This window comes from Platalea leucorodia, assembly GCF_965183815.1.
Source record: "Platalea leucorodia genome assembly, chromosome: 3".
Taxonomy (NCBI): Eukaryota; Metazoa; Chordata; class Aves; order Pelecaniformes; family Threskiornithidae; genus Platalea; species Platalea leucorodia.
In genome coordinates, this window is record NC_138825.1 from 77413529 (window position 1) to 77543663 (window position 130135).

Consider the following 130135-nt stretch of genomic DNA (forward strand, 5'->3'; position numbering starts at 1 on the left):
AATTTCATGTAAAGTAAAAGTGTGTCAAAGCCTGCAGGGAAGGTGTGGCTCCTGCCGTGAAACATTCTTCTATAGCGCACAGCCTTTTTGGTACCACGGAGGCCCAGGTACCCAGTGGTAATTTACCTTTTAAAAATTAAAAGTTCAGCAAATAGTTTTGTTTCATTTTCCCAGCCAAGAAACTATGCAATTAATAGACAAATCACACTGAACAGCTGCTTGATCAGCTCAAATATACTGTAAAAAGTAATTACACATGCAAAAATTTCGTACAAGCTTCTCAAAAGGTAGTATCCAGTATATAAATGCCAGGCTTTACTGACTTTTCTAAAATTAACTTCCCATGTTCTCCAACACGCTTACCAATGGCAACGTACAGGTACATTAGAACTACAAAGCTGTACAATCTACACCACACACACACACACAAAAGACTGATTAAAATGGAGGCATAGTCACAGCTGGAAGAAAGGAGCGATGGCTTTGAATTCTGTCAAGAAGTTTTTCTGCCACAGGTTTGAACTCTCTTTCCCAATATAGTTTGTGGTAGTCCCTTAAATCTCCGTCGAGGCTGTAATCCAACGCTAGCTCTTCATCTGTAACCAAGGAAAACATCGTCATCAGTTCTGAATAAAAATATACCCAACCACGTATTTTATGACCACAGCACATACAACTTACCAGTTGTGTATGTTGATGGCTTAAAAACAACTCTATGTGTAAGACAAACTAAGCATCACTGAGAGATTTAATTGAAAAAAAAGGATGTTAAGGACAGCGAAACAGTAAAAAGGGTACTGCAGGTTCTTTTATTCTCGCACCTCACAGGTGTAGCTAAACTGTGTCTCCAAGATCAAGCATTTACTGTGACTGTCAGCCTGGACACTACTTGGGTTTTAACATTAGCCCATTTCGCTAATGTAAGTAATCAATCAATCAAACTACAACTACATTTTTCCTGTCACAAATCGCTCTGCTAATCTGGGTCATGAAGACTCTTTCAAACTGTATGTACTATCGTACTTAAAGAACTTGAACCACACTAGTTCCTGTATCGCTGATGCCCTCCCTTCCTCACAAACTTCATAAATAAAATAATAGGACACTCTTAATGGAGACAAGCAATGTTAGGAGTGAAAGGAAGTCATCACTCCTTATTCCCCCTCCATTTTTGCCTGGCATTGGATGTGGCAAAGAAACAAACCCTTAGCGAAAAAAGAAACGAGTCTGCAACCAGAAGCAGGCTCCTGAATCAGGAACCTACAAACACAACTGATAATACTGAACAAATGTTTTCATACCATTTAACACAAGGATATTTGACAGCCTTTAGGCCACAAATGGACCCAAAATGAAGATACAATCCTGCACCCAATGGGGCAGTGTGACTTATCTTTGTCCTAGACTACAAAAGAGCACCAGATTCACCATCTGTTAAATAACTAACTCCGTAAGGGAGCTTACTGCACATTCACAGCAGGCAAAAGACAACTTGGAGCTGAAGAGAATCTTCAGTTGCCCACATTTTGAGTCAAACTTTGTGTAGAAGAGAGACGCTCAAACAGCAACTATTCCCATTTAAAAGAATGCCAAGGTGCCTATGCAGAGCATATGGCCTGAGCTGCCGCAGCTATAAAGGAAGAGACGACGTTACTCTTGCGTGGAGATGGGCTCCATTTCATAGAAAGTTACCAGTAACTGCCCACAATACTTGACTCCTCTGCCACTACAGTGTTTCTAAATTACCACAATTAGAGAGATGCTGATTGTGAGGTAGATTCCAAAAGGGGTTCCGCATAAAGAGAAGATGCCATTTAGAGGCTTTCTGTAATAAAATAAAAGAGAAAACCCATTCTTTCAAGAAAGAAGACATGTCCTGTCTCTGCAGGAAGAAACCCTGTAATCAGAGAGAAAATCCAGCCTCAGACATCCAATCTATATTTGATGGTATCATAGGATCATTTAGGTTGGACAGGACCTCCGGAGCAGAGCCACCGTAGATCAGGTTGCTCTGGTCCATGTACTGTTGAGTACTGAACATCTCTGAGGATGGAGATTCCACAGCGTTTCTGGGCAGCCTGTTCCAGTGCCAGACCCCTGCCATGGCGGGAACTTCTCTTCCTACTGTTTAATTGGAATTTTTCTTATTGCAACTTGTGCCCATTAGTTCTTGTCCTATCAATGGGACAGTAGCCCAACATATCTAAAATGAATCTCAGCAGCAGAGAAGTGGGAGACCCTGAAGAGGAAGATAAGGGATTATGATTTTTGTTTTCAGGGAGAATTGCTTTGCCTCCTCCTGCAATGATTTTTCTACCTAAATTAACTGTCTTCTAACACAGAGCAAGATTCATTTCTCCCTTTTAGTAGACAGCTGTGCCCCCCAGAAGTTGATTGAACATTTACAGAATCACTGAGGTCAGGAATTACAGCCTACAAGAACAGGGGTCAAAACCAGTTCAAAAGCTGAAGTGTTGAACCAAAACAGTAAATTTCCCAAAGCAGAACGTGAGTAACACTGAGGATCAGCGAGGATCAGTGTCCCACATGCAAGCTGTGCATCCTCAGATAATTTAATTTTCCCACGACCCTCCTCAAAACTAGCAAAATTGGGTACTGGCCAAACAGCGTATGAACTGGCTGCATGCCCAGGAACAAGACTACTGGGTCTGCATGCTATGGGGGAAGCTGAAAATTAGAGTACAGACTCTAGTCCGCAAGGGCTACCCATCCCTACAACTCTGGCAAGACAGGGGCCAGGAGCCCTGGAAGCTAGTGTCGTGCCACGTAAGAGTTCACACGTACCGAGATTCCAAAATAACCTCCTCGACTTGATAGTGGAGGTAAGGGTGAGCAGAAGAAAAGTCTGGAAAAAGAGGGGGAGAAAGGCGATTTCACTGAATGACCCAACAGAAGAATGTTCTCAAGACAGAGGCTCGTCTCCACTGCTGCTCCTGAGGGACCAGGGCAAGGCAAAGCTGCTGCCAGGGGCCTGGAAACACCAGCCTCCAGGAGCTCTGAGCCCATAAAGCGACACGAGACTCGCGAGCAGCTGAAAGAAAGCAAATGACAGCGCCACTGCAAAGCAGCGCCACTGGATCTCAGGCTGCTGGGATCAGGCAGGGAAAAAGACAAACAAACGGCGCCTGTTGTCCAGCCTTTCTCGGGCCCAGCATCTTTTCAGGCTATTTCCGCTCCCTTTTGGCTCCCTCATATCTTCTGTCATCTTGTGCCAGGTAGGGGAAAGAAAAATAAAGGGGAGGAGGCCAAGCACAGCAGGTGAAGCGAGGTGGCTGCTGTGCCATGCTCCGCTTTTTCCGCTTCCTGAGGCCGTGCTGATGCTTAAGTGCAGTCCACGGACTGTCAGCACTTGCCTCCTGCTTCCTGAATGATAGAGCAATGACGGTTCAAGGCTGTTACTGGATACAATGGGAGGAGGAAGGTGTAGGACAATATTAACCAGCTGCTATTACTAAAATTTGTTGGCTCTTAACACACAGAGAAACCAGATCCAATGAACAGGATGCGCTTTTTCTACAGCTGCTCTTCTGACTACGGTGTGAAGAAAGACTAGCCTTCTGATTTAATTCTGACCTGTTTTTAATTAATCGTCATTACAGTTGCATTACAATGGCAACTGTAACTGCAATCGCAATTGTACGTGAACTTCCAGTTCACGAAAGCTGTGCTAGTTAATGAGAGTTCCAGTTGCTACCCAGCCTGAACTCTGCAGTCAGATCAGTTGCTGGAATAAGCAGTGTTAAATGCAGAGGCAAAAATAAGTAAGAATTTTCCAAAGCAAAGATATATATTCCTTGCTGCATGCCAGAAAATTCAAGCACGATTGTAGCTGTAAAGTTTGCAGTTCTATTGCAGAATGTTAAAAAGTGCACTAATGATCTTGAAACACAGTATTTTCAGAAAAATAGATGGAATTACTGCCCACACTAAGATATGCTCTCTCATAGCAAGGACTGTAATGCAAGGAGTGATTACAACAATGAATAACAGTAATTCTGCTGTAACTGGAAAAAAATCCTCACAAATCCACCCACTTTTCTGACTGTCTAAAAACAAAAGAGACCACGGGAATCTCACTTTCTATCTGGGTCTGACTAACCTGCAGCCTTCTCCACAGCAAGCATATATCTTTAGTAAATTTCCAATTAAAACCAAATCAAAATTACTTAAGGTTTGCTTCAATTTCATTTACATTTTAAAGATTTTTTTTAAAAGATAACTGCAAATGACCTACCCAAAATAAAACCATAACCAAAGCAGTGCTCATAAAATAAAGGAGGAAAATTAAATATAGTGACTATAGGACTGTTACATAGCAATTAAGCTCTGTAAAATTTGAAGCAAACATAAATGTGTAGATGAAAAGATCCAACTGGGTACATGAATCAGGGTCTTAACGTTCACTTGTAGACACCTTCCAGCCTGTATCTGTGGAGGAGCACACCCTCCCTAGCTTTAGGGAGCAGATGAGAAATTGTCAGGATGTTGTCCTTGCCCACAAGGAGATCGTGGTGAGAAAAGAAGGGCGGCCAAGGGCTCTTGTCAGGAGCAGCAAGCTCAGCCTGTTGCGCCACAGAGCCCTCCGACTCAGGGGAAAAAACCGCATTCCCCAGCCTGCCCAGCGTGTGCCGTGCAGTAACCAGGCGCACCACAGCTGAGCCCCGCTTCTGTCAATACCTGCAACGACCTTTGAGGCCAGAAGGGCCCACATCCAGTGAAAAGTACGTTTTGTGCTGAAGGTCTACGGGATAGTTGGCTCAAGCAGACAAAAAGGCAGCTGGTGAAAAGCATTAGTGGCATGCTAACTAGGCAAACTAGAGCGGGGAGTGACAGCAGCCAATTCCACCCTGGCAATCTGTAAGATCTGAGGGAATGTGCTGAATGGCAACAGACCACTGTGTTGCTGGATAGTCCACGCCGGCCAGCCACTTAAAGCTGCATGCCAGACTTCCCACCCAAACTAATACTGCTTTGATTTTGCTGCTTCTATTTCTCTTGTTAAGGAAAAGAGACCAAGACTATGAATCTCACCTAAAAGTGCTGTGAGCAGCACCAGCAACGTGTTGGTATCTTCTCCAAAGCATGAGGCCGCACTGGTGATGTTTTCACTGTAGTTCCACAGGGTTTTGCATATCAAACAAGCCAGCTGCCAGTCAGCCGGCCCAAAGTCTCGTAAACAGTCAACTAACCTGTCGGTATCAAACAAAAACATTGTTTTGCTCCATGTAGTTTTCTCCAGAGCCCTTTAAAATCTAGGCAATCTAGAAACATATGCAGACTCCATGAAAGTTTCCAGGAAAATTCTACATTAATAAACTTAAGATGCTACTTTCTTCCTCTGTAACTTCCTCAGTTCTTCCCCTTTTCATTTACTCTAGTTCCCTAAGGATGTGAACATGCCTTTTGTCTACACGTATGTGCATATGCCTGCCTGCATCTGTCCATCCCCTATAACTTTTTAACCCAACTGACCAATTTCAATCACATACGTCACAAAAGTAACCATCTCAAAGACACTAAAATTCCAACAAATTTCATGGCAATCTGCAACTGTCCCAAATCTCTGCCTACCACTAAAGCAGAGATTGCAATGCGAGCCAAGCCTTATCAGGCACCACGAATTCATCTGGAAAAGATGGTATGAATGCAGAAAAAGCTTCAGTCAGAATATCCAGCTTATTACACATCAGAGGATGTGACCAGAAGACAAATCCGAAGGAATTTGCTACTTCCATGACTCACAGAATTACCTCTTACATTCAGTGAAGTCTGACTGTTTTGCAGATCTCACCCCTTCTTGTATTTCCTCAGCCTGCACTCCCCATGGACTCAGAAATGCCAGTTTTATTAAGGACCATTAGGTTCTTGACCTTTCTGCTAATCTCAATTCCTTGCAGATACAAAATGCAGGCTAGATCAAAAGCAGGACTCTGAAATTAAGCTATAACTTTTCTGCCTGCACCAGTTCGCGTACAGTAGCTATCCACAGTTCCAAACAGCAGTGTTCGCACGTCCTGGGGCAGCAGAAGTAAGCGCTGTTTTTCACCTGCTGTCCCTAGTGACCTCTCCAATAGTGATCGTTCATTGGTGTTCTCTTCCCCAACCCCACGACCCTCTCTTTCCCTCACTTCTCTACTTCACTGTGAGATTTATAATCTGGTGATCAGTAAAGGGAAGACAGGGTAACTATCGCATTCCGGTATGGCTGAAAATAGCAGTAACTGAAAAGCAACCAAAAAGAGGTTTGCTTTTTCTCTCCTCTCTGAAGGCAGTCATTGTGGAAGACCAGGAGGCATCTAATGAAAAGCCAAAATAACTTGCCCTAATTTTTTGAAGTTTAACTCTCTGATGAGACTAATTCCATGTTTTATTAGGGCCACTATATGTTGGTACAATAACCTCATTTATAAAAATCCACAGAGCTGCTTTGGCACAGGCAGGATGACCTCCTTAACAACCACTTCCAAATTCTCTAGATTTATTCCATACTGTTACTGTTTTTCCTTCCATCTTCACAAATTTTCAGACAAAGTATAGAAAATTCTATATTTTATATGATTCTATATTCTACAGAATATTCTATACAATAGAAACTCTATATAATAGAAATTTCTCACATTTATTATTCAGTTTTCCTGTAACTTATTTTTATTCTTCTTTTCCAGCTTTATATTTTGTCAGTTAACTAGAACATGGGAAGGAAGGATGAGCAGACTATGCATTGCTTACAGTGTATAAAAAAAGTAATTATATGATGTATGAACAGGAAAGCATTTCAAAGTTAGGCATATTGTTTCATAAATGCGGGTTGTGTCAACTGCTTTACAAGCATAGGAACATGATCTTTCATGTTGCTCCAATTAAGCTGGATCCGCTATTATCTGAACATCAAAGCCGCAAGCGTTGCATTCACAGTGGTTTTTCAAGATCTAATACCACTTACAGTGTAAGTGTCTTAAACTTGAACTCTCAGACAGAGGAGTCTCAGGAGCTATTTATTCTCTGCCGAGCACAGCTGCATCAGGTAGTTCTTCCCACAGTACTAAGTAGTTACAAAAATTGCAAGAGACCATGTGGGGTACCATAGTTCTTGAAGTAATCTTCACCCTTAAAACAGACACATTAATGGTGCCTATTAACTGTAGCCCACGTAGGAGCCAGTTAAGTCAAGCATAAGCAGCTACTGCAAAGCTGTGCCTTAGTTGCTTTGTTGTACAGTACTCTCCTCTGCTCTATCAGGAGGATCTTTGGGAAATTATTCTCTGGTTCTTGGCTCTGCAGTAGGCTAAACCACTGTAATGCTTTTGCAAAAAACATATGGAAGAATATGGAAGGCTTTTTCTTGAAGAACATTAGATGCTGAATATCTATTAAGTATGTATCCTTATTACAAGTTATTGGCTCCAATAAAAAAGAATCTGATTGAAGATCTTTGGCCAAACTACTGGAATTTGCCTTTTTTATAAGCATAATCAGGAACTTACTTTCCAATTCCTCCTTCTTCCATCAGAAGAGCTCGTTTGTTCTTGTCTACTGTGAGATTGAGCAGAACTCCACAAGCAGAAAAACAGACATCTTCGTTCTTGGCATCAAGTAAAGCAATCACGAACTTGTAAACTGGATTGCAAAGGAAACAATATTACTGGGAAGTTGGACTTACCACGCAAGTGGCATTACAACATACTTACTAAACGTGTATTTAGAAAGCAGTCAAATGCAGGATATACCCTACCCAAAAATTTAACCTTGTAGCATATTACTGTGACATTTGTACAACAGGCATATGAGCCAGAGTAACAGCCATTATTACATCATGCTGAAGACCAGCTTTCTTCATGCTGAAGACCAGCTTTCTTCAAAGCAACACATACAAAATTCTAGTTATAAAAATACACCAAAGTACTGTGAAAATCCAATCAGAAGAGGTTAAGTTCACCAAACTGAATTATAGCTTATTTCTTAAAAGTATCACTCTCCTTTCAGTCACGCAGTCAGCAGAAACTGCTAGGATGTGGCACTCGGCACTGGGAGAAGGAAGTTCTTACCCCCGTGAGTGGCGGGGTTGCCCTAGCCTGCACCAAGCCCAGCTGGGCCTGCTGCAGCCCGGGGCTCCTGCGGGAGCCAGGCAAGGAGCAGATGCTGGACGTGCAGCATCTCGCAGCACCTGCTGATGCTGAACTCGGTAGGCAGTGGAAGGCAACCCCAGCGAGGGAGTCAGTCTTGCCTAATGCAGAGGCAGCCTCGCGGCTCTTCCTGAGCCCGGCGCACGGACACCACAGTCCCTCCAAGGTGGAAAATTCAGTTCTTTGACTGAGACAGCTCATCAGCAACCAGCTACTAAGTCTCAGTTCTCCCTCTGCAGATACCTGGCTCCTCCAAAAGTGGCGGTATGTCCACCCTTGAAAGAAGGGGTTGTATATGGTGGCGTATCGCCTCACTTTGAGCACTGACAGGTAGATACAAAAAAATTTACGGTGAAGTGGTGTTTAATTAAACCTATGACACACCTTCTGTGCAGAGCAAGCAGTTGCCGTTTTTCCCAAAGCTCTTTAGACACCCAAAGCAAAAGGACTTGAGAAGACTTGTATCCTGCTTCACCCAGAGGCAAACAGGAGGTCTCTTTGTTGAGGCAGTCAAAAATCTTAAGTGCATGTTACAAAGCTCTAACAAGCTGTCAAACATGGGAATCAAAAACCTGTGATTATGAACCTAAATGAGAATTAAGTTGGGTTTTCATTTTATGTCTTATCATATCACTATCAACCTGTAGGACTTGAGAAATTGCAAGGAGTGAAGGGAAATTTCAAAATTATAATCTTTAGGAAAAACAGAGTTTTTGTAGTATTTACCTTTGTGAAGGCACACCATGGCACATTTTTTCCTACTGCAGTATTTCCATTATAATGAAACTGAAATAAAATGGTGTTTATAATGACTACTATTGGATTCTAACATTTGCCTAATTTGCAAAACATCAGAGAAGATCGCTTCTACCCTTTAACTGAGACAGCTTATTAACAGTCTTTCCTTTTTAGAACTATGGACATTTAAAAACAGGACTCCGACAAATGCAAAACTCACTCTTTTTCTGTATGATGAAGTCACAGATCTCATGATACTGGGAAAGATTGCCAAAGACTCTGACAGCCTCCACAATTCCATCCATATTGTTGCTCATTAACAGCTTTAAAAGCACTATTGGTTTGCAGAGAAAGGAAATAAAAACAATTACTTGTATATCATAAACATGTGCTTGGCTTTTTATCAATAAATATCAGAACGCAGGCAGCAACAGCAATAAATGTAATAAATGGGAACAGTTATTTGTCTGTCTGGTTGCAGTGAAGGGGGTGAGCCGATGGTAGAACAAAAGCTAAATTGTGTAGGGCTTTGAAGATGAGACAAAGAGCTCCAATATGGGGCTAAATGCAAAGGAACAAATGAGGAGCCATGAAGATAGCCTAAGCACAGTTGTAATAATGGGACCCAGTTTTGCTACGCAGTTTTGAGTGGGCTCATGTGAAAATCCAGGAAGACAAAGAAGAAAAAAATGTTGTAACATATAAGAGAACTGATTTAGATCCTGAACAGATGGTCTTATGGTGGGATGTCTCCTAAAACTCAGATTATTTTCTGACATTAGCTCTATTTTCTCTCAGTGCTGCTATAACAAGGAAAAACATTTTCTCTGAACAGCTACTTAATATTGCCCCGGTCTGAAGCATTTACTTGCTTGCTGCTTTCCTGCTTAGCAGTTTCACATATGATTAGCGTGTAACTTCAGCAGACAGAATGAGACCTTCAGCATTTCCTAGGAAGAGCTACCATCACGTAGGTTTTCAGTGTACAGCAAAGGAGTGAGGTTACAGAAGTCTATCAGTCTTCCGTGAATAGGAACTGAAGCACTGAAATCAGTCCATCATATAAAGGACTTGAATCCGTCAACCCTTAACCGTTCTACCACAAAAAGGTGAGAGAAAAAAAAAATATAGTAAAGAGGTTGGCTTCGTTCCCATTACTTTTGTCTTTGAATGTTGCAATACTGAAGATGCCTTGAACTTGTCTTAAAAAGATATCTGAAATGATTATTTTTTGTCTTTGGGATCTACCACTTGTATCAAACAGTCAAATGTCTCCTGGAGGAGGAAGCCTGCTGGTCTTCCATCAAAACATTTTCCCTCTCCTCAGTTCAGGCAGAGGAAAGGTGATGGGACTGGTTCCACGTGCTAACAATAAATACAGGAGAGGGAGAGCAAATGGGGCAGACAGGAAAGTCATTTGTTTCCACATTTCTACAACTAGCAATAAGAGACAGCTGGCTTATGGGTGATAAAACGACTCATCGCAGAACAGCAGAACTGTTACCTAGAGAGAGTATGATGTCTACCTGTCAGGGCACTAGGTTGACAACCAGAATATTTTTTCCTACTCCTCATTTTACCTGCTGCGTGAACTTCAGGCTCTGTCTCTCTCCCCCATGTCTTGTCTATGTAGAGAGAAAGGTATGCAAGACACAGACTCTCTACCTTTTGTATAACATTAACACAATGAGTCCCAGAACTCAGGTGCAGTTCCTACACATCACTAAAATGTGACTATTGTCCATACCGTCAGAGGGGAGAGAATCACACAACTCCTATACTGTCAATGGATTTATAAGCCAGAAACAGACATAAATGGGATTTTGCAGGTCTAGAAGGTACTAGGAAGAAAAAAAACTTGCTTACCATACTCTGATTAGAAGTAAAAAGAAACATGATTATTTTGGCTCAGGCATATGGATTTTGAACAAGTCTAGCAAAAATTGCTAAGCAGAAAACAATATGGCAAATTCCTTTGGGGAGGAAAACAAGGGGTTTTGTCAACAACATAACTATTTTCACACAAGTCATAGAATTACGTTCCAAAAGAATGAGAAATCATTATGTGAAGAATTTAGCCCTATGAAGTTTATATTCCTGCAATATGATACCACAAAACACTATCAGTGTCTTTATTTTCTGTAGTGTCAAAATATAGCATGAATAACTTCCACTTCCAAAAAGCTATACAAAAAGTACTAGTTTAAAAGTCCTTACTTTCAGCAATGTGTAGCTTCTTGTCTTGAACAGCAGAATTCTTCACTTTGTAGTAGGATAAATTGTTGATTGTTGTTGCAGCATTGATGACCAACTCCTCGCAGTCATCAACTGACTTGTATTCTGATAGTAAAAAAAGAAAAAAAAAACCCAACCCAAAATATATGCATACGTAGATACACACACGCACATGAGTCTGACTTAGCAGTGCATTATATCTCAGAAGCAAACTGAATCATAGTTTACATGGCCACTATTACAGACAACTATTCTGTTTTTCAGTAACATGGCAGAAGCTAACAGGAACAGCTGATCCAAAAATGGCAATACAAAGTCACTCTTTCCAACTCCTCAACTACAGAAATCATTGTGACTAAGGCAACACGGTTTAAAATCTATTTAGTTAAGACATTTTACAGATCCTATTTGCTGTTTTAGGATGGAACTGAGGAGAATCCACATACAGAAATAGGCCTGTGTGATAGACACAGAGAAATACCAAGGACTGTTAAAGTGAAATGTCAGGTATCATGAAAAACTGAAAACAAAAAAAGGCTTCTTTAACAATATTTGAAAGATTCTCTCTCTTAGAGTTCCTGACAGAATGTTAACCAGTGTAAAATTACACCAGCAAGTCTGAAAGTTGTGTACACTGACTGATCGGCGGTTTCTGGCCTCAGAAGCCAAGAGGGAAGGAAATAAAAGAGGGGTAAGTTCACAGGGAGAGAGAACATTTTGTAGTCAAGTAGCTGATACAGTGTTCAAGAAGAGGGGAGGGATGCAGAGAGAAGCTTTGAGCCTCAAAAGCGCTTACACAATGATTAAGACAGTTCCAACCCAGGAAGCTCCTAGAGGGCTTAAGACAGAACGGAGGAATTTGTGAGTCTGCCTTCCTAATCCCCTGTGGCTGGTGGGTAAGACTGGTAAAGTAGCATATAATCAGGTTGCTTGTCTTTACATAATATTTAATGTTCTCATCACACACTAAAATATACCGAGTTCTTTGAGATGTATCTTGTCACTGCTAAACTCCGTTACGGGGAGAACAGACTGCCCAGTCCTAGCCTGTAATTAGATTTACAAAGGGACCAGTAAGTGGTAAAGGAACTGCAGTCCTAAGCCTCCATTTGGAGGGAAAGGGACACTCTCTTCCATCTGAAAGAGATAAAGGTTGGAAATCTGAAAAAGAAGAAATAAGAGGAAATTTTTCAAGGAGGCTGAAGGTTATGGGTGTGGGGAACAAAAAGAACACTTAATCCAGAACAGTCACAAAACCTGAAAACTTTAAAAAAAAAAAAAAAAAAATCACCAAACACATCTATGTAGCACCTGATAAGAACAGACTTCCCTTATATATGAACTCTCAGTGATATGTATTTAAAATAAAATTTGTTTGCTTATCCTTAATGATCATATTTGCAAATCTGATCACTGAATTAAAACATCCTGCAACATCTTTCCCCAGACACTGAAAAGTCAGCACCAAAGCAGCAATGCTTCCGCTGTCCCAAACAGGCTTTCTACATAAAACACTTTATGAATATCAGCAGATTGACTTTGTTATTTTAGCAATGGAACCAATTCAGTTATGGCTCAACCTAGATAAGAAGGTCAAGTAGAAAAATCCTAAACTCTCCTTACAGTCTGAACAAAGATAACAAACACAACATAGATTTTATTACCTAGTACTGTAACAAGTAATTCTACAACACGATGGGCAGCTGCCAGAGCTGCTCCTACACTGGGATGAATGGAGAGATTGGCCAGCACTCTTATCAGTTTTATGAGAACATCTTCTGCTTCTGAAGGGTGCTTTGTGTGGTTTTTTCCTTCCCCTCCTCTTTCATAGTACGATTTCTGTGCATTCAAATCAAGTTCATGGTAGGTTTGGAATAATGATATCAAGGTGTTAACACTTCCTTTTTCTTTAAAAAATTGCTCACGGGCCTGGTTATTCTCTGCTGTTAAATTACCAAGAATGAAGATGATACGGATAACCAAATCCTGCAATAAAATAAATAAACCACATTACATGGAAAACATCAGAAGCTATTAGCTGCTTAAAAAGAAGATAATACTTAATTTGCTTCACAATTCAGTTAATAGCAGGTCCAGAACAACTGAAGGAATGCCAAATACAGCAACTAGAAATAATTTTTATGCTACTGTTTTTCATAACCCGGTTTACACAAGAAATCAAAAACATCTGACAGAACTATTATAGCACTGGGGTAATTACTAATGGGATATACTTAGTACAGGTCATCTATTTTTACCAAGCCCACAGTAATCTTAAAACATCTTAAAACAGCACTTTACATAACTAGAATAATCTCATGGGCCAGAGCTGACTAATCTTTCAGGTAAGCAAGTGTCAGTTGCGATGGCCAAAGACCACCACCTTCTCTTCTTCTCTAGGCCCGTTACCCATTGTAGAGGTTAAACTACTTCCCCTTGATTTGTTACTGTTAAATCCATGTTAGCTCTTACTCATTTCCTTGTTAAGTCCAATTGCTTACAGACAGCTGAATTATTTGTTCCAGATTTTTACGCAAAATGTAATCTAAACTGACCAGTCTGTTATTCCTCAATTCCTCCTCTTTCTCCTTTTAAAGACAGGTGCCTTACCACCTTGCAATCCTACATAACTTTTCAAGAATCCCAGAGACATTACCCTTTCTGTCCTTTTGTAAGCACCAAAGGGCAAATTTCATTAGGCCTAGCTGGTTTGAAGACATTTAAATATGCTCCAGCTCATTTTTTAGTGATAAAAGAACTCAGGCTGCAGTAGAGCTTAATCATTCGATCATACTTAACCCTTTCAGGAAAAGAAGCAAAAAAAGGCATTCCACACTTCACTACTCACAGTGGCATCTTGTCAGTAATTCTCATCTTCTTCTGAACACTGCAGCAATTATTTCCTTATTGTCTTCTCACTATTAATGTACTAAAGAAAGTCGTCTGTTTCTTTTTACGTCCCTTTCTAGTTGCATCTCATTTTGTGCTTTGTTTTTTTCTGATTTTGATTTTACGTGTTCTTGCTACCCTTTTATTCTTATCATTGCTAAATGAGACCTACTTTCTATTTTTATATGGTATCTTGAGATCTTATGATTTAACCAAGTTGCTCTCTTAAAGCACTTTCTATCCCTGCCCTTCAGTGGGATATAGAATTACATCTCTTGTTGCTTCATTTTGGACATACTGAGAAATAGCCTTTTTTGGCAAGACTAGTGGATCCTAACTGAATGGCATTCAACAACATCCCCATGTTTTTCTTACCCACCCGTATGGAAGAAGAAAAAATAACTTCTGAAAGCCTGAACTAACCCAAGTATAAACTAATTAAAACATTTGCCTCTGTCACTTGCATCAAAACCTATTCATTTCCAAAAAGAAAAGTGCATAGCTTTATCTTAACAGTACAGGTAAAGTAACAGCATTTCTTCAAGTACACCACAGCCATCTACCCTTAGCTGCTAAAGTGCTGTACTTGCACTAACCTAGAATTTTGCTAAACAATTGACATGCTGCTGTTCTTCAAATGTAATAGTTATAGTCACAGGTAGTCTAATCCTCCCTGGTATTAATAATCTAAGCTACCCAGACACAGTCCAACTTGTTAAAGTATGCATACTAATACTGAAAGAAAAAAGATGTGTAAGCAGTGAATCCTTCTTTCATAGGGGCCTTTGTCAGTAAGTCTCAGGTTTTAAGCCTCTGCCACAAGCCCCCGGCAATAACATCCTCTTAGGGTCAAGCAGATGAATGCTATCCCTGAATACGAGAAGCAGGCAGTCTCCTAAGTGAGGAATAGATTCTCGCATCCGTGTATTTAATACGATCATTCCACAGGACCCACTTCCACTTTTTTTTTTTTTAACTATGCATCATATTTTTGCTAGCATCTAAATGTCATCAAGACAAATTTTTATGAACATTCTTACTGACTAACCACTAAGAGCTTTCACCTTTGCTGGCACAACCCCCAGTTCACAAAGGCTGTAAGAATTTGAAACAAACAACTGATGAATCAGAAGAGAGAACTGAAAAAAGCAGGCAGTCTAGTTTGACTCGTTTATATTGACTTTCTAATTTTGGTCAAAACAGTATCAGCCCAGCAACAGCTCTACCCAATCAGAAAACAGACAAACAGGTACCGTACAGCAATCAACTGATATTTTGAGAAGTGTGATCTCAACTGTGCTTTCCACCTACAGGCTAGCAAAACAAACTTATAAAATACTTCTTTTTAGCTAAGCACATCCGGTTTTAATAGCACATTACCGAAGTTTCGTTATCTTCCAGTGAAAATTTAACTAGCAGAGTCAAAGAGAAAAGCTGCTACAACTTCTCCTGAGTAGTATAATACTCAAGGGTTTGTATTATTTGGGGCTGTATTTTTTTTAAATGCTCATGGGGTAAGCACTGCAAGAGTAAGAAACACCAGCTCAGAATGGCTGTGCAAAGAAATACATGTAAAGATGAACAGCATTTTGAAACTGCTTGCAAGACTAAACCTGTATGAGGCCCATGGGCCTTTCTGTGCATGACCAAAAAATCAGTATAATAAATGAGATTATTATGCATCTCCAAATGTTGGGAGTATTAACTGCGTATGGAAATTCAGACATTCTTGCACACTTACAGCAAAACTACATTTATCAGATTAATTTATATAATATGGAGGTTTTAACATGTATGGCACTAAAGACAAATTAGATTAAAGATAGGAGTTGCACTCAGTTATTTCATCTTTTTACAACGAGGCATTCATGTGAAACATGCTGCCCAGAGACTATACCCAAAGCCGATTGGAAGGTTATATATGAGACCACACAGCTTCGCTTACACAAACAAATTTGCAGAAACATATCAAGAAAAGCTTGAGAAGGAGAACGGATTTTTTTCTTTGCTTCCAATCTGTGAAGAAACTGTGATATTTTTGTTTTTAAAGCGGTAATGGCACCACATACTCCATCAGCATTTAACTCTTATTTTTCTGACAGCTGGAACATATACATATGATCACTGATATGAAAGATTTCTTTGCTTATCTGCTTCTAAAAACCTATTCCTTGCACTGCCCTAGTAGCAAAGGTACCCAGTGTACTTGCTGAGTCACAGAACTTGACAGCAGTTTATCTTGGCAATTAAAGTGTACCTGCCTTTCTGTGTAAAGCACAATGAACACAGGTACAAATAGTACAGGTTTACTTATCAGTAGGAAAGGAAAGCCAATTAGGTCAGTAATTTCTAAGTAAAATGAGATAAATAAGGGAGGAGATTCCATTCTACAGTTTGTACACGTTGGCCAAGTACCTGTTGTTAGTCTATTTGGTGTCTGGACCCTCAGAAGGGTAGGGGTAGTATGAAACAAAAATTCAGATGTCAGCAACTGAGTTCCTATTGAATCTCCAGCTGTAAATGAAATGTGCTTTCCATGTCACACAAACTTCAATGGAGGTAGTCAAAATTCTACCACCTGCCCAGCAGTATGAACTGCTTCTCATTCAAATCTAATTTACACTTCATTTCCAAATTCATATTTCTGCTGTATTATGTACCTTGGAAAGAAAATTTGAGGGTTTTCTTTGCAGGGTCTGATAGTCTACTTATAGACAAAATAAGAGTAGTTATGCCATCCTGGAGCTTATCTCTTCCAAACACAGTACGGATTCAACTTGAAGTGACATTCCGGCTATGAAAATTCCTGGTCAAACCCAGAAATAACAACTGACCCAAAATGAAACTCAATTTAAAGAAGGAAAAAAAGGAGGGGGGGGTGTATGTGTAGAATACCCTGGAAGCATCAAAAGCAAATTAAGCAGCTCTTGACTGAGGGACCTGAAATAAGGGGCAGAGAGGAGCTTTGCCACAGTGTAAGCAGGGAGTACTTTGTCAGTAAAGAAGGATCCTCCTTCCCCTGCAAATATGAATGCATTTGAGAAGAAGGAGAGGCCATTAGAAGAATGTAGTTATATTTCTGTGTACCACACGCCACAGGACCCTACCCAATAATTTCTACACCCAAAAATCTGATCTGTTTAGGTAAACTTTACAGAAAAGGGTTCATTTGCACTTAGTGACTTTTAGCAATGAAGAACTCATGTCCAGAGGTTTGTTTGTGGACATCTGGAGATCTGGGAAAGGTAACCAAAGAAAAGCAAGCATATAGTCCATATAGTCACCAGAACAACATTTCATGAAAAGCAGTGTGCACTCTCTAACAAAAAACATTTCAGAAATCACAAATTGAAAAAAAAGTTGAAAACCATATCCCCCACAGTATTGCTCTAATGATTACTGATCTCCCTGGTTAAAATCTTTATTCTTATTACTAGTTTAAATTTGTACAGCTTCAGTCACTATTTCTTATTATCTCTTTTTTCCTAGATTAAAGGATGGTCTCCTAACAGAAATGTCTTCCTTGTGCAGATTCTATTAATAGGCAACTTGCTAATCGTCTGACCTTTGTCACTGATAAATTAATTTGCTTAATTTTTTTTTAACTCTAATCATTCTTTTAGCTCTTCTCACAGCTGCTCCCAAGCTTTCAGTATCTTTTGTAGAAATTAATACCAAAAACTAAGGCAAAATATTTTAGTGACAGACATGTCACACCAAGCAGTAATATCTTCTTCTTTGATATTCTAATGTTGACCTATCTAGTAATTACATTCATTCTGTTGTATCTTTTGACACACGAGAACAGCAGGTTTCTGTATGATATATGCCAGTGCAGGCTGGTTGACTACAAACTTTGAGCTCTACATACCTGATCATTTTACTTTCAGAGTACATATCACATACTCTGCACTTTCCTTACCACTTTTACCTTTTCTTTCAGGCAAAAAAAAAAAAAAAAAAAAGTGGCAACCAAAGTATTAGGAAGATGCAAATACACTATCAGCTCAGCATACTGTCAGAAATCATACTGTAGGGAAAGGGTGACCTTCTGTGGTTATTCAGATTTATCAGCAGGGAAATTCCTTCAGAGTTGTCAGAATATTTACCCTAAAATGGATACTTCCTTCTTGAAAAAAATGTTAATTCACAGAGAATAAATAATCAGTTATGAATATGCATGTGCCCACACAAAACACAGGAGAAAAATCTTGTATTTTTGTTCTTTAATGGTCAATTACTACATTCCTTTCATAGCGTTTTTAATTGTCCAAGGCATTATTATAATGTTGGGCTAGAGAAAGGAGGAATACAACTGAAAATATGTATATGTAAACACAGGAGAAAAGAACCACATTATGTATGTAAGTTTTTCATAGGGTTACCTTGACGAGCATTTCAGCAGAAGTGGCGGCATAAACAGCACTCTCCTTTCCATTCAGTTTGGTTCCTCTCCCATATTGTTTCCTCAGTATTTGTGAACAAGGAACTATTTGTGTGGCTGTTCAACAAACTAGACTGGAAAGCAATGCAGGTGATAACCCAGCAATGGACTGGGGTTCTTTTTTTCAGTTTTAAGGTGATTGGAAGCTGGGTCAGTTCTGTGACATGATGGATCATGCTGTCACACCAACAGCTGTCCTCAGCCCAAATGAGGGATGGCACAGAGGGGAAAAGTGAGTAGCCGAAACACAAAGAACAATTATGTCAGCACTGCTGACCGTCTCTTTCGAGGCAAGCTATGGATGCAGTAACACACCACTACCCTCAATAAAAATAATAATAAAAAACAACCTTTGGTATCTCATAAGACTATGATGCCACTGAGCAGTGTACCAATAATACTCTCAAAGCATTTAAGAGGCAAACATGTATATCAGAACTAAACACAGCTGCAGCATTAGATTCTATTGTTAAGAGCCTGCAGTTGCTTTGGGGTATTACATGACTTGTTATATGACTGACTGAACCAGACAGATAGTGGGTTCCTGGGAGCTCATCACAGAACTCTCCATAAGCCAGCCAAAACACCAGCCAGGAAGACCAGTCACTGCATGCAGATAAGCCTTCGCCTAATAAATAAAGCCAGAAACAAAACAGAGAAATTCTCTGCATTTACAGGCCCCATCTGTGACAACCTTCCCCACTGCAGCAATCCTAAGAGCAAAAAGGACGTTCAACAGCCCTGAAATGAGTCTTTTACTTGGAGGGAGACAAGAAAAAGTCTCACAAGCAGAAGCCTGCTTGCTCACAGAAGACTATAAACAGATCTGGGACCCGCTACCTGGTAGATGCATTTGGGAAGAAAGCTGGGCAGATCCAGGCACAGTGAACCCCATAAATGCGGACATCTGCTTAGAGAGGATGACAAGGCAACATCAGTCTATCCTTCATTTAATAAATTGTTTCTGACAAACTGATTGTTAAATCAAACAGGTAATGCAGCATGCAAATTATAATTGTAAATTAGTGCAGTTCTACTAGCTGATGCAAGAGATGCAAAAATAATAACAAATCTTTTCAAACACATCGGGACCAGGAAGTTTGCCAGAATCTGCAGAACTAATTGATGATCAGGATAAAACAAGAGCATTCAGAGAAGAAAATGTCATTGCAGAGAAGCTAAATTAGTTCTTTGCATTGATTCATGCCCACTGTGAAACTGTGGGGGACTGAACTGGGGAGATCTCAATGTTACAGCCTTCTCTGGGGAACACTCATCAGAGGATCTGTCCAAAACTGAAGTGATCACAAACAATTTTAAGGAACAAACTGACAAAACAAACAGTAACAAATCACCAGGACTGGATAATCACCCAACAGTTCTAAAAGAACTAATTAATAAAATAGCTTAATTACTAAGAGTGACGTGCAACCTCTCAAAACTGCCTTGATGCGTAAGGACTGGAAGGGCAACAAACATGAAAAGGATCCAAGTGAGATTCAAGTCAGGTGTCTGTACCAGGTAAATTTGAAGAGACCATAAAAAAGAACAATAAAATTTGTGGACAGTTGGATAAACGCAATCAGCTTTAAGGCTCCTAAGTGCTGACTTACCCAATTCTTGAGTTCTTTGAAGGGATCAACAAACATGCATAAAGCAGAGCCATCTGATATCCCCCATGTGGCTTTCCAGGAGACTTTTGACAAAGGCACTCACCAAAAATCCTAGTGAAACTAAGTAGTCATGCTGTACGGGAGAATGTCCTGGTAGAGATAAGTGATTAGAGGATGGAAAACAGAGTAAATTAGCAGTTCCTGCAATGGTGAAGGATGACCAGTGGAATTCCACAGGGTTCTGTGCTGGGAGCTGTTACGTTCAACTTGTCCACAAACAACGTGGAAAAGTGGGTGACAGCAGTGATATGGGAGAGTTTGCTGATGACACTAAGATGTTCAAAGTAGCAAAGATGGAGGCTGACTGAAAAGCAGAAAAAAGATTTGTAGTCAACTGGTAATAAAATAGCCCATGAAATTTAAATGCAGATAAACGTGAAATGATGTGTGTGGAAAAACACAGAGCAGACATACCTTCGTGTATAAAATTATAGCCTTTGAACCAACCATAACCACCTGGAGAGCAATCTTGGGGTTAATGACAGATTCCTCAGCGGGTTTAATGCTCACAGGAGGTCAAGAAAGCAAATAAAATATTGGGAATTACTGGGAAATAAATTTACGCAGGCATGCAAATCTATGATATGGCCACATCTTAACTGCCATGTTCTGGTTTCCTCATCTCAAAAAAAAGATACAGGAATCAGGATTGTAAAAAGTTCTGAGAAAAGCAACACGGATGCACAATGGTATGGAATAGCCTCTATATCAGAAAGGACTAAGCAAGGACTCTTCAGCCTGGAAAAGAGGTAACTCGAAGAGGATATGATAAAGGTCTAGAAAGTCAGGGGTGGTGTGAAATGAATGACAGAATTAAATATTCACCGACTTTTCAATACAAGAACCAGAGGTTATCAAATAAAGATAGTAAAGGCCAAATTCAAAACAAGCAAAAGGAATTATTTGTGGAATGGGTAGTTGCTATGGCAACTCCTTGCCAATGGATGTTTAACATGTCAGAAGTTTATATGGGGTAGAGGGGAGACACTAGAGTTTCATGGAAAAGAAATCAACTGAGGTTTATTTCACACACAGAGAACCACAGCTGGCTGAGGAAGTTTCCAAACTGGAAAGAGCTGGAGGTTTGGTAAGCATACACAGGAAGGATCGTATATGCTTGCTCTGTTTTTACTGTTCTCTAGGCATCTGATTTTCACCACGGCCGAGTATGGACAGTAGGCTGGATGAACCTTTCATGTGACCCAATGTGATTATTCTTCTGCTGAATAGGCAATTGCTGCATCCAGGGATGCCAGATAATTAAAAAACATTTCCTAATTAAAAAACTAGGCTACACTAAAGTATAAATGGACTTTCCTATACAAGAGGCACAAGATTTCTTCTGTGCAAATTTTAGTATCACACTCCGTGTTTGTGCATTTAGGATTGAAAATACTCCTAACTGTACACTGACAGAAGATTACATGGAAGCTGGCAGGGCCCCAAAAGGCAACCTAAGCTCAGGTAGTGCCTGACTTACTAACAGAAGCTACCGCCCTATTTAGGCAGTCTCCCTGTTCCAAAAGCATGGCCTCCTCGTGACTTACGACATTAACCACAGCCTAAGAAAGTCATCTTTTATATCACAGAAGTATCATAGAACATCTCAAGTTGGATGGGACCTATAAGGATCATTGAGCCCGACTCCCTGCTCCTTGCAGGACTACCTAAAACTAAACCATATGACTAACAGTGTTATAGTAGAGTATGTGAGGGTATTTTGGTTTTAAAACAGGCTGAGGGATCTGTTAGGGTTAACTACAGATAACCAATACTCTAACTTGAACGCAAAGGGAAACATTACTGCAAAGAAAATTTCTACATTTAACTAGCTATCTCAAGGTGACCTAAACTCTGTGGCGTGAAGAGATTTACCAGGCAGCTTATATATATAGCTTATCTGAAAAGCTTAGAGATGATAATGATCTGGGAAAGGGGAACAGCATCTTGTTAGAAGATTTCTGGAGATGGGCAAAAGTCTACAATGCTGACTAGAAGCAGAAGCATGCAAAGCTCATCCTGCAAGACAGAGGCTCTACAAGAACACTTTGACAGTTTTCACAGCACGTGGTGGCCACCAAGGATTTTTTTGTTACTCCACACACGTAAGCTCTAAAACCAACCACGAGTGAAGTCCAGCAGAACGTGTACTTCAGATGCGTAGAAACACACTGCTGAATTCCCCAGTCCTACCTTGCAGATCCAGCTTTTCCAATCTTCTGTACTCCTCTCCTTACCTAAGACTATGACACATTGAATTCAGCAAGTCTTGCCAACTCAATTTGCCCAAAAGTCTTTCTCACAGACTTAAATTACTGCTCTCCCATTCCTTCTGACTCTTTTACCCAAGAAAGAAAACAAGCTGAAGAAAAAAAAGGAGCAGAGCTGAAACTGCAGTGTGGTGAGAAGAACAGAGACTATTTGGGTGGCAGCCGTGGAATTCAGTGTGTGGTGTGGGAGCAAGTCATTAATCCTATTTCCAGTCGTCACATTTTTATTTTCACAATATGTAATGCTTATTTTTAAAGTCACAGTTATGAAAGCACTTGAAAAAGTCTGAATGCTGTTTTTCTTTTATTTTTTCCCCAGCATGTTTCTAGCTGCCATGACTGACAGTTAAAAATCCTGATCCCACGAACTCTGCAACCTGAAAATTCAGAAAACACACACTTCCTTTCTTAACATACCGGTTCTTAGTCCTGAGGATTTTTAATGCTTTGAGTTAATAATACTGATTTATCCTCCTCTTTGCTTCTTCCCACAGCAGACAATTTTACTCACACTGCTGTTACTTGTTTTCTTTTCAACACATACCAACTCACGCTATAACTCACTAGCTGTCAGCATTTTAAAAGAAAGATTAGCAGTGCCAACTGCACCTCAGGAAAAACATTTGCACTCCTCACAGCTGAAGTGTTCATTATATACTACAGAAAAAGTGATGCATTACATTATCTATGTCCCTCTTCTTGTTTCTGCAAGGCTTCACTAAGCTGACAACTGACAGTTGCATGCTTGTTTAAAAATTGCAGTAAGAAATAATTATTCTGAAGACACAGCATATATAATCATCACAACATAATAACTAAGTTTTTTTAATATACAAGCTATTTCTTTACTAATTTGTATTTTGATAAAACAACTGACAGTTTAACACAAAAAGCAATGCTAATCTAGTGAAGAACGTATTTTAGGACCACTTAATAACGTAGACAAATGAGAAGCTAAATTCCGAACACTACCTGACAACAAACAATTTGAATTTATATATGAGCCTACAATTCATTATGACACAAAGCTATTATCTCAGGAGGCTAGAAAAGTTCCCCTTAAAATTACAGATGAAGATTGAGAGGAAGATGTTACTCAATTCAAGCTCCTTATTCCCAGTCCCATCATTTGCTGAGTTTTTAATACACTGCTCACAAGGATAAATAACTATAAAACTAGTAAAATATCATGCCTTTGATATATCTTACATTATTAACATAGCATTTTACTAAAGTGTCTTTGAAGACTATACAATACAAGAGCAGCCTGAACCTAGAAATACTCAGATATGCTGCAGAAATGTTAATCGACAGACATTTAGAAGAACAGAAACAACTTAATCTTTGTTCCTCTTCCATGTGTATTATCACAGAAAACAGGGAGGCAGATAAACAGGAAAGGGAGAAATTATTTTTGTATTTGGCAAGAGAAAGAATACATTGTTCAGCATAGCTGATCTGGTTACCTTCATTAACTGCCTCTAACAATAGCAGCACAAAAGACCTCCTTCCAACAATTCTCCAGGAACTACTAACCCTGGAATAAATTGTATAGGATAACTAAATGTGGTCAAACTAGTTTCGATGCTGGAGCAGCTAAGAAAAGTTCCTTACTTTTAAGAATAATCTTAATGTGATTTAGTGTTGTATGTTTTGAAACCTTGTTACACATTTGAACATCTATGCTTTACATAAAAATTATTTTCTTCTTAAATCTTACCTGGCAATAGAGCTGAGTAATTTGCCATACATGGGGCACTCCACTCTTATCAATGTGGCAATCTTTAAAACTGTGATTCTGCACCAAACTCCCAGAGCCTGGCGCTCCAGTAAACTTAGGAAAAATCACTATGATATAGCAGGATAATAGAGCAACACCTGACCCTGGAAGTTCTAATGAAGTTGGTAGCAAGTATACTCTTATAATTTTACCTCATAATACAAGGCATTTTGACAAACTCGAAACACTTATTTCTAGGTGAATGTTCCAAATACGGTATTGTAGGCACATGGGTCTCTCTGGTAGAGAAGAGATAGGTTCTGATACCTTAAGCAGTTTCCTCTGCTTTCAAATTGCTTAACTCTCCTGCCCTGGAAGAGGGCAGGAGAAATCCCAACAATTTCCTACTATTAAATATTCAAATAAACTATTTGCTTTAAAAAGTGTTTTTTAAAACTAAGAAAAACAATTAAGTACTCAAAGGACTTTCTACAGACAAGTTAATCAACTATCTGTCCTCTGTATCGCTTTGAATTTTTAATCTAAATGATTTAATTTCAATTATTTACTACTTAGAAATGCTGTCAACCATTTAAAATTTTTATTTTGTAAATGCATAAAAGTAGGTCACTGAAAACAAGCTTATACACAATAATACACAGACACATCAGAGGATTAATATATAAAAATCAGGAGATGAAAAAACTGACCTGCTGCTTCTGGTATTTGTTTAGTAGGGCTAAAAATAAGATGTAACATCTGGAGCAGTCTGCTAAAGCTGCACAGAAGTCATTGTAGGAAGAAAGTTTGCTACAAAGGTACAAAAATAAAATATAAATGAATGAAAGTACTTTTTCCCACAAAAGAGTTAAAAAAAAAAAACCCACTCTGCTTATGACTCTCAGAGCCGTATTTTCCAACAAAGGAAATGAATGCCAATACTCTGACTTCTAGTAGAGTCATATACCGTTAAATAAGAGCACAACAGAAGTCTAGCTGTCCTTGCCACAGTGAATTACGGGAAGAAGCGAACATAAGGAGCTTCCCAACCTGCTTGCCATATGGGCACAGTATGCTAACACTAGCACTTCTTAGTGTTAAATGCAAGAACTGTAATTTCAAGATGACATGGGAAGTCAGACAGGAAAAGAAACAAAGGGTCCCTTCCTAATGCAGGTCTAGTAGAGCCCCACGACAGCACTTACAGAACACGTCTCTGACCAGCAAATACGGAGAACACGCCTTCCTGCAGTCACGATTTTATCTCTGCTTGCTCCCTAACAGCTGCTCTGGTCCTACACTGCTTACCCTTGAGCATTACAAAAACAGAGAACTGGACATGATTTGGTCATGCGGTGGATAAGGAATTGGCTGGATGGTCACATCCAGAGGGTAATGGTCAATGGCTTGGTGTCCAGATGAAGAACAGTGATGAGTGGTGTCCCTCAGGGGTCTGTACTGGGGCCAGTGCTGTTCAATATTTTCATCAATGACATAGACAGCGGGATCGAGTGCACCCTCAGCAAGTTTGCAGATGACACCAAGCTGAGTGGTGCAGTCAACACGCCTGAGGGACAGGATGCCACCCAGAGGGACCTGGACAAGCTGGAGAAATGGGCCTGTGTGAACCTCATGAGGTTCAACAAGGACAAGTGCAAGGTCCTGCACCTGGGTCGGGGCAATCCCCGGTATCAGTACAGGCTGGGGGATGAAGGCATTGAGAGCAACCCTGAGGAGAAGGACTTGGGGGTACTGATAGATGAAAAGCTGGACATGAGCGGGCAATGTGCCCTTGCAGCCCAGAAAGCCAACCGTATCCTGGGCTGCATCAAAAGAAGCGTGGCCAGCAGGTCGAGGGAGGTGATTCTGCCCCTCTACTCTGCTCTGGGGAGACCCCACCTGCAGTGCTGCGTCCAGCTCTGGGGCCCCCAGCACAGGAAGGACATGGACCTGTTGGAGCAGGTCCAGAGGAGGGCCACAAAAATGATCAGAGGGATGGAACGCCTCTGCTATGAGGAAAGGCTGAAAGAGCTGGATTGTTCAGCCTGGAGAAGGCAAGGCTGCAGGGAGACCTTATTGCAGCCTTTCAATACTTAAAGGGGGCTTATAAGAAAGATGGGGACAGACTTTTTAGCAGGGCCAATAGCGATAGGACAAGGGGTAATGGTTTTAAACTAAAAGAGGGTAGGTTCAGACTGGATATAAGGAAGAAATTTTTTACAATGAGGGTGGTGAAACACTGGAACAGGTTGCCCAGAGAGGTGGTAGATGCCCCATCCTTGGAAACATTCAAGGCCAGGCTGGATGGGGCTCTGAGCAACCTGATCTAGTTGTAGATGTCCCTACCCATTGCAGGGGGGGATGGACTAGATGACTTTTAAAGGTCCCTTCCATCCCAAAGCATTCTATGATTCTATGATACCAGAAATACTGCAATAACAGAACAAACTAGGATAACCTCTTACTTCCCTTGTAGCAGCAAAAATCTGTGTTGATGTTCAATTACAACCAATTACAGCAAGACTTACAGACTTAGAGAAATGAATAATCTGAATAGCTTGAACATGTTCTCTTATAAGAAGTTGCCTAAAGTTACTGAGAGAAAAGAATAATCATTCTGTATTACTAGAAGACAAAATAAAATTCAAATCTGTGCTCTGTACTGCACAGTATATACATATATATATTTTGTGTGTGTGTGTGTGTGATTGCAATTTCCAGGAAGCTAATTAAATTGATTTTATGGATAATTTGTATCCTCAGAGCATGCAGTTCACTAAACTTAAGAAAAAAAAAATTGAAGCAGTAGGAAACTTTAAATAAGACAAATTACTTTTGCTCCATATTGAATTCTAGATCAAGTAAATGTCCTTGTCAGAATTACAGTGTAAGTATCGATTACATTTAATTACAAGCACATTACCCCACTTTTCATGGCATTTTCCAAGTAAAAGAAATGCTCTCTCCTTAGAAGAAGTAAATATGCTCAAAGTGCTGTAATCATTGCTAAAACTCAGCTTGTTTCTAGGAACAAAATTAAAGAGACAGATGTGGACAAGGTGGCATGGAACTGGGGAAGCAATTCACATGCTTTACAGGTAGCACAAATGGCAAATGACCAGATATGCCTGTTTTTAGCTGTGGAGAGGAAGGACAGGCTAAAAACAATCCTTTATGTAGCTGCTCTTCAAAGCACAACACGATCTCATCTAGCAAGGAGAATGTAATGAATAATTTGGAGGGGCTGAACATGAAGAGAAGTCCATAGCAGAATGACTTCTCAATGAACACAGAGTCACAGGCAACATGACTCAATACAATAACAGAGCAGCAATGGCAAATACTTCATCCAGAACAGCGCTCATAAATTGTGCTTATAACCCAACTCCTCCTGAAAATACCAACAGTTAATTTCACAACTTCTTAAAAATCCTTAAATTGTTTGCAAGTCCATTTAGCATCGGATATTGCAAGCTGGTGCTTGGTAACTGGAAGATATTTGACCGAGAAACTATTCAGACTACAAAAGGATCTTCTTGGGTGATTCACTCATACTGATCTCCCTCTAGAAAGCACATCTTGGGAAGCAGCCATTGAGCTGCTCATAAAACTGAGATTCTTTCAGCACTTCCATCTGCACACTCAAGCCCTGATCCCATAGATTAATCTCCTCAAACAGTCTGTGACAGCTCAAAACAATGAACACTGATCACATTTTCTCTCTTTTGTATTTTATTTCACAATACACAGTCCCCAATATAACTTAAGCTTGTGTAATTTCTCTCATTCATTTTTTAAGACATGGCCTAAAATAGGATTAATAAATACTTAATAATTTATGCAGCTTTAAAATATAGGAAATGTACTTTAAAAATTTCAATCAGAATCGGTGGGATCAAAGAATGACACAATACAACAAAACATTTTTCAGAGGATGATGAATCCAAGTTTGTATGGCTACAATTAAACAATTCTATCGGTATTAATAAAGACACAATTATTGTACAACATCATTACAAACTACACAGAGCTTTTAAAAAAAACAATTCAAGGTAAATCTTCCCATTTTAGTGCTTGATCCTGCCCTCTTTGAGGTCACTTGAAGCAGTTACACTGACTTGACTGCATGCAGAAAGAGCATTGTGTTCTATACATACCTGAATATCCTGACGATATAGGTGCATACATCCATATCGTTCATACGCTGCTCTAGCGCCACAGAGAGCTCAGAGACCGCACCACTGCAAATGAGTTGGCGTCTTGCCAGAGGTAAGTCAGCCAAGTTTCGCAAAGTAGCTGTCAGCTGCATATAGAATATTTAAAGATTTATTAATCACAGCCGTTTACAACAGAATCCACACTGTTTTGAAAATGTAATAAAGCCCAGATCTCATTTATAATGTCTAAGGCAGTCTGAATGCCCTGTTAACATTCTGCAGGTATGTATCTACCAATAAATTATAACAGGAAGTGTGTAGGTAACAAAATTGTGTATATTGAAATAATTGTTTGAAAAGGATAGATTGATACTGGTCTTTGCCTGCATATAACCTCCTCCTTTGAGGGAAACATGATCCTTCATATGTTTTAAAATCTTGTATGCATTTATACAACCATATACCAATTGGAAATTAGCGGAAACGCTGTGGATAGTTAAAGTGATTTTTTGCATAATGTCTGATTTTGCCAATTTACATTTAAGTCTTGCAAATTAATACCGATATATAATATATATTTTGATAATAACTGTAAGTTGCAAACTAAGATTAATTTATTTTGAAAGACAACAAAATTTATTTTTATTAAAAATTTAACAGTTTATCAAGATCAAGAGAAATCCACTACCCTAACAGTATAAAAATGAAAAGCTTAAGTCCTCAAGTTCATTTTGGAGAAATCAAAATATTTTCAGAAGATACAGTTCTATTTCAAGGAGTTTTAAGCATAAAATATCTATCACTTGTAGATATGTAAAATGAATCAGCTATTGCACATTTTGAAATGCTCTGGTTCTCTTCCAGAGAAGGGTATTCAAATGCCAAGGTCAGACAGGCAATGACATGTAAGTTAACTGTTGATCTAAACCAGAACTTACTATAAAATTAATGTGAAGTCATTTAATCTAATGAGAATATGTAAATTCTTCAAATTTTCCTTATTCTCAGGGTAAGGTATTTAACTTCAATTTGGTTTTAAATGTAGTTTGGTAAGGCACAAAGACTATCTGTTCAAATTGTTTGTAATCACAAAAAACTCTAGAAATTAAGTATTTTATCACTGAATTGGACTGCTTATTCTGTGATATGTAATTGCTAATATTAAAGGAAAAATCTGACAAAGAGCAGCTAAATTGTTGTGTTTAAGGAGCTTTTGCTCATAGGATTCTATGCACTACTTTGTCCATTCTCCAGCAGCTTTCAAATTTGCTGTCCTATTTCAACAAATTTGACAAAAGCGTACCTGTCTTCTGTTACCACACAAATGAAGAATGAAAATGAAATTCAAGATGTTCTGTAGTAGAACACTAGGAGAAGGAGCAATGTGTCAAAATGGAGAAGCAAGGTACAGAGGGGAAAAAAATTATGTGATAATGTGAATGCGATACATGAATGGATTTAACGTCACCACTAAATATGAAATGCATACTATAGTCAGATAAACAGAAACTGAACCTATGGAAGCCATTTGCTTTTACCTCATATTTTAAGAAGACACATGGAGCTTTTTGTTATCTTAACTAAACAACTGCAAAAAAAACCCCATTTCTAGATATGCATTCTTTCACAAGTCATGACGCTTCAAAAATCAACACAATACTGGAGAAATATTTTAAAATAAAAATATTCTGATCAAATACTTTGCTATTCAAAAGTTTTGGTGGAAAAATTCCTGACAAATGGAACAGACACAGAAGACTCCATTCAGCGCTCACATACAAGATGTTCACAGTCAGCCTATGATGATATTTGTTGAGCTTTAGCTAAACTTCACAATGAAGAAAATGAAGTTTAAACCACATATTAAAAGTGTTGTTAAAACCCAGACCAGGTCTTTCACTGCAGCAAAGAGACTTACATATTAGATGATAAAAAAAAAACCAAAATCTTTATCAATAGATAATGGTGCAGAGGTCTCCAAAAAGAGAGTAAAATTTTTCACTGCCTGAGACAGTTAGATGGTTCAAAATCCTCCAGCAGCAAATTCTATCAAGAGGCATCCTCACACAAAGACAGGTTGGAAAGGAAAAGCAATGCAAAATAACATATGCCCTTAAATGTGCAAGACAATGAAATTCAGAAGTTCATAGAAGTATACATCCACAAAAGAAGAGGTAGTACGCAAGTGAAATTTTAAGAGTACAAATTAAAAAGTAATAGAAGCTAGCCAGACACCAGATGAATTCAAGAGATATTCGGATTGCTTCAAGCAGATACCATGATTCATGGAGAAATGCCTAACAATTGGCTCTAGCAATCCCCACCAGCCCTAATACTTATGTTGCCATGTGAAAGATTAAATTCACCCAAACAGAAAATTTAACAGCACACAAACGCTACTTTTAAAGGAGAAGACATTTAAGTGCTTTTCAATTAAGGAACATGAAGTACTTGTTAGGTCTTGTCCGTGACACTTCAAAAGCCTTGGCTTTTGAATAAGCATTACCATATTTCATATAAATATGATCATACTGTTAGGTGAAGCAACATAGTTTAGTGGTGGACTTGGCAGTGATACGTTAACGGTTGGACTCGATGATCTTACGGGTCTTTTCCAACCTTAACGATTCTATGATAAAATGAGTCAAAGATGATCTTGGTTTCATGTCCTCTATTAAGGAAAAATAATTATTATTACAAACATTTTTATTCTTGTATTGTGGGACTTCTGCATAAAATCCATTGTGTAACAAGGAAGAAATCAGACAGGGACTTTATTCCCACAAAAAGGACCTGGCAAGATTATGTATAACACTGCCATCTGGTGATTGTGCAATTATACGGTTAAAAAAAAATGAAGAGTTGGTCCCAGTTAAGGGAGATACTTCAGTTATCAGGATTAAGAGATGGCAGAGCCTCCCTCAGAGACCACCGTGACTACTTAAGGTGTTTTTTTCCTCCGATATAATTTGCTCCCTTTTCCTGTAGACTCGTATTTATTCATTATTTCTGTACGTCACTGGATATTTGATCTTTTGCTACAAATCAAAGTATGCCACAAAAACTACCTTTATTCTGAAGCCATGAGTCACCAAAGAAACTTTCTTTGATACTATATCCCTGAGAACAGAACTACTCCTACATGTCTATGATGACTGAACAATTAACTCACATAGAAGAAATGGTGCACATTAACGTAGATTTGTTGAAGAAACTGATATGAGAAAGTCAGACAGGAATTCCATAGCAGCAGAAATTACTACTTTTCTCACAAGAGGAAGACAAATGAAGTATCTGTACTACTATAGAAGAGAATACAAACAAGTGAAACGACAACCTCAATAAGAGATAGTTGTCAGTATTGACTTTTCCACAAAATACTTGAGGCCTTCTTAGAAACAGCCAGTCTATTCAAACTATACAAAATAGTTTTGCTACACTTCCAATCATACTGAAAACAGCAGAGATAATGACTGAAAAAAAAAAAAAAAAAGTGTCAAATGTAACATTTTCCTTTCACACATTTGCAAATTAAACCCTTGATTTAAAAAACTAAATTTATCCACATACAAATAATGGAAGAAGAAACGTTTCTGCAAACTTGTGGGGAAGTTCAGACAGCTAGTCAAACAGCTGAAAATAATCTGATTCATTACTTTTATTACTTGGATGTAATTTGATATTTCTAAATGCCCCAACTGGCAAAAACTTCTTTTCATATCTATTTAACATAAATTTCCATCTCTTTCTCCTCAACAGGATTCCCATTATATGTATTATATGATTAATGCCGACAGCAGCCAGTAAATATCAGTAAGTAATATGCTTTGCTTTTAACCATTCCCTTCCTGCTCTTCGAAGGATAAATATTTTTAAACTATATAGACATGAAAAGAGATACAAAATACATGTCTCTAAATTAGGTTTTAAAATGCCTACCAAAACCACAACCTAAATTTCCACTCACTGAAATGACTGCACAGCTTCCGTATGTGAGGCATCATACTCTACTTTTTCATCTAATTTTACTTTTCTCATAGTTTAGGTGTTTAAGTCACTGTCTACTGCCTTGCAAATTAGACTGAGAACAGAGTCTATTCTGGACCCCCAGTCGCTCCTCAGTACTTTTCAAAAGGGGCTTTCTAACTAAACTGATAGCCTAAGGCAGCACTGCAGTAGTATCGGGACTTAGAAAGTCTAACTAGCAGCATTCAAGAAAAATATAGTCATTAAAATCTTGATTACATGCAGACCTGAAGTTTGTACACCTTCTCTTGAAAAAGAAGGCTTGGAAATCCCATGTACAATTTTTGTATAGAACAGAAGGTATGATATCAACAAAATGGCACAGATTATTTTAGAATTGTTTGGGGAATTTACAGTGCCACAAGAAAGTTAATATTCCCAATTCTAAAGATAGACGTGTATAAAAGAGAATTTTGTGGTTCATATAGGAACTTAATGATGACAGGACCAGATAGGAAAGAAAATAGGAACATGACAAGCACAAGATTTCCAGTTTCATCACATTCTCCCAGTCTTTAGCAGTTTGCCACTTTGGGACTTCCTTAGCCAAATGTAAATATTAAGCCACATCATTTCATTCAGTGCTTTGTAGCATCTCCCAATCTGTTTATGTTTGTATTAAGATTATACATACTATTCTGGAGAGACATACCTCATAGCTCCACTACAATAAACAGACAAAAATCAGTAATAGTAATGTGATGATGTAAGCTATCTGTTTTCTCATATAATTTCAAGTAGGATAAAATCCTTTGTTTGTAAGTTAGTAGAAAATTAAAGAAATCTGGCATAATTAGTAGAGAAATTTAGTGTAAACACTACCTCAGAAGATTGTCCAATGTATTTTCCTATGAAGTCCCCAAAAGCTTACAATTACACCATTCACTAATCTTTACATCAGTCATTTCTAAAGACAAATGCTAGGAGTCTACCTGGCAAATCCTTGACAAATATAAAAAAAACCCAACCTATGCGTAACTTAAGATTTAGCTACATAACCTTTTTTTTTCTAAAACACTAAGGTTTAAACAGTTTTAGGGCAAAGGATTAGTTTTCACAGCGACCACTCATCAAGGTACCTCATATATGAAAAGATAGTTTTGAGCCTGCTGCCTTCAAAAAGATTCAAAAAGTGTTGGCTTTTACAACTACCTTTTCCTTAAATTACAGTTCTTAAAAAAACACTTTGTCAAAGAAATGTAGCTATATTTTCCTACGCTTTTTTTTTAATGCATTATTCTTGTAATAAAAAGCTTTTTGTAATCTCCTAGAGTATTGCAGAACCAGTTTGTATTTATTATTTCAGTTTAAAGAATTTAGACAGGGAACATATTTTTATCTGTTTACTATAATATCCAGAACATTGTCAGCACCATGAAGTAATAATAAGAAACTGGTTTTATTAGGTACCTAAAAACATTTTTATTAACTTCAGAATTTCTAAAGCCTTTAAAATTGACTACACAAAAATAGCTATGATAATTAAATTTAGGTCCTGAACAACTTCATGGAAACTTCTTAAAAAGAAGTCTACTCAAACATAGGTACAACTCTGTCAGTGGCACACAGGGTTAGCTTATCTCCTCTAATCAAATTTTGAATTTGCCCTTGAAGTGTGTACTTTTAGAAATAAAAGTAAACGCTAACCTGGACTAATAGATGGCCCAAGTTGGAGAAATATGTGTCATTTTCTTTTATATTATTAATCTGCTTCATTAATTGCAGCAGCATTTCAACAGCACCTTTGTTGACCATTTCATTAAGGAGTACTGCATTTCCAGACATGAATTTTATCGCTCCCATGCAATACAGGAGAGCTTCATTGGTTTTTTGTAGATCTTCAGTTCTCAGGACCTCCAACAAACAATCTAAAAGGAAAATAATTATTCAGAAAGCCTACTATTAACATGTATATTTGAAACAGTCCAGTCATTGAAGAGATTAACAATTGGGGAAAAAAAACTCAGATTGAACTCTTATGTTTCTAATAAGTGGGCTAGAAAAATTGGGTATTTGGATTGAAACCAAGAGACAATTATTGATGAATAAGAGAATGGGCCTGACTTTTGTTCTCCCAGGCTTCAAGAACGAGCACCAGTGGTAAACACATAGCAGTAATCATTGAAATCCTCAGTCAAGATTTGGAAAGGTGATTGTGTGTGCCTGGAATTTTGTGTACTGAACTTGAGACATTCTAAAGAGGTTTATTCCCACTACTTTCTTAAAAATCAAATGTCTTAAAGCATCTCAAATGGAGCACTAAAAAGCACAGGTGCCTAATTCAAATCTCACATTTTAAGTCTGTTCATAGCCTTTTTAGATTTACTTTTTATGTAGGTAAAGTTACTGTAAAAGTTTTGCTTTATGCTACCACTGTCAGATATCTGAAATGTTAAAATTAACAGTCGTTAGCACAAGCCCAATGTATCTTTCACAGTCAAATTGAGACATTCTTCAATTTGGTGGGTGTATCTTAAGTAAATAAGTAATCCTAACTAATTTTATACTTTTTAATTTCTAGTAACTTATTGAAACTGATATTTACTTCTGCTTCCTGTGTTCCATCCAGTTGAATAAAAACATTTTCCCATCTCATTAAACTTATGAGATTTCTAAAGTTTTTTCTGTCTCAACTCAAGCTGAAACTCTCTCCAAGTATATCAGTGTATATGGATGAAGTACACACACTCCAGGCTCTTGCCCAAACTCTCACCAACTGCCTAGTGGTCAGCTAAATCCTTTGGGTTGTGGCAATTGAGAAATCAGTTTCAGGTCCCTGCTCTGCTTGGTATCAAACAGGGTCTTGAACAGTAGTTGTCTATTTTGGAATGAACGGTTAATTTATTTCTTGTACTGGAGCTGCTCCACTGCACATAAATAGTTCACAGGGCCAGAGGAAGAAAAAGAAATTGAAACTATAACCCAGTGACTGCAACAGGAATTTGGGTGATTATGATGACAACCTAGGTTCATGTCTTCAGCTTGGATAAGGTGGGTCCAAAACATAAAGAGTGAACAAGCAAACAAAACCCTACTAAAAACATTTTTTCCTTCATTAGTTTTTAAAATACAGGGAAAGAAGAGCAAGTGAAAGAAAAGTGAGTGAAGACAGAAATGAGAGCAAAAAACCACAACGCTTACACAGACATAGCCACTCAACTTGTCTAGGTTGTTTTATGATGCTACTCTCTACAAAACTGTAGTTTTCAGTATCCAAAGTCACTTGAGCAATCTGAGCTGTTCTCTCTTCTCTGAGCCCTTTCCTTTTGGTCTTACTACTGGAAAGGCTTATCTGGTCTTTACTTCTGACAATGCTCACATACTATACTTTAAGACCATGAATACTCTCATCTATTTAAGCAGATATACACATATGCTTTAACTTATGCACAAGCAATAAATGCTTGCAATGTCAAGGCCTACATTAATAAAACATAATGAAGTTTTAATGAAAGGAATGACCATCAATTGACACTGAGTATCATTCATACACTGTCACTTTCTTAATATTTCTCATATTTGCCAGGTGTGTGTGTATGACACAAATACAGTTACAATCATGAAAGACACCTTAGAGCAATTGCTGTCAGTTCCCCAAAACCACTGGCTCAATGTGCAGCAGCAGCTAAAAAAGCCAGTGATTGTTCTCAATATCCTTCCTGATGATGGCCAACACAGACAGCACTATTTTGCTTCTATGAAATTTGGTGCGACACATCTTGATTTCTATAGACAGTTTTGTTCTGTACATCTCAAGAAGGATCTACTGGAGGTGGAGAAGGTATAGACAAGGGCTACTAAAACAACTGAGAGAATGACACAATATCCTTTCAAAGAGAGAGCTATAAGGCTGAGATGCCTCAGTCTGAAGAGAAGGCAGAGATATGCGATATGACTGCATTTTAAAAAATCATGAAGGTGGAGGATAAGCTGACTGCAGAAACTCTTACAAATCCTGCAAAACTACAAGCAGGGGCATAATGAAAAGTTGACAGGTTTAAAACAGCAGACAGAGAACTTTTGGAACTTGTTGCTCTATGAGATTGTAGAGGCAGAGAGAATCAGAAAGTTAATGAACAAAAGATCTATAAACAGAAACTAAAAGAGACTAGGCAGGGATGTACCATCTAATGTCCCTAATAGAATGTAACAATTCTGGATGCTGTGGTAGTACAGGGGAAATGGGTCACAGAAAACATGTAGGCTTCCATGCTCTCCCTAAACAGCATCCCCTATTGCCATCATTAGACACAGAATACTGGATTAGATGAACCGTTAGGTTGACCTAGTAGGCAATTTTTAGTGCGTGACTAAGTTAACTCTGAGAATGTTTCTTGAAAGATGATCAATCTAAGTACTGAATTTCAACATCTAACTTATATACAAGAACAGAATACATACCCAATAAGCTATCATTTTGAATGATGTGATCATTTTTTTCATTCCTGCAAATTTTAAATGCAAGCTTGCAAACACTGAGAAGATTTTTTCCATCCACTTTGATCTACAAAGAAAGTAAAAGACATAAAAATCACAACTAAAATCTACGTACAAAAATGCACCATAACACTTTACAAGTTCAGACACTGTGGCAAACTTGTATTCTTACAGAACTATTAAATTCCAGCTGAAACCCTGACAGTACACTGAGCCAAACTGAAAAGTTTGCAGAATTAAAGGACTCTGAAATGCAGCTAGTTTAAGCTCTATTTAGCAAACTGTGCTGACTGACTTTAAAATAACAAATGATATATAACCTTTTTATGTATTTTCTGCAGGTAGTATATCAACAACTTGCATGCTTTCTTCTCTAATTCACTCTTACAAAGAAATTCTGCACAGGATTCACTGGTTTGGCATCTATGGCCATACCACAAATAACTCCAGTACAACAGTACATGTCATAATGAAAGTTATTCTCAAATACCAAGAAGACAAGATCTTATGATGTACTAATGGTCACTGAGAGATCATGAAGGAGAAGTAAAAGTGTTAAAAATACAATGACAAATCTCTTCCTTTCCTACGCATTTCAAATTCTTGTCTTGTTCATGATTTTTAAAAGATTCCACAGTAAAATGTCTGCAACTGAACTTGTTTTTTTATAAGCACCACTTAACATCCATGTAGTATCTGAATACATAATTATATCTACTGATTAAAATAACACACGCTACCTTAAAAGAGAACACCCCCCCCACAACACACACACACACACAAATTACTAAAATATCTACAACACAATGCTAGCTGGTATCCTTGCACCAGTGACTGTCCACACATACTTAGTAGAAGCTGAATCAATAGGTTCAAAAGCACCAACTTAATTGAGAGTTTTAACCGGCAATACTACAGAAAGAGATAATTACACTTACTCACTTTCCAAAAAAAAAAAAAAAAAAAAAACTGTTTTGGTATTTTCAGATAAAGGTGTTTAATAAGGCCAAGGTATTATCCAAAAACTAAGCTTCATTTCCATGTGTAATTTTTTTAATTATTGTTTTGTTTAAATCCCTGCGTGTGTATCCCAGCTTAGGACACTGTCTCTCTTCCATGCCTAAGCAATATTCCTGCCACCATACACCAGCTATCCTATTTTGTGTCCCTCCTTCCTCCCCCAGACGTAATTCCTCTGCAAAAAGCAGGCTCCAACAAGTGCTGATCTGGATGAATGGGAGACTAGTATCCATATGGCAAGAAATTGTGCTGAGGAAAGGGTTAGTTTAGACACAGTTTAAAAGTATGAAATGAAAAATTAAATGCAAGTTGTAATTCACGATTTTGAGCTTCACATTCTACCAAACAGCATTTTAAAACACTTACAGCCAGAATAATCTTTGCCAGCTTCAGGCAAAGTGGATCTGAATCAATGTCTACAAGTTTATATAACGTCTTCAAAAGCACACTTCTTCTTTTAAATCTTTTTCCAAGCATATTTCCTTCATTCAAGGCTTGATAGAGCTTGGTGCAAGCCAGACAAAGATTTTCTATATTGTCTTCTACATGAAGGGGGCAGGAAGGGAGAGAAAAATAAAAAATAATTATCAGTGCCACCTTTTCCAGAGCATCTCAATAGACAAAGACACAAGAGAGCAAAATAAAGAATGGGTTGCACAACAACAAAAATAAGGCGCCAAATAAAGCTCTTAAAATGATAACGCGATCCTCAGAAACAGTTTTATTCTGCTCTTTCAATAAGAAGAGACTCAAGCTAAGAAGTCACAGAGCTAAAATAATACCTAAAGCTAAAATGAAACTCACCTTTAATGCTTAATAATCAGATTGACCAAATGTCTACCGGGAAACTGCTAATTTGAATACATTCTTGAAAGAGCTCCACCAAACATTACATGTCAAAAAGAGGCAGTTAAGGAATATTTTTCTGCCCATATACATAACCTAATATATCAAACCTTGCTGGGATTAAGAACAAGTGAATGTAAAAACTCATTAGAACTCTCCAATGCATAGTAGAGGTGCAAGATATATTTGGTAGGACTGTTGGCCTATTGACAAAAAAGTCGTCTACCTCCTAACCTGAGTCCCTCATACAGTATTTAAAAAATACAATAATAAAATCTGCAGTAAAATATTCCAAAATCTGCATCTCAACACAATGGAATCATGTACATCTTTACTTTAGAGGGAAAAGGAAAAAGTCTTGCCTATTTTTAAAATTCAAGAGTGAGGTTTTTGTGGTTTTTTTTTTTTTTCTTTTTTTCTTTTCTTACATTTGCTTTTGTCTATAAGATGATACTAATAAGGCACCATATAAACCCACTTAAACTGCCTGTGTAAACTCTACATTTACTCAGGATGTACTTCATAGCTGAAATAGAGTCATATTCAAGGAGGCAAAGCACTTGTGATGAAATATATATATGCACAGGAAATTACAACAATAAACATTGTATCTAAGGCCCCAAACCTGTAGGCAGATCCAAGGACCCACCTCTCATGCTCAGTAGTGCCTGGAAGCTCTCAATTTGTAGTCATCATACTCACGGAAGAGCAATGACTATTCCATTTCTACTCCCATCATGACAGAAAATTTAACAAAATTTAGCATGATTCTAAACCCTCTGCTCCAGTAAGCAGTGAAACAGGAGTGGCAAGGAACCAAAACTGAAAGGCCTCCACTCCATTTCATCAAAATTAACAACAAAAAAAATTATTCATCACTCATCCCATGGGGCATTTTTGAAGCCTATCCTCTTGAGTACTGGAATGTAACAAAATAAAGCATTTGCTCCTCTACAAAAAGAGACTTTGGGGTTCTATTTGTTTTTGTCATATAACAATCACTTCAAGCGCATGATATTCATAAGATTTTAGACAATAATTAAGTTCCAGGTTAAACTTCAGATTTGTTTTTGAATGGAAAGTTTTCTGCAAATATTTTTGAAGGAGAAAGGGGAAGAAAAAGGCTTTTCTATTAATATATAAAAAACTAAATGTGACCTAAATGCATGTGCAGGGAATTAGCTGAAAGGTATGAAGCAAGTGACTGCACACAAAATTTAAAAATACCGCATTACCAACAGGCCTATTCAAAACATTAAAATTATGGAATTCTAATATTCATTTTGACAGGAAAAACTGCAATTGTGCAGTAAACAGCCTAAATAAAGCAACATAACATGCAGCTGCAGGAGGCAATGATGCAATTCAGTTACAATCTGTGGGAACAGTCAAGATGCAGCAAAACTCTTAACTTGAAGGTTTTTATAGTACTACATTCAATCAACTAGTGAGAAAGTATCATTACATAATTTCATCTATTATTAGAAAAACTAAGCTATAATCAAGTTTTTAAAAAAGCTAAAAAAAATCCCAACACACTAACCAAATCAAGTAAAGACTGAGGAAAAGGGGCATGAAAATTGATTTTCCTTAGTTACATTCATGACAAGGTAAAGACATGATTAGATTTTACCTCTAAATAATATTTTGCTTACCCATAAAGAACATCTCACTATGCAAAACTTTAACTCAGTGACTCATATTTGACACTCTCAGCATGAAGCAAGGAAAATGTAAAGCTGCATAGCTGTTTTCAAATTTCCTGATCACTGTTTTTCTACACATCAATGATAGATGTGGGAATGAGAATCCTGTCTTTTTTAAATAATGATATATTTTGGGAATCACTCTGTACTGTACAGGTGTTTCATATTCATCAACATCTGCAAAATTATGCAAAAAAAAACCTAATCTGTACCATGCTATAATGAACACTGCAAAAGATCCTGTAAAACAGAATCAATCCCCTAATTTGACACTCACTTTTAACCACTTGTAAAACCAAATCTACTTTGTATATTCCCACCATTCAAAAAAATACAATGTCTATAGAAGGCAACTGAACAACCTTTTGAATGAAATGTTAAAATGGATTTCAGAGTTCAATCTCTCAAGCCATACTTAATTTATTCAATTTTGCTTCAGTATTCTGGGCCATTACATACTTTTCTGAGGCATCTAACACTTTAAGCACAAACAGAAGTTTTCATTAAGAATTCCTTCATTTCCTAAAATTAATTGAGACCTTCAATACAGTCTATGCTTAAAACAGTGAATCTGTGCAGTACTTTATTCTTAAAATTATTACCTCATCACTGACTGCTAAGCTGGCAGAGCTATGTTGTCTAAAATAAGGTAATTTAATCAGAGAAGATCTTCTCTAAACCAGTATTTTTTTTTACAGGATCTCAGAAAGGTTAAGGTTGGAAGGGACTTCTAGAGGTCATCTGGTCTGACCTCCCTGCTCAAACAGGGCCACCTCGAGACAGTTGCCCAGGCCAGTTTTACACTGCAAAGTCACTGAACATATGAAAGCATAAAAGGCTACATAGTCCAACTACTGGTATTCTGTTGTAGTAAACACAAATGAGTCCCATGTTTCCTGCAGGAAATAGTACAGAAAATACACCCTTTCAAGAAGACTGTTACCCACCTTTTTCCAGTTCATGGAGAATTGGTAGAATCTTTATATGCCAAAAGATTTCTTCCTCTTCTGATTCATTTATTCTTGTTTCATCCTCTAACTCTTCAAAATACATTCAAAACAAAAGCACATATTCAGTGAAGGTTTCAACTTCTACACAAATAAATAGCTACAAACACTTTATCCATCAGGAAAAAAAAAAAAAAAAAAAAAAATCTAAAAACGTCCCATTTTGCTATATTCTGGGTTATTCTACCTATTCAAGCTTTTGTTTTTATTTACATTTTCTCAAAAACAAAAATTTCAAACAAAACTAGATGGATAAATGTTTTGATATGTGAAGTCAGATTTGTTTTTGTTTGCCGTCATTAATGTTTCATTTGATCACTGAATTAGAAGGTAATGACTACTTTTACATCAACGTTGTACTATTTTTCAACTCTGTGTCCACGTGACAGCTTATTCTGTGTTAAAAAATATCCATACTACAGACAATCCTCTATGATTGTAAAATTTTATCTAGAACACATGCACAATATTACACTAAGCTTGGTTAACTGACTCTTTGGTCAGTTAGGGAAAAATAGTCTTGTTACTTATTACATCCTGTTAGCAGTTCTAACCACTTTATGCAATTAGTTTTGAGAACTTCTCGACTAAATTTTTGTAAAATGCGTGTTTCCCTCCTGTTCTTTGTTACATTACACAATTTCTCACACAGCATCATGAATAGCAAACTACAGGTATATGAAAGATGTTTTGCCTCCAATAAACATGGCAGAAATCTTGAAGGCAACCAACCCCCAGTTTTCTTGGCCACCCTCAACCAATTTCTTCCACAGTGACTGAGAAAGAGCTACTGTTCATTATCAGAAACCTTATCCACTTCACAAAGAGAAATTTAAAAAAAATATTTCAGCTTTTTTTCTACTTTGCTTCAAAAAGAAAAGACAAAAAAAGTCTATCAGCAGACATCAAGTTAAAAAATAGTAGACCAAAAAAAATCAGTGGTCTAGAATTCTTCTGGAAACAAGACTGGGAGCATGGATCCGTTTTCAGATTGGGAGTTGGTGAAACAGAGTTTATTAAAAAATGAATTCCAGGACTGACTTTCATATGGATGCAATATCACTGGGAATCATTCCAACTTGCTGAGCATCCTTTTCACATTCACCTGGCACTACGTGAAGTGACAGAATTCTGGTCGTGACCATTGGCACTACAGCTGGAGAGCCAGAGCTTCCGTGCGCAACTTGAGTTTTAAAGACTCTAACAATTGCTTACAAGGTGCGTGTAGGTATATTTTTGGAGTTCAAGATTAGGTTATGCTCCTTATCTTGCAGGCAAACAAAGTTGTCGTTATAAAGATGGGGGTTGGTTTGTTGTTTTCATTTTTTTTTTCTTAAATAGGGAAATAAAAGTCACACAACTCCACTAAATAACATGAAGAAAGCCATTAAGACTAGAATATATACTTTTTTTTTAAGTGACATATTTGTCAGAAAGTGTCTCCTACTGTTCATTACTAGCTTTTGCATTTAAATGATACTGTAAATTCTTAACATAATCATTATCAAACACAAAAAATACTGTACTACATGAGAACATTGATATTGAAAGGTTTGCATCATGAGAACAGTATCTCAGACCTTAAAAAAAATGACTGTCTACTGAGCGTTACTTGGAACAGTGACACAATTAAAAACTTGCTGACTATTTTAAAAGCCTGCTCTTTAAAAAAAAAAAAATCCAGACTCTTTTTGTGTATCTGTATTAACTTCAACTGTCCACCTATATTTTATGCAGAATGAATCTATCAGTTATATCTATTTCAACAGATTATACAAAAATGATGCTGTTTCATAAGTAATACAGTAAAAAGTAATAAGTAATAATAAGGATGTTATTACAATAACTGTATCTTGTTGGTGTGTGCATATATACATATTAGTAGAAGTACATGTTACTAGGTAATATTATTATTACTTATTTTGCAGACCTTTTTATTTTCTAGATCAAACAAGTTAATAGTCTTATTTAGATCAATGAGTAGCTTAATTAATAAAACACTATGCAGCATTTGCAATGAAGTGAAAGTTCTGCTCCAGAGCACAGCTGAAATGAGAACACTAGAATAGTTTGCACTGTTCCTTCCTGCCACAAAACCCACACATTGACTCAATTATTTCTTTTCTTTCCAATTTGTAGCTACCTCTCTCAAACTGAAAGATGGAACCGACTTTCTAACTACACACTTGCTTAACTTTATTAAGCAAGAAATAGTCTAGTTCATGTATGCATTTGCAGATATGACCAAATTTCTCACTAGAAAAAAAATTAACAAAGCCATTCAATTTTTAGTTCAGAGCAAAAAGAACTGATTTTTTGTGCCACTCTGCTGCAGTTGTTTGACATTCATCAGAAAAATATAGCAACCTAAAAGTCAGAATGGCATCATTTTTTTAAACAAATATCTCTTGTAACAAGGGGGAAAAAAAATAATCAGCTTTTACTAAACAATTTTAATCCTAGCAGTAAGAATGAACAGGAAATACATGATTATAAAGAAAAGCAACATTAATAAATTGTAAACTTGTGTGTGTCTCAGTCCTGGGAGATTTTTATGGTGCTGATGAAAAGTTATGGCACTAGTTGTATTTAAAATATTGCAGAAGCTGTCCTGAACCTTCTAATTGAGCGAATCACAATTCAACAGCTAAAATACTCAAGCAAAAGAATTCAGCAAGTTGAAGTTCGTTGCCTCAGTTTTTCATAGGTCTTAACCACAGCTTTGCATTCTGGTCAAAAAAAACCCATCACTAATCAGTCTACGTTTATTGGTTGCTGGTTTTAGCATGTAAATACAAGAGCCTTAGCAACACTGAGCTTTCAAAAGCTATGTACTGCCTGACTTATCATGTTTAGCCTTTTCACGGAATACTGAGCGGCTATGAATATATCAATATTAAAACAGTTTACCTCCTCTCTAAAATGTGAAAGTATAAACACAAATCAAATCAGAAAATATAAATAATCTGTAAATGAACACTCCCCCCAGGACCCCACTATAGAGAAGAAATGATTGAGAATTTCTACTGCTATCCCACTGTTTATTCTGGGATTAAAGATGCAGTATGCACAAACTAAAGAAGCTACATAAGGTTAAAAAAGTAGATATAAAAATAAACAATCCTAATAACACACATGATTTTTTCAAGAGCACCAATAAAATCATACAAATAAATTAAATGGCTTATAAACAGAAAAAATACAGCCCCACAGAATACTAACTCCCATGGCATGGTAAATACTCTCAGCTCCTCTGAAGGAAATGAAAGCAGAGCACATTACAGCCTTCGCCAGAATGATCCACAATAATGCACCTTCTCAGTTCTAGAAAAACAGGAATAAAGCTTAATAATAGCAGAGTAAAAACTTCAGGTTTCCATACCAGACTCTCAAATATGCACTTGCCATGTATGAAACGTGCCAGCTATGAGGAAATATTAATTAAAATCTGTCATGTAAAATTAGCAAAATGCATCCCTACAGGGCAATCCAGAATCTGTATCTTCAGCTAATATAGCTTGGCATAACTTTATTAGTTTCTGTGCAACTATGCCAGTTTATAAAAAGTGATGGGCAAACAAGGTGTTAATGGATTGGCAAATTCTTAAGTGTACATATGGGAAAAACAAGAGAGAAAATATCAACAGATTTTTAGAGTGAAGATCTCTTGAATATTGTTTCTCTTTACCAACAACAGTAAAAAAAATAATCAGTACATCTAGAAAACCAAAGATATTGTTCAGTGAATAAAAAAGATCTTCAAATCACAAAAATTAGATTATTTCTATTTGACTGTATTTCACATTTTTTGACTGGAGATTGAAATGCCTTATCAAGTACCTGTTACTCTTCTCTTCCAGCCTGTACTCCTTGGCCGTGATGAACTTATGCCAGGCTTTTTCATCTGGTCACTAAAAGATACAGTATAGACACAAAGTATATCAGAATACAATGCTCAAAATGCTTCTTTCTTCACATGCACTCAGTATGAGATCTCATATTAATAACTAATTGGAAAAGATAAGTTATTTTACTAAGTTAGTAGCCTATCTGCTCATTAAAAATGACATATAAATACAACTTCCTCCAGTATATATTACAGAAAGCTCCTTCAGAAACACTGACATATTTACACCACAAGAGGTCACCATTATGGAACACAAAACCTGAAGTATTTCCACTTGTACAATAAAACTGAAAGCTGAACCAAACTAAACTCAGAAAGAGCCAATTTTTATTTTATCATCAGTTTCATTAACTGAATATAAACTCAACTAGCTTAAAACTGTAAGTTCATCCATTCACAAGGACAGTGATTTCTTCTGACAGAACTAACACTTTTAAAAGATCTAATGAGAAGAATTTTCAAAGAAAGAAACACTTCAGTAACCTTCAATGTAAATATTAGAATTTCCAGGTCTGCCTGTGAACTAATGCTAACTGCGTAGTGGTCACTAGTTCTGTTAGTACAAGAAACACGTATGTTGCTATTTCTTTGTAAAGCAACAGTGAGTAACGCCATAATTCCTGCTGATTGTACGATTAGTGTTTCTTTGGCCAGAGGAAACTACTACAAACATCTGTGATAAATCTATTCTGTTTGCCTAGCTACACACTTAAGCAGCACTGATCTAGAAGAAATATACAAGATACAGACTCTCTTTGCTATTAAACAGGAATCTTTCCTCCTTTAAATTCTGTACTAAAGACAAAGGTCTTGATCTACATTTTCTATTCTCAGTGTATGTTTAATTTAACACTTCTTATTCCATTTATAGTTCATGTACCAATACAACCTAATCCCCTAAATTTCCTTCTAAAGATAACAGTAGTGTGTTAGCAATGTTACTTCAATTTTTTTTTTAACCTGTTAATTCAGTTCCTATAAGGCTTAAAGGTAAACTGTTGTTTAAGTGGTTTGCTGGACTGGTGCCTAAATCCTGTCTGCCAGTCCAGACAGAAGATGTAAATCATCCTATCAACAGATGGAGACAGAGTAAAAGACAAAGCTCTTGTAAGATTACTTCCCTACAAAAGGGACTGGATAGCTTACTGTGATCAGTCAAAAATTTCCCAAGCAATCACATTACAGAGGAACACTTGCTTCATTATGACTAACAGTGAATAATGCTCTCTTTTTACAGCATGAGGATTTAAGTGCTCCAAAATCCAAATGCTTACACAAACTATCTTGAAATTTTTTCAGTGCCTATACAGAAAGTCCTACTCCCCTGGGGAAACAATGTTTAAAAATAAAAAACAAACAAAAAAAAATCAGACAAGTGCTTGCATCTCTACTATAAAATAGACTGGCACCTGTAAGAAAGAGGGTTTCTACAGCACACATTAAATAAAGTTCAGTGTATTAACAGAAATTAAAATTTGGTTCCATTTATGCGAATACCCTGTCCTACAAATTTTTAAAGTTTAAGAAAGGATTCCACAAGGTTCAGCCATTCCTGAAATCAAGACTATAACCTGACGCTATCTGCCTATATGAATATGGATGTTTGAGTTTGCTTGCCTCAGAAAAAGAGTTTTGTAACTATATCCTGTCTGTGCCTCTTCCCCTAAAATGTAAATCCACAGGATGAATCCAAGAAACCTCAACAAAGACAATCCTAGAAGTTTCATAGGAAACAAAAGCAGCTGAATGGAAAAGACACTGAAGCAAAGGATGTGGTAATCTGCACGCTTATCAGATAGAAACAGCACATATGCGAGATGCAGGCTAAGACCATGTCAAAGTCTGAACTGTGTAAAAAAAATTTGGTTGGAACCTACAATTTCTTAAACACCAGTATCAATCAGTTTAGAGACCTACAGAAGTAGGAAAGCAGATTGCTGTACTGCCAGTATTCACACAACTATCTGTACTTTTGGGAAACATCCTCATAAGTTAAACAGCTTAACTGGAACTCTCATTATTTTCAGAAAAAGAATACACTGAATATGTACCTAAATGAGAATGACTGGTGGGCAGGCTTATCTTTAGGGAGTATGTACAATTTATGCATTTTGTGAGAGACTATAAAATCCCTTTATGTATCTTTACGATGCTGCCAACTCCATTTTAGTTACAGAGACTTTTGCTTCTTTGTTATCTTTTCACTTTCATGTAGGGCTGAACTTAAGCAGCAATATCTTGTTAAGAACTATGCAGTTAAAATGTAATCAACCTACTTTAAAAAATAAGTTACCTACTATTGAAGGGAACTGGCTTGTCAAGAGAGTGGTTGCCTTGGAAACAAAGTCAATTGGCAGAAATCTGATCATCTGATAAGGGACTCATCAAGAAATCAACTGACAGAGGCTCTGATGATTTACAGAGGAAAAAGAACTTGGCAACTGGATCATCTCTATCCCTCTCATATAAGGGAGCTCATAGTAGCCCCTATGAGGAACACTGCTTTCTTGAATGTACACACACTATGAGGACTTCCAAAAGGAAGGGTGAGCCAGCATTGCAGTAGTGTGTTCAGTACTTTCCCCTCGTGAAAGAATGCATAATTAAGTGAAAGCAGCATTTATTCAGAAACTCTGCATGTTTAGATGTTTACTTGCTTGTTCTTGCCATAATCCTCTTGTTAATGGTAAATCTGCAAACTCTCACCTTCAGTGGTATTCCAGGGAAAACTACACTTCTAAGAACTGCATCCCAGAAGTAAAGAATTGGGCTAGTTCTCTCCAAAGAAGCTGCACACAACAGCAAGGTCTGATTCACAAACATGAGTGTAAGATCCCAATAGAGGAATAGCGCTTGGGCTCTTTCCTCATACTGCAGAGCCTTAAACATCTGAGAATCTGGCTACCTCTTTACTTGTAAAACAGAGTCTGGCAATGGGCCTGAATATTGGGCCACACCTTTCCACGCAGTTAGAGCCTTAGCATGGTCCCTGCCACAGTTTTGGCCCAAGAAAGGTAGCACTTTCCTTGACAAATGCCTGGGCACAGGGCACAGACAAGCAGAGGTAGGGACATTCCCAGCTGATACCTTGTGTGTGGGAGGGAGGGGTTAAAAATACTTTCATTGTATTAACATAACCCATGACACAGCAGTTGGCCACCAAGCCAGAGACTAACTCCTTTGTTTAATTTTTATTAATTATTAGTACAGATGTAGCCCTGGTGCCCCAGTGATTATTTAGTTACTAGTTAAGAGGGACACAGAGTCTGATACTAACAAGTTAATGCTTCTCTACAGAATTGTCTCCAACAAGCACCTTTGATCAGTGAGGTAGCAAAGCTTAACTAGAAAGAAAAGAGAACTTGATCATCTTTTCTGAATTGTTGAACTTGAAGGCATTACCTCTAGACACTACCCTCTCCTCTCCTCATGGTAAGGTTCTTGTAACACCTACATATTCTTACAACTTTGGGAGGCAAAACTAGAAAAACATGGAAGTGGGAGAAGAACAGAGGAGCACAGTAACTGAGATAGTGCAATAAAGGATGAAGAATATGAGGATTAGTTTTCAAAGAGAAGAGTACAAGTAACAGGGAATGAGCAAAAGATAAGGGCAGTGGTTATGGAAAAGGCCATAAGCTCCATACTATCTGCTTCTAAGTGCCAAGATCTCACATGACTTTGCTCCTCCAGAGATTATGAGCCTCTTCTCTTGCACCCGTATAACCTGAATCTGTGGACTCTCTCTCTTGAAGTAGAGATAGGAATTCGGACTATCCCACATAAACCAGAATCTGAACAGTCTTACAAAGGCAGTGGCCTACTCACATGCAGACAGTGTATAGCATGCCTTGAGTAAACGCTGTGAGGAAGCCATACGCAGCAGACACTAGCTGGTGTCTGGAAATACATTTATTTTCCATTTTTAAACAAGGAAATGAAAATGAATTACCAACTTTGTGATCTGGGATATAACAAGATTCTGCAGAGCACCCTTAACTTTGTATTTATAGGTATCTTTTGTTGGCGAATTCTACATGACTGCTTAAGGCAACTCCTTTGGGATTGCGAATGGTTGAAGACATCAGAAGAACCAAACTGGTTCCAGCGACAGAAATAGAAGGAATAGAAGGCTTAATATCCAAGGACTTTATGGAGACTGACTAACAAAACACCATTTTCTCTCAGTCAGCTCCACACAAAGCTTTCGAAATAGTAGTAAATCTCAAACATCAGCAACATTTAAACCAGAAAAGGTAACTTGGAAGATAGCTTGGCAAAACACACAGCACACTGCCTTCTGAAGGTGTCACCTGCATAAGCTACCATAATACTCAAATTTATAGAACATATGTTTACATACATTTTATAAAAATATGAAACAGAACATGGTCTAGTTAGTCCAAAAGCTTGTCTTGAACTACCTCTTTTTAGTGTATCAGAAGAAGACATAAGACTGGTAAGTACAGACACTCACAAAAAACCCTCTTCAGAAGTTCCTTCCTGATTAAGAAGCTTTAGTCTGTGTTGCCACCATGTGAAAGATCTATCATCCATGTGCTCTCAATAAAACGTTGGCCTCATTGCTAACTTCTAGTAGCATTTTCTAAAGTAAAGTAATATTTAGTTGGGGGAGGGATTCAGTTTATTTTTAAATAAATTTCTAAGGCATTTGAGTTTATTGCCTCTCAATTTCCCTTTATTTCTTTGATGCCCTTTTTCTTAAGTCAGAAAACTGTAATTATGAGCATATAATTTCTACACATCTATATCTGCAGAGCATCTTCTGTATCTATAGAACCACAGTTCTAGTCTTCTAAGTTCCTTCCTCGTAAGCAAATCTAAGCCCCTGATAGTTTCATTGTTTGTCCTTAGAGCCCTTTTATTTTTTGTCTTTATTTTGACAAGGTAAACAAAACCAGTTTACTTAATCTAAAAGTACACTAGCCATTTACGTAACAAAAATATACAAAAGCCATAATAGGTCACACTGAAAGTCCACCTTGCTCAGTCTTCTAACAGTGACCAAAAAGCTTCTTAGATGCCTCTAGCAAATAGAGGGTGCTGTTGGGGTGCCCTGCCTGGAGCTCTCCTTCAGCTTCTACCTTCATGTTTTTCACCCTGATGCATTCTCCCCCTCTTCTTTTTTCTTCCATTTTCCACCAATAGTCAGTTTCTCCCCAATGGATTTTCCTTCATTCCACGCCCTTCAGCCCCCACAAACTTCCTTTCTTCTCGTTAATTTAAAACCCAAAACTGTGACTCAAATTTCTACAAATTTCATTTTGGATCCTTGATATATCGATGTTTTCATGTCTTCAAACATCTAGGACAGCAATTTCTAACTTTTCACAAGGCTCTAAAAACAGCCTAGGCACTGCAATAAGTAAAAGATGCAGACTGTTTATACATAAATACAAGCACTGAACATCTGATTTTACAAACATACGTTGTGTGCATTGGAAAGCCAGACATGATGTATTTACACCCAAAAATCAAGACATTTCACTAAGTGGTAAGAAGAACAGATTTAGAGCAATGCTAAGCAGGTCCTGGGGTCCTGCTCAGGCAAGCCAGATGTATCAAAAGGACTACTAGGCACAAAGGTGTTCTTTCAGACTAGATCAGAGCTCAGTCCCCCTGACTGGGTAATCCTGAAACAGATATGCCATTTAGAAAGACTGTTCTTTGAGATGTTACTGACACGTATGTTCAGAGTGTGACTACATCTAGACTGTAATCTGGGTTTATTTTTAATGCTAGCTGTATCCAGGATGGCATGCCTTCTATTGCTAAGGATCATTTGGCTATTTAAGCAGTTGTGTATTTTCCTTTCAACCAAAGATTCCCAAATTCTATATGGGCTACAAAGGGAAAAGCCACAAGGATGTGTTGTGAAAGTATAAACAACCAGTATGTCTCTAAAAAGAACAGTCACAGGTAAATAACTAGTTTTTCCTCTTTTGAGTGCCTGTCATAGGGGAGAAGAGTGAGCTCTTGTCACACAACTAATGCGGGTGTCACAATGCACCCTCCCTTCAGGCATTTGTATACGTTGAAAAGACCCCTTCCAAGCCTTCTCTTCTCCAGGCTAAAGAGTCCTAGCTCTCTCAGCCTTTCCTCATATGAAGGACTCCTCCATCACCTTAGTAGCTGGACTCTCTCCAGCTGCTCCATATCTCTATTGCACTGGGGAGTCCAGAACTGGACTCAGCACTCCAAGTGTGGTGGAGGTTTTCAAGACGCAAATGAGCAGGGTGCCAGATAATCTCATCTAGGCTCCCTTTTCCACAAAAGATTGGACCAGATGATCTACTGAGGTCCCTTCCAACCTGAGCTGTTCCATGAACCTGGTGTCCACTGGGACCTCCAGGTCTTTTTCTGCAATGCTGCCTCCCAGCTGGATGGCCCCCAGTATATATGGTGCCTGGGGTTGTTCTTCCCCAGGTGCAGGACTTTGCATTTGCCTTTGTTAAACTGCACGAGGTTCCCGTCAACCTGTTTCTCCAGCCTGTCGAGGTCCCTCTGGAAGGCTGCACAACCCTCTGGTGTATCAGCCTATGGGTTGCTTATATACTGACTGACAGTTACCGTTTTTCTAAATTATTCAGAACTGTGGTCTCATGCACTGCCCATCAGGTCTCTTGGCAGGAGCACTGGGGAGCACAGTGCAAAGACACCTAAGGCTCTAGACCAAGTTTATTAGGGCACAGCCAGACTTAGCAGCTTCGTCTCAAGAACAAGGATGGCAGCTCCAGGGAAAGTTAAAAGGAACTAATGGTGATCCCGGGAATCAGGGCAAGAGGGATGATGCAGCAGACCCTGAGTCAGCAGCAAGGGACAAGGTGGTGCAAGAACCCCAGGGCAAAAGAGAAGGGGAGTCAGATGTGGAGCTACAGCAAGTGAGAGAGACAACCACTGATTTTCTCAGACAACGTTCAGCTTCACAATGCTTAGGAGCCACTGATTTAGAACATAAGCCCTCTGCTACTGCGATTCTTCCACCATAAGCATTTAGTGGTCAGGAAACAAGAGTTCTAACTCTAAACCATAGTTACCGATTTTAATAAGAAGACATTGTTCTGTAGACTTTGAAAGGAAGCATAAACAACAAGCTAGTATTTTTGCCAAAGCAACAAATAGGAATTGTTTTCAGCTTTTGGCAAAATGAGAAAAAATTAGTGTTTTGTTTTGTCATTCACTCTCATAGAAATTAATTTTTCTATATGCCAATTAACATTTGCATTTTTCATTAATCCATTTGTTTCTATTTAATTATACTATCCAGACCTTTTATGTTACCAAAAGGACATCAGAATTAGTTTTCTGTGTTGCCTTTCATTGGTTGAATAGTAGGGAACATGTTTTTGCGGTTTTTGTTTTGTTTTAAACCAGGTGATTTCTTCCTGACCCATAACTTAGCACCTGAAAGGCACTCTATCTTTTTAGACAAAGAATTGACCTTCACTGAGCCACTTAGGAGAATGTGTCCCTATTTTGCTCACTACCACTGAACTTTCCTTTCTATGATGTCATCTCAGGGACAAACAAGATAGATACAAACACAACATGGAAACAAACAATAGGTGTGCCTCAAAGAAAAAGAATTAGTGTAACAGCTCCATTTTTAAAGACTATTTTCCTTTTAGAAAACATAACGGAGACACAGTAAATTACTTGCGGAAGCTAAAAGAAACATAAATTAAAGTATTAAACCAATTACACAAACCTCTATTCAGTCCTGTTTCTCAGCTACAAAGATTTTCAAAAGCATGCAAATAATTGAAAAACTGGTAATACAGATGTCCTGAAATTATTTCAGGAATTGTAGAGGATTATATCATAAGTAACACCACCAGAAAAGACAAAAACAAAGGGAGTGAAAACTATAACTGAGATTATAACTATAACTGATACCACTGATATGAGAAAGGATAAATAGTGGAAAGGCAATGTAATTTGCAAAAATATGTTGACAAATAGGCGAACTACACTCTGAGTCATCCTAAAGATGAGCAAATAACAATTCCTCTATAAATGCAATCATGGGCATAGTCCATTACTTATGACAGCTCCAGCGATAAAAAGAATATAGTATTCTATTTATACAGGCTGTTGATGAAGAACTCCATGCACATGTTAAATAGTATGGCCTAAAAGAATAATAGAGGTTGATGAAAAACCTACATGCTTACCCTTTTTATTCTTCACAGTCTTTGCATCTTCCGCCTAATACAGAAAATATTAACAATATCTATTTGTAGCAGGGTATCTTTAAGCAAGCAGACAACTGATAGCCTAATGCTAACCATAAAAAAAACACCTAAAATACTAGCCTAAATATATTTGAGTCTGAAAACCACAGCATCTTCATCTTCCTAACTTGAATCTTGCATAAGCATTCTCATTCTAAACAAAAACTCAGTCTAAATCCATTGTTACTATAGTCCTACCAAGACTGAATTGGCATTCCTTCTTTTCCCCTTGCATGGCACACTTTCCCATTCTGGAATTACCATTCAGTTGATAATAAGGACTCTCAAGATCCAGATCGCTGAGATTTGGAGACTAATGACCTTATCCTGAAACTAATGACTAGAGTGGAAAGAGTCCCTTTGGAGTAGGCAGTAAAAATGAGCCTAAGCTCCACTCTCTCTTTCACAAGTGAAGAGACCAGAGATAACAGCTACCTGTTGCTCTTTTCTTCAAACGTCTATAAAAAGTTCTGAAAAAAGAATTATTCATTTCCAATTTTATCTCAGTATCCCCTAACCCTATACAAAAACAGGCATCTTCTTGGAAGGGCAGGTGTCATACTGTCTTTGGAAAACACTGTAGAAAGCTCTACCTGTGAAAGCTTTCCCACCACTTGATGGTTTCTTTCTTAAATTAGTGGTCTCAATAGCTACTGGAACTGAGGCAGAAATAGAGAAACATTAGTTAGGCGTAGATTAATTTCCTGTTGCCATGTCTTTACGAGAACTCCAGAAGTTGTGAATATACATAATGAGAAAAGATGAATCCTGAAAGAACTCTGAAGAATCTGCAGCAATATCAGCTAAACCATGCAACAAACTAATATTCACACCATGTCATTCATTTCAAAAATTCATCCAGAGGAAAACAGAATAGGTGTTCCCTTCAGGAAAGAAATTTGTCTCCTCTGTAGGAATCCTTTTCTTTGAGGAGAAAAGGAATTAATATTTTGGGTGCAGATGTGAAGCTAGTTTAAGCAATCGGACAGAAGTGAATTCCAGTATTCACTTGTCCCCTGCTTTTATCATTTTCTATTGAAGCATTCCAAAACTCTAAAAAGCACAAGAAAGAGAAATTAGTCTTATGGAAGCAGTTGATGAATACTTCTCAAGGATTCTGTCAAACAGGCATTTAATAAGGACAGCGATGGTGATAGAAAACAGGGGACAGTATATCTTCTTTACAGCACCTTCTACTCCTTTTGCAGCTATTTGTAGAAATCACTTATTAAAAAAAAGCATACAGCAGGCCACTTGGGAATCAATTGTTTGCCGCCAAGCTTTTCCTCATTGAAGGCACCTATGTTTCTAAGGAGTCCTGGAATGACATCTAAGCTTTCAGAATATTGAGAAATTGGAGGAGGAGAAAAAAAAAAAAAAAAAAATCATCTTTTCTCACCAGGGAAACTGTTGCTCTTCATCAGCAAATCTGCCATCACTGTTGACATTTCTGCTGAAATATATGAATGCAGAAAACATTTCAGAAGTTTCATTTCTAGCAATCACAATAGATGGCAAAGCACAATGGCTGGATGAAGATGTAAACAAAACTTAGCTTCCTTATGATTGTCAGCAATTGCTCATTGCTTTCGTGAGGCAACATGTCAATAAATTCCATCTGCTTCAATTAATATACCTATTCTACTATAAGTAGATGTTATTTGAAAAACAGAATTGCAAACAAAATGACAAATAATTCTTCCCCTCAAAAGGTCCTTTTCTCTTTTTTCCCCTCAGTATCTTTATAAAGCAGTAGTGATTTCATTAGCGCTCTTCATTCTTTTCATCAGTCCTTGGGACAACAAAAGAATTTGAAATGGAAAGTGAGCAAGTCTCTTGCTGGAATAAAATACTTCCCTTCTGTGTTCTTTGAAATAAATGTAATAGCATTAATGGCAGGAATCTGCCATGCTATTTTGACATTCTCTACAGTTTCATCATTAACAGAAACACAGCTTTATTAGCAAAGTTATTTTGGTACATATATAGGAACTGTGGCGAAAGGGGAGTAAAGAGTCTCATGTAACTTCTGTACGAAGTGTACTATTTCTATAATCCTCCTGCTTAATTCCTGCAAGGGTTTTAAATCACTGGGATACAGAATTGAGGCTGACACAACTGCTTCACATGGAGAATGACAAGACTCCAGGTAATAAAAGGTTTCACATTTCTTTAAGCCCTCCATCCTATTATTCCTGAATACAATACTTTAAATAGAAAACATCTTTTAACTTCATAGAAGATGCCTCAAAAGTATTTATGACATAGAAGCTGATGCAATCTAATCACAGCAATCACCTAGTATCTGTAAACATGTTCTATTGAGAAAGAATTCCAAAACTCTGTTACTGCAATGACCCCTCTATGGTACTGGAACCTTTTATATACAACTCTTATCAAGACCAAACTCAACAAACTGTATTGAAGAATAGGTTTGTGATACCTTTCAACCGCCTTGTCAGATGAAGAATGACATCTCTGAACTCAGAAAAGGATATAGATCAAGGTCTGCCTGACTCGTGTGAGTACTGAAACAATGTGTTTATTGGCATAAGTCTTAGCAATGAGTTAGAATGTATGCGAGCAGTTGAGATTACCTAAAGCCATTCCATCATATGATGGCATGAACTCCGTGGGCTGATACAGATGAGGGATCTTTGTCCTTTACTAAAGGGAAAGCATTTTGTATTATTTTTGTGCATATTGCAGCATTGCAGGTATGTCTGGTATTCTAAGCCATACGAGCACCTAAATGTTGTTAGTGATGCTTGGTGCAAGGGTATAAAGCAGCACAGGCAGCATCGGCAAAAATCATCTCTGTCTCAAGTACAAAGAAAGCATGTGCAACCCACAGGAGAAGGTAAAGATGCACCATTCAAAAATACAGGCTTTGCATTCAACACAGAAGGAGGAAGGAATATTATGTTACTCTTCTATTTTTGAGAAAACTAGTCAGAACAAGATTGGAAAACATTTTTCTGTATTATCTTAAGGCCAGTAATTTGAGATCTAATTTAAGTGATGGGTGAGAATCAGCTACCTCTAGTATTATTCTCCCTAGTTCAAACATGGATATGACAAGCTACATGCATTAACATTCCATCTTTTATGTTTAGAATCATTAGCATCTTAGCTATCACGTTGAGAGTCAAAAAAAGTAAGTAACTTAGATCATAAAGAAATTAAGCCAGTGGAGCTTACGTAAAATGAACCTTGACAACCTATTCTTCAAATATGCATAACGATATTTGAAGAATATCAAATTGAAAGTATATAATTTTCCCCTTTCAACTTTTTGTATTTTCTAAAACTCTTACACTGAGAAACCAAACTGAGAATGCCCTATAAGACTTTATGTTGCAACGAGCAACCTTTTTGGTAATAGGCTTTTTTTGCTTGTTCTTAAGAATATTTCAATAGAGAAGACAGTCATTCTCAAAAATTATCAAGGTAATCAAGGTAAATCATGACGTTCTGTGGTTCAGGCTATCAGAAAACTCAATGATTACGGTACACAATGCCATATGAATGGGTGATTGCGAAACGCACCAGTAACAAAAACCCAAAATGAAAAACTTGCGGAGCTCTCAAGCTTATAAAGGATAAGCTTGAACAGATAGCAAGGATGTATAATGAGTTAACTGTTCAATCATACCTGCAAGTTTTAAAATTATGACTCAGAAGGAAGGTCACTGTTTCCAATTAGTAGAAGTATCAACTGACCTTTTCTTATTAGAGACACCTGGACACCATTAACTAACTACCCATTTCAACTGCAACACTCAAGTACTTCACAGCTTTACTAAATAAAAGTCAAATTACAATAATTTACATAGTATGATAATCCATACAGTCTTTACCTAAAAAGTCTTTTGGGTCACTGATTTTAATGGGAGAAAATGATTTTGCACTGAAGCATTCTCCTTGGTGCTTTACTTTCATTCACCCATAATTTTCCATCACTGGGCTTATTTTCTTGTTTTCTCTCCCTCCATACTATTGAAACTTTTTCTTTGCTCCCACAAATCTCCAGTCTTTCACAATCTGTCTTTTTTTTTTTTTTTTTTTAAATCCTCTGTGCTTTTTTTTTTTTAAATCCTGAGTGCTACAATAGCTCTGCTATGTATCATCTGCCGTAACAGCCTCAATGGACAGCATTCTCTAAACTATTCAGTACTATCATCAAGTTAGTAAATGAAAGGCATTTGATTTTATAAAATTAAGAATATACTCCTTAATATGAAAGGTGCTTAAGAATATCCACGGAAATAATTTCTTCCTAAGCATAAAAACATGCTAGAAAGAAGATATCTACTCACAAACATTTATACTTAATAGTGACCAAGTGTTTATAGGATATGTATTGAAAATAAAGTGTTATTCATTCTTTGTTGTAGAGATTGTCATATCTGTCAATGTTATTAGCACAAAATGGTTGCTCGTCCAACCACTAATGCAGCAACTGATACACCTACTTCGGTCATGGAAAAAAAAAAAAAACCTAAAAAAAATTCAAAGCCACAAAAAAATTCTGCCTCTGTTGCCAATGAGTTTAAGCCTATTTTTTGTGTATGAGCACATATTTCCCCAATACCAGAACTGAAAACATGGCTCTACTCATCTGTGGACCTAAGGGAAGAAGGTATAGCACCTTAAAACAAGAGGCCTGAACTGGAAAAACAAGCACATTGAATTCAAACTTTATTTTTTTTAATATTTTTTTTTTCTAAACTTTTAAAATTATTACAAGACTTAGTTTTGAAATGTTAATGATCAAACAAAATTAAAGTTATTTCATATCAAGAGACTTCCTACCAACAATTTTTGGACAGATTAGTCTTTTGAGTGTAGAAACTTCCTAAAAACAGAAGTGTAAAGATTTTTTTTTCCTAATAATCTAAACATAGTTTTGTTTTAATGCATAAATAGTGCCACCTTCAAATTCCATCAATTTTAAACATTTTGATACTACACAACTGAATATCAGAAGAGGGTTGTGTGGAAGGTGCACATTACCATACTCAAGCAATACCGACCTTTCTCCCCTCAGTTGAAATAAAAATTTTCCTGCTGTCCCTTTTAGGAAGTCTTCCCTCTCCAGTCTGCTGATATGCTCATTACAAATTAATTGTCTACTTTCATCATTAAATGGTGTGTAGGACCTTTGCTCTGCTAAGCAGTTATCATTACTTCTGCAAAGATTACTCATCATAGCTGGATCTTCAGAATCTAGCTTCTCTTCATCTGAAATAGCCAAAGAGAATATATTGTGTAGAAGTGTTCTTACAGAATAAATACACGTGACAGAGCTCAAAATGAATTACTGTTTGTCATGTTACATTATCAAAATTTGCTTGTATGAATTTAAAAGCTGAGAAAGCTTAAGGCTACTTAGAGCATAATAGTCAGTCTTCTTATGAACACCATTTCTTAAAGTCTTTTGGTTTTGTGTTTTAACATTTTAATCTTTCACCTATTTTTTTTTATTTCCCTTTTACAGATAGGTGGGTTGTACCTTGTGAAAGAAGTGATTATATTTCAGGATCTGAATATTATGAAGGAACTCATGCAAAAGGTAGCTGCTAATCTTGTACCTTGGCAGGTACACATGGTAAGAACCTGCACAAAAAACTTATGTGAATATTTGCATGATCCCCAAAGGAGAAAAGAGGCAAACTCAGGCTATAACTACATTAGGTTCTCAACTTCTCCAATCAGTAACATCAACTTGTTAAGGCTAATGGATTAAACTACATATGGGGGTACATGATGTAAATATGTATTTATAGAATATGTACATAATAATGAAGTTTAGTACTTTTTGTACACGACTTATTTTGCAATGAGGTACAAAGTGAGATATTCAGTTTATCATGTAAAGTAACAATCCCAGGCAATGTAAGAATTGTCATTATTACAAATGAGTCTTCATTAAAGACAGAGTTCCAGCACATGTTATTATGAGCCAATGTGCAGAAAACCAAGATGTCAGGTCATTTCCCATCTGCAAGAAAATTACTTTCAAATCCCATGTTTAGTGACCTTTCTTAAGTCTCCACTAATGAAATTCTTAACAACAAATATGATGTAGTTGGAGGCCTGTCAAGAGATATCATTCCTTTTTACTCCTCCTTTTATACTCAATAATTCATCAGGGAATCTGCTTAGATGATGCCATCTCGTTATCTCTTTAAACATTTCAGCATTTAATGTTAATTTTACCCATTGAAGAAAACTTCTAGTAAAAATTCCATTACTTAGAAACCTATAGGAAAAAAAACACCTGAGTAGCTTTCTACTCATTTTCAGAAGTGAAAGCCAGTATCACTTTTGGAAATCACATTTTCAAAACTGCCTTAAAGCCATTTAAATATTTTTAAAATTTACCCTGAAAGGACATGCAGGTCCTTTAATATAATATAATTCACGTAATCAACAAGATTAAAACTCATCATGCAATTATTGTTCTAGGAAATAATACGTATCAAAACATTCTTACTCTGATCAGGAGAAACAATTTTAGCAGAAAGGTAATTTCCCTGAGAAGTTCTTCTAAATAAGCGTGCCCGAGCACTGCTGACTTTTCTAACCTCTGCAGCATCGGCAGGAGGTTTTGGAAGGGAAAAGGAAGAATCTTCATCTTTTGCAAAAGTGACTAATATTGGTTTCTGTGACAAAGAGAAAGAAGACTTTTTAATAAAAGCACAGATAATTTCATACTCATATAAGCAAAAATTTAAAAAAAAGAACCAGAAAACCAAATGATTTATACAAAGGGTTAACTTCAGAATAGAATAGATACAAGTTACATAAGTTTGCTCATTAAGAAATTTTCGTATCCAGAATCTAACGATACCATTCCGCTGAACAAGCCAGATATCTATACCACTATCACTGCAGAAAGCCATTTAAAAGCAAACACTCAGGGGTGCAGAAAACAAACAAAAACTAGCCTGAGCAGAGCAACTGAAACTCAGAATTATTTATTTCCCTCATAAATACTCATTTAACATCAGCTGCAGTATGCTTATTTGTCAAAAAAAATGTTGTGCCAAAGACTTGCGCTAACAATTCTAGAGGCACATCTATTCTTCATGATTTATTTTTCAGCACTAAAGTAGTACTTCCAAAACACTTCAAATGTGTTCATATCATATGTACCACTTCCTATCACACTGAGATAAATCATGCACATCCAGAAACATGCAAGTTCTAGTTTTATTTATGCCAGTATCTTGCACCTTCGAGGATGTGACCAACCCCCTGAACCTCTGGTACAAAACACTTGTTGTGCCCTACATAAACCATTGTCCTGTAAGATCAAGGTTTTCTCCAATTTCCTTACAATAAAGAATCCGTTACAAAGTCTCCAGTCCGATCCTTCAGAGTTCTCCCCGGTATTAGTTGAAGACAGCCAAGAGGTGACACCCACTCCCCACAGCGACCGTGACTAATACAAGTTCTACATTTACAGTGTACTAACTTATCTCCATTGGTGAAGCAGGAAAGGCAGTTTTTGCATTGGTCTTAACAGTAGTTTTCTCTAGTTTTTTTTCCACTTTCACACACAAGATAAATGAAAATTTAACACCAGTATTTAAATCCAACTGTAGATACATTTAATCTAAATATAAGTATGGTCAGAATTTTTTAATTTGATTCATATTGTCGTGGTTTAACCCCAGCCAGCAACTAAGCACCACGCAGCCGCTCGCTCACTCCCCCCCAGTGGGATGGGGGAGAGAATCAGAAGGGTAAAAGCTAGAAAACTCGTGGGTTGAGATAAGAACAGTTTAATAATTGAAGTAAAATAAATTAGAACAGTTAAATAGGCAAAGCAAAAACCGTGCACGCAAACAAAACAGAACAAGGAATTCATTCACTACTTCCCATCGGCAGGCAGGTGTTCAGCCATCCCCAGGAAAGCAGGGCTCCATCACGCGTAATGGTTACTTGGGAAGACAAACGCCATCACGCCCAATGTCCCCCCCCTTCCTTCTTCTTCCCCCAGCTTATATACTGAGCATGACGTCATATGGTATGGAATAGCCCCTCGGCCAGTCTGGGTCAGCTGTCCTGGCTGTGCCCCCTCCCAGCTTCTTGTGCACCCGGCAGAGCATGGGCAGTTGAAAAGTCCTTTACCACTGTGAGCGCCACTTAGCACCTATTCAGAGACAGCTTAGCACTACTTAGCAAGAACCAAAGCATCAGTGTATCATCGACATTGTTCTCATCCTAAACCCAAAACACAGCCCCCATACCGGCTACCAAGACGAAAATTAACTCTATCCCAGCTGAAACCAGGACACATATAAATACATTACCTTATCAAAATTACTGAAGTATAACATTTCTTGGAATTTTTTCCCCCTAATTCCCTGAAGAATGTTACATTTAGATTCTGTCTTGAAGAAACACTATATACAGCAAGCATGCTTAATTCTTTTAGCATGCTCTGTTCTCTCAGGTACTAAACAAATGATTATGACTTAATCTTATATTTAAAGATTAAATATAAAAAAACTGAAAAAGCAGATACACTTATAAATTGAAAACAATTCAAAATTTTCACAGAGGGGAAAAAGGAGTTCTTACAAGTACCTCTATCTGTTTTTTAAATAAACTACAATCATTACATTTTATAGATGCGTAAGTCAAATAGAAAGCACAATCAACCAGTTACTTCCAAGTTATTGATCACAGAACCACAGAATGGTTGAGGTTGGAAGGGACCTCTGGAGGTCATCTTGCCCAACGCCCCTGCTCAAGTAGGGCCACCTAGAGCCAGTTGCCAACAATCATGTCCAGGCAGCTTTTGAAGATCTCCAAGGATGGAAGCTCCACAATCTCTCTGGGCAACCTGTGCCAGGACTTTGTCACCCTCACAGTGGAAAAAGTGCTTCCTGAAGTTCAGAGGGAACGTCCTGTGTTTCAGTTTGTTGTCCATTGCCTCTGGTCCTGTCACTGAAAAGAGCCTGGAACTGTCCTCTTTGCACACTCCCTTCAGGTATTTATATGCATTGATAAGATCCCCCTGAGCCTTCTCTTCTCCAAGCTAAACGGTCCCACCTCTCTCAGCCTTTCCTTATAGGAGAGATGCTCCACTCCCTTCATCATCTTTGTGGCCCTTCACTGGGCTTTCTCCAGTATGTCCATGTCTCTGTTGTACTGGGGAGCCCAGAATGGGACCTAGCACTCCAGGTATGGCCTTACCGGCGCTGAGTAGAGGGGAAGGATCACTTCCCTCAACCTGCTGGCAACATTCCTCCTAATGCAGCCCAGGATACCATTAGCCACCTTCTCAGCGGCAGAGACACATTGCTGGCTCATGCTGATGCTCATGACCTTTTTCTATTTTAGTAATCTTACACAAGAAAGCTGACTCAAGTATCTGTCTTCTGAGTCTTGTTAATATCACTTAGAACTATAAAGCAATATAGCAATACTTAAATAGTTTAAATTATTTTCAGGTTTATTTTGGGGAAAAAAAAAGACAAAACTGACTTTATAAGTCTCAGACTAACATTACGACAGGCTTCCATTTCTCCCCAACCTATTTAAACCATATCTTTTCATAACACTACTGATACACATATTTTTATGTCAGTATTGCATAGAGTAATTTCCAGAGTACTCACATGATCCAGCGGGCTAAGACGAACACCAGACACTGGTCTTGATTCAGCCAAATCAAAACTGGATGCATGAAGACTAGCAGAAAGAAATTAAACATAATATGAATAAAGCAGACCCAGTGTTTTGTGGCTGGTTTGTTTTGTTGGTTTTTTTAATTGCATACTTCTTCCCTTTGCCAATGGGGGAAAAGGAGGAATAAAGAGTGACAGAGCACTTTTACACAATTTGCTCTTCTTCCACGAACGCTATTTAACTTTGATACCTGGGAATTCAGCAGCATCAAGGGAGAAGAATTACAAGATCATCTGCACACCTGCCGTGATACGTTTTATTTCATATACGTCTATAATAATTCTCTAATATAAGCCTAAATTCATGCACAAACCCAGCTGCGGTTAGCGCCCAAGCTATCTGACACAAGCTGCAGAACACTGCAGGGCAGAAAACCCAGGTTTGTGCAGGCACGAGCATGCTCCTTCCAATACACAGCAGAAGCACAGACAGAACAAGCATCGATGTCAGCCAGAGTGACCTCATTACCTGGTCACCAACAAACAGCCAAGTCACTCTCAGGCTCCCACCTTCTGTAAGGGCACAACGCTATGCAGTAAGGAATATCGCATACATTGAGTGCCTGAAGTCATGCTGCCATGAAAACAGCATGGACAATGACTTACTTGTATGGCCGTTCAAACATGTTTCAGCATCCTTTCTGGCATGCCTAACACCTAACATTACAAGTACAGCTTATATCTCCTCCCTACAGTCATTACAGAATTGGCACACAAGGAGACCTAAAAAATGACTGGGAAAATGGATGTAAAAAACCCAATATAAATTTTTTTTTTCTCGTTTGTCACATGACACAGATCTATTGAGCTCTGTGAATTATGCTACATAACAAAACGCCACAGAGAAATAATGTTGAAGTAGTATAAATTTTGTTTAAAAATGAGCATTTCAAACTTCAAGATCTACAATTTTATATTTAAAAATATCTGAGAAAGCTCTGTAAAAAAGATCTAGCATACAGTTTACATGGAAAAAAGCAAGCTTTCACAGTTCCTAGGGAAAAGTTGAAGACTATCTCAAGTAAAAGCATACATTGTCTTAAGAAAAAGGTGAGTTACAGACCATTTCCTTATACTCTTCTCCACATACAAAACTAGTGTAATGACTGCCTCTGGTAGCTCTAATCCACAGGAACTTCCTGGACATGTAGATTAACACCAACAGTAAGGATCATTAGAAGAAGGCAAAGGATGTGATTAGGAATACAGTTTAACACAGGGAAAAAAAACACCGGAAACATAATTACAGAATCAAATCTCTTGCTGCTAAAGAATATTTGAAAAAAATCTTAAAGCCACAGTACCTAAAAACTGAAGGAGGTCTATTCTGAGGAGCTCGTGAGGATCCAGATCCAAAAAGTTTCCTTTGACCCTCTGTAGGTGTAAACGGTCTCCAAGTTCTTAGTGTTCGGAGAACATTCCTGGCTTCATTTATAATCTCAGAACTGGTCTTCTGCTTTGGCTCTGAAAGCCTGTAAAATGGTTCTGCCTTTTCTGTATTTTTATTCTTTGAAGCTTGCATTCCTCTGCAAAGTAGTGCACAAGAAGATCACTGTACAATATAATGGAACACACAGAATATAATGCTAGTTTTAAATGACAAACTAGTAGTTCATCAATGTTTATGCTATCGCAATGTAGTTAAAAAGGATATTATAACAAAATCCTAGACAGTGGTGACGTAGTGGAAAATAAGGCTCACTGATACCGCATTTCCCTCAGAATTTCTCAGGAAATTCTGTAGGAATTTCTGTAGGAAAATACTGAAGAAGAGCAGAAAGCATCTGACATGGAGGACCGTTAGTATTTTAGAAGGAGATAAAATACACCACACTCAGTATCACAGTGCTTTCTGGGCCAAATGTGGTAGTCTCCAGTACTACAGAAAATCTGTTTCTTAACACCTGATTACTTATAAAACATCATAACCAGAACAGGAATTCAATAATATCCTGTAAAGAGACACTTTCTTTCCAATGAACTCAGGAAATACCCAAGATAAGTTATCGACCTTACCAAGGGCAGCTTCCTAATAAGTCAAAGAGGTATTATTATCAGTAACTGAAGCACAGTTATCAGTAATTGATAAGCAGAGACAAGGAAGAATAGGCAATCCATTCTTTTCTCCGAGAGAAATGCCTCCTCGACCCACACCCAAGCACATGCAAAGATAACACTAACATAAGATAAATTATCAACACAAACTTTCAATCAGTGTTCTGTCCTGCTGCATCTTCTGGCAAATGCAGTGGGCAGTGAAAGACTCGCTTCATCATCTCTTGAGCCCCTCAAAATCAATCACTATCCTGGTGCAGTTCTCTGTAGATACCATCCTTGTCATTTTACAGCAAACTCATCATGAGCCTTAAACCATCCAAAATTCCTCTTCTGCTTTTCAAAATTACCTAAAAAGAAAAATACGTTTCTGCACTGTCTTTGACTCAGACCATCCGGTAACTTCTATTCTCTCACATAGTTTATGACAATGAACTGACAGTAGATCAGACACCGCCATCTTGGTTATTTCTAAACTATGGAGCAAAAATCCTATTTCTCTAGCTTCTTAGTTCACATCTTCCTGTTTTGCATTTTTCATTTCCAACTGCCTCTTCTGTTCTTTCTTTCAGAGCCTGTACATTCTGGCACAGTTTCTTTAATTAATACACAACCTAACCCCTTCAGCTGAACTACACAAGATAAAAATCGGATGCTAAGGAACAGTGCACCAATCTCTTTCACTAAAAGACGCATAATTACAAACCAGAGGAACAGATCAGGAGCCCGAGACTGTTAGTGTTTTTAATCCTGCTGATTACCATTAATACATTACTTTTCTTCACTGTGACTGACTTTGGCTGTCCGTGCTCCCTACTCTTCCCTCTATTACAACATGATTCCAAAGAGTTAAGTAAATAATTCCACTGCAGCAGCCTGTTTGGAGCAAGTATACAGCCATTCCTCACTGAATAGGGAAGGTAGATTATCATTCCCTACTCTCCCAGCTACTGTGAGTCAAGATTTTGACCTTTAAGTGGAAGGTCTTCTGCGTAGGCCATATGCCTGATACAGATATTATCCAGCATACATGAAAACAGTAGATGTGAATAAATACTAAAAGATAATCAACATGATTCTACAAATCAGAAATTTGAATTAATTCACATTTCTTCTTTTTTTGGTCTATATATTTCCATCCACCTTGCTAAATTTTAAAATAAATCTTCTCAAGTAATCTAATATCTTACATTCAATCTCTGAAGGACATAGTTTTCTTTAGTTCTCAAAATCATTGTGCTCTGACATTGAAATGTGTATTTTACGGGATTTGTGTATAGGTTCTTCATAGTTAAACTAAGAAGCAACCTGAGAGATATGATGTGTTTCTGTGGAACAGCACCATCTCTGACACAATCAGCTTAAGTTTTTGTTAATTCTACTGTCAACTGCAAACTTTCTATCCTAGAAGTACATTTATTTGCCGCAGTTGAGACCAAACTTCCATTATAATAACTTTTCGTTGAAGCCTTCACTTCTTACCTCTTTCTTTTTAACTGGCAAACTTTTCTACTGTAAACTTAATTAGTAAGTCCTACCACTTGGGCACTGTTAGTCACCCTTCCAATCCACTCAAAACAGAGTTTTAATAATTAACATTGCAAAGGGAACCTATGACTTAGTTCGAATGCATGACTGAGCTCACTGCTGCATTGCTACCTCAGTGGAGAGGGGGAGAGCACCACTTGGAGCAGCGAGGGCGGCGGGCAGCAGCCTCCACTCCCAGGGGCCGGGAGGCCGAGAGCGGAGCGAGCCGGGAACTGTCACAGAGGTACGGCAGCGAGCAGAACTTGGGGCTCACCGCTGACCCATGAGAGCGTTAACACTTTGTCATTTTGGCGTAAAATGGTATTACTCACATTCAGAATTGCGGTAGTGATACAATGCCAATATATTATTAATTGATATCGCATAATTATTAGCCAGAAAACGTAACAGAACACAGAGAAACAAGTAAGTAGTGTCATAAAATATGAGATGTGTATATATATATATAATAGGATAAGAAAGCTTACTCTTTCTTGCAAGCATTTAAGAACCACGAGTAATTCTTTATCTGACTGAATTTGACTGCCATGCCATCACAGTACAACCACTGTCTCTTTCTCAAAAGACAGATAAAGATGATTTATACTCTCTATTTTATAATGCCTAAGGCTGAAACATGTAAGCATCAAGCAATTGCTCTGCTGCAGCAGCACTCAAGAAAGAAGTTCCATCTGCTCTCCAGTGCCCCACACCCCAGAAGCTTTGAGGAAGCACCTTCAGCTATATTACACCAGTTCTCTTCCTAGAAAATTACTACCTAGATTTGTGCGTAAGGGGAAAAGCCTCCCAGTCACCAGAAGCTTTCTTGACTTTGATGAGAATAAGGTACCCGAATCATTCAATTTCGGTGCCAGAGACTAATTTAAAATATGGTGTAATGAATGAATGCAACAAGCAGAAAGTGGACATATAGGATGAAGGAGCAGCCCAAGAGTGGAAGGGGAATGAGTGCACTGGCTGCCCAGCGTACAATCTGGTTTTACCCTTGATTTTCATTATTTATACCAGACTAGTTCTGTCTGGTTTTATATTTGCAAGAATTTCGGGGTTTTTTCCACAAACTCTACTCTAGACCCTTTTTTAAATAAAGTATCTAAGTTGCAAACAAGAAATAATTCTATTAGTGCTTCTCTCTGAAAATCCAGCAGCATTCCCATTTTGCTCCCCAGTCCCAGCAGGGGACAGATAAAGGCAATGTCGCAGTGGCAATGGGGACAGGTTAACTGGCGCACACAGATCTCGTCCCCCACTGCTGTCACCATTTCCCAGGTAGCCTTTAACTTGCACAGATAAAGATCTCCTCTCTGACTCTACCAGTGTCTGAAAAGCCATACTTGGGCTCATTTTTTCTCCGCAGTTGTTTACTCCAGCGGCGTGGTCTTCTCTGCATAGGAAGAACTGAAAGCAGTAGATAGTGGTACGGAGTCAGAGAACCCCAGCTCGACAGAGCACTGGTCAGAGAACCCCAGATGAGTCCTAGCTATCTCCAGGGGCGAGATAGCTGCACCCTCGCAGCACTCCTCCTGGCTCAATCAGCACATGAGAAGCACAGCTGACTACATCAGATGTGGCACCACACTGACTCTGCCATCCTATCTCCCACCTCAAAACCAGTGTCATTTAATTGCCAGCGTACAGAGCGAGTACACTTGCAATGACTAAGTACAGTGAGGAGAAACCCTGTTCTCAAGCTGTGAACGCTCTGCTCATCGACATCTGAATCCAGGTTCTGTCTGCCAAGCAAATCTCTAGAATAGTTAGCACCCAAATACAGGTTTAGTAAGAGTGAACTAATAAGGGGTATTATTAGATATAATTTTAAACATTGGCAACTTATCAATCACAACTGATAGGCTTCCAGCTTGGTGAAATTTTGAAGCAGAGAAATCGCTATCAAAAAGAAATGAGAACAAAGTTATGAGAAATTGAGCCTGCAACCCTCAAGAGAGCAAGACTTCCATTGCCGCCGTCAGATAACGTCTCCAAGAGCAACTCCCCAAACAAGCAGCACCTGTGGAGTAAAAGCTGGCCCGGGCTTTGCAGAGTAACCAACCCAAATCCGGCAAAACGAGGCTCTCCCCCGGAGGCGGTGGGCAGCAGGCTACCGGGAAACGGCCCGGAGGTTCTCCCTCTCCAGCCGCCTTTGCAAAACCGCACCCCCCGGCCCTTCGCCCCAGCCCGGGCCTCCGCGCCCCCGCGGCGAGGCGGCAGCCCCCCCAGGACGGGCGTTACTGCCAGGCCGGGCGCGGCTGCTGCCGCCGGCACCGGGCGCTGGCCAAGGCGCCCTGCCTGCCTAACGGCCCCGCCGACCCCCCTGCCCCCAGCGGCGGAGGGTCGGGACCCGCCACCGCGGGGCGCCGGTCCCGCTCCCCCTCTCCCCGCCGCGCCCGGCGGAACCGGCGCCCACCGCTCCCATGGCAACAGTACACACGGCGGCCGCCGGGCCGCGGGCGAAGTGCGGCCGAGCCGGCAGCGCAGCGGGGCCGGGCGGGACCCTCACTCACCTCCGCCGAGGGAGACCGCGGCCCCGCCACGGCGCCGGTACCGTTACGCCCCGCGCGCTCCCCTCAGCCGCACCTGCGGGGGCGCGGGAGCCCCGGCGACGCCAAGGCGCCTGCGCGGCCACCTGCAGGCGCATGCGCAGCGCGGCCCAGGCCCCGGCGGGCCGGGGGCAGGGGCGGCAGCAGCGAGCGCCGTGGCGGGCTGGGGCGGCGCCGGGACAGGCCCGGGACGGTCCCGCGGCGGTCGTAGCCGCTGTCTGTCCGGGCTCGATGTCCCCGCACCTCAGGGGCAGTGGCAGTGGGGGTCCCGCTGCAGCGTTGGCCCGTAGGATGGTGGTTTTCTGGTGGCGGGCGCTTCCCCCAGCCCGTCCTGGCCCACGTTTAGGGCATAGTAGCGGGTGGCAAAAGCTCAGATTAGGGGTGACAAAAGTTACTGGGTTTGGAAATGATGGGTGTGTCCTGTCATGACACCTTCTCTCTGCTGAGATTTACAGGTTGGAAACAGGCATTGAAAGTTTTCCAGAGTAAAACAAACCCACGGGACTCGGGCGCGGTGTAGCGGCAGCTGCAACACCCCGTCCCTGGGTCGCCCTGGTCAGGCGCCGCGGGTGGGTTCCCTCATCTCGGGGGCTTCCTGCTGGGCCAGAAGCCCTGTCGCATCTCCTGCTGGCCTCCTGTTCCCTGCGAGGCCAAAAGAGAGCCGTTTCCACATCGTCCATAGGAGCGCTTGGCACAGACGGGTGCCCCAGGCTGGAGAGCTTTGTCGGAGCGGCAGGAGGGGGGTCACTCGCAGCGTCCCCCCGAGCTGCCGCCCGCGCGAGGCCCTGCCAAAGGGGAACCCACCCCTGGGTTTCGGGGCCCCCTTGGCCTGCTGCACCGCACAGTCGCTGAGCGGCTCCCTCGTGTGCCTCCCGCTACCGGGATGGGTAGCGGGATCATGGCCCCTGTCAGAAAATCTCCAGACGTGTAACAACAAAGACAGGCCTGTTGCGGCAAGTGGGTTGTTCATGACTGACAAGGGCAGTCTTTGTTTGCTGTCTCTGAATGCGTTTTGAAATCTATCTAAAAACTGCTATAGGAGGGTGATTATTATCTCTTTGTGAATAATAGAAAAATGCAACAAATACAGCTTCATCTGACCAAGCTTCTTCCTTGGTTCCTTTCTAACATACTTCAGATATATCTGAAAGCACTCTCCAAATAAATTCATGTTGTATATATATTTATAGGTAAATATATCTATCTATCTTACTGACTTAAAGTTCCTTTTATTAATTGCTTACTAACATAACTTTTACTTCCTCGTGTTTGTTACACAAGAACCATGTGGACATTTTAAATTGAATTTGTCTTTCTGAATATTGTTACAAGCCTGTTATGGCCCTTTCTTCTAGAAAAACATCCTCTTCCAGTTCCTCTTTTAATTCTGACAGGCATTATGATAGCAGTAAAAAGATCTCCATGTGTAACCCTACCCGGTTTACATAACACATGCCATATCGCTGCTAGCTTCTACTTTATCTCGTAATTATTAGACATCTAGTCCTCTTTCTTCTGCCTCAATACCTCAGAAGTAATGAAAACCTTGTTAGTATTGTACTTGCTTTTCTTTGTGTAGTCTTCCTTAAAAGCCAAAAGAATGTGTGTGTGTGTGCATGTGCCTGCACGCTATTTTCAGATCATTCACAGCTCATTCTCTGTTATTTTCTTCTGAACCTTTCTTTTATTGAGATAATACAAGCACAGTTTCACACAAAAATGCGTCGATCTGTTTCCTGGTAAAGCCACTTTGAATCTCTTTTTTACTGTTATCATGTCATCATTCTTTAAACAATTTTTAAATCCACCCAGTTAAACCCACTAAGCCTTCTTTCTTGGCTTCTTCTTTAATCCTATTCATATGGACATTATTTCTCCTCTCTCTATTTTCTAGGTCATCAAATGGAAGAGTTAATTTTTTATTCATTTTCTGAGCTTTGGCAATTATAGCAAATATTTCTTTTGTGATGTCTCTCTGCTATGTCTCAACTGTTACAACTTTCTCACTTAAATCCCTTTTCTCATGTGCTTTTTATTAAATGAGCTCTCTCAGCACCTATTTGAAATGCGGGTACTTAATTAAATCTCCTTGTTTGCAGTAACACTGCTTTAGGATGGAAGTACAATCAAAACATGTAAACTGACTAGGTCTAGACAAGACAGTATTTGCTCAAAAGATTGCTGAGGTAAAAGCAATGTGTTCTGAGCAGTTCTGCCTAACTAACAAAAAAACCCAAAGTATTAAATTATGTCATATTCATTCAAATTACTTTATTTTTTAGATTTGAAAATCATGAAAGGGATTTTGTGCTGGTATCCAGTCTCAATTTTCAGTTTGGCTAACTTAAATTTGTCTAGAAATGAAACTTACCTGGATATCCGAGCATACAAGGCTTATATTTCAATGCAATTCAGAATTAGTTAACAGTGTTAAATGTTTTGCCTGCCAAGTGTTCATTGATCATACTCGCTGTTCCTTGTTGCTGACCTGTAAAAGCAGCCTCCAGTGCCATTTCAGCAACACAAGTGGCAATGCAATCCCCATTTCCCCCTGTTTCTTTCCTGTTTTTCAAAACAAAACAACAGTCCCACCTCCAATCTGGACAAAAATCTTCCTGTCATGTTCAACTTTGCATAGACCATCTGGTATGTGCTGTTAAGTAAGCTCCGTATTTCGTATCACTTGTAGCTCATTACAAAGGCAGGTGAAGTAGTTCATTTTACGGCAGTTAGAAAGAAACAACCCCTATACTAGGTGGCCGAATAAGTTTTAATCAAGCAGGTTTATGAAGATCTCCATTATATGCAGCAGGGAAATCTGTCATGGGAAAAGAGCACTGGGTATATGATGAGATGACTAGCTGGTGGATAAGGGGAGAGCAGTGTATGCTGTTTATCTTAAGTAAGGCTTTTGACTGTCTCCCGTTACACCCTCACAGACAAACTGTTGAAGTATTGACCGTTTAAGTGGATAGTGATCTGGACTGAAATTTGGCTGAACTGCAGAGCTCAAAGGGTTGAGATCAGCGGCACAAAATGCAGCTGGAGGCTGGTCATGAGCAGTGTGCACCCTCAGCAAGTTTGCTGATGATGCAAAACTGGGTGGAGTAGCTGGTACACCAGATGGTTGTGCTGCCATTCAGAGGGACCTTGACAGGCTGGAGAACTGGGCCGAGAGGGATTTCAAGAAGTTCAGCAAAGGGAAATGTAAAATCCTGCACCTGGGGAGGAATAACCCCATGCACCGGTACGTGCTGGGGGCCAACCAGCTGGAAAGGTGCTTGGCAGAAAAGGACCTGGGGACCCTGGTCGACACCAAGTTGAACATGAGCCAGCAATGTTCCCTTGCTGCAAAGGAGGCCATCGGCCTCCTGGGCTGCATTAGGAAGAGCATTGCCAGCAGGTGGAGGAAGATGATCCTTTTCTTCTGCGCAGCACTGATGAGGCCACAACGGGAGTGCCTGGTCCAGTCATGGGCTCCCCAGTACAACAGAGACATGGACATACTGGAGTAGGCCCAGCGAAGGGCCACTAAGATGACTAAGGGACTGGAGCATCTTTCCTATGAGGAAAGGCTGAGAGAGCTGGGTCTGTTTAGCCTGGCAAAGAAAAGGCTCTGCGTTCAATCTTATCAGTGTGTATAAGTATCTGAAGGAAGGGTGCAAAGAAGATGGAGCCAGACTTCTTGGTGGTGCCCAGTGAAAGGACAAGAGGCAGCAGGCACAAATTGAAATACAGGAAACTCCGTTTAAGCCTAAAACCAAATTTCTATGGTGGGGGTGGTCGAACACTAGAACAGGCTGCTCATAGAGGTTGTGTGCTCTCCATCTTTGGAGGTATTCAAAATCTGATTGAAAAAGTCCCTGAGTAACCTGCTCTAGTTGACTGCTTTGAGCAGGAGGGTTGGACTAGATGAGCTCCAGAGGTCCCTTCTAACCTTACATATTCTGTGATAGATGTATTTTTTTTTAATTCATTAAAATCTTACTCAGATTTGGCTGAAATTTAAGATTTTGGAAATTGCCATGATCAATCTCTAGCTCACATTGCTCAGTGTGGTTTGGTCACTGTGCCAGCATCCTGCAAACTCTGCACTTTACCCTCACTCTGGCCAGCACTTGATACCCTCCATGCTCACCGTTCAGTCCTGTCAATAAAAACCTGAGTTTTCCTGGTGAAGTTACGCTAGCTTCCCAAGTGAAATACCCTTCAGTTGGTGTGTTTCTGCTGACACACGGCACACAAGACTTCTTGTACCAACTCAGCATCGTGAGCCGTCTACCAGCCGCACACCCACTATGCAATTGTCCCTACATCAATGACCGCTTTCATTGATTTCCTGTTAATTCTGCTGCCTCTGCCAGTGACTGGAAATCCCTGGTGTGTTAGCAAAATGCCTGCTTTTCTTCTAGTCTGCCTTTTGACCCGACTAGACGGGCAGGACTCCACATGACTTTGGTGCTGCTACTCAGTTTAAGACCTGAATTTTTACAGCCAGAGCAAGAAGGGATACTTGGGGAGACAGCCTTTTTCCAAGAATAAATAGATAGGGAATGAAAATGTGAAGATCACGGAGGCCGCAATCCACTGTAAAGCCTAAAAGCCAAGATGAGAGCCAGTGCCAGGTGAAGAAGAAAAGGCAGTTTGTTTTCTCACAAGACACAGCCTTAAGTTCAGTGGTCCAAGGTGTTCCTTTTATGACCAGCTTGACGTGCACTCCTTACAATCGATGGTTGCGCACTCATTACAGACAGCATACTGGGCTGGGATACTGCTCTTGTCATTCACGTAAGCCTGCGGTGAAGGATACCAATAACTGGCTAAATCTGAGGAGATTTTTGGGAACAGAGACATGGATAGAGTCAAAACCATTGAGATACAAAACCCCTTAGGGAGCTTGCTGAACACACATAGCTAATTGAGGAAGGGAATTCACTGGAATAGGGCTGGTGCATTAACTTAGTGATCTTGTTTACTTTCTCGAGGTTTCTACATCAGCATTCCTTGCCTTCCCTCCTAACGCATTCTCCTGTCAAATTGTATCCACCAGCTGCTGGTGGGAGGGAATATTAAGAGTATATTAAGAGTACTGAAATGTCAGTATTCGGCAAAAGTCCAAAAAGTTAAAACCAAAACTTTCACAGAGCTGAAACAAAGCTATTGCAAAGCAGTGAGTGAGCATGTTCATCATTTACAAAACACACTTGCTTTAAACCAATAACATTCTGTATGATTGGAACAAACCCAAATTACTTTAGATGATTTTTAGTGACAGTGGAACCAAATGAGTGAGTGTATATTTTCAATAAATCGTTCTATAGAACTTGGACTTCCTGATTTCTATCCAGGAAATCTAAGACAGAAGCCTCAGTCCATGTGCAGCACAGCATATACGCAGCCATGCCAGACCTTCTGCGCGCGTGTTATGCAGAATATCTGTGAATATGCGATAAGCTGGACATGTCCAGAACACATTGCACTTACTGCATGCATACAGGCTGCCTGCAGGTCACAGGTGCTGCATGTCCGTAACACGTCAGACTCATCGGTCAGGAGCTCACGTTACACACGTGCTATGCACAGGTCCAGCAGGTTCCATGCATGCGTATGGTCTCTAAGCTCTATGTATGTTCCATCCATCTATGTATTCTACATGTATGATAGCTATCCAAGGAATGCACTCGTCTCTAATATCTGGCAATGTCATGGAAAAAAACCAAAGCGCTGCTGCTGACTTTGTACTGAATTCAGGAAACAGGATGAAACTCCGCTTAGCAAATGAAGGGACCCTGTGAGACCCCTCCATGGTTTTTGCAGGAGACTGCTAAATTAGAGTTTTGTTGTTTGGTGGATATTTCTGTTATTTCTTCCCAGTTACAGGGTTTTGTTTTTACCTAGACCTTTCCAACCAGAGCTGCATTGTCTCTGTTGCGAGAGTTGGCCTTGTAACTCCATTAATGACAACAGGGTAGATGGGGAGGCAAGCACAGGCTTCCTCCCAAACCACATTGATGTAAAATACCATCTAGAGAGGTCACCATGGAGAGGCACTGCTTTCATTTTATGTATTCAAAACAAGATGGTACCGAATTGGACATAAACCTTATTTACTGTTCCACCACAGTTAGCATAAGCCCATTGTATCACGTTCATCTCTTATTTCTAGTACATTACCCAGCATGAAAAGACCGTGCAGCAGCGAATACTTAATTTTGTGAAGCTCAGTGGGAACTGAGCACCCCAAATAATGCCAAAATGCCCAGATCGGCACAGCTTTCCAGAAAGCTGGCACCACCTATTTCTCCACCGTCTCCTCTTTAAGCAGCTCTTAACTCAGGGTGAATGTGCTATGAGGTTAACACAAACTTGATATCCAACCCTGAAATTTTCTCTCATCCAGTGTTCACAGTATGACTCAAAATTACAATTTATTCTTGCAGTTTAGCAAATACTTACTGCAAATAGTTAGCTACCATTCATTGGCTCTATGTTCCAGTTGTCCGCAGTACCCAATATTTTAGACTGCTCTTTGGATATGAAAGAATCCTTTCATCTGCCCTAAATGAAAAGAAAGCTCTGCTGTTTGATACAGTCTGGGTTTCTGGCAATGAGAAATCTGCAATATGGAGAAACAACACATATAAAAATACGTTATCACACAAGATAGAAGAGTTTTTGAAAATCTGACCCAATATTTACACAGATTTTATGATGTGACATTGTACCTCACAGTATACAATGGCAGCTCCACAATATGCTGCAAAAAATTACCAGAAGGCAATCTACCAAACGCGGCACAAGGCATTCTGGGTTAACCTCCCATAATGCCAGACTTCTTTTGCTGATAAAAGCCTGATGCTCTGAGGACATACTGCATCTTTACAAACCAGTCAAATGTGAACACATCCTGCCAAAACAGCTATGTCAGTAGCACGTGCCAGCAGAACTTCTGCCAGTAAAACTTTCTAGTTCAAACCAGGCCAGCAGCGGCGGCGACAGCAGCATACACAGCCTCGGGGCGCCCTGCGAGCGGGCATCCTGGTGGCTGCTCGCACAGTGGCAGCAGTGCAAGAGGTGAGGGGAGAGCCCAGCTGCCCTTCTCCTCGCCAACACCAGTATGTTCCCAGAAACCCCTATCTCCTCTTCCTTACGCTCCTGTTGCTGGCCTTGTTTGAACACGGCAGTTTTACTGGCAGAAGTTCTGCTAGCATGGACTCTTGATGTTCAACAGTTGATCTGCAGAGGACTTACTTCTTCTTCATGGGTCCAGTTATGCTGGCATTGCGCAGCACTTCTCACTAGGCTGCAGTGCAACCCTCCGTCTTCCTTCGCTGTACTGCCTCCGTACCACCCGCAGTCCCCTCTCTGCAGTGCTGTGCCGATGCAGCAAACCAAGCTTCCAGTAGGTCATTCTCTGCTAAATGATAACAAGAGACCGTCTGGTGGAAAAAACAAGATCTCTTTCACGCTTCTCCGATTGATCAGCAACACAAATGTAGCATTAGAAGCAGCTGAGACGAGTATGAGCTTCAGTTTGGCTGCCGTAAATGGAACTTTTCTTTAACATTTTTGACAAAAGATCATGTACTGCAGCGACAATCATTTTGCAAACAAAATACTAACAGGAAAAAAAGAAATATCACTAATAATTTTTCAAAGATTTTCATTGATTTTGCTGACACTGAACTCTCCAACTGGAGAAAAGATACAAAGCAGGGAAGGGCTAAGAAGGTGTGAATCTAGGCCCGGTGTTTCCTGCGAGAAGAATGCTACGGCTGCCCAAAGTGGGAAAATGAGGAAATTTGAACTTTCAGACCCACAGAGAACAGGAACTCACAGAGAATGTGATCTCAAGCATGGGGATCATCTTCTCCAGGGAAGCTGTGATTTGCTGGAATAGTATGAAAGCAAAAAGAAATTAAACATAAGACTGGCTAAAGGGTAAAATTGACTGCTAGGGTAAAAATAACTTTAAAACAAATATTTTAACTAGCAGAGTCAAATGCTTAGAAACAATCAAAGTGACCACTACACCATGAGTACAATTCTTACATTCTAAATTTTTATAGCTGTAAAGAGGTGTGGAATTATGAAAAAAGAGGTGGAATTATGAAAATCCTTATTCTAATATTTTAAGTAGGTTTTATTACATTTTAGGTGATTTCAGGTATGAGATAGTTCAGATTGTTGAAGACAAGAGTTTGGAAAGTTTATATCCATTAGGATCTGAAATTTAATTTTCACTGAGCTGAACTGTATTTCCTGCAAATGCGAAATTGAAGAATTCAGTTCCTACTCTTGTGATACCTGGCTTTGAATGGTCTTTTACTAACAGAGTTCCTCAAGGATACATCTTCAGTCGTATTTTTATTCATTAGCTTAAAATAGGAAGATGGAGTTTGTTAATGAAATTTGCTGATGACATGAAAGTGGGAGACATCATTAATATGGAAGGAGATGGCAATATGATACAGGAAGACCTGAATAACCTTGAGAACTAGAGTAATAGAAACAGAATGAAACCTAATAGCACAAATTGCAAGCTTGTGCCCTTGTGAACTAATATAAATTTCTGTCATAAGTTGCAAGGTCATCAGTTCAGAAACAAGGATATGCAAGTTGTGCCTGGAAGTGCAAGTTAACCACTGGCTTTCAATGTTAAGGGGAGATGAAAAAGGCAAATTTGATCCTTGGGTATACCAGGCGAGATATTTCCAGGAGACAGTGCGAGCGAGCGTGGCTGGAGGAGGCAGTGCTGAGACCCCCTCTGGAGCTCGGTGCCATCCGGAGCATCCGTGTTCAGGAGAGAGGGACTGAGACGGGGATGGGTGCAGAGAAGGGTGGTGAGACTGATCAAGGGACAAGCCTATCACGGCATAAGACTACAATGGCGTGGCTGGTTTATTCTGCCAAAGGGAAGGGTGAGAGACTCTCTCCATATTATCTCTTTAAAGAAGATGATAAAGAGCATTTTATGCTAAAAGACAATGTTGATTCAGGAACAAATGGGCATTATCTGACCTGGAAAATTCAAAATGGAAATTTTTAAAAAGGTTTAAAACCACTGGAGAGATAAGATTCTGAAACAGCCTCCCAGGAAGACTGGAGGAGGCAAAAGCCTGACTATATTAAGAGCTGTACTGAAGTTGAATAAAAAAGAATGAGGTGAGGTAGTTGCCCGAAATAGCTGGAGGTGAGACCCAGTTGTCCCATGCAGTATTCCTGTGAAAAACTTTAAAGTGATTTAGTAGCCATTCATAAAAAGAGCAAAAGTAAAGAGCCTTTGTTTATAAATGAGCTCTGCATTAGCACGAATTAGATCATTTTTCAATTGGCGAGCCAATTCTTTGTTTTTCTTGGTAATATGAATAGCAGTACGAGGTCCAAGGACAAGATGAATACATGTGCAATTTTGTATTTCTAGTTACAGAACTAAAAACCAAAATATTATTTCTCCCTCAGGTAACACTGAAGTTCTTAGAGCATTAATTTTTCCAGGAGATCACTTGCTGTAAGGCCAGTCACCTGCCTTAGTCAATGAGATTGCCATTTGAAAGCTCAGGAAAAAGGCAGCGTAGCACTGCGAGCCTTGAAAAGAAAACAACTGTTTTCGCTTTGTGTGTGTGTCTGTGTCTATGTGTGTGTCTGTGTGTTTTCTCTGTTATGGTTTGTTGTGCAACAGCAATAATCTCTATTGCTTTGTAGTATACTCACAATAAATGGCTTTTTAGATTGATTACATGCCTCAACTTTGCTTTGGCTATTAATCAATCTCAGCAGCTGTTTATTGCTTTGTACATTACAAAGCAATAAAGATTATCCCTTAAAGAGCTGTTAATGCCTCATGGAAAAGTTTGAAAACCATTATTTTTAGAAATAGTACTGCTGATATATAATTTTCTGGCTTTTCTTTCTTCCTTCCGTGTTATTTTAAGAGAGCTCAGTGCTTGTGAAATGCACAACCATGTGTCTAACCATCTTTGTTGCTTTTTTGGATTCCTTTCTATTGCCTCGCTTATCTTTCCTTAAATTGCTAAACACGGTGCTCCATTGCCGACAGCGTTTTGTTTAATGGTCCAGATTCGTCCTGAGTCAGCAATGGGTTCTGCGTTCGACGGTAACAACGCCAGGACATCCCAACATCTATATTATTCCTGTTATTCTTGAGGTTTTTCGTCAAGTAATAGTTTTAGGACTTGCCTACACTGAAAAATGAACCAGTAAAAATCTAGCAATATATATATGAATGTAAAGCTCCCTGTGTGGACACTTTTATTCCATGATAAATAAACTAAGGAAAAAGGCATTCTTGGTTATTTTGGAACACAACCTCCATGTGGGGAGAGATGCTATCCTACATACAAAAATATAATTCTACCTGTAGAATTACATAGGCAAAAACACCACTTTAATTTCTGGCAGCAGCTGCAGCTCAAATATTAATAGATATTTGAGTGATATTTGTGTGACCTTACGACTGTCGTAGATGTACTCTCTTCGTCCGTGTGCCAAGCCCACCTACTTTTGCAACCCTGCTGGCCTGCTCAGCGCTACCTCTGAAGAAAGGTTGGGCTGCTCTGTGTATTTGCAGCTGCTGTTCTTCACCACTTCTTGTATTCTACAGCCTGCCCCTGAGCACAGAGAGGAAGGATTGGGTGAAAGAATTATTCTTCCTTCTGTCCTTGCCCCTATGTGTATTTGCCCAGCAAACTACAATCTGGCCCATTCTGTCAGTCTCAATGCACAGGAGAACTGCCTTGGAGATTTATTGTCAATGTTAAACCACAAGCTCAGGTTTCACAAAATTTTCTGTGGTCTCCTATCAGCACAGTCTTCAGTCATGATGTAAGGAAAACCATTTCTAGTGGTGGGAAGCTAGGTTATATTCAGTCATCTACTTTTTCTACTGAAGGTATCAGCAAAAGCCCAGGGTGTGCACAAAATTTTGTAATAGTTACCCGCTCCTTCAACATTGGACTGTTATCTGCCCATTCTTATCACAAATACTAAGACCACTAATCAGCCATTGGTTGATGCTGAACTTGGTTCCAATCATATTAATGATGAATAGGTTTAAATATTCATTTAAATATCAATGTGTGTGTAATAGGTAAACCCTCATTAATAATAAAAATACAGAAAATGCCTAGAAATAAGTAGAAATATTCTTTCACATACTGGTAGTGTAACCTAGAATATGCAAAAGTAAAGAGGAGCAAAAAAAAAGACATACGAAATGGCAAAATTAATTTGGTGACAGAAAGCTTATTTGAGGATAGAAACAATGAAATGGAAACATGGTGAGGAAGAGAAGGAAACAAGTATGAAAGGGGGGGATGGAATCCCTCCGCTTTGGTTTTCCTTTTAATTGGCATCTGTCCTAAGGATTTTTTAAATCATCAGATATTCTTAGAGGATACAATTTCACATTTTATTAGGAGGTGAATGCAGCCAGTTCATCTTATGAGTCTTCAGTTTTGTAAAATTAGTTACAGAATTAGATCCTGCAGACTCACACATGTGAGAGGAAAAGACTCACTCATCTAAGAACAGCTATTTTTAGTAGCCGTATCAAGTGGAATGCATAAATAAAGGAGGTAACATGCCATGATGAATTTTCCTGGTGAACCTCATGTACAACATCTAGAGAACTTACTGTAGACAGAGGGTACGTAGTGGAAGATTACCTATCTTTTGAGACATCACCTGTCATCAGCCCTGCTTCTGAGGAGAAGCTATACAATACAGGCAGTGCAAAGAATTGCTCTTAAATGATACAAAAATTCCTGTTCAGCAAGGTTCAATATAATCAGAAAAGCCAGCGTTGCCAGATGCTGTGAAATGTTAATAGCTGATGTTGCATAAAAAGAGCCCTAAAAATAGCCCCATTATAGATTAAGTAAGATTTTTCAGCTACATTTAAAGACTGAATATGATGGAAGTAGAGTAGGTGCAAGTTGCTAAAACCAACAGTACAACATGGTCTAATTTACTTTAATTTCCACAATACAAATACTTTAAAAGTATATCCCTTATTTTGAAAGCTGAGGCCATGCTTCTGCTGGTAAGCCCTGGACACAGATAACGTGTTTTCATCACGCAAGGTAGCATGGCTGTAGTACTGCTGGCTGCTGCAGCATCACTCAGCCTGCTCCAGGCAGGACGTACCTCGCAATCAGATTAGACTGTCGACAAAGATCTGCGCAGATATATTTTCTTTTGCTATCCCCATGGTGGTTATGAATTTCTGTTGCTTTACTGCAAAAATCAAGCAGGTCCCTTGGCATCAAACGACTGAGCCTTGTTTGCTCTATACCACTGGTTTAAAAGTGATCAAGTCCTTCACGCATTAAAAGGATTTGGCACAGATTCAAGCAATGAAAATTTGTCCAAGATGTTTAATCTCTGTAGGTACAGGAGGTCAGTCAGTAACAAGACTATCATTAAGTGTACTCCAGAGTCACGCTAGAAAAATGACCTTTCCAGTTTGGCATATGTTTAAACATAGTCGACAGACAGGAAATAAGATAATTACACCCTACGGGGTCTTGCAGCTGCTGGCACCTTCATTCCAGAGCCAGGGTAATTTTGAAAGGTAGGCATATTTGGTAGGATAGACTGTGAGAAGCAGATGAAACTGAAGGTATGAAAAACAGCATGGCTAGATGGGAGGGGTTTAAAAACCCCAATATTTCTTTTAGCTGTCTTCTTTTATCACACCACTTTTTTAGACTGTTCTTTTCTACCTTTCAGCTCTCCACTCTGCTCCTGGAGGAAGCCTGCACAAGGCAAAAACACAACAAGTTTTGTTCAGTAGGCTTCCAAATACTTCCTAACAGTCTCCAGCTGTGATACAAGCAGAAACACATAATATTAATAAATGCGAAAAGCAAGTAAGTTTCTTATTTCTTATTGTACAGCTGCAACCTGAAGACTACAAACATGTGACAAGTTACTGCAAAGCTAAAGACAGCCTGTCATACTTTATGATAACATAGTGCATTGACCAATAATCCTCCTACTTCCTTGGGTGTCTCATCATCTTCAGGATTGTGTTCAACAATTCCAGGTTGTCTCTGGGGTGGAGCATCATTTTGCCAGTGTGTTTACACATCATCTCACAATATGAAGACCTGGCCATGACTGGACTCCAGGGTGTTATCCGTCTGCAAGTGATAGATAAACCAAATAAATGAAGTTGAGCCACAGAGAACTGGTTCAAAGTGAAAAATAAGAATGTATTGGTCACTTAAAGCACTTCTCTCCTTTTATGATTTTTAGAAGACAATTGTTGGAAACTTCTCAGATACGGAGGTTTTGCCTTATGGCAGGGGATATGAAAGGAAAGACATTTATGAAGAACTGGTAGACTCACTTCTGAAACAGCTGTGCCCTTCTCTTGAAAATTTGACTACTGGCTAACTAATCAAAAGGGAATTTTGGAGCCATCAAGTTCAATAGAGAAGTTCTCTCTTCATACTCTGGCAGCAATGTCAAATGCTAATAAGAAAATACCTGTTCTAGTCCCAGGAAATTCTGTGGGGACCCCGATCCCTGAATGAGATACTAATTCACTTTGTTAGGAGCATGTGTTTCCGAGAAAAGGACACGCTGCAAAGTTTAACTGCAAATTAAATGTGGAATCTAACTAAAAAAAATGCACAGGAATTAAAAAAACCCCAACAATCCCCCTCCCCGCCATTCTCACAGAGCACTTCTTAAAATTGCACTGAAGTCTTAAAAGACTGAAAGCTGCTATACATACTTTAAATTAGTTTTATAAATCAGTCCAATGGTGAAACTTGAGAAAATAAATTAACCACTTACAGGCCATCATCACATACTAAGTATTTGTTAGAACTGATAGTGGAAGATAGAAGGAGATCCTGCGTCCCACCTCTTGAAGGACAGTACAATAATTCAAAGCCAGGAGTGGCACACGCAACAGCAGTGTTGATTCCCCACTGTGTCGCCTTCATTCCAGTTGAACGTGAGGACTGAAACCTTCCTCCAGCAAAAGCTGGCAGATGGAGATCCTCTGGGTTATGGCAGACCATGCAGGCAGCAGAGCCATTCCTCCCCCACTTCATAGAATCATAGAATCATTAAGGTTGGAAAAGACCCTTAAGATCATTGAGTCCAACCGTTAACCTAGCACTGCCAAGTCCACCACTAAACCATGTCCTCGAGCACCACGTCTGCCCGTCTTTTAAATACCTCCAGGGATGGGGACTCAACCACTTCCCTGGGCAGCCTGTTCCAGTGCCTGACTGCCCTTTCGGTGAAGAAGTTTTTCCTAATATCCAACCTAAACTTCCCCTGGCACAGCTTGAGGCTGTTTCCTCTCGTCCTATCCCTTGTTACTTGGGAGAAGAGACCAACCCCACCTGGCTACAGCCTCCTTTCAGGTAGTTGTAGAGAGCAATAGGGTCTCCCCTCAGCCTCCTCTTCTCCAGGCTAAACAACCTCAGCTCCCTCCAACCCCAGCATCCCTTCATTGTGCAAGATGCCATGATTTCTACCCCATGCTTCCAACACCAAGCCTGTGTGAAGCCCTTTACAGGATACTCGGATCAGAGATGGAACAGGCAACACTTGCAGCAAAAGACTTCTCCCCAGCTAGCAAGGGACTCAGCAATTGCACAAAGCTGGAGCCAGGGCAAGTGTGAAAATCTTCCCCAAAGAGTTCTCACACTCAGTCTAATGCTTCAACCAAAACTCTTTTCTTTCTTGCTATTAGATCTTACTGCTGTTATATCTATGCTTTCGTAGCAGTTGGAAGCCTGTTCCAGCATTTCACTATTCTGAACAAACACTAATCGAAACAGTATTTCAGGCCTGGCCATTGTTAATCATCCCACCACAAACTGTAGTCAGCAGAACCCTACCATATTTCATGTAAAATCCATTCCATTTTCCAAATAAAATCAAGCACATTTAACTGATTGCTGGGAGGCGCCAGCCCTGAAGCAGGTCTTGAGGCCCTTGTGGAAGAGAAATTCTGTGCTAGATGAGCAGGTGTGGCTTTTGTGGATCTAATTAGCAACAACAGGGATCAGGTTTTTGGTTAGTAAAACTCTGACTGACTAAAGTGAGAGAAAAACCAGAAAGATCACAGCCTACAACACTGCATGGATTCTTCATCTTGCATTGACTTGATATAGTTTAGGGTTTTTTGTAAGTAACAGACAATAAAATATCATCTCATGTTTTAAACACATGGCAACAGCTCTTTAAATAATTAATATTTTGGAAGATTCCTCCACCGCTTTTTCTATTGTCCTTCCTAATCTTTCCTATCCCTGACATTCAAAAATCATGAATTCGTCTCCTAGATCACAGCATCAGATTGAAAATTCTTCATGTTTATTGTGTCTTTTAATGATTTTGTAAGTATCCTTCTACTTCTTAAGCCCTTGTACATTTATATTGTCATCTCTTCTCCAGAAGTACAAGGCTAGAGACACGTTTTTCCTCAAATGAAAACTGAGAATCTCATGGAAGTCACTTGACCTTTTGAGCTGGTGCATTAATAACTATGATAAATATCGCAAGAGTCCAATACAGTCACTGATAATGGACTTACCTTGGGAGACTACATTCTGCCAGGGCTGACGCAGTCCCTAATACAGGCCTTCGGTGACACTCCCCACTTGACCTACACACAGCTCTGCCATGGAGCGGCTCAGGAAGCTCCAACCGAAGAGCCACAAGCAAGTGACAGAACTGGAACCTGGGCTCAGACCCCTGCTGTCACGCTAACAGTAGCTTCCCTAGTGCATGTTAATGTGAACTAATGAATAATGATCCAAAGTCCAATTTTCAGTGCAGCTTATATTTATTTTTCATACAGAACTTCTGACTTCCATTTTTCCTCTGTGAAAATTCAAAGTTTGCACTTAAAGAAAGTGATTTCATTTATATCAAAATACAAACTGTGCCACAGTCGTAATTAGTGGTGTTTGGAAAATGGTCTAACCTGCAACAAGCCGAAATCAAAACTGCAGAGCTAACACACCTGTCCTACAGGGTACTTAGACTGTGTCACTTTGTAACGTGAAGATAAAACAAACATCACCAGACAGGTTTTCCCTCTAAATAAAAGGGGTGAACACCACTATTGTGTCTCTCACTGCCATGAATATTTGTGATTAAAAGCTAGGAGAGAAAGAGCATGTAGTCTGGGAAAAAGAAAATAAGCCCTCATCTTAGTAATAAGCCATTCTAAATATTTTGTGTCAAATGATGGTTTGTGATCTCTAGCGCACAGGACAGATGCAATAAAACAAAAAACCTAATAAGACAGCTAATTACAATAACATTGTGAAGCTCAGGGATTTAATTTTAGGGGCTCCTTGGGCTCACCTGGGATGTGCTACTTAATTACCTGCATGATTGCAGGACTGCATGGTAAAAGATGTTCACCTGCTATACAACTTCTAAAGAAATGGTCAGACTGGTCAATCTTAGATCTCCCATTACAGTGTCCACTGAGATGTGGCTGAACATCTGGAGATGATGCTGGACACTGCGCTCATATATTTCCTGATAATGGATGTAATTGCTTCCCTTGCTTATTCTCATTTAACAGTATAAAGTTTTAAACTTTACAGTGGTACCTGTATTGCTGTTCATCAAAAAGAAGGGGAGGTGCAGCCAAAGGCCTAGTGTCTGCCTAAATTTTGCTCCACATTTAGAAAGGTGAGCAATATTGCAATTTATAGGTGATTGTTAACAAATTAGCTGTTTGGGTTTTTTTTTCCAAAAGTTCTGGGTTCTTAAAATATATACTGAAAGGTTTGTTTTTACTGTATCCTGTGCTTTTGTTTTTATTTGAAGTAAAAAATTGTCTACAAACATTCTTTCCTTAAAATTTCTTACTATTTTACCTGGTGCTGGATGTCACCAAGTAGAGCCAATGCAGCAGCAGCAGCAGCTGCCATTATCACGACCTTGGTTTGCCCTTGTCGGGGTCACACAACCTTGTCTACATTAAACTATGGCCACCTCTTGGCCAACTGAGCCATGGCAAGTGTTGAAAGAAAAATCAGCAACCTGATGTAGGTGATGTTCTAGTTCTGGCTCCGGTCAAGGGGGAGAGATGTGTAGTATGGCAGCACTCAGAGATGAATATATTGGGCTGAAATGCATTTTGCTGAAATACAGGCAGGACAGTGAAACGCTAAAGAGTATTTTAGTTGAAGTGGGTTTACCAGTCAGCCCACACCACCAAGTGACAGGCTCCCAAAGCGATTGCCAAACCAGCTGGCTCTGTGGGACAATTTCTATACTGGTAAACTAATCAGGGACAGGGCATTTAGTCTGGATTCTGGCTTGCCACTATTCATACTGTTAAACTCTTAGACTGATACCTGCCATGACTTTGGCTGAGGCACAGCTGAGACCCCAGCAGTAACCAGGAAGGATTCCCACTGGGCACTTTGGCTGGTTCGTGCTGTAAGAAGCAGAAAAGACAGATATGCAGCACAGTTACAGAGACATCCGTGGGCAGATAATTACCCAGTGCAATTTTTTTGTGAGTTTTGCTTGCATTTACCCAAAATACTTAGGCTGAAATTGTGACTTCACTAGGCTGAAAGACTTGCCATGGATTTCAGTGAGACCAGGATTCAGCTGATGGACCTGGAGACATTTCAACCCATGGTCGCAACATATTCCATCTTTCCCATGTCTGCATGGAGCCTAAGTGCCTGTGCAGTGTGAAACTTCTGCAGCGTTTGATACTGGGTATCTGCCCTGTGGCGTAAAGATTTGATTAAAGATGACCAGGCCTCAGACACAGCAAAAAACGTTTCTTCTATTCCTCTTATCTTTTTGCATTTCAAAAGAATTTCCGGTATTTTTCATTTCCTACCCCTAGAGGAATATGGCCTGCCGAGGAATAATTCCATTTTGGTAGCTCATCCTAGCAATTTCCAGTAGCAGCATTTCTTATGTAGTCATATTTATACTGAAGTAAAGAATTATCGAAATGCACCATATTTTAAATAATTTCAGTTATGATGCTGTCACTTTTTATAACGGATGGTAGCACAGAAAAACAATAGTCCATCAATGTACCACTGTAAAAAATTTAGTCGTGATTGGGTGAGAAATTGAGCATTTTTTCCTATGATTTAAGACGTTGGAGACAAGGTTTTTCATATAAAAAGTAAAATTTCACCAATAAATCAGTAAAAGCAGCTTTTAGACATGTGCTCTATACTTTCATTAATACGCTTTTTTAGATTGGTTGAGTCTCTTTCTGTTTTGTAATTAACTTATCAAGGAGTAATGGTCTAATTTTAAAAAGCCGACTGGATGACAGAAATACTATTTGTTTTAAATTGAAAATATTTCAGCATCTGCCAAGATTAGATTTCTTTAAATTACCCTTTAACAACATTGATTTCTAATACCGTATTTCCTTTTCTCAATAAAACAGAAATATGTGTTCAGAGGAAGCTGTTTTTAAGGAAGCATTCAGCTATTCATGGGATCCTTCTGCAACACTTTACAGCTGGCTTTTGATTTTCGTATCCTAAAGAAGTTAGTATCATCCGTAAACCTCATCACTGTATTCTTCACCTTTTCGACATCACTTTGTAATAAAAGACGAGCACAGATCCCCAGCGAAATTGCAACAAATCTCTGTTGTGAAAAAACTTGTATTTTTATCCATTGCTGCATAGCTTTTAAACAGTTACTGACCCACAGAACATTTTGTCTCTTACCTCATCAGAAACTCATTTTTTTTATGAGCCTTTACTGAGGGACCTGGTCAAAAGTATTTTGGAAATCTAACCAGATCCCTCTCAGCTCCTTGTTCACTTTCATACACTCATCATAAAGAACTCTAATAGATTTTTGAAGTACAGCTTCCCTCTGACAAAGCCATATCGACTCTTCTTATTCTATCCACTTACTGTATACACTAGTTCTAGTTTTGGTTACAGTTTTATTTTCTTGGTACAGAAATCAGACATACTGGCTTATGCTTACCAAACACATGGCAGAGCCTTAAAAAAAATCCAAACACTCCAACTTCGATTCTTCTGTTACTCAGGCCAATTCAAGTGGCACGCTAACGAAAAGCATTACAGCAATATCATATTTTAGCTATGCTGGAATTCAAGAATAGATACTGTCAAGTCCTGTCAATTTGCACAATTCATTTTTATCAGTCTGTTCTAATACCTTTTTTAGTGAGAGATTTTACCAGCTTAAGTCATCTGCATTTCTGCTAAAGATACGGACAACCTTACGTCCTGCCCCACTGACAGAGTCTTCTCCTTGCTGTGTGTTGGGACGGGCTCTCATGGGGTTGTGCAGTTGGGGAAGGGACCTGACTAAGCTGAAAACAAACCCTATCCCCTCTCCAAAAGCAGCTGGTTTTGCCAAATCGGGCGACTGATCCGTGAGTATGTAACTGGAGGACCACTTGTGCTGCTGGCAGGTGTGGGGCACAGGGGAAGGATACAGCAAAACAGACTGAGAGCAGCCTAGGCTAATTGTGAAACTGCATCCTGATACTTCAGCTGGAGGCAGTTTGCTGTCATTACAGTTTCAGTCATTTATGTGCATGAGGGATTTCCACAGAAACCCACGCCAGCATAAGATTTAATGATACTGTTGAGCAAGGAGATGGAGCGATGGTCTCCGAGAGTGCGGGAGCGTCTTTGACCAGCAACACCACGTATAAAGAATGTCTCCCTTGGCTATCACAGGTACAAAAGAAATACACTTAGCCAACAGCTGAGAAAAGTGGGAACTCCGCCCATTCAAATACCAGTTAAGCAGGATCAGAGGAGACATTTTGAATGGGAATTTTTTTTCTTTGCATCTTCCTGAAATCCATAATGAGAACTGAAATTCACCTTAGCAGAGCTTTCAGGGGTTTTATGGATACAGAGAAGAGGCATTCAAGCAGAAGTCTCATTCTACTTTGTTAATGTTCCTGTGATTTCAGTCATGAAAAGATACAGTACTTATCCCACTGCATTTTGATCATTAGCCTAGGACAATCTAAATACCAGTTCATCTCTCATTTGATCTTCTTATACGTGTGTACATATAAACCTGTCTTTTTTAATACATGTATGCAAACGTATACTTTTAAATTACATACACAGAAGTCATTCTTGCAGAGAGGGAACACTTTTGAGTATACTAACAAAATTTCTTTGATGGACAATAACGGGAGTACACAAGGGGTTTTCACTGGCAGAACAAACACATACATAGGTGGGACGTAGCATACCTCATCCAGATGACAGAGTGTTGCAAATGACCTTAAATGTGCGGTAACACACGGTAAGGCTTTAACGGAGCCTCAGATTCCTCTGCAGACTGAGCTCTTTTCTCATCTATTAGGGATGGCAATATAAGCCAGACCAATGATGCAGCATGGCTAGAACTTGGGCTGTGATTTGTGGGCTTGCAGGATACTGGAAAGCCATAGTTCAGTAGAAAGAAGGTTGATGAGAAAGCTCGTCTTTATCATCAGATCTACTGCTAGTAACAGTCCTAATTCTGGAAACCACTAAACAGAGTGGGACTTGGTCAGAAGTAAATATTTAATGTCTATGTCGTGCCCCATTATTCCAATGGTACATCCAGAGATCTGTATGATGATTTTTATCACTAGTGCAGGATAAACGGTGCTCCTGAGCTGGGGGAACAAAGGACAAACATTACTCGAATTCCACATTCCCATCAGGTTGGGGATTGTCAAGTATTTCTAGGGAGGAAAGTCCCACAATCTGCTTTCTTAGTATACATTAATAAAATAAAAATCTTTATTTCTGTAACACCTAGGAATTCCAGTCATGAATGATAACGCAATCTTATTCAATGTTTCTCTAAATATAGAGCAAAATGACAACATTCTTGGTCACAAAAGATTTTACAATCTAATTATTAAGAAAAAGAGAGGTGGATGCCTGGAGCGGTATGGAAGCATTGGCCAAGCAAAGGTCGAAACCAGCTTCCTTAAAAACCAAGAGAGAGAAAAGGGCTAGGAAAACAGGCTTCTCAGACCACCAAAACTTATCTTTCATTAATAAAGCCATGAGATGAAGAAAGTCCAGATAAGTTTCAATTGTTCAAGAAGACTTAACTATTTTAGGGGTAACTTACAGGAAGAATAAGCCAGTTTTACACACTGAATGGATATGAGGACCCTAAGGGTACCAAAGGTGACAGCTGAATGAAGGGAAGATGGTTAATCATCTAAGTCAGGATAGCTTGCAAGAAACACATAGAGCTGTGTTTTAGTTATGCTAGGAGACAGAGGACGGTATGAATGAGATGGAGAGGTCAACTGGCCGAGATTTTAGTTCTGACAGAAAACAGATCTGAAATGAAGAGGAAAATGTTTTACTTCATCAACACATATGCAGTTAGCATTAATTTGGTTGTTCATTTAAGTTAGACACAAAGCTGCACACATGTAGCCTCTACATACATTCAAAGGTACAGAGACAAAAAAGCCTACTGTGCCCAGCTCTCTTCCCACTGACCTGTGATCCTGATGTATCCCACAATCACCCCTTCCTGACCATCACTGCACTGGGAACCAGTCTTTGAAGGGAAAGGGCAGAACCTGGGAGAAGAGCTTGGAGAGACTGTGCAGGAAATACCTACCATTAATCAATCCTGGTTTAGAAACCTACAAGGCAGGCTTGAAGTGACTGAAGAGACTTCGGCATCTTGTGGTTTAGGTCAGGATGGGCTAAATGCATGCATTAATTATTGTGCAATAATTGGATCTGTGTGAAGGAGTGAGGATATTCATTATCTCTGTGAAAGAGTGATTAATAATGCAAAGAACACTACAAAGTTACAGAAGAGTGGGTATCTCTCTACTTCCCCTTTCCTTGCTGACAGGACCAGCGGTTGTCAGTAGTCAGGTGGACTATTGTTAAGTGTGCTGGTTCCAGCTACGCAAGCTTGGTCCCAGATGTTTCTGAAGGTCCTCCCCAGTTGGGTATCCCTGAAGGAAGCGCTGTGCTACTGCCCTTCAGGCTGATGTAGATGAGTTTTAAGAGGTGGAGAGCACCTTTACTGGTTGGTGGTCCGCTCTGAAGTGTTGCTCGATGATGGGTGTAGCAAGTTGCTGGGCAAATATTCTTGTATTAGGTTAGTTCTGCTACTTCTACCAATTATGTTTTCTTCATAACACTTGCTTGATCGTGCTTTACCTAACAAAAGTTACATCCCTAACAACTACATAGCAAGATAATGAAGGTCAAACTGCAGGCCTCTGACATCAGCGTGACTACTTGAGTAACGTCAGCTCAGCAGGCCAAAACAAGGTAGGGGCAGCTGAAGACTGCAAGGGACTTTTCCTATGCCTTGGGAGACAGAATCTGCTGTTCTGGCCTAAATAATCCTCACCCAGCTTCTGCTCCCTCTTCGCTTTGTAACAGGAGTCACACCAGCATCCTCTTCTTTTCAGCAGAGAATAATGAGAGGCTACAGCAAAGCCACGAGGAGGGTTTTTTCTAGGCAGAATTGAGTTGACAGAGCAAGACAGCTATAAGGTGGGAAGGAGACAGTTGTGGGCTTTGGAAACAAGCTGGAAACTCTAAGAACACGAGGAGCCACCCCTGGGGAGGAAGAGATGGGGGCAGGTTGAGAGAAGGGAAAGAGACTGAGTATAGTCTCCCCCTCCTCGCCAGGTCTGCCACAGACCCCCAACACCCTGCTGGCTTCTCCCAGATTCCCTCCCCATCCCTACACACATCCCCCAGGTGTCTCACAAATACCTTCTGAGATTTCCCTTCCCACTCCCAGGAACCTGCTCCACTGCCACAAAAGCTCAAAAAATGGCAACTGCTGCCAAGGAGCTTTAAGCTGCAAATTCCTAACAGCATTCCAGCCTGGAGGCTTGCCCCAGGCAAGTAGGTCTGAAGAGCTTTAACCCAAGCTGACTCCCAAGCAAGAAACACTACTGTTTGACAGCTATAGCTGTTTGAACCACAGAACCAAGTGTACTGTGGCTCTCCCCTTCGTTACTAAGCTTCCTCCCCTCCTGCCAGCCACATACCAGATTGTGAGGGACCACAGGCATCAGCATCTGCAGATCCCAGCAGCTGAACTCCCTTTACTGCTTGTCTCCATGTTGCAGTACAGCTTGCACATTACTTGTATTCTAGAAATACTGCAGACAAAATAATTAGATAAGCAGGTCTGCCATGCTAAGCAAACAGCACTGATACACTCTTCAACTTCCCACAGGTCCTAGCATCCCTAGGTAGGGTCTTAAACTGTACTGTAATGGTACACCTCTGTTTCATCTTTGCACTCCATGCTTGTTCACTTCTGCTTCTCTCAGTTGCCCTCTGCTCTTCTCCCCTGTGAATCCTCTTGCATCTTCCAGCTGTTGCTGTGTCCATTCCAATGCTGTATGCCATTCAGACTCCCTTCCCTGGAGTCCTTCAAATAACCTCAAAATTGCCATGAAACAGCACCACGTAGTCAAGACAAGCAGAAAGTAGAAGTTAAGATGATACTAAGTGTTCCACACTGGGCTGTTTGGCAATCACACAAAGCCAGAGACTCTGCCACAGCTCAGTCTCTTCAGCATTTGAATTCTGCCTGATCAACAGCATGTGACATGAGTTTATGTACAATACTGCAGCTAGTATGAAGTGTCTCACAAGATTTTCCAGCAACACGCTTCTCCACATACCCAACCAGCTTGTTTTGCTGTGCATATTATTTCCACCTACACCTACAACATGGTTATCTCTCTGCAACATCTTATCATAGCTGATTTACTGGTAAATTAAATTTACCTAAATTAATTTAAAGAGTAACACGCACCCTCAGCTCTCTGCAGCAGATCACAACTTCTTCTTGGCTCTCATTTTTTTGAGGACACCATAGAGAGTTTCACCCCTTTTTCTGAGCAGCAGCTGACTTGCCACCACACACAGTTTCTGCTTAACAGTTCTTGTTTTTCTTACCCTGAAAAAAGTCATGTAAGATTCAGGCAAATGATTAAGTGGGACCATGTTTTTTCTTATTTTCTTCTACAGCCTAGACTGTCACATTCTTTAATGACATCTTTATAAACACCATGCACTTTGGTGCTGTATGTTACCTATCAGATATTGAATGCAATGTACAAAAGCAGGTTACGAAAGCACTTGTGACACCAGTGTGCCCATAAATACCTGTTTTCTCTCTTTGTTTTCCTTTTTTGATGTGGGTATTTGGATAACTTAGAAATTGAAATTATATTCTGCTCTAAGTGATCATTCTTATCAGACAGCATGAAAAGGGTACTTCTTATCCTTTCTGCTACTGCATGCTTTGCTGTCTCATGAGCACATCTCATTTAATTTATCTGTTATAAATCCTGGTATGTGTATTCATTATGGACTAGGGATTGTTTGTGCAAATGAATTATGATTCCCTTGGAAAAACAAAACCAAAACAAGACACCAATCAAACACATGGACACAGCTCTGAAACAGGTAAGTAATGCTGGATTCACTCCAGGGGCTTTTGCTCTGTGTTAGGACAAGTTAACCCAATAGCTGCTCAGTGTTCTGTACTGCTCAGGACAAGAAGCCGTGAGTGCTCCTTCTTGCAGGTGTTGCCTCGTGAAGGGTTGAGGATTCCATTTCAGCCCATAAATTTGATATGCACTTCTCCTGCATGCTGAATTGTATAAATTGAAAAGCACTGCATGACTTACAACTCCTAACAGAATAATTATTCAAAGGATGCAAGAGAAGTTGAGGTGGAAAGTATGTATACCAGAGCGAAGATGTACATTTTTTATCTCAGAAATTAAACATCCAAGGAAATAGCACTAGAGACATTTTCCTCTCTCTGTCTACTCAGGAGTCAGACACAATTTCAGTTCTTGAGTTAAAATTATCCCTCTCCTTACTTCAAACCAGGAATTCCACAGAAACCAGAGGAATATAGCATTTTAAGTGGTTATAGAAAGGAAAACAGTCCCATGCAAGCATGGCAGAGAATATAAATCAACTCTGAAAACCACGGAAGAGGCGTATCATGATTCCACTCATGCCACTAAGGTGAGATCTCTCATCTAGTAAGTGGGAATTGTTGTCTGAGGGCACCAAAAGTCTGATTTCCTCAGCAAGTCCTCTAATGACTGACCATTAGGCAAGAGGTGGACAATAACCATCTCTGCTGGTTTGCATTCTTGACTGGAAATAGCTCTGTGCTGAACTCGGTACGCTCCATGTATGCTAAAGATGCAGCTGTCTTCATAAAGTCATTCCACATAGGATTAAAACAGTGTCACAAAGATGGTAGGTGTCTGCATACGCTCAGATGATGAAGAGGTGATGAGTGGTTTACACGGATTTGCTTTTTTGGAACATGGTGCTTAAACCCCACCTATATCATACACTAGTACCAATACATACATATGCATACCTATGGGATCTAGGCTTTATCGCAGATATTTTAGGCAAGAATTTATAGTAAATGTCATGCTGGTATTCACTGTAGCAGTCCTCTCTGGACTTAAATTTTATGCTAGCTATTGAATAGACCGTTCTTTGGGATTGTGGGGAGAAGGAAGACAACACTGAACTGTGAGAGCTAACTTTTAAAAACAAAAATAATCCACATACTGGGAAATTCAGCTGACAACCTTCCCCCTTCATTATATGGGGTTGTAAAAGGCCATTCCTCTCAAGTTCCCTGCCCTTTATGGAAAATTATGCAGACATTAATATTACCTACTGACATGGTATCGCATCACGCTATACTTTGTCCCAAATCTAAGAGTAGTTGCCCAAACAGGCCAATACTTAAGAAACAGACTTTGTTATATATGTATAGATAAGTTTCATGAAATAATAAAATTTTACTCTGCCTTAGGAACACTGTACCTAGGAAATACTACATAAAATTGCTCCTTGTGCTATTTTGAGCACATTCTTCTAGCCTTCTTTGCTGTCCCCGCCTTTTGATATGTGGTCCCAAGCTACTAACAAACAAAATATCAAAATACTAGTCATACAGCTTTATCGCAACAGGAAAGCTACAATTCAACAGTTTTGGAAACACTGATCAATAAAATTAAAAAATTGTCTAAATCTCAGCGATGATAAATAACCCTTCCAGTCTTCACAGACAGATTGGTCTGTTCTGTTCTGCTCCCTGCACTTCAGCACACAAGAGTTCACCATACTCGAACTGCAAGCGAGCGGCCCAAATGTTAAAAATGTTTCTGCGTGTTATTTTCATTGGCATCACTCTCAGTAAAGTTTTGGAGATGGAAGAGCTTTTGCAGGCCTCAGTGGGGCTGCAAGAAAACACGCATTTCCTCAGTTTGATTGCCAGAATGGAGAATTACCTTTATTCAAGTCCTCGATCTTTTCCCTGCAATCCTCGTTGGCCTGACTAGGGATCTGGCCCTTAACAGACCACTGAGTATCGCTGCGACCACCCTCTTTATAATCCCAGCTGGTCACCAGCATCCTACACGTTTGGCAATCTGGAAGAGACTTTTCTAGAGGCTTCCCAAGATGCTTGTTGCAAGTGCTAACTAGGCAACATTGTGGAAAAAGTTGATGTGGGCAAAATAGACAACTGAGCCCCAGTGCGTGCAGAGATCGTGTGCACAGGTAATGGCCTTCTGTATAACGTAGCTTAGAAAATAAACTGGATTGGCTACCTAAGCAACGGCTGTGAAATTAAGCAGAGGACTGCTTGGAGCTCTGAGCTACTGGTGCTGCACCAGAGGAGAAAACTTGGAAGTTAGCTTATACTCTAAGAGAGCTTTTGTGTGTTGTAGGCACGTTTGGTTAATCAATATTTGTCTGTACTCTCTAATCTAGGGCAATTTCTTCAGGCTGAGGAGCCCACGTCTGCATTTTTTGGCATACTAAAGCCTCCCGCTGACTGCCAGGAGGGTTATTAGGTCCAATACACATGAAGATCGAAGCATTTTATTCCTCCAGGAATGGTGCTGCCAATTGCAGTGCTAGGAATACAAAACCATCTCAGAATTCAAAGTTTGGCTTGAAGACAGGACGAAACAACTTTCTAGGAAAACAGATGTGACAGTTACCATTCTGCGTTGCTTTCCGAGGCCTGCTGGTGCAGCCTGCTAAGAGCACCGAGATGTACAGAGTTGCCCACAGCAGAGCCAGGGACACGCTTCTGACACAACCTACTGTTCAAAGAGCCTCAGGAACAAAGACCTGATCATCAAAATTAATTAAAAGGTGATCTTATCCTTCATTCCATAAAAGAATCATTAGTAACTCCATTTCCGTGAGAAAAAGGTTAAATCTGAACAGCTTTTTGTGCCAAAGTCTTTAAACACAATTAGCGTCCATTGGTACCTAAGACTAATTATGCAACAGCAGCTGCAGCGATGATTTTTTTTGCCGCCTGAGAAAAACTTTACACTGAAATGTGGAATAAGGCTATGTCAAAGGTAAAATAAACAAACCATTGTAGCCAATGCCGGCCAAGAAAATAAGATCCAGCACTGCAATCCTTTGTACTGTTGAACCACTCACTCTCTGGTTTTCACATTTTCAGCTTGTGCAGATTTTTTCTTTGTAAACTCAAATGTCTGCTGGGACAGGGAGTAGAAGAAAAGTTGTGGTTAAACCCTTCTTCTGTTCAGCCTCATTCCTTGAATAATCGGATATAAAAGAAATAAACTATGAAGTCTCTCTTCCAGCAGTCAGAGTATCACAAAATAAATTGCGGTTAATCTGTAGCAACAGAACTGTCCATTTCTTCCAGGCAGATGAAATATAAAATATGCAGTAATGCTTAGAGCACTTGCTAATTATTTAACAGAGGGATTTTCCACACAAAACACACTGAAAAATTGAAAAGCTTCACTAGTCCTGACCAGAACATTTAAAATAGATTTTTATCAATGATATTTTAAAGTAGAGGACTGAAACTGACCCCCTCTTGCAGCCTGAATTCAGCTGAATCCTACACAGTATTATAGACACTTCTGCAAAATGTGTTCTTAACAGGAAAAAATACAGTATCACCTATCACTAGTCTGAAGCAGGAATGATTTCTAAAGACTGGACAGGAAGAAGCAGTGTCAAGACTGGGAAGGGATTTCCAGTTCTGCCTTGTTGAAACTTCAGTTAACTCACGTGCCTCCTAGTTTCTCCGTGCCTCTGTTTACTCAGCCTTAGCAGCAATCTTCGTACACCCTGTGAAACTCTGGAGCTGAGGTGCTGCAACACACAGTAATTTCCAGTGAGTGTCATTTACAGTAACATTTTATTGTTCATCATTCAGCATCCCCTTTCCTTAAGAATCCTAAAATTTGGGTTTTGTTGGGTTTTTTCTTTTTCAATGGAGCTGCACGCATCAGTTTATCAGCCAGCTGTCCCCATGTCCCTCTTTTGAGCTGATGTCACCACTTCAGCACCATCCATCCATCTTCCCCTGCAGTGCTCCTTTCCTAGGGACTGCAAATTTCACCTGTCATTAACTTTGTTCATTCAGCATGGTTGTTTAAAAGAAAAAAAGGACTACGAGGAAATGTTGACATTGCTACTTGCCCTCTTTCTCCAGACCTTTCTTAAACAGATAAGTAGGACTGAAAGTGAGGAGGGGTCAGGGATTGCAGTCTCCCAGGATCACATGAAGAGAACTGGAAAAAATTACTGATGATCAAAAATTGAACAGATTAAGGGTTTGGTTAGCCTAAAAAAAAGAGAAGACTGAAGGTACACATGCTGACAGTCTCTAAAATATGTAAATTATATGGTAAAAAGGAAGGGAACAACCTGTTCTCTGTATGGATAGGGCAAGAAGTAATGGGGTTAAACTGCACCTAACGAGTTTCTAATTGCAGGCAACAGAAAACTGTCCTAAGCTAAGGGAAGTGGGGCACTGGAAGAGATGCCTGGGGAGGTTATAAAGTTTCATCCCTGAAGATCTTTGCATAATTTTGATATTTACCAGGAAGGAGACAGAGAGATTGGATCCTCCTTTACAGTCGTAAAATCACGGGATGGACCAGGTGAACTTTTCACATTCCTTTCTGTCCCAGTAAGTTTATGCCATGGCTGTGAAGTCCAGAATGATCCATTCATCTCCCCCTCTTCCACTCACATACATGAACACCCTCTCTGTCCCCCCCCCCAATAATTTTAAGGTTTATACTACTCCAGGCCAAGGGCTCTGTCCATTCCAGCAGTTACTGCCCCCAAAATACCCAAGTTCATTTTACAAAGTGAACCACGTTCCATCTTGCAGAGGAGGGTGAATGCCGCCCCCTTCCCTTTTTCGCCCAAAATGCAATGGCCCACGTTAGAGAAAAATTTCTTCTCAACTCAAATCTGATCACAAGATTAGTTCCAAGCATGTGAGCAAGATGCATGACTCAGGAGCAGGACCACCACAAACACCTCTGCCCAGCTTTTCATCTCTTGCTAATGCTGATCTGATATTTCAGAGGAAGGTGATGCTTCCCCAAGTAACCCTATAAGTAACACAGCCAGGGACCATAGGGAGAAACTTCAATCAAAACAACCAAAAATATTATTTCCTGAGCCTTGCAGGCAACTCACAGAAAATCTGGAGTGTGGGATTAATGGACAAATACAATACATCAACAACACACTGAGTGTAGTGAGTTAATCTTTATTCCAAGCAGCTTTCCAAATAGGGAAAAGCAAGGAAATGCCTACGGGACTGAAGAGGCACACGGAGTCAGTTCCTGAAAGGGGCTCTCACATTCCTCCATCTGACTCTCACTGAAAGAACATCCTTAAAAGAAAATCAGATTCACCTTGAGGACCCCAAGTTATGACAAGCCCTCCCCTCCCCTTGCAAAAGCCACCTCCACGGTCAGCCTTTACCTGCTGTCTCCTGCCTCTGTTGCCATATCCTGCCACAGTGAAGGAACATCGTTCCAATGACAGCTCCTTCACACGTAACAGTAAGGGCTTTTCATCCTTCCTTGGGTGTACCAACTCTCCATTCCAGCTTTAATTGCTAAGTCCTAGGTCAAACCTGCCCTCTCATACTAACCGTGACTGTGAATTTACGAAGCTCCCCCATGAAATAGGTCTGCTGTTTGCTCCCGCTGTCCTGTTTGGGAGTCTGTTGAGACCTTCAGTCCCCTGGTCGTCAGCAACCTCCTTCCTCCTGGTTTCCACTCCCTATTTTCTCATGATAAATCTTCTCTGGCACCAACAGTGTTCAGCTCACCACACCCCAGCATTGCTTTTAGGGAATTCTTCTGCAGGTCACTATACCATATGTCCTTCTGCAGCCGCATAGCTGAACACACATCTTCAGGCAACCAAAATGCCAAAATGTGTGGTCACAGCACACATCCATCTGCAAACTGAGAAAAGCTTGCAGTCCGTTACCTGATGTTTAAGTGCGCTCCCATCACATGAGTGACACACCATTGTATGATGGCAGATGCCTGCATTTTGGTCACAACATGGGTACGTTTGGGTCACACAAGAAGGAAAGAGCTGTGCAACTATCAGGGTATTGGGCATCAGGCTGCAGGCAGGATGATTACGTGCCTCAGGTCAAACAAGTCTACTTTAATCCCACTTTTCAGCCTTTATTAGGCTAAACAAGATGAGCTCCAGGACAGGTCTCCAGCATATTGAAGTGCAGAACAAATTACGAAACATTTTCTGCCAAGACAGATCAGTGCATTTGGATTTTGGTTTTGCTTATCTTCTGTTGTAAAACATCACCATTTTGACTCCATCTGTGATTGCTGTGTTGGGAAGACAATAGAAAACAGAACACTTGTGGCCAGAAGCATCTATGAAGCTTTAGCTTCTAACAGACCTTCCTGTGACCCACAGAACAGGACCTGCCATAACCAGAATCAGAAATGCAAAAGGAAAATTGGCCAGGTTGCTGTACCTGCTATTGGTACGCTTCGTGGCCCAAACGTTCACCTTTAAACCAGCATCATCAGCTGGGGATTTCCTGCCTGTGGCAGGATTCCCTCAGGATGAAACCCAGGCAACCCTGGAACACCAAGGGCTACGGCATGCCTTTCTGAAGGCACGGCTCAAGGCACGAAATTCAATGCACTTGATTGCCTTTGCAGTATCACTGAGGCCATGAGGAGGCACTGGACGCGAATCAGAGCAGCGTAGAAAGGTAATGTGAGGTAACCCCTCCCCCTGAAGAGTTGCACAAGTATTCTTAATGCAGACAGTAGCCCTTTGGCCTTCTCCTTAAGAAACGGCTTAGCATGAAACTCGCACAACTGGGGAGCCCACCTGACTGCGCTCAGTCTCAGCGTGCGCCATGCCAACACCCCGAAATTAACCCACACATTTCAAAAATCGCCACCGGGACAAGCGTAGCGCTCCGGGTGAGCGGGGAGGGGGGGCTGCCGGACCCCGCAAGGCGGGGATGTTGCGGCGGGACTCAGCAGGTGCCCCGGGCCGTTCCCGCTCACCTCCCCTCGCAGGCAGCGGCCGCTCGGTCACTAAAGGCGGGCTGACAGAGGCGGCCACCGCGCTCCCCTCACCGCCAACCGCCCGCCTCAGCGCCAACCGCCCCTCTCCCCCCCGCGCCGCCCCCGCCAACCGCCGCCCCCGCTGACATCACCGAGCTGGATTTAAATAGCTCCACAGCCCCCGTGCCTCCCGGATACAGCGCGCCCCATTGGCGGCGCCGCCCAGCCTATGGCCGCGCCGCGCCGCTCCCCTCCGCCAATAGCGGGGCCGCCGCCGCCCCGCGCCTCCCCTGTCGCTAAGGGAGGGAAATACAGCGCGGCGCGGGGCGGCGGGCTCTCAGGTGCGCCGGGCCGGGCCGGGCCGGGCCCCGCCGGCCGGGGCCGGGGATGCGCCGTGGGGCTGGGCGCCTTTTCTTTCCTTAACCCCCCGCTCCCCCCTCGGTTTGTTTTTATTCCCCGCGAGGCGCGCTGCTGTAGCCAGCCGCGTACGGCGGCGGTGCCGGCGCGGGGCGGAAGGGAGCGTGGAAAGTGGCAGTTTTCGCCTTTGTTTTTCAGGGCTCCGGCGGCGGCGGCGTCCTTGGGGCGGTGAAACGCAGGGCGGGCGGAGGGCAGCTCCGCCGCGCCGCTTCCTCGGGGAGAGCTTGCAAAGAGAGAGGGGGAGAGGTGTATCGGTGGTGGCTTGGGGGCCAGCCGGGGCTTAGCGGCCGGAGACGGAGAGGGGCCGGGTGCCCCCGCAGGCTGCCGGAGCCCCTGGATGTTGGCAGGGCGCGGGGAGGCTCCCCGCCGAGCTGCAATGGACGCTGCCCGCCGCTGGCCGCAGAGCGGAGCCGCCCCGCCGCCGCCGCCGCGGGAGAGCTGCTCGCCAGGAGCCGGCCGGCAGCGCGCCCTTCGCCCGGCGCCGAAGAAGGGACGGGGGGGGTTTCGTCTTCGGCAACGCTCCGCTGACCCTAGGCTCTTCAGCCGGCCGCCCAGCCAGGTTGCATGGCAGCCACGGCTCGAGCAAATAGGTAAAACACGCCACTGTGTAGATGTGCTGTTGGCAGAGAGGAGGAGGAGGCAAAAAAAAAAAAAAAAAACCCCAAAAAAAAAGAAAGGCGGATGCGGCTGTCGGGCCTGGCACAGGGACTGGCGCTGCCCGGGGAGGCGCGACGGCCCCCTCGCCTCTGCCCGCCGGGGCCGCGGGGGTCTCCCCTGCCCGGGCGCTGCGGGGCCTGTCCTGCAAGCGGGCTTTCGTCTGTAAGGCCTCTTACATCTGAGAGCTGCATAGCATTGTGGAACAAACAAAAATCAAGGACATCCCAAACTGGGGGGGGGGGGGGGGGGGGGGAAATTAACTCGGTTTTACCTGTTACCAAGCTTACCGGGCTTGAAGGGAGAACGTATTCATCTACTTTGCCATCAAGCTGTAATAGCATTGCTTAAAACATTTATACTTGGTTACTGTTTACTGCTTCACACCCTCCAAATATTTCTGACTTGTTTCTTTCCCTTATCTGCAATGTGTTAATACATTGCCTGAATATCCTAAAGATGTCGGTGTGCATACTCAAAAGGCGAATGTGTGTGTAAGAACTGTAGGCAAAACGCAGAACATGGTTGAGACATTTCTTGGATTTAATCTCTGTTTCTGGCTCTGCCTACGTTTTAGAGCAAGGTGAATGAACTTTCTGCCTTGCTGCTTTTCTTCCCCTCTTCCCCATTCATCCTCAAATTAAGAATAAAACTTAAGTCACAGTTTTGCTGGGGAGTTTTTTTTTTTTTTTAAGATAAAAAATTCCTATGCAACATGAAACATTAATTATTGTAGGAGAAGCTGTAAATACTTGCTATAGAGGCCCTGGTAAAAGTAAACATAAAAATCAGAAGAATATCCTTCCCTGAAACAAAACCACTGAGTTATGAGAAATCTGAGGTGCCTGCCTGTGTATGTCTTTGTGATGCGATGAAGTTTGCGTCAAGGTTTCTTTCCCTTTGGGAGAGGGGAGCCTGTAATAATAAATGCTCCCCCCCTCCATGTTTCTGTTTCCTCCTTGTTACCTGTTATCCCTCTTGGTGAAGGATGAGGACTGTGAAGCCTTGTTTCGCCTTCTGTTGTTGCAGAACTCCTTGGATGAATTGGAAGTAAGCACTGGGAGCATTCGGTGATGTCCGTGGGAGGAAGGCACAAGCCACCAAGGCCCCGTTCCCTCCATCTTGAGCCTTCTATGGTGATTTGCAGCAGCACAGGGAAGTATGAAGCACTGAGGGACTGAAGTCAGCATTTAAACCTGACTTCACTTCAGCGTAAATGAGCACGCAAGGTTCAGATCAACAGAGGACCGGGGTAGAATAGCAGAAGTACTTAAGGTGCCTTTTTTAAAAGTTGTCTTTTGGGTATCTAGAGATTAAGGAGCTATTTAGAAAAGATGACTCTCCACATGTGTTTATGTTTACTGTCCTAACAGAAGATGATGGTCCGCATTATCTTACATGCTAGATAGCTCTTGGGTTAATCTGTCTCACCTTACTGATTTTTAAGTTAGTTAAGGAACTAATCCAGCTAAATTTTAAATAATTGGAATAATATTCTCCCTCTCTTTCAGTCAGATTTGCCCTTTGTGTTACTTGTGTTTCATAATCCTCCTAGCTCTCCATTTCATCATTACAAGACGAGCATCTCTATTGTAAAAAAAAAAAAAAAAAAAAAGGGAGGAAGAAACCCCTTGAAAGAGAGTCCTTTTACAATCTGATCTTTATTTTAATGTTTAAATACTTTTAGGGCACAAGCTCATCCTATTTTTTTTTTTTTTAATAGGTCAATTTACTTTCATTTACTTACACTGGTATTTTTTAGAGCCAGAAGCTCTCAGGAAGAGAATGTGTTCGATGCACCAGAACCCTTTAGGCTTTTGATAAAAGACTTGATATCATGAGTAACATCTCCACTTCTGTTATTCTTCTTATATAGTAGCGACAAGATTGAATCACCATTTTTAGCTATTCTTCAGCAGACCTTGTAATCTATCAATGTGTCAGCTCAACAGCAGTTTTCTCTTCACACTAATGTGAACCAGAAGGTCCAGCTATCACTGATTTTGACAATTTTATTTTATCTGAGATTGCATGTTATTGCAGAAGTTTGAAGAAAATGAATTATAGGATCTATTATATTTTCGTAAAGATGTACCAAACATAAAATATGTCATCTAAAACATTTCAAACTCATTTGTACCAGGTAACGTTCCTAAGTTAGGTGTTTCATAAGCCTTAAGCTATAAGCACTATAAAATACTTGTGTGATAAATAACAAGTATAAGATCAAATGTGAGTCCCGTATTTTTTTGAATGCCTCGGATTGCCCTCTGTGTTGTTACATAATGCATCATAAAGAAATACGTGCCTTCATTCTCTTTAAATCACTCCGGCATGGGTAGTACTAAGCCTTCCTTCAAGTCCTCGTTATGCAAGTCCTTGCTCCTGTTAATAGCTGTCAGCTCTGCATGGTTACTTAAAAAACAAGGTAACCGCAGACTTTTTGTGAAGCTCCTTGCATTTCTGGAATTTACAATGAGTCCGTTCTAGGTGCATTGCTCCCTTTCTCAAGTATAACTAAATTATTATGAACAAACAGTTTTTACCCCATTAGAAGCAAGTCCCATTCATTCCAGGATATCACAAGGTAATCTGTTTTTTTGTTGAGTTGCGTCTGTAAGCGTGTTATATTATGGGTATTTGAATGCACTTCTGCAGTGTCAAAACACAGTGGAATAGACCAGAATGCTGTAATATTTTGAATGTCTGTTGAAAAATGCAGGCATATAACTGCGTACTGAAAAAATATGTAGCGTAGTAAAAAAATCCATGACTAATCTAGCAAGCCTATTAGATAACAAAAAATCCATATAGGCATCAAGTACTATTATTTGAAGTAAAATCTATGTTATACAGTATAAGCAGCATTCAAGTGAAATTGATGAGACATCTATATAAAACAGAAAGAAACATTTTTTAACCTATGATGTTACGATGTTCTCTATTTCTTTACTTGGGAAGTGGAATTTTCCTTATCTTTTTGTAAAGGCATAAAATTAACAACAAGCACTTCAGACAATTAGCTGCACTGCCTGATTTGTGTTTTGGTTTTTGTTTTTTTTTCCCCTCTATCAAACGTAGAGATCATTGGTGGAAAAAATTTAGGGGAAAAGTGTCTTGCTTTTCCAGTATCATGGAGATCTGTCCAAGTACCCTGTCCTTTAACAAGGCCTCGGTTTTAAAGATACTGAAATAGGAATATCTCAAAATTCATAATACTGGCTATGTAGAGAAAAATTTTGCTCTCAGTTTATACTTGTAGAAGTATACAAGTAGTAACTCAGTGATGTGTTACCAGGAAAAGAGGGTTTTGTTTCATATTCTATTAATAGATCTGCTAGTTTAACAATCCTCTGTTCCATGTTTACATTTTTTTACCTTTTTCTTGCTTTTGTAAATTTGGGGTACTAGCTTATTTGTTTGTTTCCCTTTTGCTACTTGTAATTATTTTAAAAGGTTCAACTATATTCTGTTCAGGTTTTGGTATGACACATGGAAAATATTTTTTTTTATTCCTTTTGCAAGCAGTAGCTTGGCGGGAGGAGGTCCACACTATAAAATAGTTTACCTACTAAATTGTATTCCAGTGGGAGATGAAATAAGAAAGAGGAGAATGGCTGAGACAAGTCATTTGTCACAGATGTTCATGCAGTTCTGGTGTTTTGTTTTAAGCTGGATTCATTAAACACGATAAGGAGTAATTTCTGTCTGATACGAAGTTCCCATCCAAGGAGACTAAGTGGATTAAGTTTAAACTGTGGTTTGAAAATATGGGGAAATGTTACTGGACAGTTGACAGCTTGATTCAGTAGCCAAAGTGGACGCAAGGAAGTAAATTGGAGAATGCTCTTTTTGCAGTGTCTAAAATATGTCGGTTCAGAAGTAAGAAGGAAAATGCATCACAAATATATTACTGTGGAGCAGAGTTACTTTAGCTACAAGATGCTTTTCTCTATGAAGCATAAAGATTTTACCGTAAGCATCTGAATTACATAGATTATAAAGGGTACCGATGCTGTCAGAGAGCAAGCATGAAATGTTGATGTGATAACCTCTGATACTTAAGTGGCATTTACTGACTGCTTTTACAGTATTTCAGAAGTTTATAACATAAGTTTAGTAATAAAACTCAGTGAAAATGCATGAGGTAAGCACTAGTGTGATATTTATTTCAGTTTTTTTAGATAGGCAGATTATCATATTTAGTAAAGTAGAATATGAATGAGAAGGCCCAGAAATAAGATTGCTTTAAAAGGGGGGTTTAAAAAAATGAATATCAGACTCATTCTTAGTTTGTATTAGTTGCTATATCTTTAATATAATTTTCCCTTTTGTACGTTCCATTCTGTCTCTCTTCCTTCAGAAATACTATGCCCCTGCCCCAATACGGAGAAATATAATGGCTACAATTAGCTTCTGTTTACCAGAGCAAAATGATTTTTTCCCAAACTGAAATATGTGCATTAATTTGCTAGACTTCCAGCTATTTTTACCTATGGTATTTCTGAGAAATAGATAGTGATGTCCATTTTAATGCACCTTACTACAGTATAGCAGCTGTAATCTATCATTTTTCTCTTTGGTAGTCAGATATACAGAATTGCCAGCCTGTTTGCTTTTAAGTACCTGAAAGCTGAACTGGAAAAAATATTTTTGATACAATAAGTTTGGCTTTTCAGTCTGTACTTCCTTTTGAGTTTTCTAAGGAAATGCTACATAGACTGATTATCAGAAAAATCGAGGCTTACATAATCAAGCCATACATTTTTCTACTGCCTCCCTTCCCCCACTTAGCTTTCATTTTACTCTGAAAAACGAAAAATTTTGCCTAGAAAATTACTATAGCACACTGATTATATGCACATTTTTGTAAGACTGCATAGCTAAGCTATCTGTATGTATTTAGTAAAAGAAAGCAGTAAGCAAAATATTAAAACCTTGAGATGGCTAAACTTCAAAATTATAGTAATCATTAAATACAGCATTATCTAATATGATGTACCTAGCTGTGTAGCATTGAGTCTTTTTTCTTTGCATGGGGAATTAGGGTACTTCTGTGTATTCCTTATTCAGAATAAGAAAAATAAGAACGTCGTACCCCATTTTTTTTACTCGGCGTAAAGCTGATGCTCCTTCGTAAGGGAGTTGGTTTTAACACCCAGCTTTCAGAAGATGAGCAGTGATTGTTGTTGACAAAAAGTATAGCAAATGAATCAAAACTCTGTCCTGCTAGATAATTATAAATTGAATTAATTATAAAGAATAATATTAAAATTTTATCTAAATATGTTAAGATGAACTCTTACCCATAGGTGGCAGTCAGCTTTCACTGTAGTAGGGATGCCAAACTTTCGGTTCATGGTATTCATACTTATGCTGAAATAATTTTGATGGGGTATGTGTATGTGCATGTACATAAGTATATACATGTCTGTGTGTTGGGAGAAGGGGAGGGAGGTAAAATTAACCCTAAAATTAATTAGTAATTAGGAGGAATCTGAATTGCTATATATAAGCAAAAGAAATTACCATATTCTGGAGAAAAGACCCAGGTATTTTTAAAACCACACAAACAATTTTTTATCTGTCCATTGCTGACGCTCATCTAAATAAAGTAGCGATAATTCAGAAACGAGCAGGTGCCCCTACAAATTGAGCAGAAAGACAAGTATCTCGCCAGCCTTAGAGAACACGACCCTGTACCGTGCCCAGTCCTCCAAACCACTTTTCTGTTTTGTCGCCCATCATCTGTAAATTACAGAAGCGCCACAGTGATGACACTCTGCCCTGGAAATCCCAGCAATAAGCGTCCTTAAACACCGAGCAGATACAGAAAAGGTGCTCCGGCTGAGGGTGTCCTTTCAGACATGGAGAGCGAGCAAAACCTGTGGGCTGCGGTTCTTCTTCTCTTTACAGAGCTGCCACTGCCACCCGTGGCAGCGCTGCGCGAGGGAAGGACGCTGCCTGCAAAAGCAGAGATCTGCTCAGTTTTGCCCTCGGCTTTTTTAGGGCTTTATGCGGTTTATGGGGATTTCCTTTTGCAATACTGCTAAGGAGGCACTTGGGACCCCAGCAAAACTGGAGGGGATAGAAGGGGCTAATAAGGCCAAGTCATCTCAGTCTAAAACAAACAGAACTTGTGAAACTGCACACGTGACATACTAAGATGATAGCACTCTTCTGAGAAAAGGAAGACCAAAACCCGAAATTCGTGAGTCGGTAAAGTCATACTCTTTTTACTCTTGCAGCTACACTGGGACTCTCTTCAGTTAAGATTAATTTAATATTGAGTCAAGGTAGGCCACTGTACACATTTAGCAGAGGTCAGGAGCTAGCGTTTTACAAAATGGAAAATTGGAAAAATATACAATTATGTGTTGCTACTACAGTGTTTTACTGTGATGCAAGATTAAGGGCTCAGAATTGAGCGGAATGGTGCCGTATTATTAAAACAGAAGGCCTAATTCTCCTTATGCAAGAGTCGCAGCAACACACATCGTTGTATAAGCCAAAGCAGGCAGTGTGATTTCATAGTCAAACAGGGTATTTCCACATACACGCAACCACGACGTGACTAATTAGATACTTGCATATGCACAGCCCCATTTGTTCCCCAACTGTAATAATTAGGATTGCACTCCACATTAATTTATGCTCTTGTGTAACACTATTGAATACAAGATAGCAGGTGGTGATAAACTGGCTGGTGACAAATGTGTAAATTTGATAGGCATTTTGAAAATCAGAGCTTTCATAGTCAGCTCTGACCTTGACGTAGGCAAGACCAGAGAAGACCTCCTCAGCCGTCGGGCCTGATCCCAGCTATCACAGGCAGCCATGTTGCGCTGTTCAACTTGCAGAGATACGAGGCTCCATCTTGAAGCTACCCTTGTCACGAGGTTGCTCCTCATGTTCTGTTCCTCTGAATGGTTAAAGATCTCAGATCATGTGTATCACGACCAGCTGAACCTCTCATGTTCTGCGAGGTCTTTGACTTCAGTTTAAAGAGCGTTGCGCTCTCCCAGTATAAAGTCCCTTTCAGTGTCACCCCTTAAGCTTTCATAGGTTACTGCCAAAACCTGCTCAGCCTCAGTTCAGCCAAGACAGGTGTGCCATACCTGTCGTAGAGGAGGATGCTTTTCCCTGACCATTCTTCTAACCCTCCTTTGCCCCTTTTCCACTTTCAATAAATCGCTTTTAGCTTGCAGGGTTAGAAGTAGACACAGTACTCCCGATATGATGTCACCAGGGCCTTTCGTGATGGCATTAATACCTTCCTATCCCTGCTAGATATACAGCAACTAATATTTTGTTTTCTTTTTAATTTTTATATTCAGAGCTGCCTGCTGTCAACATCTCACAGGCCTTGAGGACTGACCGAAACACCCAACTTACCCTTCTTTATGGATGCTGATGATAGCAAAAGTTCTTGCTCCTCATTCCTAGTTTATGACCTTGACCTTTGCACTATTATACTGGTATTGCATGACAAGGGTGTCAAAAGGCTTTTCTATAAGAAGGGTGTCATCATTTTCATCCAAGCCACAGGCTTCCCGTGAATTTTCTGGCATGTCCAGATTTGTTCAGGAATCTCTATGCTTTGCACGACTACGGACGTGAGCTGGCACATGCGCATGGTATGGCACAGGGCTTTACAGGTGAGCTAGCTTGGCTCATGAAACAGAGTTGTCTCTAGTATTACGTTACCTCAGGCACATCACGGTGTGTTATTTCAGGTAAGTCTTCAGAAAGTTGTACAGTACTTCTGACTCGGTGTCCTGCACTGGCTTCATTTGACAGCTCTGGGAGCAAGAGACCAAATTCTGAAATTTTTCCGGGATCAACAGAGGAGATGGACTTAGTGTCACATTGTAGTTTTTCCATTGATCCCGTAGGTTAATCTCCAGTTCACAGGTTATGGCTGTGAGATTGAAGGGAGAGTGGGATGTGCAAGAGTTGTGTGGCACTCTTGAATAACATGTAAAAATAAGAACTATTTTTTTTATAGAAGAACCTGGAGGATTTTTGTGGTTGTGTTTCTGGAAGTTAAGTGACATTATGTCCCTAATTAAACAAGGAAAAATCTATTTTCTTTCTCTCTTTGTCTTCCCTTGGAATTGCTGTATGAAATTTGTATTGTGGCATTTTTATATAGCAATTTTATTTGATGTATTTTACTTTTGTGCCTGTGGGACAACTGAGAAACTTGACCACTGTGGTTTATCTTTATAGTGAAAATACCGTACTGAAGAACTTTTGCTAGGTTTGGTGTATGCCGAGTTCCATGATACTGAGTCAAGCCCATCATGTAAAATAACTTTTGTGTCCTTTGTTATATGATATTCCAGCCCCACTTTGTGCAAACAGTGCCCCAGCTTTGTGTCATCAGCTGATCATTCCTAGGTTAAGGTAGTCAGTGAAAATAATTCGTAAGATCTGTCTGGGGTTGTTCTTTAGGGAAGTCCACTATCAACTTTCCTCTAGCCTGAGACTTGCCCTTCAAAACTACTTTGCAAGCTTTTATTCATATTAAGAGTTAATTTAGTAATTGCTGTCTTCCATAGTTCTTTTTTTTTTTTTTTCAAGTAGTGTATTAACAAATGTTTTCCTGAAATCCAGTGAGATTAGGTCAACTCATTTTCTTCATGTAGAAAAGTAGGGTTTGGTGTTTTTTTAAATGTCTGGCTAGTGTGCCATAATCTATTCTCAGGAAAGCTTTGTAGTGTTTTTCTTATTTTCTATTTATCCAGTTTTATCCTATGCTTCCTTGCATCCAAGTTCTTGGTGGGCAGTCCCAATTTTCCCCCTTTTAAACTCTGATTACTTCTAAACTCCTATTTGAGGTGGCTGCTCTTCTACTTGAATTCAAGGACCAATCTGTACAAGTTTTCCCACCCAGAAATTAAGAAAGCCAGAAAAAAACTAATTTTTTTTGCCATTTCACCTCCATCTAAAGGATTCACGAAGAAGCTCACTCACAGAGATGGTGGCGAAACATAGATTTTCTTGGAGTCTTTAGCATGTAGCTGAGAAGGCCATAGACATAAGAGCCTCTAAATCCTGCAATTTACTGCTCCAAGGCTTCCACGCTTCACTTCTAGTCCAGTCAAGGGCTGGTCATATCTTGGAGGTTTTATAAAGTCTTAAAAAGAAAGTGAACATAGCTGAACAACTTGGTTAAGGTTGCTACAAGTTAAAAGGCATCCTTTAAAAACCCGAAGTTATACTCAAATGAAGAAAAGAGAAAAGAACATCTATCTGGCAGGTTATATATGTAAAAACATTATTAACTGTATCCAAAAATGAGTTTGAGGAGAAATTCACTGGCTCACATGGCACTAATTTTTAGCAATGGCTCTAGAGAAAGATACAGGTAACTACAGACCATTAGGCCTGGTGACCAAGCCAGGTGAACTAGTTAAAGAAAAAAAGTAATGAACAAATGGCTAAGTACGTATGACTTAGGGAGAGAAACAGGCAGCTTTTGTGAAGGGAAGCGATGCCTCGCAAGTCCCTGTGCACGGGGGGAGGAGCTCTGGTTGACACACCTACAAGGAATTAAAAAAAGACATTTGACATCTTTTACCAAAGGCTCTCAAAGAAATTAAGCTGCATGGGCAAAGAGGCAGCTTCTCACGTGGACAAATAACGCGTGAAAAGAGAGGAAGCAGAGGACAGAAATGAACACTCACTTTTCATGGTGATGGGAGACAAATAGCAGAGCCCCTCGACCAGCATTATACAGCGTGCTCAGAAATCTTCTGGGAAGGGGCATGAATAAAAGTTGCAGAGATTACTGTCACCACGAAGACAGGGTAAGGGAGGACACTGTGAAGCTGAGTGACTGAGCAACGAAACAGCCGATGAACCTCGGCGTAGGTAACTGCGCTGTGCTACACAGCGGGAAATGACGGGGTCTCAGCCGGCCGTTACCCCTCCGGAGCAGCGTCCTGGGGCTGTAATAGACGCTTCCACGAAAACATCGGTCCGCTCTTCGGCAGTGGTTCAAAAAGCAAGGAAAATGTTAGGACTTACAAAGAAAGGGACAGGGAACAAAATAATAATAATAAAAAAAACATTATTATGGTGCTCTGTAAAACTTTTCTACCGCTTTCCAAGTCTTGCACGTGTTCCTTTAGTCTGGCTGCCTTTAACATAAACGCATAGCAACGTGCGTGTTTAAAAAAACATTGCAAAATCAAAGCTAGAAAGCCAATATCAGACAAAAAACCAAAACCCACTGTACTAAAAGAAAACAAAAGTTTGCTTCACAGGCTTCTCCCCCACCTTCAGAAAGGCCAAGAGGAAAAGAAACAACGTAAGAGGGTAGCAGTGGCACTGCTGGAAGCATGCTAAGGAGTGATGACGGTGAGTGTGTAGAATAGTCTGATTATACTTTGACCCTTATTTGCACCTCTTTCATCCTCCTAGATCAAATCTATTAATAATGATAAAGCAGTTATTACAATGCCACGCTAAAAATCATTAGTAAGCAAGAGAGAGCATTGTGGCCAGAGTTGTAACACACACACACGCACACATAAAACACTGGGCAAAAAAGATGTGATGGTGGACTCTGTTGACATGGTTTCCTAGATGAGGCAACTGGAAATACCTCAGAGATCAGGGTTATTTAATATTTTCATTAATGACCTCGTACCAACCCATGGATCAACTGTACTGGTGAAATCTGCTAACAAGGCAAGAGCTGGGAGTCGCTGTCGGTACAGAAGAGGACTGTGCTGTTACAGTGGAAGCGAGCAGCTGTGTCCACTGTGTTAATAAAAGCAGGTTAAAATGTAATTAAAAACCATGCCTGCATGCTAATGAACTTAGTAGGAGTTTCAACTACAGATGGGAGCTTAGGAGTTGGACTCTCCAAGACAGACGTGAGGGTCTGCGAGGGTCCCAGGCTGGCCCCGTGGGGCACTGGGGTGATACAGCTGGGAAAGAAGCAAAAGGCGGGTGTAGGGTATAGCAAGTCCGTACGCGGGATTTCCAGTATCTGCTTTCCAGACCAAATCACATCTGCGATATTGTTCGTGATTCGGGTCACCTGTGCTCAGGAGATGTGAAATGCAACCGCATACAGGAAGCTGTTCAGGACAAGATGGAGCTTGTCTTGCAAGAACTCGTTAAAAACCGTTGCGTTCATTAACCAAAGATGGGCAGGGAGGGGATATTTTTCTTGAAAGGCTTTTCTTTGCTGACTCCCACAGCCTTCCCCGTCCATGCTGCTGAGGTACGGGTACAAAACCGAAGGCGAGGAGGAAGCAGGGCTGGATGCACTTAGCAGCTCCTCCTCAAGGCATGGAGAGCGATTGCGGGAACTGGTGTTCAGCCAACGGCTTTGCCATATGCGTGATGGATGGTAACATTTTTCACCACTGTAAGGTGGCAGCAAACATTTTTAAGCGTGGTGATCAATTTTGTTCTCTAGCATCTAATTGAACATCAGTAAATACGTTATTAAGATGCTTGACAGTGTGCTCTTTTGCAATCAAGGCCAAGATGTAGCCAGATACTCATCTTAATCTCTCCAGACACATTTCTAATGAATTTTTACAGTGCCTAGAGGAAAGGTCCCTGATCTGAAGTGGGACACCTGGATGATAATAGTGAATTATAATTAATAATATATTGCGTTTATGATGTCAGATTGTCATGTAAAGACAGTGGTAAAACTTTGTAGTATAGGCCACTGCTAGAATCCTATTAATAAAATTACTTACTTTAAATCACTCCTGAGGTGTAAGGTAGGATGTTCTCTTGTAGACAGTGCTTTCTCTTGACTATTTATATTTAACTCCCTACTTATGGTCTATCAAGAAACCACCCAATACTGAGAGAAACTGTATTTTGAAAGAACTCTGTTGTACTGCACTGTTTTTGTTATCATTCTGTCCTGTGAAGATACGGATAAACTTCCTTTATACATAGCAGAAATATGGCACAAGGTCAAGGCTCTATACCCATTGCAGAGCGCAACTAGGGAAGCAAGCTATACCTACTTAGGATTAGTATACTGTTTCCTTGACTACTCAGTCCTCTATTTCTTTGAGTAATCAGTCCACACTTTTACAATGCCAGCTTTTTGATCTTCTGTGTTCTGCTGGGCTGGAGGAAGTTTTATTGGAGTAAAATTTGTAAATTTTACTCCAAAAAATTGGAGTAAAAAAGTCTACTGAGTTCTACCATATACGAAAGCCAATCACAGCAGCGTGTTCTACAGAAATGGATTCTAGTTCTCATTGAAATTCACATTTCTAGTCAACCTAATTTTACTGTGAAAGCATTTTGTTTTCCTTTGACCCCTAGATTTTCTTATTCTCTTTGAATCATTGGAACAGGAAGGATGGAATCCCAACCCCATTGGAGTGCTGGAAAACATAGAATCATAGAATCGTTAAGGTTGGAAAAGACCCTTAAGATCATCGAGTCCAACCGTTAACCTATCACTGCCAAGCCACCACTAAACCATGTCCTCAAGCACCATGTCTACCCTTCTTTTAAATACCTCCAGGGATGGAGACTCAACCACTTCCCTGGGCAGCCTGTTCCAATGCCTGACCACCCTTTCGGTGAAGAAGTTTTTCCTAATATCCAACCTAAACCTCCCCTGGCGCAGCTTGAGGCCGTTTCCTCTCGGAAACATGCAGAGAACTACACTGAAATGAGGGCCGAAGGTGTTCAAAGCTCAGACAAAAGCTGTTTGGGTAGTGTAGTTGGCTTTGAGCAGCGTTCTCAACATCGTAGTTCAGAAAACTACATAGCCAATCTAGGAAAAAAAATAAAAATCCATTTATCACCTTGTGCAGTGTAACCACAAAGGGTTTGAGTAATAATAAAAAAAAGACTGAATTATGAATTGTAGTGGTCTGCCCTTTTTTTTTCAATTCTATACTTATTACCATTGTTAGTTGACTCTTATATGTGTGAAAGCATATGTATATTTTAGTTTGGGGGGTTATGGCATCACTTCTGGAAAAAAAATAGGTGCAACAGTTTTGCAGACAAGTAGATAATATTTCACAGACTCCAGATAGCTCCTGAACGGCAGACCTGAGTTAGAAGACATAAAAATGGACTGTATTAAGGTATTTATCAGGAAGGCCTGAAGCGACATATGATGGACTAATTTCCAGTAAATCATTATTATCAGATATGAAGTATATTTTCCATTAATTAATTACTACAGTCTTTGGGCATTCATCCTTGACCTATAGATTATTTTACTTTTTTTTAGGAGACAGCAGAATGTGAAACCTTTATTATTGTAATAACATGGCAAAAAATAAAAGGAATCGGTTACGCAACTGCAATGAAGGTGGTAATACTGCAAGTCTGTTTGAGCAGTGGATATCCAGAAGAGCACATCTTCTGTGCATAAACCCAGGCAGAGGTCAAATGCACAAAATCAGTTGTTGGGCTGAAGCATATGGACCTCCTAAGAAACTGGGATTCTTGTGGTGCCTACCCACGCCGTGGTCTTTTTCCTTACAGAGGGCTCTCAGAGAAGTTATCGGCTGTCACCCGGCAGGCCAGCAGCAGGTCTCATGTCCCCTGAGCCCTGTCCTGCCAACCGGGAGCAGACTGAGGGCCTTTTTGCCCTGGTGAAGGTGGGTGGGTGTGACATGACTTAACTTCAAACTCGGGGCGATGCAAGCTGAAAGAAAATACTTGTGAGATCCCTGTTCGGTCAGGGAGCTAAATGAAATTCCCACGGCCAAAAATCTGGAGGCCTGATTTGAAGGGTGCCACTTTTTAACCTTGGGGCATGGTTGTAGAGATAAAAGCAGAGAGTGGAAGAGTACAGTAATCTTCAGGATGTGTGGCATCATTATCCTCAGACGCTGCATAAGCCCATACAATCGTTCCTACCACATTGTGTTTGAACTTGAACTATACCTTCTTTAGGGCAGAGAAACGTTTTCAAAATTGCCCGAACATCATAGCATTTTTTAAAGGTATAATTTTCAGCTCTTCCATTGACTACTTTTTGGGCAAGTCAGTAATTCACTTTCCCCTGATTTATTTGTCTGTATCATAGGGATAACTGTATTTGCCCTGCTAGCATGAAATGCTGGAGGGTCTTGCAATTCATGTAGTTTCAGATTGCGGTTTATCTTGATGGGGAACAGTATCCTCAGATACAAATATATTAAGTTCCTTCCTGGAGCGGGAGGTTTTCAGGAAATAAAAGCCCATTCCTAATCAGGCAGGGAAATGAGGGCAGCATGGCATATCCAAAGTGAGACAAAATATTTGTAATTTTAATATAAGATGCACATGTATGTTGACTTTGCTTTTTGGAGGACAAGGAAATATGAAAAATAGTAATATTATTTGTCTCAAATGATACAAAATTCTATTTTGTATAAGAATTAAACCAGTCCCGCTGGGTACTGATAGCCGGGATTTAAGAAGCAGCCAAGGCCACCTAGAACTGGGATTCATCTGCTGGGCATCACTCGAAGGCTATTCAGCTAAAACCTTTCCATTTCCAATGGCCTTTTCTGAAATCAGGTCTCAGCTGGCAGAGCCAGGGACCAGACTACCTCTGCCATCCTTCGCACTCCCCCACACCTGCACGATTCCTGGATTGCCAAACCCAACGCATCAGTTCAATGTTTTTTTAAACGAACAGCCTGGCAGTAAGAATTACCTCCCAGACTAACCACGGTCTGTTGGAAATCCCAACAGACAGATCCTTGTTTGGAGCAATCATTCTCCTCTTAGTATTACTCTCAATTTTATTTAAATATTCATCCAAGGCTATAGCTACTGCTAAAAGTTGTTCGTACAGATCTGTTGTTAACAAAAAACTTTGGATTCGCCCCACCTGTCTTTAAACCTCCACAGCACACGTTTCTTCTCTCTGAACTCCCGTTATGTTTGTGAGAGAGAAGTAAGTACCAGGTCACCTGAGTCTGAGCTAGGGATCTGAAGTAGGTCGCAGAAGTTGTGCTCCAGAAAGCCCCTTTTTTTCCCATTGACTAAAGGGAGGCTGCACGATTTGTTGGGATCGCAAGTGTTTTGATGTGATACATCACAGGAAGGGGTTTTTTTTTATTTGATGGTTACATTCTGCCTCATTTGCACCCGTTGTCTCTCACTAATAACAGTGGAGCTGCACAAGCATAGTTAAAGACAAGTTGTGGTCCATTATCTCAGTATGTTAATGAACTCTGATTTTTTTTTCTATATTTTATGCCAAAAAAGCTGGGTATGGGGACGAATACAAAAGAATCTTGTTCATCAGATTTGCCTTCTGCTCAGGGATACAAGGCGGCTTTCACTGGGTGCAGAACATATTTTATTCATTTCATAGATTTTGTTTTGCATGTGATACAAGTATTTGTTTTGCTGGATTCTCAAAACTTCTGGAGAAAAAAAAAAAAAAGAAATGTTGCTACGTAAATGTCTTTCCAGAAAACAAGCAAACAAGCAGAAGAGCCAAGATTTCCAACTCGGCGCCGCTCAGCTGACATCAGCCGCTTTACGCAAGGAGGGAATGTGGCCTGGACCTGCTGTAGCTGTATCACTACAGAGGAAAAGCAAAAGCAAGATTTCCACTGACCACGGGTTTGTCCGAAAAGGATGTCTGCTTTCTGTACACATACTTAGCAGCATCTGAGGGATGGGGCAAGTTTTATTTCCCAGTGACATGTATGAAATACCCTTTAGGTGCAAGAGAACAGAGTAAGTTGTACACAAAACAAAAACAAGAAGAAAAACGGGGAGTATTAACTACAGATGAACAGGACAGTCCTTAGGAGGATAATTTTCTCCTTTTAAATCTGGTGCCCATATTAAAATTTCTCCCAGCAGCACGTGCATGACCGATACTTACTCAGCTGATAACGCAAAGCAACAGTGACCCTGGCACCAATGCCGAGGCAATATTTACAAAAGGATGAACTATTTTCGAACAATGTCTCCAATGTACTAAGCACAAACAGGCTTTTCTTCAACATCAGGCATGCATGTTGTCTCGTTCCAACGATTTTGTTCATGTACAAATGTATTCATTGTGGACAATGCAAGGAAAATGTCATTCTCTATTTATATCCCAGTTTCCCTTTGTCCTCTTTACAGTATCTCGGGGCAGTGATGCAGAGCAGAGTCTCGCTCTAAACTCATGCTATTTTCCTCCCCATCTTCTTCCGAAGCTCTCGCAGTCGCAGAGCCGCAGAAAGTTAAAAGGCTCCCTAACGCAGATTTTTTTTTTTTTTTTTGAGACACAAAGATCGGTCTCTCTCCCTGCACTTCCCAGGAGAGAAGCTCTAAGTCCTGCCTCTTGCTCCATCACTCAGAGTACATAATGGTCTTGGCAGCAGAGGATGTGGTGGTGGCAGCATTTTGAGCCGCGTAAGTGGATGCACCTGGCACATCAGCGTGAATAGGCGATGTTAAGGCAATTCTCCCCCAGTAATGTATGAAACCATCCACTTCATGAACAGTCTCTCTGTGATAAAGGCTGCCTTTTTGTTGACTTGGATAAGTTCCCCAGTCTGGTCAAAACAGAATAATGGAGGACTTTGAAAGAAGGGTCCTTGCACGGCAAATAATTAATCTAGCAGCGGAGGAGCAGGGAGAAAGATTTAGTAACACTTGAAAACAAAAGCAACCCCCCGAAGTCTTAGGACTAAACTAAAAGCATGGGTGCAGGCTCACACTGTGTTTTCATCGTGGAAGAAATCATTTGTCCTGAAAGCATCATTCTTGGACAGGTTGCCCACCTTTCCAGGTAAGAATTAGGAACATTATTTTAAGTGCCATTTCAGGGAAACACTATTTTGCCTTTCAAGTATTGTGTGTTTTTCTCCAAGGTGGAAATTTCCACTGCTCTCAAGTGCAGCATCCCACTCTGATAAGCATCAGTTTATTGGTAAACTGATAAGCATCATTTTAGTACATTTAAGCACAGCTTAAAAAAATCAATTGATAAAACTCCTTACTTCCACAAATAAAATCACTTTGAATTGGAAGCTCAACCTTAAGCGGAGCTTGCCTTTAATAGATTTCTGCTATCTTTCCAACTACGTGTATACAAAGAAAATATTCATACATGCCTCAGATGCAACAGTGAAATGAATATAACACATTCACATGTTCTAAGAAATTTAAAAACTCGCATTTCTAAAGAAAGAATATGTGACTGTTTTCCAATGCGAGACTCCTGAGGCCTGTACACTCACTTGAATGGGTCTCCCAGTAAAGAACATCCTTTACACACAAGATTCACATCCAATTCACTGTCAAGCCTCAAAACATTCACGGATGCTTATAGACTTTGTAAAAAATTCACTCTTTTTTCCCCAGATAAAATACCTCAATCAGGTTGAAACAATTCTGTTCTGTGAAAGAAAAGTTTGAGACTTAATGAATATTACTAAATGAAATTTTTTAACCACATAATGCATTTTAGATAAAGGTTATATATAACACCAAATAAATGAACTCTTCTTGTAATTCATACTTCTAATAATGCATGATTTCATGTGCTTTAGCACATAAAAGATTAGATGGCTTTAAAATTAGAGCAGTCAAACTTTTAGCACAGCATGAGATGAAGATAAGGAGTATTCAGTCACTGAAAATATCTTTCCTTCATCACCGTCTTTCTCATCCTTAAGGAATTTTAAAATTGCAATTGAGCAATTCTTAACTACTGGACAAAAATAACTTCTATTAGCTGGAAAATATTTTAAGATCTTTCAACTTTAGGGTATAGAGATAAACTGTCATGTGAGGGCATGCCTTATCGTTCCCATGAATTGAAGTTTGACAAGAGTTGGTAATTCTGACATTTGGAGAGATGATTAAACTCCCTAAATGACTGAAAGCTATGCATAACCCTCAAGATTAAATGAAGATTAAATGATCATCTATTACAGACATATGCAATATATATGATTTCAACAGTTAGCTGGCAGCAATCATTCATTCTTATTTTTCATTAGTTTTTTTGAAAGTAGCATCTCCCAAAGTTAATACTGGTATCTCCAAATAAGGATACTATTGAAATCGAAATAATTTAGTTGTAATCTAGTTTTTTGGTTGTTTTTTTGGTTTTTTTTCCAAATATTCCTAACATTGCTTCATTACCATATTGAAAACGCTTAGACAAACAACTGATTAGTCCCCTTTTAGATAATGAAAAACCTTTGGAAGTGTTTTAATATGATTTGAGTCTCTAGTGAGCAGAGGGAAAAATATGGTCTTTTCAGTAAAGTTTTTAAAACTGTTTTCTCGATTTACAAAGAGCTTCACTATGTACGTGTCAACACAGAAGACCCTTTCTGCCAAAAAGTATCGTTTTATCTAAGGGCAAGTCTTGGAAAATGCTACTTAGCAAGTTCTTTTAATCAGATGATGTATAATGAATGATTGCAGCTAACGATATTGTATGCTTTTGTTGGTTCTGCAGCAACCGGTATTACTGTTTTTTGCAATTTCACATTTCTTAGCAACAAAAAAGTTTAACTTCTGTTGTTGGAAGCTATGTGAGCATTATTTTCACAATCTGCTCAATTTGTCTGCTCTTACATCTGACAATCCACCATAAGCAATTGAGAAATTTTCTGCACAAGCTACATTAAGCCTTGTGGCAATTATTGCTATCTTGGCTGACCCATTCAAAACCATTTCTCCACTTAATCCGAAAGCCTAAAGCTCTTTCTTTTCAGGCTGCGTATCTTGCCTTGTGGAAGGCGTGTTACCACTGTAGTCATGGTCAGAATCTTGGCATAGGTGCAATGTGATCAGTTAAAGTTACGTAGACTCAATGTTAGCTTATAATCAGTCTGGTTATTCCAGAGTGACTCTCTGGGGTGTCAGTGCCCCTCTGGATATTGTGCTAGACTTACAGACAGTATTGAATCTCTTATAAAAGCATATGGTAACCATTTTTAGAGAGCAAGATTTTGAGTATGGGATTATCCTAACTGCAGTTCTTCTAGTGTGACCACCTCTAGTCTGGGCACACATTTAAAAATGTATCATCTTTTTACATTTTGGTCATGGTTGTTTGCAAAGAAATTGAGGATCTGTTGAGTTTAAAGGTACTGTATTTATTTAATGCCTGGAATAAGAGGAGGTTTTGGGAAATAAGAGCGATTTCAGCAGAGATGGCTGAGGTTCAGCATCTGAGAAATCCTTTTAGGAGAGTGAATACTTAGGACTTTTCTTAGTAGTTGTGAGATCTTTGTTTTGCTCTGGACAGATTTAGTAATTTTCAAGCTATAGTGTCGGTTTAGTGTCTGAACCGGTGCCTCGAACCCAGAGTCCTGCCTGTTATTTCTATTTTGGGCAGGGTGCATCTCCAGGCAACACAAATACTGGGCAGACTCGTTTGCCACATCTTCCCTGCACCGGCCGTGGGCTGCAGACACATGCTCGGTCCTCTCGCTGCCCTTCCAGTCCCATGCAGGGCAGAGGGGCCTTCCCAACCCGGGTGGGTGCAGGCAGCCAGCACGGCAAACCCAGCCCTGTACACAGCCACCCTGCGCCCGTGCTGTCCCTACCCGAGGCAGATTAAATCGATGCTCTTTATTCATTGGCCTTCGCTGAATTGAAGACACATCCTACAGTTAGCTGTTATTTGTATTTCCTTGCAGCACTAGTAGTCTGCGTTATGCATGTTGGACGCTGTGATGTATAAGTATATTATAAAAGCTGGATGTTGCAAGAAACAGGACATTTGAGCTCTGGACAGGTGAAATGTTTGATGCTGTGGAAGGGGTGCAAACCCCTGTAATACAAATTAAGTGGCTGTTTTTGTTGGGGCAATGAAGTGGAAATGTTTGCTATTTAGTTCATAATTCAATTTGTATTTTATACTCCAAAGTTAGCAGATTACTTCAGATAACCGCAATGGTTTTGCCAGAAAGAAATCTACTCTCTGAGCTGGCTGGCTCTGCAGACCAGTGCTGCACAACTAACGTCTCCCTTCATAATCTGAAGGTTTTCCTCTGCAGCTGTAAGCACTAGAAGTGTTGTTTGGGATCTGAGGGAGCAGCTACATGACCCCAGTAAGGTCCATCGCTCAATGGCCAAGGAGCTGGGAAGCTCCTGGCTGAGCTGGCCCTGCATGGGAGCTAGTCGCATGCACATCATGGTCCCACCACTCAGCAGCACTACATCTTCTTGGGCGTTTATCAGCCTGACACACATTCACAGACCTGGGCCAAATACTTCTCAGACACAGGGAGACTGGGAGATGGGGCCAGACAGACCTCAGTCCTCAAACCATTTGGGAGCATGCTCGTGGGGCTGAACAGAAGCATCATACCCTATTTCTGGTCTGGCAGAGGTTGAGTAGCACCACTGACCTTCTGCCCAGTCTTCAGGTGGGTGCTCCCACTCTCTCCTGGCAAAACATTTTAAGAAGATGCTGGGCCACTTTCAGGTTTTACTAACACCTGAGAAGCTAATAAAAAACAGTGGTGTTTAGTTTTCATTTCAGTTTTAAGTGAAACTTTAAAGACCAGATAATTTGTAAGCAATAATGAACAAATAGCTGGAAGAGAGAATAAAATGCTGGTACAAATTTTGGCAGATGATAGTTTTCAGAAATTTGGCAGCAATCTTCAATATTACCATCTAGGGTGGGCCTAAGGGAGTTAATGGACCTAACTTCTTTCACCATGACTGGGATATTCAAACATCTAGAAGAGGATCAACTGTCATCATGTTCCTGTAGCAAATTGCTCTTCCTAATGAAGATGCTGATTTGTTGATTAAATTGCTATTTATTTCAATGTATTCCTGGGAAATCAAGCCTCTAGTGTGGCTTTCCTGTACTTGAGCACTTCACACCGAGTTTGGGCAGTCTTGATGCGCATCCTTGTGCAAAAGCTTCCATAGAACATTTTACTTCACTCCTTAGACAGTGGCATTAAATTTGATAGCAAAACTGCTTCCACCCTCTTTATATCAGTAACTACATAAAGGTAGGTTAGAGCACATGGTTTTAATTTAGCCTTTAGTGGTTTTATTTGGCAGGGAAAAAAAAAACTGTTGAGCACTAACCTTGAATTAGAAGCTGACCTCCAAATTAGTCAGCCTTTTTCTTGTAAAAGCATTTTGCAGAGTATAAACATGAACCATCTATTTACATAACGTTAGTGACAGCCAAATGATTTCTTACGAGCCTTAATGCTGGAAATCCCAAACACTCCTTCCGTGCTGGAGAATGGTTTACAACTCCTGAGAATAATTTCTCCACCAAGTAACTGCAAACAGAGAAGGCTGATCATTTTCCAACCAAATTTAGGATTTCTCAGGTATTTCATTAAGAAACCCTCCTCCAATTACTGGATAATAATTATAAGCTACTATTAAATGAAATGCAAGTCACCTCCCAGGGTGCAGGTGGAAAGCTCTGACTGTGCTGGCGGTGGTGGTGTGGCCTGCTCCCACACCGCGCTGGCTTTAGCCACTGTGCTACAGGAGACACCGTGAAAGAGCAAGGAGCAGCCTGAATCCAGCTTGGCACTGGGGAGCCCTGGTGCCGTCAGAGTACCGGCGATGGCCCTGAGGGATGTCAGTCAACAGCAACCCCATTGTACGCCTAAGTTTCTCCACCTCTCCTGTTCCTGGTCTGCCAGGAAGCCGAGGGCAGCGAGGAGCAAGGGATTTCAGTCTTTCTGAAGCTGAGATCTTCCTTCAACCAGGGGAGCCTCCAGCGGGTCTGCAGCCCACCTCTGCTTTCCCAGCCGGAGCGGCACAAGAAGGCGGCAGAGCAGACTGGTGGGCCCTGCACGCGTGCTGCTGCCTCTGGTACACGCATGCGAGCGCTACGTCCTAACCGAGCTTGCTGCAATGTCTTAGAGGATTTTAGCTTTTCTCTCACATCCAGGGAAAATGAAAGCCATGGAGTGCCACCAGGCTTTTGAAGTGCCTGTGTTTCTTTGGCTGCGAGCTTTGTTTTTTTCAAGTATAAAATTTGATAAAATGGACATATTAAGTATGATGAAAAACAAATCTGAGAAGGATACAAAGCACTTGTGTAGAATATTCTGCAGGCCACAGGGGTATTTAACAGGCTTTCAGAGGCAGAAAAATAACTTTCTGAGCCTTGGTTCATTTTAGTTTATTTATGCTCAATTTAAAGAGAGAATATTTTATCACTGTCATAGCTTTTTTGTTTTTAATCTTGAATAAACAGCAGAACATCCTTTCTTTTTTGAAACTGTATTTCCAGAAGGTAATTTTTTTAATTATTGCAATAAGAGTATGTACCATAGCATAGCACTTCTGCCTTGCTCCGCATTTATTGGCATGCCCTGCCATAATATGCCATAATAAGTCTCTAAATTAAGATGGTATTTTTCATGTTTTCAGCAACAGCAGCAAAGTACTCTGCTCTTTGCTTTGTGTTATGATTAGCTCCCCCATGATCGAATTCCAGCCTCGGGCACTGGTTGTGTGATGGAGCCGAGCTCTGATGGCAGGTTTCAGCCCTTGTTTTGTCTGGCTGCATTTGGCCTACCTAATTCATGACAGGAAGCACAAAGACTCAGCTGAACAGAAGGGAAGTGCACAGCCATTTTAGCTGGCCTCCAATTATGGCTTGCGACTTGTCCCCAAACTGGAGTAAAGTGACTTCTGTTTAACATAAAGGGTGGGAAGAGTTTTACTCCAGGCAGAGGTTTATCAGCACCATCTCCAGTAGGTAAGAGTAAGAAACAAAGCATCCAAAGACTTCTTAGATAACCATCACCAGACCACTTTACACTGCCCGACACTGTTTTGCTTGCTGGCATCCTCCATGGGATGGTCACTAAGCCTTTGGTGCTGGAAGGCATCTGGGAGGCAGGCTGCAGGGAGCATGGACGGTGTTTCTTAGTTCTTTAACATTGCTGAACACTCAGTTCAGAGCAACCCTGCTGCCGTCTTGGGCAGTGTGGAGCCTTTCCTGAAGGTTTGGCACAAATACTGTCACTCACCACTAATAAAATAAGGCAAATATCTTCCCCTGCCATTGGGGGAGGGTGTTGGTGAGTCCCAGCTGAGGATGTGATCCATTCCTCCTGACTGACAGTCAGAGATGTCCATGTAATGACTTGCAGGGAGAGGGCAGGAGCACCAACTCCTGTGGGTGTATCTCCTGCCTCTTCAACAAGGCTGGGGCTGACGAAGCTTGTCCTTTCTCAGGCCTCCTTCCTCTGGTGGTCTTCGATGTGCAGCAGAAAGACTGTCCTGTAAATAAACCAGCTCCCTCCAGGACCAGAAGCCAAACCGAGGGGTCACGTGTGTTCATGACGCTCATTTATATTCATTTTGCTCATTTTACTCGTTGTGGTCAGATATAAAAGCAGTGTCCGTTCACAGGTGGAAAAAGCAATTCCTCCATCTCATTTTAGGACGACTTTCTGGGAATGTAGTGCTGTGAGGCTGAGGCATGTGTCCTTCTGAGGCAGAGGAAGATTTCTGATCTTCACCGAAGACTGTAGAAGTTCCCTGGCCGCCTTCTGAAATCCCCGGTCCTGGGCTTGGACACACCTGGGAAATAAAGTATTGCTGCCTATTCCTCTTCAGCATGCAGCTCTTGACCTACACAAGGAGGCTTGCTGGTTGCATACTCCTCTTCTGCTAAAAGAGCTCCTTCTCCAAAGGAAAAGAGTTGAATGGAAATTTTAATGTGATTAAAACACCGTCCTCTTGGAAAAAGCTTTTGCCTGGCCCATCAAGAACATTTCTGTTTCATGATAAATTACAGATCACAGAAAAAAAACTTTTCTAGGTAGTTAATGATATAAACAAAGAACAGGAAAAATTCTTGTCCTTTGTCTGGCTTGCTTTGTGTCCAAAATTGAAGTGTTCTTCTTGCTCTGGTTTCCAGTGGTAAGATCTCTTGCACCAGCTATGTTCTTAGGTAGAAGGAAAAAAAGAAGCCTTGGCAAGAATCTCTCAATCTCTCTCACCAGCACCATCACTACTAGAGCATTTTTGGTAGTGGATCAGTTTTTCTGAGCTAAGAAAGTGAGGCATCTTCTTTGTGGCCCACACGACAAGCAGGAGCGTGGCACAGTGGGGATCAGGTGAGCTGGAGCATCTGGTGCCACGTTTCTCTCCGCAGCTTTGGAGGGCAATGGTTCCTCCCAGAGATCTCCACAGCCAGCACACGGCTGCCACCGGGCTGCCCTTCACTTGCCTTTTGCTCCTTCAGGTTACAGAGCTTTGAATTTTCTTCCAGCTCTGTGGTGGGCAACACTGGTGGCAACTTATTTATGCTCCTGTTGTCTCTAGAAACCTCCGACTGGGTTCCTCCTGGTGTAGTTTAACACGCCTACTGCCTGCGAAATATTTTTTTTTAATCCTAAAAGTCTTTCTGTTGCTAGGTGGAAATTTTTCTGCCTTTCAGATATAAAGTGACTAATGGGATACATTCCATCAGCAAGCATAGTACTTGTTATTATCATATTTCAGTGCCCTTTAAATATTACCAACCTGCACTGGAAGGATGGGGTAGTATGTAAATTGTACATAATAAAGAAAGTAGAGGGAATTCTTTGTCCTTTGATAATCACATTTTATAAGGTTAAGGTTTATTGCATTAGGGAGATGAGGTTAAAAAATGTTGGTTATTTTTTTTAAACCAGTGTTTTTCAGGAGATGAACGAATGTCCAACAGCAAACGTTAGGTGTTGGGACTGAGGTGGAATTTAGATGCCGTAAACCTCATCCTGCTCAGATGCAGATCTCCTCTCATGCTTCCATGTTCACAGGCTTGGAGCACATTTTCTCCCATCCCAGCTGAATAGCTGCTGGTTTTTCACCTCCTGCTGCTGCCTCCTCCGGTTCTGTATTAATAGACAAGACAAAACATCAACCCATAGGAAAGCAAATGAATGGAGAAGAAGTCATGTGGACAAAAAGGAGTGAACACTGACATTGGACAGCATCTTGGGATAGCATGGAGTGTACATCAAGGAAAAAAGTGATGATGCCATTTAAATCAATACATGTAATAGCGATTTTTGTCCTTTAAGCTTCTGATAAGAAGTCCTTGTGCTACTGACAGCCACTCTTGGTCACTAGAGTCACCATCTCACAGGTGGGATAGTTCTAGTTCCTGAAACCCCACAGCAGCCATGCTAAGAGAAACAGGCTTGGAAGATTCATCTGTGGCTTGACAAAATAAACTATTCCCACCTGTGCAAGTTCATGGATTCTAGAATAAATAAGACTTAAATCCTTCTTGGCTACTCTGGGGACTGTATGTGAGGTACGGCGTGTTCCTTAAGTTACTGCAAAAGAGAGAGTCCAGCTCCATACCAGGGAGCCCATCACAACCCATACTGTCACGCTTCACCCCTTTTCGTATTCTTAAATGCTCCACTGATTGATAATTTCAAGGCATATGTATGTGAGAAACTTGTATTACAGAGATTTGTCTGTAAAAGCACATTTAAAACACCAGGCAATTTAAGTTAGATACAGTGTGATGATTTTTGGTAATAAAGGCATAAGGTTTTTTTAGTGTATTGAAGCTGTTACAGAATAAAGCTCGGTTATAATATGATCAGAGGTATCTTGCTGCTTCTGTTATGCCTTCTTACACAATATTTGTAGGTGAATTAGCAAAATGCTTTGTGAAGATTCCTCCTGAGCATTTGTTCACTCTTGTTAAAGAGATACCAAGAAGTCTCTTTGTAATTTTTAATCCTTCCTTAGCCTTCCAGTTGAAGGTAACAGGTTTATTTATTGTAACGGATAATAATGAAGAGATAAATGAACTCTGACCCAGGTTTTGATTAAAAAAAAAAAAAAGTGTTAAAATCTGGAAGAACTCTAGATCCAACTAAGACTAGAAAGAATATACTAAAATTGTGAAGTAAGAAAATTTGATTTTAGTATCATGGAATAGTTTGGGTTGGAAGGGACCTCTGGAGCTCATACGGTACAACCCCCTGCTCGGGGCTGGCCCAGCTTCTACACTAGTTCAGGCTCCTCAGCGCCTTGTTCAACTGAGTTTTGAATATCTCCAAAAATGGAGATTTTGGTTTTATGCATTCTTTTATTCAAATAATTTGCAAAGAAACAATTCACTCCTGATGTTTAAAACAAGGGTTGCCTGACAGTGTAGGAATTTTGTTTTCAATGGCAAGTTTTTGTTTTCCTTTGAAATTCCTTGACACATCTGAATAGCAAAGAGAAATAAAAAATTCACCATTTACACTCCTGTAGAAATAAAAGCATAGAAAAAGTCAAATCTCATCATTATTTTTGAGAGACAAAAATGAAGTTATGATGACACTCTTAGCTGTGGTAAACACATTTCTAGGTAAGAATTTGGATGTATGAAAAAAACTTCTATGCCAGTCATTGGAAAAACTCAAACAAAAGTCCTTAAAAGACATTAAATGTACTGGGTACTTTCACAGCTTTTTAATTTTTAACCTTATGCGTCCTTGGCAAAACTGAGTGCCTATCAATGGACTCATTATCATGACTCAAACCTACTTCAGGAAGAGGAGGACTACACAGACGAAAGGCTTCTTTTCTCTATGTTTTTAAAAATTTTGACAAACCTATTAAAAAAAAAAAATTAAAAATTATTGTTGAAATGTTGAGGGTTTTTATAAGAAACCAACCATCCCAGACCACTTACATGCCATTTTAAACAAAAATATCTGGATTAGATTTTGCCAGCCCTTTTGTTTGTTTTTATTCAAAAGTTCTACCACTCTTAATATAAACTTCTTTTTCTTTTTTAACTAAAACATTTTTGTTTCAGCTGAGTGCCCAGCTTCATCTCCAACACTGTATCAATGAAGTGATATTTAACAGCCAGCTTGCACATTCTGGTCAAGAAGGCAGTGGTCTGCAGGCATGGAGGTCTCATCCAATGCCGTGGTCTTAAAACTCTCACTCTCACATTCTTCCTTCTGCTTTCCTTCCCACCCTTGGCCGTTATAACTCTCATCTTTTATGTCACAGAAAATATAAAGTAAGTACTGTAAGGGAGAGTCTGCATTTTTTTCCGTACCAGGTTGTCTTGTTCACACACATTTGGAAGGATGAATAAGTAGAAAATGTTCCAACTGTCCAGGCTTCCAATCACATTTACATTTATAGTATTGCCAAAAAACCAGCTCACTTGTGTTTAACCCCTGTAAAACAAAATTATGCAGCTTGAAACCTGTCCCAACAACTTTTCTATACAATTCACCTCTTACAAACCCATCCTACCCAAAAAGCGCAGAGGAATAGGTAGGTCTTGAACTGAAGACCAGTCCAAAACATTTTGAAGGCTAGAAAAAGAGGTACAAGGCATGGGACCAGGGCCACCCCACGTGAGAGTTGAAGGTCAGTGCTGGACCAAATCCACGACTGCTACGACTTGTCCCAGCTCCACTGACTGTTTAAGCACTGCAGTTTCCACAGACCGAGAGTGCCAGTCATCGCCACTCTGTTTGGGGGCTGCTAACCAAAATGCAGGCTCTGGACGCTCTGGACCAGATCTTTCCAATGAATTCAGATGCACAGCTCGCCGTACGGTCGGAAAGGTCTGCGTGCCCGCCCCTGGTGGCGGAGGCAACAAAATAGGTTTTGCGTGTCTGTGTCTGTGTGTATTGCATAATTCACAATCCAAATTTAATCCAAAATATTTGGATGGCGGCCCGCCCCACGCTTGCTTGGTGGAGCTGGACAGGCGTGCCAAGAGCAGCACCAACAGCTGGGGAGCCCGGGATGGTTCGATTCCCAGGCTGGAGGCCCTGCACCTGCACAGAGGCACAATCCAGAGACTGTGCAAGTAAAAAGGATCCTGTTTTTTTAAATCAGCTCTGGAGGCAGCTGAGGTTTGCCTCGGTGAAAGCAAAGCAGGGGATAGATTTCAGCCTGTACACCAGTTCCAGACCACCTCTCCTACCAAAGCTCTGCAGGTCATTCATTTCTTGCAGCATTTTATTCCAGTGGCCACCGGGAAGCATTTGGCAAGTCACTGCTGTTTTACGGGTGGGAGCTCAGCTTAACCACACCTGACAGCAGTGAGGTAGGGACTCGTAGCATTTTAATGTACAACTGTTAATGTTCGTTTGCCTTTCAGCGCTGCTTGCAACCCAAGATTTCATTTTAGCTGGTATAATACGCTTGCATCATTAACAACAATTACCAGTCATTGTTCCATTCGGATTTCTCTTGCTAATTAGATTCACTCCGACAATCTGTATGGCCCATAAACCTAACCCCAAAAGGAGTATCTTCCCACAGTGAACAGAATGGAATATGAATAATCAGTTTAATAATTGTATTTGACTTAGCTCCTCAACACCAACGTGTTTATCAACA

The 130135-nt window shown here is 40.1% G+C and overlaps 1 protein-coding gene across 1 annotated transcript; it reads right to left on the bottom strand.

Annotated features, from left to right (window-relative positions):
• Positions 1–216: 216 nt before the first annotated feature.
• On the bottom strand, positions 217–64703 carry ARMC2 (armadillo repeat containing 2; the record flags this gene model as incomplete). Its single annotated transcript, XM_082306193.1, has 18 exons — positions 217–596; positions 5053–5210; positions 7506–7638; positions 9103–9216; positions 11100–11222; positions 12782–13103; positions 24824–24923; positions 28271–28416; positions 33944–34164; positions 36698–36800; positions 38120–38295; positions 41253–41345; positions 45153–45223; positions 54874–54924; positions 58511–58718; positions 59974–60142; positions 63113–63185; positions 64486–64703. 18 exons carry the CDS (start codon positions 64701–64703, stop codon positions 439–441), a joined length of 2637 nt encoding a protein of 878 aa, XP_082162319.1. The 3' UTR covers positions 217–438.
• Positions 64704–130135: the final 65432 nt, after the last annotated feature.